Source organism: Indicator indicator, chromosome 4, assembly GCF_027791375.1.
Source record: "Indicator indicator isolate 239-I01 chromosome 4, UM_Iind_1.1, whole genome shotgun sequence".
Classification (NCBI taxonomy): Eukaryota; Metazoa; Chordata; class Aves; order Piciformes; family Indicatoridae; genus Indicator; species Indicator indicator.
The window spans coordinates 24,109,495-24,225,715 of NC_072013.1; the positions used below are offsets into that span (position 1 = coordinate 24,109,495).

Sequence of the window (116,221 nt, forward strand, 5' to 3'; positions counted from 1 at the left end):
ACAAAAGCCACTATGCTGAAATGCCAGTTATTGAAAATAGCCTAAAGGAGGCGCTGGAAAAAAGGAATCACCCTTGGATATACACTGCCACTTTAGAAGAGGCTACAGCAATTTAAGACATGAACATCTATTCAGCTGTTTGAGTTTGTCATGCCACTGGTTGAGGATACCGTTTTCACAGCAGAACAGTTCACTTCAGTGCTCCTCATCTGCCCTAGTGAAACACCTGACCAGTCAGTTCTGGCACTAAAGAAGGTAAGTTATGTCATAAGCAACAGTTTGCAGCCCAGTAGTTGCAGCTGCTGGGTAAGGAGCTAAATCCTTATACTGCCACATCTGCATGTGCAAGAGGCCATCTGACCAAAGCTTTAAATCCGCGTCTTCTCATGGCATAGTCATCTTACTGCACACCACCAGGCAGTGCCTTTCTCCTTTCAAAATTCAAACTGGAGCTAGATGCCTGAATCTTTGCCTTATTGTTAGTCTATCTGTTGTTGTTTTTGTTGTTTCTGTGTCAGCTGCTGGAGATGACACAAGAGACAGAGGTTAGAGCACAAAGAGATCCATTCACCACCTGTCTATCAGCAGAGCATCCAGGCACAGCTGGAATTATATGCTGGAAGAGAAGACCCTGCAGACCTTTTACAGTTTTTCTCTGCTGCACAAAATAATTGCAGATTCTTGAGGGAGGAGAAAACAGGAGAATAACTGTGTTCCAGATATTATAGCACCTATTTCTGAGACTCAGCATCCCAGGCCATCCCTAATAATTTACCTAGTCATACCTAGTCTTGTTCTGTCTTTGTTCACTCAAAACTTTATCCCACACAGCAGGGTTTCTATGAACTGTGGGGAAAGGGCTGTACAATCCTAGAGGCAAAAATTAGTCTTATTCCAGTTATTACTGGAACACACCAAGAACATAAAAAATGGACACTGGTATATTAAGTGTGATACTGCTATCACTTTGACATCTTCAGGATGTGTTGTATTTACTCTGACCCTTTTACTTCCATGTGTGTCTCTTCGAACTGCTTCATTTCTTAAACCTGTTTCCTTGACCTTCTTCAATGATGAAGGGTCTTTGACCAGGCCATGAGAACTGTAGGTCCTGTGATTTTTGCCTAATTTTTTAAGGGCATAGGGTGGACTGAGTTTCTGGATTTACTTCACATTCAATAAATATCCTCACCAGACTACCCCTCCCATACCATTTGGATTGTAAGATCAAGTATAGCCTTGAAGGAGAGAGGGTGTCAAGCCTCCCCCTTTGTTTGATCTCTTAAGCAGAGCAAAGCACATGTTAAATTTCTTGATTCTTGGGTCCTGACAGCTCTCAGGTTTCCTATGCTACCCTATAACTATTTAACAATGTGCACATTCTGTCAAGTGTACTGCATGATGGACTGCTGAAATTGTAAACCTGAATTCCGGACAAACATACTGACCCTTTCTTCTGCATGAATGTGTATGGTGTTTCAGTACTGTGTGTTATATGGCCCCTGTAGTGTTTGACTACCAACAAGAGGTCAGACTGCAGCATGGCAGTCTTCAGTAACCTGTCTTTGGTTTTTTTTTTGACAAAGGTTTCACAATTGTACCCTGGTGTGCAGCACATGCCTAGAGGTAAGAGGGAGAGAAAGGGAAGGAAAAGGTAAATCATAAAAGCAATAAAGAAAATAAACAGGAATTAACATGATTAAATGATGGCTGGTCCTTTGTACAAAGGCATTGACAGTATGGCAAGAGAACAGTACTCGGATGGAAAACCCTGGGATGGAGGTTGTAGTGAAGCTATCAGAGAGACTGGGATGAGAATGAGATCCCTGAGCAAAGGAGTGTGAAGTTAAAACAACAGGAAAAGTAAACAGCATGAAAGGAAGCAGGGATGTGGGAAAGCCTGAGGTCCATTTTAGGGGAATGTCCATCAAGATGTGTGATATCCCCCATCAGTGCATGAAAAGGCAAACAGGCCACTGAGCCTCCCTGTTCTGCTATCAATAAACAGTAGAGGAGCTGTGATGGCAAGAGAGGTGCTCCCTGCTCCAGAGTAATGGCATTGCAGTACTATAAGCAGATACTCCATTAGGTCAAGCAGTAGAAGTCAGCAGAACGGATCTAAAGAATCTTATCTTTCTGAGCATGAGAATAAGAATGATTCCAGATTATACATTAGAAAGAGTTTTTCACTCTTCCTTACCCCAGACTAGAAATCTGTATGTATGAGTGATAATGAGGTTGAATTTCAGGTGATTCAGCAATTCAGATGAATCAGAAAAAAGCCAGAATAAAGTCTGCATTATCATGCAGTCCTTAGCAGGATACTATTCTCTCCAAAGGACTTGAATTTCTTCAGTGCTCAAGGCAGACAGAGGATTCCTTGTCATTTCATCTGCAGTATTTAATGTGTGGTCCCCAAATAGCTTACTGTATGTTATTCAGGCTTGTTTTAAAAGCTATCTGTTTTCTCCTATGGATGCCATATATTTGTTTTTCTCCTGTACATGCTTACTTTCTGCCCTTTGAATTCCATCTAGATGATTCTTATAGGCAGTTTGAGAGAGAGGTGGTCTTGGCTTTGGAAGATTTGAGAGTTATTATGTAAGACCTCTATTGCCCTTACTTTTTTTTTAGTGATATGGTAGCTCAAGGCCTAAAATTTTCTCTAGTGCTCATCATTCCTGTTCTTCATGGCTTCATAAAGACTCAATTCATCTTCATATCAGCCTGGTAAGGGTTTCATTTTGCTCTGTTATTTTTGGGAAAAGTTAGGTGGGGTGTTAGAAATCAATTTCATTATCTGTCTTTCAACTTTGATTATAGAGTGCATCTGTTCAAGAAAAGACCTTGCTAACAGCATGCTAGTAACATAATGGATAACACCCTCTCATTATAGATTAAAAGACAGCAAGTATGATTCCTGGGTTGTTTTCCTTTTGCAGGCCACATGATTTTCCTTTCTTATTCAAGGTGTTAGACAGACAGCACAGTAAACTCTCTTTGCAGTCTTGGATTCCTTATTAGCTGACTATGCAAATCACCCATTTTCATCTACTTTCTATAGGACTTGGTTTCTGTAGCTCCAAGCACCTCTCTAAGGTTAAAGCGAAATAGAGATATGGAAGGCAGGAGTTTTTCTTGCTTTACACTTTGCATCTGAACCCCAGGAGAGTGTTCTGTTATTTGGAGAGATTGTGGATCTTGTGGAAAAAATGTGATCATATCATTAAAGGCTTCAGAATTAATATTCAAAAGCAGGGCAGAAAGGATATCAGTCAGACTGAAGCTGCACACACAGGCTTAATTTTAGTACTTCCTCAATTCCTCTGTCACATTATTCCTACTAGATTTTTTTATATAAGAGCTGGAACTAGAAATGGAATGATGAATACACTTAGGAGAACTGATATCAATTCACTGCAAAACATATTAGTTGTGACCAATAAAGCCACATTATGTCACTGGATTTTCTCTAGGTTTACCCTAGTGTGACCCAGAACAGACTGTGGTCCAGTAGGTATGGGAAAAGTTATACTTTAAAGAAATAATCTCACCTATTTCAAGTTTTATTAGCTTCTTGTTTCTATCATGCCTTTCAATTTTTATATTTGTTATATACTGGGGCTTGACTTGATGAAAGCTCTAGTCTTCATTGTGTTTCTCTAAAGAGTAGATTTTTTTAAAAAGCTAAAAAAAAGACAATATGTGTGAACTTACACTTGGCTCAGTTTAGCCTTTAGAGAATTGGTATTGCCAAATGGAATAATTCGAAATCATGAATCAGGTCTTAAAGAAAATACATTATGACATGGACCTACAATCTTTAAGAGTGAATGTATGTTCCACTCATTTTGTTTTGCCTTCTGCTTCCTGAGCCTTTGCAGTATGAGAGCAAGAAAATTACTGCTTTTTTGTTTAAATGAAACAAAAAATGGGAGTTCCTCACATAACCACAACAATTCAAGATGTAGTACATTGAGGAAAAAGCCTCAGACATCACAAAATCTATTATATAAATTATGAGAATTGGCAATTTGTAGCTCTTCAAAGGTGTCTGAGTTTTAGATATGCCCTTCTTACACATAAAGAACTTCCTGAAGTACATAAAAGATGCAAAGCTATACTTTAGCAGCAATATCATTAAATATAATTTCTCCTTATCCAGGGAAAGATGCTGATTGCCATCTTCTCTCCACAACCACTGAAATGGAAGGCCTTGCTAAAACAAACAAACAAACTAAATAGTTTTGATCTCAGCTGAGCTGACAATCTGTTACCACAGTATGCATTGGGAATAACTCCAGAAAAGTTAATGCAAATAGCACAGCTTTCCACTTTGGATCTAAGATCAGAAAGTTTCCTGATACCCTGGGGAAAGAGGCGGGGAGGGATACTGGGTTTTATGACTGAATTGTCTCAAACAGCCCAGGAGAGGTTAGGGGGTTCTTTCTATTCTGAATAATGTTGGTCTAATTCTGCAGCAATTGCACAACTTAGCATACCTCTGATAAGACTGAGGCCAAAGAAGGATTTAGCTTTTTGCTACCTTTAGTTCAGTAAAAAATTGCATTGGAGGTTATGCATTTTAACTCAGTCCTGTCAGCAACAGGGGAATATTTAATTCAGGACATGGAAGCGTTTCTCTCAATAGCTCGAGCAGATACTGCAGACTGAACTCAGAAAAGGGTACAGGATCAAACATGGGCTCTCATCTCTCTGGGGTATAATCTAGGAAGACGAAAAAGTGAAGAAAACTGGAACTGCTGTGACATGACCTAGTGAATGTTCAAGTCCCATTGTCCCATTGTTACAGTGGAGAGCTGAAATCCCCCTCCCACACTGACAACAACCAGGCTAGATCAGTCCGGAAGCAAATGAAGCTGTATTTACATGCAAAACTATAATCTATAATGAAATGCAATGAACATGTACAAATATACACTATTCACAACATTCACAAATATGTACAATCAACAGAAAAACACAACAAAGCCCTCTGGCCCCAAGAGGGACTGTGCTTCTTTCCCAGCCCCCCTACCTCCCCCTTCCCAGAGCTGGCATGCAAAGGGAAAGAAAAGCCAAGAAGCTGAGAGGGATTCATTAGACTTAGCTTGTCAAGGTCAGTATGCAGGTGTATGTTATCCTCAGCCAGGAGAGAGAAGAAGCAGGCAGACAGACTGAGAGAAGACGGACTGCCCGACTGCCTGTATCTTGTTTTGCGTACTGATTCTTAAACATTTCTCTCTCTCCAATGGAAGTGGTTTTGAATGATCATTATTTTGCTTTCTTACACACAATAGTGATTTATTTACATTCTTTCACATTTCTGCTAGGACTTTGTGAAGAAAAATTAAAGACACAGTCTTAAAACCATCACACCCATCTCCCTAGGGATCCTGAGAATTCATCTGTTTGATGTGAGGCTGGAGATGGCAGCTCCTTGTGATGACATTTGGCTGCTATTAAAATGAGAGGGTTGCACTCACAGTATTCGGGGGTTGCACTGGCTACATCTCCTAAAACGACAACAGTGCCTGGGCCTGCCTGCAGTTTTACAACAGGATGTGTTATATTATTATCTGGTTTTAGGACTAAATACATGCACAACTTTTTTTGCTTTGTAAAGAGTCTTTGTTCTTCCACACCGACAGCAGATTATTAGATGTATCCTGTAAAATGGCCAGGTGATCTTTCCATATATGTTCTGCTGTTCCAAGGGCTTTTTATGGAGTTACAGTCTAAGCATTTCTCCTGAGTTTCAAGAGAACTTTTTTTTTTTTTTGGTCATGATGGCAGCTACAGCAAAGTATTTCCACCCATTATCTGTTTTGTGGAGGGAGATGCCAGTGACTGATACACTGTCCCACGGGTACAGCAGATGACCACCACTGACAGTAGTTACTTGCTCATTTCTTGTGGAAAATCTTCAAGCCAGTTTTGTCAGGTGCACTCCTTCTCAATCATCTGAAAGCTGGAAAGGATTCCTTCTGCTGCTTGGGCCTTGGTGTGGACCTGCACCAGAAGTCTGAATAGTCTTGCATGATTGAGAAACTCAAGGTAGTTACCCTACCAGGATTGCTCTCTTCCAACTCTGTACATGGAAGATCCACAGCTCGTTACAACTATTTGGCACCTGACTGATGCTGGCCTTCCTCAGACCAGGGAACCTTCTCCTTCCTCATCCCTGCACTAGCAGCTCTGCCATCCTACATCTCTCAGGTTCATTGGAAGCCTTACCCTGGAGAGTCAACTTGCCTTTTTCCTTCTCAGCTTTTCTCACCAGTCTATGTGCTCCTGAGTCATTACTCCTTTATGCTAATCATTTGAGCTGGGTTCTTTCTAGCTCTCTTTAATTACTGTCTAGCTTATATATAACTCTCCTCATACTGTAATCATAGACATAGTAAAGATTATGCAAATGCTGATTAGGGTGTAATGTGGCTTGCGGAGCATTCATCATAACTGCCGAGAGGGAAGAAAGGAAGCTCAATTCTTAGGGGCTAAGCTGAAATTGTCCTGAGAGAGATTTTACCTTTACTCAAAAACTGAACATATTTGATACAAAGAATACTGAAACTCAGCAAGGAAAATATTTGAATATAGTCATGCTTCCCTGAAGATATTAAACTAGATACCTGTTCCTGAATCTCATCTATGCAGTATGTCAGCAAGTACTAAGAACAGTCAGTTGTTTGCATCCCAAGACAGCAACTCTCATCCTGACACTGCCTATAGCACTTTTCGTCACTTTCTTCAGGGCAGAAACTCCCTGAACCCTGAAATAAAAAATGATAGGTGAAAATGAAATTATTCTAAATATCAGTCAGCTCTGAAGACTCAGGCAGATAAGTAGAAGCCAACTAAGAGATAACTTCACACAAACAGAAGGGTAATTATTTTTTCTCTAGTTACCATATTTTATGCATACTGGTAGGAGGCAGGAAGAGTGGTACCTGGGAAACTGTATATTTGAGTTACCATTTACTATGCCAGATGAGAAAATTGCTAAGAGTGGCAAGAACTGTTCAGTAACAAGAAGCAGACCAACGAAGTACTACAAGCTTTATGGTAAAAGCCAGAGAGACAGGAAGACATTATACCATCATATAAGTGTGCCAATGTCTTGTACCACTGCTTGTGGGTTCACTAGTGGGCTGGATGTATGTTAAGACAAAGGCTGGCAGCAAGAACAACTGTGTCTGGAATGGAATGTTCTTCAGTAGCACAACATCTCTGTCATACACACAGGGTGAGATCCATGTCATTTAACAAAGGGTTGGCTTTACCAACTATAGTTCCTAAGAGAACAGTGTCGACAAGGGAAGTGTTGTTTTCCTCTAGGTTTCTAGAACAACTATTCTTTAGATGATGATTGGTCCTGGCCTGATTATTTCCAGGAACCTGCTGGCATTACTGCATAGCAAACACAGAGGTTCCATCTCATGTTAATCACTTCCGTATTGAAGCCTGGTAGGTCTGCCTGGGTCAAGATGTGCATGAAGTCAGGACAGAGTATTTCAGGGTTTGGAAATGCATCTTTTGGAGACAAAAAGAAGACACAGATGTTCAAAAACTTCAAGAGCACTCTGAAATCTCCCTGTAGAACTTAGTAGTGTCAACAAAAGGGGAGGAAAGAAACCTCTCAGCTGGCACACCTAGAAACAAATCTGTTTTGATGCTCTGAGAGCACTGCAGATAAGGCACACAGCTAAGCTGGAAGCCAGGAAAGTCAGGAGGCTCAATGACCACCTCCCAGCCACCTCAAATGCCCCTAAGCATGATTCCTTTCTTTCTGAGCCTGATGCTCACAGGTTGGTTTGTGTTCCCATGACTACATACAGAAAAGGTGAAAATAAAAATAGTTACATGTCCATGAAGAAACAGCTATTATTGATTAAAGAGCCAGCAACAACTTCTACAATAATGAACAATTCTCAGTATTGAAAATATACTACTCATCTGGTCTTTCTGTTGATATTAGGTAAGGCTTTTTCCTCTTAGATGATTAGATTCTGCAATTCTTGATGGACAAAAGATCCTAAGGATATTTTCAGAAATATATGTATCATCCAGAAAATGAGGGCACCTGGATAAATCAATACAGCTGTTATACTCATGTCAGCCTTTTACTTTGCTAGGTATTCAACAGAATCCTTGCAGTTGTTAGTTACAAACTAGTATAATAACTGATGGCTTCCATCTGGGGAAAACTTTTGGACCAAGTCCTCACTCCTGATAAAGCTGCTTTGTGCTTTAAAAACAGCCTTTAAGATGCTTCTACCAGTTATATTCAGACTCATCTGTCACAGGGAAATCTCCATATGGTGGAGAGCTGATCTTGCTGAATCTGCACTCTTGCCATCACAGCTCTGTTTTTGGAGCCATACTGAGAGGCAGAAGTACAGCTGAAGTAATTCCCTCCTGTGGAATTGTCTCTTTTCCCAGGTAATGTGAATTACTTTAGAGGCCTCTTTGGAAATCCACTGACATGCACTCAAAATTTTCATTTGACACCAAAGTCAATTTGGCACAGGCACGACAGCAGTCTTGGTGGTAGAGGAGCCTGGGGAGCTCAATATGTTTTTAATAGTCTCAACAAGAGAGTAAGAAGGCCCTAAGATTCTTGAGATGCAGTTGTGATACGCCATACTAAAATTTCTTGCCAATTGCAAAGCAGATCTATAAGCTGACTTGGGAACTACAATTAGCTTGAAAGAAAGGAAAAATGTCACATAGCATACTCATAAAGCCATATATAACTATAGTTTGGAAGTCTTGGAGAATGTTTCACCTCAAATGTTTGTCATTTAGTAACCCAATGCTTTCTAGGAATTTAAAGTAGGAAGTCACCACCTGGGCAGAGGAAATCTTTTTTTCCCTTAAACAACTGGCTATTGCATTAGACTTTGCTGCTTAGTAGCCACTGAAATAAACCCTGGAGAATCTTTATGTCATGTATAGGATGCAATAAATGAATGTGTATTCCAGTGATGCAGGTCCTCTTGGGCTGTGCTTCAGCAATAAAAAGTAATACACATTTAATTATTTTATTACTCTATTAATAAGGGTTTTCAAAAGATAGGATGAGGAAGCTTCAAGTCAAGAACTTGCCTTAGTGTCAGAAATGCAGGAACTGGGTCCTGCTAAGTCTTGCTCAGATCCACAGTAGGTATCAATTATGAATGAAACATAACCACCTTCTGCAGAAACTGTGGTGAGGGCATTCACAATGTGCACAAAACACAACCCTCAGTGTTAGCATTATGTACAAAAGCAGTGCCAAACTGCACCTGAGACAGCAGGGCTAATGAGGATGTACTGTATCATTACCAATTACAAATGTTCAGCTGAGTGACTGTTAATTGCAGTAAGCCAATTCACACAAGAAATAATAGTTTGCTGCCCTCTTTCTCTTTCCCCCTCTCTCAGATTTACTTCCAACGTTAAAAGGAATTGTTGATGCCACTTCTGGGAATGTAGGACTGGAAATTATCCCTCTCTACAGCTACACAATGACCATTTTGTTTAGGAGGTCTCACAGAATACTCTTCCTGCAGCCCCCACTTACTAAGGGTCACAAAACACTTCTCAATATCAGATAATAAACTTAAGAGCTGCAGTAAAAGACCAAATCTCTCAAGCACAATATCAAAGACTACTACAATAAGTACCCTTGCAACAATATATTTACCATACTGCCCAGAGGACTCTGAGAAAGTGGTGGGGGAAAAAAAGTCCTCTGCCAGACTCACCTGAGGGAAAAGGATTACAGTCCTCTGCCTAGAGGGAAAAGTAATACAGTCCTCTGCCAGACTCACCTGAGGGAAAAGGATTTGTTGTAACACAAATCTAGCAATCGATTCAACCATATGCCTGTGAGCAAGATGCACCACAAACCATCTGATAATTTAATGCCACCAGTGTCCTTTCTACATCCTGTCTCTGTCTAATTTCCAGTGCCTCAGAAGCAGTTGACAAAAAACCCTCACAAGCCACGTGCAGATGGGGTAGAGGACCAGAAGCAGCCCTGGAGCTTGGGAACGGTCAAAGTACAACGCCAAAGGTCAGCAGCTCAGTCCTCTATAAATCTCCCTTGAATACACCAAAGTATCATGCCCTCATTTAGAACAATTTTGGTGTTTCTGCCTAGAGTACTGTTTGTTTGTTCCAGGAATGGTTAAGAAAGCTTTCCAGTCTAAGTGTCCTCATGGCCAATTTATAACCATACATCTTTGTGCTAGTATAATTCTTTAAGTGTTCTCTTTCCTTGATACTTACAATTTGAATATGAATCATTGTGTTGGTTTGATTTTTTTATGGCTAGTCAACAAAGCTTGCTTGCAGCCCCTGTTCAAGGGGTATCTGCTGCCCTACCACGCCAGTATTCCTCTTCTGCACCTGTGGCAACTGAACTTAATCTTTTCTAAGTCATCGGAATTGGACATAATTTTCCAAAGGTCCTGATCAAAGCCATATTAATAGTTCCCTCTCTACTAAAAATACCCTGCTTCATGCATCATAGACTCACATAAGCTTTTTCCACAGCTACTCCCACTGGCAGCTCACAGTCATGGTTCCATGGAGGAATTCACCCACATTATTAAGTCAGATGAGCAGGCCTAACGCTACCAGAGCATCACCATCTTCCTCCTTTTGCTGTAGAGAGTTTCAGGCACAGAGTACTACTTCTAACCTTGAACAGACTTTTGCTTTGACAACGGTAACTTCCTTTGCTAGCTTCATTCAATACCTCTGAGTAAAAGTCATCTTTGCGTTCCCCTGTCCTGTCAACCTCACAAATTTCCTCAGTTTCTCTGAGTTTGCTCTTCTGTGATTCCAAGCCTTAGACAAAGATCTACATTTGACCCTCTTGCACTCTAATACTAGCCGGATTAGTCCTGGATCACTCGGCTCAAGATTAGTTTAAGTACTATGGCCTTCTACAAAAATCCTTGTTGTTTATTAACACCAGGCCCAAAATAGTATCTTCAAGGATTCCCTCCATTTGCTTGAGAAATTGAACTTTTATGATATTCCAGAAGATTTAAACCCTACCACTTCCTAGTGATATTTTCCAGCCTGTGTCTGAGGATTTATAGTTTCCCACAATTACATGATGTTTACTGTTTTTTATCTTCCCCATAGTTTTTTGAGACAACTAACCCTGTCCAAATTTGTAATGGGTTACCAGACTTCTCTTGCTGGACATTTTAAAAATTGTTTTCTCTCATGTAACTTTCCATGTAATGTCCTATTACTTTTATTTCTTCAAACCATTTTACTAAAAGACAGAGTTACTCCATGGTCTTCACCATTATTTACATTATTCTAAGTAGCTACCTGTCCAACAATTACATTCTAACTACCTGTCCAACAGTTACATTCTAAACATTATTGCTAAGCAGTGGTGTGCAGTATGCAGCAGCTGCTTGAGACACAGCATTTCAGGCCTCAGTGAAAACGTTGCTTACAACATGAAATTCCAAACCAGTTAAAGACAAGATATTGGTGACATATCTTGCTGTAATAATTGTATTAGCAATTTTAAAAATCTTGTGGATGAGATATAGAAAAAGAAAAGAACACCAGAGCACTTGAAATGGGAAATATTGCATTAGATCAACACTATCCTTTTAGTTACAGACATTCTGAAATGTGGAAAAGTTGCTGACATCTTTTAGATGGTGTAAGAATTTGGTTTCTCTTTTGGAGAAAGAATACACCAGTACAGCAGCTAGAGCTACAGGCACTGGAATCCTGTTATACTTTTTTTTTTTTTTTGGGGCAAGACAAGAGGACACGTATACAACAGCAAAAAGAGTGGCAAAGAAGGCAATTGCGGGTTTCTGATAGAAACTTATTCGCAGCTCTGCTGCTGGAGAAATCCAGGTTTGGTGCACAGTCCTATCAGCTGGTCCACAGCTAAACCATCTTGAACAAGTGATGGGAACATTTAAGACATTTTAGATTGTCTTTCTGATTGCAAGTTCACGGCAGTTGTCTTGGCAGATAAGCCAGCCTCTTACTGGGAACAGCCGCAAAAGGCGGGAGAGAGAGGAAACAGCATACGAAGAGGGATTTAGCAGTGCGAGCCAAGCTTCGTATTTTAGGGTCCTGGTGAGCACACAGCTGGAGATAGAGATGTTTGGTTTTACGGGACAGGTTGACGTGGGTGTTGCAGACATCCGGGGGATGAAGACCGAAGAGGGTCAGGATGGGTTTCGGAACGCGGAGAGATGCTGTAAGCGGGAACTATGACGCAAAGCTTCTCCGTTCAGGACCACGCATCCGACTGTTCCTCCCTCGATAAACAACGTCCAAAAAGGATGGTGACCTCATCCCACTGAAATTAGCCAAATACCACACATTTCTTCGTGTTCAGCTCCGCACATTCCTTATAGCTCCAGCTTTCCCGGCTCCCTGACCTACCAGCCCCATCGCTGCACCTAGAGCTGCGAATGCTCCTTTGCGGCAATTTCTTCGACCGACCCTGGCCCGCGCTGCCGCTAGCACTGCTTGAGTCCCCCGACTACGGCTGAGCCCCCCGCGCCGCTTCTGTGCCAGAGCCAGCGCACCCTCTTCCTTCCCAGAAGCCCGGTGACGACGCGGGCACAACTCGCGTAAAAAGCGAGACCGCCGGTACTGGTCGATCATCTTCCCCGATGAGGGGAACCTAACACAAGCATTATGCAACAGCTTCCATGGGGTATCAGCGTCGCCCCCCTGCCTGAAGAGGAAGGACGGGTGCCTCTCGTACCCTGGGAGGCCGGGGAAGGGAGTACACATCACCGCCATCCCCCTCCATGTCTCGCCGTCCGGTGACTCGGGGATGCCACCTATGGTCGGCTGTTTCCTGCCTGCAGCCGACCGGGCCCCCACCGCAGTCATCGGCGTCTCCTAAGGGCAAACGGCTCTGGCTCGCTGCTCTTCTCTTTTCCTGCCTCTTCTCCCACTACTCTTCCCGCCCCCCGCTCGGTTTTCCCCCCTCTCCTTTATGCCAGTGGCAGGTGTGTTTTGTTGTTGTGGTTTTTTGTTTGTTTTTAAATAAAGGCTATTGTGTTCGAGGCTACCCTTTGTGCGGGGCTGCTCGCACCTCCCTCGGAGAGCTAAGGGCAAGCAAACGTCTCTTCGCAGAACCGATCCCTCTCCCGTCCGCCCCCCCACCCCCGTACTCCAACGGTCCGGTCGGGCCGGCGCAGCAAAGTCTACCCTCAGGCCGAGCTCCCGCAACGGCAGAGCGAGCCTCAGCACGGCTCCCCCTGATCCGAGCAGGACGCACGATCTGCTCATAGCCCAGCCCGCACCTCTCCACCGCTTGCTGAGTGCCGGCAGGCGCCGAGCGAGACGAACTTCCTTAGCCAGTGGTACAGCTCAGAGCCCCTTCACCCTAGGCTGTACCCACAGCACCGGGGTGAGTGGGTGGGTGGGGTAACAGAGGCATCAGGTGCAGCCGCGGCAGGCGGGCAGGCCGAGCCCGGCCCCCGCCCGCCGCCTGCGCGCTGAGCGGTTCAACCGGGCCCGCCCCTCGGTGTGTGAGGAGGAGCCGGGAACAGCGGGCTTTGCCGGGGATTTCCAGTCTGAGCGGGCGGGAGAGGAAGTGCGGGGCGGGGGGGGACGGCGCAGAGCGGTAGGGACTTTCCGTCGGGCTGGCGGTCGGCTTCGCCGGGCTCCAGCTGCTGCCCGCTCCCCTCACACGCTCGCAGGTAGAACGTCCGCGGCGCTCTGGGAGCCCTTGGGGAGCGGCGCGGTGCAGCGGAGGAGGCCGGGGGTGAGGGGAAGGCGCGCTTCACTGCCACCGTGGTGGCGGCTCCCGCTGACGGCTCCGGTGCCGGCCGGGCTCTCCTGCCGCACTTGGCCTCCCTAGAGAGAGCAGCGGGGCTGGGCGGGTGGCAGGAGCTGGGGCGGGGGGGGGGGACTGTGTGTGTGTATGGGGGAGGTGGGTGCTCCCGTGGATCCGCAGGGGCGCAAGACGGCGGCGCGGTGCTAATATGAGGCATCTGCTACCAGGCAGGGGCCGAGCGCGCTTCGCCCGCAGCCTGTTGCCTGGACCTTGGCGGCGGAGGCTGGTGCTCGAGGATAGATCAGCCTCCGACGGGGTGGCGTGTACTCTGCCTGCCTGGACGCACTCACACTCCAGCGCTTTGCAGGTGCCTCTTTTTCACTGACTTATTTCTGCCTCCCGTTTTCCCTCCCTCTACCCCTCCCTTCCCCTTCTCTCCCCTCCGCCCCGCGGTGTGTGTAGAGGGAAGGAGAGGCAGGCCGGAGCGGAGCCGGGCGGCGTTTGATGTGTCGTTTGAATGCTGAAACCTCGCTCGGCTCCTGGCTCCCTCCATATGCAGTGCTGGGGGCGGGCCGACGGCCTTTAAAGGGGCACTGCCGGCAGCCGCCGCGTCTGGGCGCCGAGCGTGGGGCCCCACGCAACTTCGCGCTTCCCGAGGCTGCTGCCCTCTGCGGCGTCTCCGCGCGGCGCCCGCCAGCGCCCGGCTCCCGGGAGGAAAAGCTTGTGCCGTTGGTGCGGGGCTGCCCATGTTCGCTGCGGAAGGAGTTCTGTTTGTGTAAAGTCTGTCTGCCTATAATGGCCCTGCGCTATAAGCCCGTCTGCCAGCCGTGAGCGGAAAGAAAAGTGTTTTGTTTTCACGCCATTCATTTAGGCGCAGATTCGCAACACCGCGTTTTAATATGTTAATTAATATATTGTAGGTTAGAAAAAATAAGGAGTATTTAAAAGTTTATACTGAGTCATTCCTCTGCAGATGAACCGATGACTGACTCATAATCTGAGAACTGCAGTGGCTTGTAGAATAGGAAGGTAAGGCATTTACATCTTGATTTATTTTTATCAAGTGCCTAAAATCTGAATTAATCTGCTGAAAATCAAGAGAAATTATATTATTACTGAGAGTGATAGTCTCTTGTTCTGCTGATCTGAGCTTGTGTGTGACGTGAAAGACTGTATGTGCAGCTCTGTGTGGATCTTTACCATGCATTATGACATTTTTCATCTTTTTCTGGTTCTGTAGTAGTAAAATATGGGACGTTCCATGATGCAATTTGAAATTTACAGTCGCTTTGGGTCAGTGGCTTCTCTAGCTTGTTGAGATCTAACCTAGCCTTCTGTATTGTAATTCCTGCGTTTTTTATTTCATCAACAGAACTGTGCATTTTTCCCTGCAGGTTTGTCCCATAGAATGCACATAGCATTATTGTGCACTAATGCGAACTTGCATTCATAGACTGAAAAGGAGTTTAGTGTATAATTTCAAGGTACACTAGTGTATTTAACTTAAGACAAATGAAACAGTATAATTTGAAGTAGCAAAATGTGTATTTAAAATAGCTACTAACTTGTGTAGGAGCCTGGTTTTAAAGGCTGTGATGATTGTTAGTTAGAACTGAAGACATCATGGCATGTAGCATATGTGGTCCTTTGAAATGAACCATTTTCTAGAAGTGTCTATAAAGTGATAGTCCATACACACCTTGTATGGATTAACATAGATGTAGAAGTTCTTTATTGTGATATTGTTATATATACAGTTTTTTGTTTTAAGATGAGAAATACTTGAACATTTGGACTGAATCAGGTTTTTTTGTCTGAACTGGGAAACCCCTTGTCATAAAGTTTGATAATGGAAACATTGATGTGCCATGAGAATGGGCATTGCAAGCAAACAGTACTATGAGGTTTTAAAAGTTGCATTGTTCCAACGTGAAAATAGTAGGTGTTTTACTGAAATGTGACTTGATGAGAAGCTTCTAATTATAGCTGGACCTAGAATATAGATTGAAAGGTGAAGTGCGTTCAGTAGCAAGGCAAATTAATTCTAATCAAAAGAGGGTGCTAAAGGACTCAGTGTCTAGGCTTTCCTGAAGTCCTTCTGTAATTAAGTTTGACGATACCAATTTGGAGAAGCCATTCTTGTGTAGATTCTGAGAATTTGGTTGTTGTGTAAGTATTTTTACTGTTGGTACCTTGAAAAAACTGTCTAAGGTGGCAGTAGCTAGCATCAGTGGCAGAAAATTCTGTATGAAGTCTTACTGGTCCATGCTAATACAGTTTCTATTAAATGATCTAACAATCATTTTGCATTTGAGGTCTTTACATTGTTCTTGTCCATAATGAAACAATTAAGTGAGAGAGGACTGGCATTTTTTTTTCCAGTACTGAAGTCCAGCTGTTCTATTAGTAGATACGGCAATGATGAGAATATGAAAAGTCAAAAACCTTAATTTTTAACTTTTGTTGTCAAACCATTGGAATGTAAATGGATTGATAGCTCTTCTGCAAATCAAAAGGCAGTTTAAAAAAAGGAATTACTTAAATCTTCTCCAATACCCTGAACTGGCTTCGTATAAATAAGTATTGTAAGAATAACACATTTTGATATCTTATATCTTAGATGATGCAATAACTGGATTTCGTTAGGTTTTTTATTATAATAGTGTTTCTTAATTGAAGGTGCTGAATCTTACGATGTTTGAAGACTGCTCATTAGACATTGGTTTCAGATGTTTGTGCTCTTGGGCACAGCTTCTTTAAAGAATTGCCAAGCTTAATTTTTTATTTTTTTAAATGCCTGTGGGTGGGTACTTTCTGAATATGATGCTCATATTTGAAATCTCCTGGCATTTTTGGCATATGGCTAAGGAACACTGAAAACGGTGGGAGAGGTGAAATTGGTGATTTCAAGATGTGGTATGGGGAAAAAGTCAAGGGAGGGAGAGTTGTATGTTTTTATGCAACAAAACAAAGGTGTGATTGTAACACAACAGATGGTCCTGTGGTCATGCTAGGTTTTATCTTATACTTTTTAAACTGTGGTAATGGTGACACAAACTACAGCAGTAAAGGGCTGGCAAAGAGAATGTAATTGGTTTCGTAGCTCTGCCTGATGGAAGCCCATCCCTCCATAAATGAATAGTTTAAAGGTGGTATATGTTTGTTTTGAGAAATCATAAACATGTTCATTTTTGTCTATGCCTTCCCCCCACCCCCTTTTTCAGATAGAAAGTACTAGACCATTGTGAGGAAAGTGGTGGTGGGGCAACTTGAAATGCAAGGTCATTAGGTGTCTGCAGAGTAGGAAGAAGTGCTCTCTTCTTCTAATGGGAAAGAAGAGGAAAGGAAATAGAGACAAAAAGATCCCTAGATAATAAGTAATGAAGGTATACAATACAATGGGGGAGAAAATAAGGCAAAAGCATATTTGGTTTTGGGAACTGATATATATAGTCTTTGAGGGTGCTTTTCTTTTCCTCCTAGAGATGTTTTCTACCAGAGTACTTGACAGCAAAATGTTGTTGCCACTGTGACTTCAATTGCTACTGACTGTTGGCTTTGTAACTAGGTTAAGAGGGCCAGTATCTCTAAAATTATATACAACTGTAGGTCACTAATCCTCTCTACTCCCCCCAAAACGTTAAGCCTTTGATTTCCATGATGTTGTTCTTTCCCTGCGGTGTTACTCAGCATGTATTAAGTGTGATTTTAGTAGAATTTCAAATCCTGCAGTTCCAGTCAAGGGCAGCATGGGAAGCAAAGTGTCAGCATGTTTGTAGATGCCGAAGTTCAGTGCTGGATTTGTGATGGCCTCCATCCCTGGCTCCTTCCTTTTTCTGAAAGTTGGGGTATTGTGTACTTTGATATCAAGATTGAATTTTTCCAAATTGCAGGCTTTAGAACTGCAGTGGGCATGACAGGAATGCTCTAAGTTGGAATGTTTCATGGTTCTATTACTATTTTATATAGTGTCATAAAATGATGATTTATGAAATTGATTTCTCTGAAATATAGAAGAAACATGATAAACTGTGAAATGATAAATATTGCTAGTAATTCTGTAGTATAGTTTATATGCTGTGAAGTGAATTTATCCTTTCACATGCTTCAGACAAAAACAGTGAAAGTCACAAAACTTCTCTTTTATGTGCTTTGATGACTATAAGCTCATACTTAGAAAAATTTACATTTAGAGTAATACTCAACTTGTGTCTGACTTTGTGGTTTCTGCATTAATATGAAAACCGTCCTTTATTTACAAAAAAGTAAGATATGTCTACTCAAGCTCAGAATGCTGTGAGTCTTTGCAGCTTTCTTAGATGTCTAGCAAAAAGTTATTTTGATTTGGTCTGTCTTGAAAAATGTCACTGATGCTACTGTAAGATGAGTGGCTTCCTGGCTTCCACTTCATTCATGCAAGCTTTCTTCATCTATCAAGAAAGTGAAGATAGTCCATTGAAAATAACAGTGTAAAATCTAGGAGACCTGGAGGCTGTTTTTCTTTTGTTCCTGTGGATGTGTGTACTGTAAAACATTCAGTTAGGGCCAAACTGACAGGGGGCTTTGATGTTGCAGTGCAGAGTGATGTGACATCATGTTTGGGTCTCAGGGGCAGAAGGGGGATTCCAATCCAAGTTTCCTGCTTCTTTGGGGAGTATTCTCATTGTCAAGCCACATGCCAGTTAAGAATATTCTCACTTCCTTCTCTTGAAACTTTTCTGCTATGCCAGGAATAATCAAAACTTGGTATGCCTGAGAAACAGAGCAAGAGGAAGCATAATACCTCAGTCAAGTGGTTAGGACAGTTACCAGGAGGAGGAAAGACATAGTCTGCTGAGACTTCTTTCAGTGTTGCTTCATTTGCTTTCTGGGGCATTTGAACTTGATGTTAAGATGCTTTCTGGAATGAGCTGCCTTGCCAAAACAGAAGTTTCCTTGATGGTGTGCTGGGGAAGAGTACTGAGTAGGATACTTTGGTCTTCTCAGGTTAGATGGCAGCTGACCAGGACTTCTGAGAATAACTTTGATGCAGCTAGTGGCTTTTGTGTGTCTGGCTTCTGGCTCCATATGCAGACCATTTTCCTGGTCCTTAGTAAAAGGGGAATTTTGGTGGTGCTTTTCTACAAGCAGAAGACATAAAAATGATAACGTGCTTAGCCCCATCAGGGCAGTGCAAGCCTGATCTGTTGATTAAATGAACTGAATTGCTAGTGCTGTGTGGAGTCATCCTTTTCTGTTTCCACTGCACTCTGTACCATTCTGCACTGTCAGCATTGTGGGACAGGAAACAGTATCAGCTTCACACTCTTCCATTGTTGCCTACAGTGAACACGCAGTGTTATATAAAGCTGGAGGTACAGAATTTGTCAGTGGTAGCTGTTCTGGTGCCATATTGGTTCCCAACTTTCTACTTTGGATGTTCTAGAAGAGTAATGTTTTTTTTTCTTGTTCTATGGAACTGGCTTACATGATAAACATGCCTAAAATAATTTTCTAACAGCAAAACTTATCTCATAAACCACACTTTGGCAATGCGAATGGATTTAATTTTGTAAGCTCATCCATTTACTTGAGAAAGGGAGATAATTAGGACAGTTATTAGAGGTTTTTTAAATGGAGTGTTGTGTACTGCCCAGGGCAATGGTGGAGTTGTCACCCCTGGAGGGATTTAAAAGTTGTGTAGGTGTAGTGCTGAAGAGCATGGTTTGGTGGTGATCTGTCAGTGTTGGGTTAACAGTTGGACTCAATCTATCCTAAAGGTCTTTTCCAATCCAGATGAATCTATGAAGCAGCAGCAGGGATGGTGGCTGTGTGAAGTGAGAGGGAACCTGAAGAACTTCATTTAGTTGAAGATGTCCTTGCTCGCTGCAGGAATATTGGAAGAGATGACCTTTAAGGGTCCCTCCCAACCCAAAACAGTCTGAGTACTGTATTGGTTTGACTATATTCTCCCTCTGTCTTTCGATAGAGAGGAACATTTTGAGAGTAGGTTGCCTTGAGTGTTGTGGCTTCTAACTTAATGACTCCTGGGTGTAGGTCTTGATTTTTGCATAGGAAGTGTAGCCTTTCATTCAACTTACTCTTGTTTGAATCTCTTTTAAATCATCCTCTTCTTTCTGCGTTTTATGCTCTTCAACTACTAATGGAATGCTCTTGCTTCTCTTGCATCTTCTGTTGTTTGGACTATCTATAGTATAGCAGTGGATTGTTTTGAACTGCCTTCATTCAGATATCTTGTGATTTTAGAGTTGTTATCAGATGACTTTTATTCCAAGGTGGTTTCATCCTTGCGTTTGAGCAAAGTGACTGCATTTTCCCTTTTAGGTTACTTCCATTTATGTAATTTTTCTCTTGAAATACTTGTACTTGCTTTCACACTTACAGCCAGTATTTTTTACCTGCAAATCCGCTTTCCTTTGACCTTTCTGTAGCTACCTGCTTTTTTTGGTTCCCTCCCCACCCTACCTCCCACTCCAGGTGAATTAACAGACTCTTCTCATCCAGGTCACTGAAGATGGTCTACAGTGTACTCTATCATTGTCTGAAGAATATGTCTTAAAGCCTACACATACTCTTTCATTCCATCCTTTTCACTGTCCTCTTTTCTGTTAAGCACAGCATCCTTGAGAGAGGAGCATTTTGCTTTTGCCTGGGAATGCTTTTATTGTTATGACTGCTGTGGTTTAACCTGATTAGGATATTAATTCTACATTCAATAGGGGCCAAAGGTGAAGTGCTTGTGGTTGTAAATGACATGTTCTCAGAATGCTGCAATTGGGCTGACAGTTTGAGTAGAAGGAAGTTGGATACCTAGATAACTGAAGGTTGCTGAATTCCATATGCACATTTCTAGCACACTTGGAACTCTTTGCCATAGTATTTCCATTGCCTTTAGAAACTCAGCATTCTGATGGTAGGGAAGTAGGTGGGAAAAGTTTGAGGTAATGTCATTTGAAGTGAATAATATGCAGTATCATTTGAAGTAAGCAGTATCTTCTCTGTTCTCCATGAGGAGTTATATCATGTTTTTACCTACAGTACAGATACAAATGAGCAGACTGCATTTCAGATTAGTGAGTACCTTTTAGTACTTGCCCATGCTGTCAGTATGTAACAGAAATAGCAATGGTTCCTATGTTGTGGTTCAGCATGTAGGTAGTGCTGTTGTGTTGCTCATACTGTTTGGCAGTGTATTTTGTATTGTGTATTATAACAAGGTATTTTTACACTTATTTTGGAGCATGTGCAGAAGAATGATCTTGGCAATCTTTAGGAAGATAAAACAAGTTTATTGCTATTGGTGTGTTGTACTTGATCAGCTATTTTTCAGTACCTGGGACCATGATTTTCCCGTGTTCCTCTTACCTATTTACAAATTTCTGAAAACTTCACTTTCATTCTGAAAAGGATTACTTAGACATGCAAATTGTTGTATTTTGGCTAGTAAGATTTTGGGGGATTTTACAGTGTTGGTTGATTGTGTGTTGTTTGTGGGTTTTTTTGGTGTGCCTTTTTTTTTTTCCTTCTTTTTTCTGGTCTTTTTTAAAAGAAAGATTTATGACAAGCAAGTATACAGAATGCAGTGGGTCTATATTTTTGCTGAGGAGATGATCTCAAAATAAATGAGGAAGAACCTTGGATTGTCGTGTTTGTGTAAGTAAAAGTGTTAGTACATATAGCTAAAGTATGATGTGTTTTTGCAGAATTATTTACTGAGACTCTTGGTGTTTGGGTTTTGTTGTTGGTTTGTTTTTGTTTGGTTGGGGTGTTTCCGTGTTTTTGTTCGGTTGGTTTGGGTTTTTTTGGTGGTTGTTGTTGTTTGTTTTTAAAAATATGAATTCTTAATGTGCTAGTTGACTGTTCTGAGATAATATAGGGCAGACAGACTTTGGTAATCCTTTGGGATATATATATATATATATAAAGGCAATTATTCCAGAAGAAGTGTGCCCATATGCTGAGTTAATTGGAAAAGTTCAAAGTAGTTGAATCCTTGTTGTAATTTATATAAAGAACAAGAAGAAAAAATGCAGTGAGGTAAAAAATAGTACTTCCTATACATCTATTTTGTATAGAAGGTCTGTCATGTTTGCTTGAGAAAATGTTAATGAGAAATAGTGGAAACTGACAACAGTCATGCTACCTGCTTTACTGATGTTCACAATAGCCTCTCATAGTATGTTTGTAGCAGAAGTGCAACTTGAAGATGTCTTAGAATGCTTAACTTCATCTTAAGCAGGTGTAGGTAGTGATTTTTGTTGCTATGGTGAAGGTCCAGATTTATTCATACTCTTTAAAAATTTAGGGGTACTGCTATCTCTGTTTTCAGAGGGAAAAATTTAAACATGCTTAAGGTAGCTGTATTTTTAAGATGGCATTGCTGCTTCACAGTTACTCTTTTGCTTGCCTTTTTTTTTTCTTAAAGTATTTGTAACTAAAATCTTATCTGCTAGTTAGACAAACCCTTGTTGTACTTAATAAATTTGTATGTGAATGTAATGTCTGTGAGGAAAAAAGGACTGTACAATTGTCTGTGGGGAAATTGTTTGGCTTCTCTTGTAGCTAGTCAGATTTTGTCGGGTGTTAAATAGTTATTGTGTTAAAGTATCAGTTGTTAACACCTCCAAAATAAAATATTTCTCATGTTTAAGATTGGGAAAAATTGATGAGCTCTCCATTAGATGGTGCTGCTGGGACTGAAATATGTATATACCTAATGAAAGCAGGCTTCTACCTACAACTGTTTTCATGCCATGATTTAAAGAATCAAGGTAATTGTGACTAGCTAGCAAAAAGGTTCAGTAACATTAAATAGCATGGAGCAAGAAACTTAATAGACAAAATCTTAAGATACTGAATGGTTTTAGTTTGTTTTAGTTGGTTCTTGGGGTTGGAAAGTTAAAGTAATTTCAGATCCAGCAGTGGGAAGCCTAGCTTAGCAGACTTGGCCTGAATTTAACGTCTGTTAACATGGCTTGCAGCAGCCAGTGGACTTCATGTAATTTTTTGTTTTTAAAAATAAAGAAATTGAGAAGTTTGCAAAAAATCTTTGACTTTCTAACCTTGGTCATGTTTAAAATGTATCATTGCCAGGTGCTGTTACTTCCCCAAAATGTAGCAGGTTGAAGTAACATTAGGGATGATTCGTTTTAGACTTATTCAAAATGTATAATTAACTGACAATTTTTCCTATTTGTGTTAGATAACTGCAGAAATGGACATGCTGTTGTGTGAGAGACCTTGGACCATGAGCATTTTATCAGTTTGCTAATAATAACTTACAGCTTGCTAATAATAATATATGAAAAGATAGTGGTTGTGATGTCATTCAGCCATATGACTTCAAATACGAACTTGCTGTTCCTCAGTTATGTGATTAGCTTGCTATGTATGGCTGAAACCAAAGATAAAAATTAACTGGGGAGAAAGTAAGTTGTGCTTGGTAACTTTGAGTAGAAAATCTTGATTTTAACATTACCATAGGATGGTGATACAGTATTCTGGACTCTAGCAAAGGCTAGTCTTCCTTCTTCCCTCTTCCCTTGACTTGCAGCTGTTTAGGAGACTTCCTTTGTATTTACAGGCTAAGACCTGATTTGTGATTGCATTTTGTTGTGCTTAGATTCCAGATCAAGGAATAACTATTGCTCCTCTGGCCCAAATGGCATCCACAGTATATCCACAGGAATGTTGATCAGAGAGGGCACAATAAGGACATTCAGGGAAAAAGCGACAATGTGTTGTAGTGAATTAAGGATTTATAAGTTCAGGTGAAGAAGGAGTTCTAGGGAGTCATAGAGTGATATTGTAATAGACCCACCAGAAATGGATGAGGCGGTGAAACTTATTACTATTCTAAAAAAAACCCCAAAACTAAATGACCTAACAACCAAACATGAGCTTTGGTGTAAACAGAAGATTTTATCTGCATAAGTAACTTTTGAGAAAGATGTGTGGGACATGCACTCCTGTGCAAGAATTTGCTGATGTACTGGAAATCTCTTGAAAATAAATATGGATACTTGTCTTGATTTAATATTGACAAAGAAAGGAGGAAGGAGCTGGTTAAAAAGATAGAAAGGCAGCTTGTGAAAGACTAAGTTGAACTGATAAAATTCAGTATTTCTAGGAAGTGAAGGACAAAGGACAGCAAAATAAAACCACCAAGTATTCAGAAAATTTGTAGGTAAGATGCCATAGGGAGCATGTTAGATTCTAAGAGGAATTCAGTAGTTACCTTCTTTTTATGGGACAAAAAGAATTAGTAATTCTTACTTTGTTTTGCACTGACACATAGGAACAGACCATTTCAGCTAAATCAGTACGTTGCTAACACTCTGAAATTGGAGAAGAAATTGTATGAATTTAGGCGACGGTGTTAAAGATGAGTAAGAAAGAATGGCTGAAGTGTGCAGGGAGATGATTGGAGTGTTTGAGCCATAAACCAATATCAAACTAACATGGAAGATAAAAGGATAATGAGAAAATGTTTTTCATAAGGTCTTAAGCAGTAAGGGAATATTTCCAGTAGCCAGGATGGGTGGAAAGTGGCAAAAGTTGATGCCAAGAGAACTGAAGTAATTAATTCTTCTGTCTTCTTTAGAAGAATTTAATGATAAAATGCATAATCAAATTAACTGTTAACCCCTTTCACATCTGTTTGTGGTAATTGATTGAGGTTAGATGCAATCAAAGCTTTTGTATTTGATCTTGTGGTTTGTTTGCTGTGATACAAGTGCTGTGAAACTGAGAAATGAAATTTGTATTCCAGGAAAATTAGAATAAATGGTGGTTTTGTTATTTTTATAAACATGCAAGATAACAGAGCAATGGTAAGGGTCATTAGAAATTTCTTGATAGTACTTTATCACAATTCTGTGTCCTGAGTTAGGGTCTAGGGGACTGAGGAGAAACAGTCTGTTTAAAAGGAAATGGTAGCACGCAATGAATTGGAAAAAGTGAGGAGGAAGATGCAGGTAACTGTCATCTTGGATAACATTGCTTAGATATCTGTCTGTTGCTCCTGAGATAGTTAAAATTTCCCACAGTGACTTCAAAAACTGAGTAATAGAGAATTAATTTAGTACACTTACAGATGTGTTCTGGAGAATAGAGCTCTGGTTCAAAATGAACAGGCCTTGCTGGAGTCAGTGGCATTGGGTAGCTCACGACTCTTAAGTTTTCATGTGGCCTGCGTTTTATCTTGGAACCAAGAACGTAGCTTCCATTTCTCTCATTCTCCTGTTTTCAAGTACTGTCTCCATTTCAGTGCTGGTAACAGCAGCAAGACTGGCACATGCATCTAGTCTTAATATCAGGTTTGGGCATTTCACTTACGATGGTATAAGAGCCTACAGGCCAAGTACTTAGCTCAGTGACATCTTGAAGTCTTGGAGTAGACACAGGGCTGCAGTGTGGTGGAACTCTCTTTGTACCTGTGCTGGTGTTTAAACCACCAGTGAAGATGAGCTTTCTCTTGTATGGTGTTGTGAACTGAACTGTAAAAACCAAGGAGCCATGCTGTGTTTACCACAAACACAGTAAATTCCAAGGAAGAGGTGGGAAGGCCAGAGTCAGATGTAACAGTGTCTTAATGGCTGTAGTGAGTCCCCAGGGCTCAAGTGTCAGAGTCTGTTGCCAGAAATGAGTATTTTAATGATAAATGTTTCTATATGGACTTGTTCCCTGAGCCTGTTTGATGCTCTCCTTAAACTGCTGTGGTCTTTTTGTTCTTCTGGTCTCATTTTCCTGTAAACAGAAATGTTTTAAAGAAATCTTTAGTGTTTTCATACAACTGACTTCTGAGATGCTGCTTTCTTACAACCTCTGAATCTACCCTACATATCCAGATGTTCACTGCAAGAATAGAGAAGCTAGTGTATAATGGCTGTAAGTTAGTACAGAAGAGTTCAGCTTCCATTGTTCTAAGTGAACGCAGGATATTAATCTGTTTTCAATAACTAGGATGAGAGTAAGTGGTGACTCTGAGTCATTTTCTGTGCAGATGCTCAGAAGTGGTGAGTCCTCTTTGTGATAGTATTTCAGCCTTCTATGACTGTGTCAAAACTAGTTAGTCTGAATTAAGTAACTCTGGAAGAGCAGGCAGGATGAGAATTGATATTGGGCTGATAACTTTTCAGTATCTTGTTAACTGATAAAACTGACCTAGTACCAATACCAAATGAGGTAGAAATGCATAAGAGAACTAGGTCTTGGAATGTTATGCATTTTAAATCAGTAATACTGTTGCCTGCAATTTGCCCAAATATAATTTGTTTCTCACGGCTGTCCAAATACAGAAGGCTTCAGGGTTGTCTCCAACTATCTACAAGTCAGAATAGGAACTGAACTAAAAGTGTAAAGTTTGGGAAGTCAGTGCCAGTAGGTAACTCCTGAGTGCTGATAAACAGTGATACAGGGGACTTTGTAGGTAGACACAGGTAGAGCAGAGCACTGTAGGACACAACTCTTCATGGCAGGAAGAAAGGAGTCTTCCAGATGTGTAGCAGTCTGTCTGCCTTCATCCTCTCCTTGTTGCCATTCACCAGAGCACTGCATCAGGGGGTGGACTATAGACTAGAACACAGATGTTTGCTGATTTCAGTTGATCCCTTGCCTCTAGTCTAGGTTGTGTTGTTTGTTTTGTTGTTGTGGTGTGGTTTTTTGGTTGTGGTGTTGTGTTTTGTTGGTTTTTTTTTTTCTTTCTTCTAATTTGCAATGTATATGGGGTTACTGTAGTGGGATCCACATGGAGGTGCAGTGCTGGACAGGAACTACGGAAGCTGCTATAGCATTATTCCTATCTCAATTGAGGAAATTTTTTTTATGGTGTGACCTTAGCTTACGATAGTAGCTCCAGGGGTACTGATTTCTGTAGGGCCATCTTGCAGAATTGCAGATTAATCTTGTTCCAGTGTGATTTTCATATGTCTAACTCTAGGAAAAGCTGTGCTTACTGTTGTGAATTGAAGTGTTGCAATTGCCTTAGGTGGAAAACCTAAGGCAGACCGCAAAGCCAGTAATGTGTTCTGTCTGTAGTTTTTTGATGTGGCACATGGAGAGTGCAGCCTGCCAGTTCATGGAGGGTTTTCAGCATATGGAGTAAGTATGATGAGGTCTGTGAAGTGTAGTGCTGTGAAGACTGACAAGAACAGTCTAGTTCCAGGTGAGAAGCATTTAACTGTCTTGGGGAATTTTAAAAGAGGTGTATTTTCATGTTTCTGTGTAAACTGGTAGACAATTTTGGGTCCTCAGGATGGCTCTGAGAGATTGCTTTAGTCATTACAACATGGAGATGTTTGTTTTTTTTTTTTTTTTTTTTTCCACTTGGGCAATGCAGCTGTATTGCTGGTTTTGCCTGTACAATCCAGGAGTAGAATTTAGGCCTTCAAATGAACGATAATGAAAAGAATCCTGATTTTTATTTTCTGGTTTGCATGCCTTTTTTTGTAATTATTTGAAAAAATTAAAAAAAAGAAAGTTGGTTCTCTTCTGCAAAGGAACCTAAGTTTCCATTTACAAAGGGGCATATAGTTACTGGAGTCAGAGGGCCTTTTTCTTCATTCTTCTGTTATCAACTGAGATAAAACTCTCATAGTCACAAATGTGGCTTTTTGCTGACAAATATTATGGGTAAATTGTCCATGGGAAGAAAAGTGAGACAGGATGTCTTACTGTACTGTGGAGCAGAAAGAATGTTTCAGTAGGACAGAAACCTTTATAAAGTATTTGCATCACTGAAAGTAACATAAAATTAAACCCACAGAAACAGTTGTTTGTGTTGTATTATGGAGCCCTAATGCTAGGAATTGAAAAAAGATGATGAATTTAAGCTGCTAAGCTACATTACCCCACCCCCAGCTTTGTGACCTGTTAGGAAAGTTGTACTACACTGTCTAGTAACAGTTGTATTACTTAGTACCAAACCAAATGTGATCTTTGTGCTTTTGAGACTTTACGTAGGACAGTCTGTCTTATGATCAGTTTTGTAACTTCAAGTTTTAGAGCCTAAATCCTAATACTTGTGCCTTATGATCCGCAACATTAATTCAAAGTGTTCCATTTCCAAAAAAAGTTGTGTGATTAAAAAATACTTTTTAATTACACTTATGAGTAAGTATCATATTTTAAAAACAGCAACTAAAATATTATCTGAACAATCCGTAGTTTTAAATTGATAATTTTCAGCAGAATAAGGGGAATAATATTGAACTGTGAACTGTTTTGGATTTCCTCTTTGATTTTTATGTATAAAAAGCTGTTATCAACCCTCAGAAAACTCAGGGAAGATTTCTTCATTAAAGCTGCTTTACTTTGTGTGAACTGGATTTTAAACTGTAGTTGTTGCAACATATTTTCATTACTAAAATAGAGAAAGACCACTTTTCAGTTCATTCCTGACTCCGTAAGGATTCTTGGCTCTCTTGTTAGCTTTTACCTCAGAGTAAAGGGAAAATGGAAGGAATAAGATGGTATCATGCTTTCTTGTAAATTCATTCTGACTGTTTTGCTTGCACTAACTTTCTACAAGAATAAAATTGGTAGATTAAACTACTACAGTTCTCAGTATCACAGTTCAGAAGTGATGGTGATGTGCTAGCCAATGTTTTAATACCATTTGGTGGCAGTATTAAAACTACCTGTTCTTCCAGTGTTCATATTTCTTTCCTTTGATACTATAGTGTAAGTCTTTCCTATGCTGAATAGTTTGAAGTACAATAGCTAGTAAAATTAAACCTATATTGTGAAATGGAGCAAGCATCTTGGGTAGTTTCTTTTCTTGGTTTTAGTTTAGGTTAACAGAAGTATCTTTACATCTCTAGTTTCTGGAAATTAAAGAATGCTCTGAACCTCTGGCCAATAAAATTTTTCCCATTATGTAAAACATGCTTGCAGATCAGCTTGACTCACTAAGTGGTGGCAATGGTGACTTCCTTCACGAAGTACGTAGACTTTTGCAATGAATTTTATGGTGAACTAATCAATCTCTGTGCAGTTTTTTGATTTGATACAGTTTTATGGTTTCATGCAACCTTAATTTCCTGCCTTCAGGCTTAAGAGAATTGTTTCTTGTATATTAATAGGAGATGCTTGAAACCTACTTTGCTTGTTTGTTTCCCAGCAGGAAAGTCTGAGTGCTTAGGCTTTAACTGAGTCAAGACCAGCTCTCAGCAGTGGGAGACAATATATTAATCCATTGGAAGCACAGACTTCAGTCTTGCATGTCACTGTGGTTTGTGTTGTCAGTTTTTTTCATGTAAACAGGTAGGTAGCAACAGTTCTTCTGCTGTATATGTTTTTGTGATATGTGTATTTGGAAACCTTATGACAGTTGCGTGAGCTGGGGCTTTTTGGGGGAGGAGGGGGCAGTGGGCTGGTTTTGGGGTTGTTTTTGGTGTAAGTAATGTTTGTATCATTGTATGAAACTGTGAAGTACCTTGCTCTCCTTTGTGTTTTCATGTCTTTAAGTTGATGGTATTAATTTTAAAAATTGTTTTCAGTGCCTGGACTTACTTTAGTTATGAATGAGGATGATATCTAAAAATCAAAGAAGTTTCATTCTTATTTCTGCAAGTAAACCCTCTTACAGTCTTGCTCTTTCTTGTTCTGTGTCTTCCACACAATTAGAATGGACTGTTTAGCAAGTTCTTCTGAGCTCTGCCTGATGGAATTAAGCTGCCTGATAGTACATGCAGGCTTGTTTGTTTGTAAATTTTTGATTTGTTTTACAATTCTGTTGTATTGGCAAGAAGGTAAGCAAATTATCTTTCCCTCAGTTGTTCAATGAAATGGAGATTATTTTGTATTTCAAATATCTTAAGAACAAGATTAGAACTCATAAATGGTAGCCAGCTTCCTCATTCAGCCACAGCTGAATTTGGGAAAATACTTTATGCCAAGCTGCAAGAGGAGAAAATATCCTGAATCTTTTAAAACAATGCATTAAATGTGTTTGAGGTGTGCTGTCCTTCCTTGTTCCATTCTACTTTTCTGGAGTTTGGAAAGAAACGATGCTTCTATGTGTAGTTGGTAGGCTTTACTAGAAGTTAGTAGATTTGCCTTTAGCTTAAGCTGTAAATTAGAAATTGCTACAAAAGTGAAAAATTCTCCTTTCAGCTTCTTGACATGATCATAAGGGATTCCTCAGGTGAGTAATAGGGGTTGTGTTTTCAGAGAGCAGCAGCGGGTAATGCTCTGGAACTACTCTGACTTGTTCCTCAGAGCAGCTGCAGCTTTGTAAATGTGAAAGGTAGAGAGGCTCTTTTAAAATTTTGTGGAAGCGGGGTAAGAATAAGCTTTTTGCTACAGTAACTCTAGACAAAATGTTAAGCACTATGACTAAGAACTTCATTTAAGTAATTATGTGAATTAATGATGCTGTTTATACACAGAAGTTCATGTTCTTGTCACAATAAGTTTCCTTTGTAGGTTCCTATAACAGTATAACAAGTCCGTTCTAGCTTGTGATCTAGAAATAGCATATGAAGGGTGGAGGAGGAGGAAATTGTCTGCTGGAATGATTAGATATGATCTTAGCTTTTTCTCTTTTTTGTCTTGCCCTCCCACCAACAATACATGGGACCTTGAACAATGTATGAAACAGACTTGCTATCTTTCAAGAAGATTTTTTTCTCTTCTTCCTTGGCCCCATCTTCTAGGTTAGCGGTTTTTTTCACCTAAGAAGTGCTATGTGCATCCTGGATAGTGTGTGAACCCCAGCAAGAAAGTAGCTAGGCTGCACGTAACTGTCTTTATGTCATTCTCAGTGTCCTGAAGTAAAACGGGTTAAAAATGTCATGGTGATAGTTTTGGACTTAACTGCAGAAACCAGAAATTGTGTGAAGGCCATGACAATCTTTATTAATGTTCTGTTACCAGGAGAAAGGGATGTTTCTGGTCCTTCTTCACCCCCAACTTTACCAACATACAATTATATTTGTGTTTCTCATTTCTAGTAATATTTTTTCACTTTGGGCAGTTCACAGTTTAAGGCTGAAATCCTATTATGCAAGGTAATATGTATACAAGTATGGGAAGAGATGGGAACTTGGTAGGTGTCCAGGTAAGATCAGAAAAAAGCCAACAGGCCTTTCTCCTTTTCAAATTCATTACCATTTTAAAAAAGTGGTACATGATGTTTGACCTGCGAACCAAGGAAGAGATTTGAAACTGAAGATGACCTTTAGTGTTAAATTACTTTTAGTAGAGAAAGGATTAAAATAAAAGTTACTAAAACTTTGTTTGGGAGTCTAAACTGAATATATGTAGCCTATTATAGGAATTTCAGTTAGAACTAAGCCATGTTAGGGGGGAAAAAAAAGGTAAATTTACTGTTTCAGAGCATGGAAACTCAGGGACCCTGTGAAGCACTTATGGACATCTGTGGGAAATTAATCTTTCTCTCATCTATGGCTGAGGGAGTGGGTAGTAGGTGTGCTCATTATGTCTGTGAGTTTGCAACTATGTTGCCCATTACCTTTTTAAAAAGGCCAGTGTAAAATTTTTTGAACCATACTGCTAAAAACAACCAGTCTTTTCATTGCTGTGAGCCAAATCCCAAAAGGGTGCATCTACCTCCAAACTCTTCTGTTTCCTTTCTGTTTATCCCCATACAACGTATTCTGAATTCTGGCTACTGCCTCTTCTCCTGAGGGGCTGCAGCAGAAGGTAGAGAGGTGCTGAAGATCATCTGTAGATTTCTGAGCTTTCCATGTCCTTGTCAGCCCTGCCTAACATGCCAGTGAGGGCAAACGAGAAAATGCTGGGTAGGATCCTCCCACAAGGAGGATATGGATCTCGAGGGGTAATAAATTTCTGAGGGGAGGCAGCTGGGATGCTATGGGCTAAAAGATCTGGCCTCGAGCCTTGCTTTGCAGGATGCAAAGGGAAGGAGGGGTGGAAAGCGGTGATGAGCCTATTGTTGCGAATTAGTCAACAACTGGCTGATTGAGGCTGAGCACTCAATGCTGCCTTTGCTCTAAGATGCAGCTGTGGAGAATGAAAAAGTAAGGTGGGGGTGAAGCTAAACCAAGTGTAGCTTAGACTTCTAGTGTCCAAAGAGGCAAGGAGCATAAACCGAAAATTCCTGTACAATTCTATCTGAACACAAAAAGCCATGATGTGTGGTGGGGTGTTCAAACACTGCAACAGGTTGCTCAGGGTGGTAGTAGAATCACTGTCTGCACAGGTAGAACATCCCATCGAGTTTTGAGTTCTGAGCATCTGGCTCTACCTGACTGTGATTAAACAGGAGAGCTGGACTTACATGATCTCCAGATGTCCCTTCCAACCTCAACCCTTCTCTGAAAGCTTCTTTAATATTCTGATGTGTTCTTTACCTGCTGTTTTGGAACACTTGGGAAATAATTACAAATGCCCCTTCTGGGCTTTTATCTCAAAATGCTGCTGCTGTGTAATCATGGCAGTTTTAATTGTATAGGGAAAGCATCCAAGTGTTAAAATAGTTAATTGGCTAAGCTACCTGATTTAAGCAGCAAAAGCATAAAACTCCACTCCCCCAACCCAGAAAACCCCAAACCACTCCAAAGCTTAAATGACTTTTTTCCCCTTTCGGATTTTTAACCCTTAAATCTACATTTTATTTTCATAATCACTAGTATTTCAGTATAAACAATTAATTCACTAAATATAAGGAACAAATTGAAAACATTGTTTATTTTTTTTCGCCCCCCTACCAATTCCTTCTACTTTTGCCACAAAGTAAAGTCCCAAAATTATCCTATGAGTAATGAAGGAAAAGAAACCTAGAAACCGGACAGGAGGAACAGCAGAAAGAATCCTGAGAGATCCCACCAAACTGTGCAGTTTATTCCTTTCAGCCTACAACTAATAATACATTAGGTGATTTGAACCAACTTTTGTGTATTTCTTTCCTGGGCTGTTTCAGTCCTTCCCTGTTTCATTTTGCATAGCAGTAATTGGCAAACGGGGAATTACTAGGAGGGAAAATCAAGCTCTAGTGGCTCCTCTTCCAGTGGTTGCGTTGCTGAGATCTGTGTTTTGGAGCCGGGAGGTAATGAACAACTGCCTTCAGGTTTCCCATTTGGGGATCTGACTGTTTGCAAAAAAGAGAGATGGATAAGTTTTCATTAAGTGTCCCTAGTGTGTGCACGGCATGCTGGGCAGCCATTAAGTTTATTGATGCAGTGGTTTGTTTTATCTCTTGATATGAAACACTTAAAGCTTCAGCCTAATACTTTGTTTTTAATTCTCTGTGCTCAGACAGTGGAGAATAAGGTAAGGTACTTTTTGTTGCCTAAAAAAATGAAAGATAATGGAAGTAATTTCTGCATGTTGTAGTGTGCAACAGTAACTGTTCTGCTGAGAAGTAAAAGTTTTGATTTGTCTTTTTTTATTGCTTGTACCTCATTGAAATTCAAGGTAATCAGTTACTTGAATTACTTAGTATATTAAAGCTGAAAAAGTTATTTGCATTTCATATGTATAATGATATTTTGTGGAGTAAGTTTTTGCTATGGCTATCCAATATAATAAGGAATTGTTTTCAAGAATAGTGTTCTGGGAATGTTCCTCTTTTCCTATTCATCTTAAGAGCTAAACCCCAAGTCCTTTCTATGTCTGATCCGTGCCTTTGGATGCTGGATTTTTTTAAGGACAGAATTTTAAGGAACAGCACTGCCAGAATGATGCTGTTTAGCTGTTGAGTGCACTTGTTTAGAAAGAATCAAACCTTGGAGGTGTCTGAATTCTCTGTAAATGAAGGGGTTGGATAGTGTGTTGGGAGAGGAAAGAGAGGCTTAAAGTGCAAACCTCCTATACCAAATCCAGCTTTATAGCTGGGAATATGAATGGACAGTCACCAGGGCAATCTTGACTCAGGATGAGAGCTTGTAAGAGCTTTAGAACTTAAATTTCTTGCTGGATTGCTATATAAATAGTTAGTGCAGACACTTGTTCCTCATTTGTGGTATCTGTAAGAATTATTGGCTGATTTGCAATTTATGTGCTGTTTTGGTGTGGAAAGCGTACAGTTGGAGATTTCCTCTTCATACGAGTAAGTTTATTCCTGTAGCTGTATATAAATCTCTGTGCTGGGCTGTTTTTCCAGCTACTGTGTTTGTAGAATGAGCCAGATTGGGATTTCCTTGGCCAGTTTGTTTCTTTTGCCAGTCTGTAACTTAATATGATTATGGTCCAAAGTAGCATGACTACTACCTTGCTAGTTGCAGTAGTCTTTCCTTTTTACTTACTGAGGACCAAAGGTGAATCGCAGAACATGACAAAGACCCACAAATTGGAAAGCCACGACCCCCCCATTTCTCCTGACTAGATAAATTTTATCGTGGTCTGATGTAACAAAGTCTTACTTTAGACATAACGGGAGTGAGGGCCCAGCACATTTAGTGGCAGGTATGCGAATCTGTGACTGTCTGAACTTCCATAACTGCCTCTGTGTAACTGTTGCGGCTGATCCATCTTCACAGCATTCTGTGCAGGATGACAGCTGGGAACATGCTTCTGAGGTGGGCCCTTGGTGCTGGTCTGCTTAGTGTCATCTGGGGACATCGCTGCTCTGGCGCTATGGAATAGCTGCTCAGATTTGTCAGAGTTCACCGGCACTGTTGGACTCTGTGGTAGGTGGATGCATTGCTTCATTGACAAGAGTTGAGAAACTAAAATTCTTGCCAAAATGTGATTTAACTGTATATATAGTAAATAGTCAGGTGGGGTTGCCATAATGTGGTCGTAAAATGTTGTCCTTGGAAGTGTAAATATGACAGAGCCTGGTGGCCTGGCCACCTGTAGCAATTTGTTGCATGTGAACTTTACTGTTGACATTTGCCAACACACATAGCCAGAGACTGATGAAGATGTGTATTAATTGTGCTTTCACAGTATTTTCTTCTTTTTCTCTGTGCTTGTAAAAATTCTAGGATCCAACAAGCTTCTCCAAACCAGGTTACTTTCTTCTGTTTGTCTTTGTCGTAGGAATTTTTTCTTTTCTTTTTTTTTTTTTTTTAAAGGAATACTCTATTGAACAGTTAAGATACTTTCCCAGAATTGGGCTGATGTTGTTGAATGGAAATTAACAGACTGTTACAATGAAAATGGCACTGCTATGAAGGTTTTCTGTTAGTCTGTAATGATACATAATGTATCTGGATGGGGAAGTTTGTGTGCAGGTGAAGGCAAGAAAATTAGCTGAGATGTTTACTTTGTGCATCCATTTCTATGTTTTGTTGAGAGTCCTTTGTGAACAGCAGTGGAGGAGAGGAAAATGGTTTTAAAATCATATGTTGGTATGTTATCTATAATGTTCTTTGTTGTTTTTAGAATTCATCATTAAAACTTAGTCTTGTACTTCCTCACCTTCATTAGACTAAGTGCGGATGCCAAGAAGCCTGTTACAGGGTTCTTGAGTAAAGGTAACATAACTTCAACTTTCTTTCTTTAGGGCAAAGAAAGAAACTGAACAGACTATAGCAAAGTTCCCTTATTGGCAAGAGTAAAGAGAACCCTAACAGAGCATTGAGAAACTGTAGTCTTCTTTCTCTTTAAGCTGCAGATCAAATGAGATTCAGATAAAATGAAGAGTCTTCCTAATCTGGGGGAAGGGAAGTGTGCTCGTATGTGAAGAAAAGTATGCAGATTTGATCAAGAAAACTGTTTCAAAAACGTTTTTTGTTTGGGGGGTGGTGTATTTTGTTTGTTTGTTTGTTTTAAAACCAGCAATTATCTTTTTAATATTGCAGTCTCTTCAGCTGTCTGTCAAGAACTGTTACATGAGGAGTATTTAATTTCCAGACTGATACAGAGTTTGACTGCCAGCACATAGCTAGTGAAGCACTTAAAAGAGGCATTGAGTAAGAATAAAGGTTTAGCTGGGAAAGAGACAAGAACTATCAAGGATTTCAACCTTTGTGCTGTTCTGACAGCAGCTGTGATACTGATGAGGTATTTAAATGGAAGCCTGTTCTTAAGGCAAACCTGTTCTAAAGAGTAGATTCAAAGGAAATACATGTGGTTTACGTAATTATGTTACTGCTAGTTTGGATATTCATCTTAAATCTTCTAATGATTGTAGCTTGATTTGTAGGTTGCTTGAAATGGGATTCATATCTGTGTCATTTTTTGGTGACACTTCCATTGCTCTGTGTGGCTGTGCTACAGTAACATTCTTTCTGGATGCTTTTGGTTTTAACACAACTTTTTTTGGCTCCTGGAAAAAGTCTCACGTCAGTCAAGCACGAAAAACCTTGACAGAGAAAGACATATTTAGAATTGCAGGGTCCTTTCTCTCGTTGGTTTGTTTGGCTTTTTGTCTGAATGTGTGGCTGAGCTGGGCTGTACTCAATTTGGACTTCATGAGCTTGCTAGTTAGGAGACCAATTGTGTTTTAATTCTATTGTTATTTTTTTTCTTTCTAAAGCATGAGGAGGGTAGATTTAGATTAGACATTAGAAAGAAGTGGTGGGACACTGGAACAGGTTGCCCAGGGAGGTAGTGGAAGCCCCATCCCTGGATGTTTTTAAAGCCTGGCTTGATGTGGCTCTGGGCAACCTGATCTAGTGGAAGGTGTCCCTGCCCATGGCAGGGGGCTTGGAACTGGATGATCCTTGTGGTCACTTCCAATACTGACAATTCTGTGATTCTGTATAGGGGAGAACATTTCATCTGAGTAGTCTTTTTACTCCATTGAAGTATGTGGTTGGGACTCAGAGAATGTTTTTGTGCTTACCTGCCATCTCAAACTTTACTGGAAATTCTCTTGCTTTGTTTCTAGTTCAGGTTCTACTAATACACGTAATATTTCCTTCTTACATTGAACATGTAACCTTTTTTTTGAGGATGTGCATTTGTTTTGATGACTTTGATCTGAGGAAAGAAAACAGTGTAAGTTTATATATTCTTAATAATGCTTTTCCCTCTGAGTAACTATCTTAAAATGGAAGGTTAAAGTACAAAACAAAACCAGCCAAGGATGAACCAATTTTTGACAATATGTGATTAACCTACAGAACTCACTGATATGAAGTAACAGTAGGAATTTTTTTCTGCTCCTGGCAGAAAATTGCTTCTAGATGCCTTGGCAGATAATTGCATCTAGACTTAGCACAAGTATAGAGGATAGAAGAATTATGCTTAACATGTTCTGGAACTAACTTTTTTTCCCCCCATCTTTTTCCTGTAACTGTTGTATGTTGCTAGAAAACTTCTAGCTATATCTGCTGAAAACAAATACTATTAGGCTTGAATGAAATTATGATAGGATGTCTGCCTGTGCTATAGGCTGTGACCCTGTGTCTAGTGTGTTGTAAAGGATGTTTAGTGATGGCAAATAATCCCAGGAACTGGATTGCGCCTAGTTTCATGGATATGTACTATAGCATTTTTGATGTATTTTGAGACTTTATCATAGGAAGTGCATTTAGAGATGTTGTTAATTGGATTCTATTTGACGCTTTTTGGGGAACTAATAAAGGCAGTAGTACAAGAGCTTCCAAAACAGTGAAGCAGTTAGAAGGATTCTTCACGGAAGCATTTATAATGTTAAGGTGGTTATACATAGAGACAAGGGTACCTTGAGAAGGTAGTCACAATCTGAGGCAGAAACTTGTAAAGTGTATGCAGGTTCCAGGCAAAAAAATCTTATAATGAGTCTTTACAGCTGTAAGAATTATTATTGTCATACATCAGAAGGAATTTGTTTCTTACGTAAACTTGGCCTTCAATTCCACATTCCCAAATCTTATGCTTTCTACAAGAGGAAGCAACAAGTTCCTTACTTTGTTACATTGCTGGGAAACACGTTTTGTGAATTTAAATCTTCAGTTACAAAATACCCTGCTTCTTCTGTCAGTACCTTTGTGAAATAAAAGCTGCTTTAGATAGCAGTGAATATGAAGTTCTGATTCTGAATATTCTGACATGTCTGAATTAAGAATCTATCTTTGTCCAAACCTTGTTTTCACTCAGAAAGTCAAATTCTGTAATATATACTAAGTAGAGATGTAGAAACTGCTATGCACTTTAGTATACCTGGAAATACTAGTGCAAGTATTTTGGTGGCTTGGTTATACTGAAATTATTGGTGCGTGGCCTTTTCCTTACAGATTCCATTTACAGATGTTTCAATTGTCCTTTTTTTTTTTTTTTCTATTAGAGAACTTAAGAGCACCAACCCCCCCTACCTCCCTCACTTTCCCCAGACTTCAGGATGTTTGTCATAGACAATATAAACTGTGAAGTATATAGTATAAACAATGAAATTATTGAACTTAAACTTGTTATCCCTTCATTAAACAAATGGTCGTTTGTTGTCTTCCTTTGCATTCTGATGAATAATGGTGAAAGAGTTGCCCTTATGCCCTCTTTTGCTTTGAGTAGAAGCAATGATTTTAAACAAAGCTGAAAACATAATTTCAGAATGGTGCAAAAAATTCACTTAATATTAGTGAGCGGTTGAGATCTGTGTGTGAATGAGTTTCTTCCAGGAATTTGAATGTTAAAATACCATTTGCTGTTGTTAGCCTCTAGAATTTAGGGCAGTGTGGGAAAGTATCTCTTTTCTATCTACGCTCATAGTATGTAGTAGTCAACTAGATAAGATAGATGAGCAGGAAATATTTTACGTGGGTGAGTTATTTTCCATAAAAATTATTTGAGCTTTGGGTGTAAGCTTAGAAAATTTTCTTGGGCTAGACTGGAAAAAAATTTCTTATGGAAGTGAGATACAGGGATCTTAAGTTTTTTGGGAGAGCCATTTCTAGTACCACAATGCTTAATTTCATCATTGAATTTATAATTTGCAGAGCCACGCTTGAAGTTGCATTTTGTTTAATTTACTAGCTTCCTCTAGACTCTGTGTTCAGAATTTCCTGTGAGGATTATTTTGTTAAAGATCAGCTGCATTTTAAAATTGGATTAGCTAACGTTTTTGGGATTCTTGAGAAAATGTTTTTTCTGTAATTATAAATAATAAGCCTTTTGAAGTGCTTTGGTGGTTTTTGTTTTGTTTTATTTACTAGTCTCTGACACCTTTGACTTAAGATATTTCTTCCAATAATTGCAGAAGATTATTTAAGGCAGGTAGTCCCTCTGCTTAGAATTCAAGTCTGGATTCACTGAGAGTCATCATAGATGCGTTCTACCAGAAACTGGTTTATGTTGAAAGTATTCTTCATGCACTTGTCAGTCAGCCTCTGCTGATGGACTGTGATTTGAAGGCTATCAGTTGCTATTCTGCTAGGCTTTTGAAATTTTATTAGATCTCTGAGGATTTCTTGGATTAAGAGTGAAACGGAATAGCACCCATGAGTAGGTCTTTAAAAAACAAAACCCAAAAAAAAACCCAAATGGAAAATAGCCTTAAAAGATGACATCAGCAGTAGGTAATAGGTGAAGAGGCTTTGGTGTCTTCATTTGGTATAATTTAAGATTTGTTTCTGAGAGATTATGTATCAGGTTTTTTTCTTGGAAGCATATCTTAGGAGGAAAAGGGGAATTTTTAGGTCACTAGGGGATGAAATCTTTTTCAAGGACTGTATACTTTGGCCAACATGATTTGCAGATGCCATCTGCTTTAACCCTTGTTAATCCTTGTTAAGATTTGTTATGCATAGTTAAAATTTAGTTTCCTGGTCATAGCAGGGGTGAGAAACATAATGAACAAGTTCTCTTTTGGGTGTATGTGATTTGACATTGCTACTTGTAACAGGTGAGCCAATGACTTCTGTGCTGCCCAGCAAAAGTAAACTTTAAGCTTGCTGTAAAATAAGAAGCGTCGTAAATCTGGCCTGATGAAATTAGCTTTCTATGAAATCAGAGTATTCAGAATGCAAATATAAGCTGTTTCTGATAGTTCTCTCTTCAATGCATGTATAATCCAATTCTGTAAAAGGAAATTTAATTTTAAATACTATAGTTATCATGGCATTTCCCAGAATATTTGATCTGAATATTTTTCTTCTATGATAGATAGAACTTCTCCTTTGTAAACAGAGCCAGAAGTTTAAAAAAAATTGTTAAGCTACTTGGTCCACGCAGGACTGACATACATACCTCAATCATGGACTCCCCCTGAGCAGCAGTGGAAAAGATTAGGTACACTTTATCCTGTGATCTTCTGATTGTCTTTTGATCTTTCCTGTTCTTTAAAGGCTGCTACTAAAAATGTTTTATAGAATATGGATCCCAACAGGTGGTCAACTGCAATAACCTTTTCTGTTTCTTTCCTGCACACATAGACAAGAATCCAAATCAGAATTCACAATGCAGAAGAAACAACTTGCAGTGAGCTTGAACTGCATGTCTCTTAGTTGTTGTCTTGTGACCAAGTCTTTCAAAGCTTAAGCTATCTTTTGATTTTTAAAAGAGGCTTTAGATTTCTTGCACTTCAAATGACTTTGCACTGGATTTTGGTGGCCCACTGAGAGCTGTAAATAGCAAAGTTAAGTCAAAATACAAACACTTTGTTTTTACCACTGCCTCAGGCTGAATCTTAAAGCCATTTTGCCAGCCCATATTCCATGATTCAAAAGGACACTGTTAACTTCTAAAGCAGTAATCATTGAACACAGTGTCACTTAAAAATCATCTTTCCTCTGTTGCACTGAATTACCTTTCTACTGTTTTTTTTTTTTAATAGTTGAAATGTAATCTCTTTTGAAGTTTTTATTTTTCCCATCAGTGCCATATGTATTAGGCTGAATGTTAATTTGATTCAAAATATGATTGTATAGTTACTGAAAGTGCTACCAGTCCTTGTCTTCTTGGATACTCCGAACTATATTGATATTACATTATTATTTATAAATATTGCCATTCTCATCTCTTAATGCCTTCTTTTCTATTTAGGATATATAAATTGTCACATTGTGCAGGATGGAATATATCTTAGAACTGATTTAATGAAAGCATGCTCTAGCAGGCTTGCCAAATTGAATTCCCTGTGCTGGGATGCTGTTTGTTTGATCCTGTAAGACACTTCACATGAATGGATAGACTCATGGTTGAAACAAATGGAGTTAAGAAAAGTTACGAGAAGTTAAAAGGATAGAACAATGTAATATTTAGCTTACCATTTACTTCTGCTATTTAGGCATCTTGCAAACTAGAACACGGGAAGCACACAATCTTCACAACTCAGCTGATGTGTACAGTTGTTCTTTTCCAATAACATCAAAATGGTTTTTGGTTATACTTCTGATTTTCTAGTTCAGACAGGAAAAGAAGGAATATCAGGTACTATGCAAGCCAAAATGAGTTTTGCTTTTTGTGCAGTACTTTTTACAGAATGGAGCCTTTAAAGGTTGTGGTGAAGTCTAGTTTAATTGCTTGGGAACATAGCAGCTTGTGTAGCAGCCTTTTTCTATGTAAGAATATCATGTTGTAATCGCTACAATAAAAACACCTCACAGATGTTTTAACCAATGGGCCTGGTTGCTTGGAGAGATTGTGGGACCTCCATCCTTGGGGGTTTTGAAACTCAGCCTTAGCCAGCCTGATCTAATGTTGAAGGTGGCTTTGTTCTGAACAGGAGGCTGGGCTAGGTGACCTCCAGAGGTGTTTCCCAACCTCCTAGTCTCTGGGATACTGCACTAATAAGTGGCTATGAAGAGGTTGCAAAGGGCAGAAACTTCCCATGAGGAGAATGCTCAGTGTTTTCTTTTTTTTCAAATGTTTGTCCTACTCGCTTATATCCAAGTAGTGATGTTTTTCCTATCAGTCTTCATCTGTGTATGATCTCAAGGTGGTCTTCACAGCTGATTTGCATTAGCTTATGCAAAGATGGTGAATGCTTATGCATTCATTATGTGGGTGGACCACATGATGGATAAAGTACTGGCTTGATGGCTGCACCCAAAGAGTGGCTGTCAATGGCTGCATGTCCCACTGGAGGCCAGTGACAAGCGGAGTCCCTCAGGGATCAGTGCTGGGAGCAATCTTGTTTAGCATCTTTGTTGGTGACATGGACAGTGGCATTGGGTGCACCCTCAGCAAGTTTGCTGATGACACCAAGCTGTGTGGTACAGCAGACACACTGGAGGGAAGGGATGGCATCCAGAGAGACCTTGACAGGCTGGAGAGGTGGGCACAAGCCAGCCTCAAGAGGTTCAACAAGACCCAAGTGCAAGGTCCTGCATCTGGGTTGAGGAAATCCCAAGCACAAATACAGGCTGGGCAGTGACTGTCTGGAAAGCAGCCCTGAGGAGAGGGACTGGGGGCTGCTGGTGGACGAGAAGCTCAACATGAGCTGTCAGTGTGCACTTGCAGCCCAGAAAGCCAACCAGATCCTGGGCTGCATCAAGAGAAGTGTGGCCAGCAGGTCAAGGGAGGTGATTCTCCCTCTCAGCTCTGGTGAGACCCCACCTGGAGTACTGTGTCCAGATCTAGAGCCCCTATTACAAGAGGGATATGGACATGCTGGAATGTGTCCAGAGAAGGGCCATGAGGATGATCAGAGGACTGGAGCACCTCTCCTATGAGGACAGACTGAAAGAGTTGGGGCTGTTCAGTCTGGAGAAGAGAAGGCTCCGAGGTGACCTTATTGTGGCCTTTCAATATCTGAAGGGGGCCCACAAGAAAGCTGGGGAGGGACTTTTTAGGATATCAGGTAGTGACAGGACTAGGGGGAATGGGATAAAGCTGGAAGTGGGGAGATTCAGGCTGGACGTGAGGAAGTTCTTCCCCATGAGAGTGGTGAGAGCCTGGAATGGGTTGTCCAGGGAGGTGGTTGAGGCCCCATCCCTGGAGGTGTTCAAGGCCAGGCTGGATGAGGCTCTGGCCAGCCTGATCTAGTGTGAGGTGTCCCTGCCCATGGCAGGAGGGTTGGAAATAGATGAACCTTGTGGTCCCTTCCAACCCTGACTGATTCTCTGATTCTATGAAATATAGGGCAAAATTTGAAGCAGTTAAAATACCTAACTTGGTTTTACACAAGGAAATGCAAGTTTTAAATATCAATGGTGCTTTTATTTTTGTACAGAAATTAGTATTTGAATGGTTTGCCTAAAGGAAGATGAGGAACAGTCTCATCTTTTTCACTGTGTAAAATTACATCTAGGATTAGTGACTGTCAACTCTTCCCCATCCTCCCCTATCCACTTCAGAATTTTCTCTCAAAGAATATGCTGGAAGTACCTCATCACTGTTTAGCTGATCCTATATATGTTGTCTAGAAACAGTGACTAGTCCTTCAAGCATGACAACTGCATGGAGGACAAAAAAAACCTGAACACCCCTGGACAAACAGGAGTGCAAGTGCCAAGACTTCTGATGTCATACAAGGCAAAATCAATGGATGGCCCTCTGCTTTCAAACATGTGGCTTCAGTCACTGCCTGGGTATTTTTATAGAGTGATTCAAGCTATTTGCATTTTATTTATCAGTTGTTCTTTTGTGTCCCTGTCCATGCTGAGTGGTGGGGCATTTACCAGAATACCAGGCTGAGAGTGCCTGGATGTTGTGAGAATGGCCCTCTGCAGTAAGGTACCTTCATGCTTAAGAACTCTAGAGTCAGTATTCCTATAGCAGCCTCACTGCTCAGCTTTAAATTTTTTTGGTGTGTGCACTGGGTAAATTGATAATGCATTGTCACTACTACACTGCTTTCAGCTTGTCTTACTGTTGTAACCAGTCATCAACGTTATGACAGGATATGTTGTGTATTATAATTGCACTCAGAAGTAGAAGCAGAACTGAGTCAGAAGACTTGTCAAAAAGATAAAGATATACATTCTTTTCAGGAGGTAGGTGCTAGGAATTTATAAGAAGCTGTAAAATCCTGAAATATGAGGAAAAGTTCACATTGGTTTTAGTAATTTAATTTTTAAATAAAGATTTCTTGGTGATAACTTGAAGCAATAATTCTTTGTGAAAGAAGGCACATGGGCTGGGAAGACAGGGTGCCTTCAGAGCCCTTCAATAAAGCACAGAAAAAAATTGTGTGACAGGATATGGATTAAATCTGATTTCCTACTCACCTATGCTCTACATCCCCTTTTTTACTATCACTGAGCCCCCCCACCAAAGAGAAAAGTAAAGCAAACAAACAAAATCCCCAAACAAATCGCAGAACCACCAATCAAAAAAACCCAAACAACACAAATCACATAAAACCAAGACCTGCAACTCATCCCTAGTGTAATATCAGAAGAGACCAAGACCATGAAATTTGCCTGGAGGGAGCAGGTGGCCTTGGCTGGTTTGGATATAATTGTGTACTGACTGGCCAAGTGATAGACCATACAGAAGTGGTGGTGACTGAGATTGCACTTTCACAGCCTCTTGCTCACTGTGACCCTATGTTTCTCTTTCTGTTCCCCACATAGCCGCTCATTTTCATGTCCAGTTGGCTCCCAAGTGTGTTTCAGAGGCTGGGGGGAGAGACAGCACAATCACAAGCCCCATATCATTAAAATCTAGACTAAAAAAAGATGCCTATGGGGTCTGTACTGGAATCATTGCTGTTTAATATCTTCATCAATGACATAGACAATAGAATCGAGTGTGCCTTTGGAAAACTTGCAGATTTAACACCAGAAGGACACAATGCCACCCACAGGGAATTTGTTCGAGCTTGAGAAATGGACCTGTGTGAACCTCATGAGGTTCAACAAGACCAGGTGCAAGGTCCTGCACCTCAGTTGGGGCAGTCTTTGTAATGGGATTGGGAGCAGCCTTGCAGGGATGTGCTTGGGGGTACTGGTGTATGAAAAGCTGGACATGAGATGACAGTGTGCACTCTCAGTCCAAAATGTCCAACATATCCTGGGTCATGTCAAAAGAAGTGTGGCCAGCATGTCGAGGGAGGTGATTTCTGCCCCTGTGCTCTACTCAGACATCACCCGGAGTACTGGGTCTAGCTCCTGTGTAATCAGCATGAGAGAGACATGGACCTGTTGGAGTGGGTCCACAGGAGGACCACAGGGCTGGAGTACCTCTCATGAGGAAAAGGAGAGAGAGTTGGAGTTGTCTAGTCTGAGGAAGAGAAGGATCTGAGGAGACCTTATTGCAGTCTCAGTCTCTGGATGGCCTGTAAGATGGGGACAGTCTTTAGCAGAGCGTTTTGCAACCAGACAAGGAGTGATGGTTTTAAACTAGAAGAGGGGAGGTTTAGACTAGATGTGAGGAACAGATATTTTTACAATGCAAGTGGTGAAAGGTTAGAACATGTCGCTCAGAGAGATGGTAGATGCCCTAGCCCTAGGTTGGATGGGGCTTTGGGCAACCTGATCTACTTGAAGATGTCCCCACTTACTGCAGTGGGGATTTGACTAGATGATTTTTAAAGGTCTCTTCAACACAAACCATTCTGTGGTAAAAAAACATACCCCCTGCTACCAAAAAAGATGCCCTAGGATGAGACACTGAAAGTTTTGTGGTGTGCTGGTTTGGGGCCAGACAGATCGTCTCTTGCCCCGAAAGGGACAAGAGAATGAGACTCACACAAACGGATTGGAGAGTGATGGAAAGTTTAAATGGAAAAGCGATTGGTGAAGCTGCAGAGAACTACAAACTACAAAGCATAGTGACAAAGAGTATCCCAAAGCGTACAGAACCCCTCACAGAATTCCCAAAGGCTTCCCCTTCTTCCCACCTGAGGGTAAACCCAAACCCCCCAGGGCTCTTTCTTCCCCCTCCCGCTGCTAGGCAAGTCTCAGGCTGGCCAGGGCTGAGACTGCCCCCCCCTCCATTCTCCTCCTGGCATTAGGCCTAGACAGGCCTAAGAGGCCTTGAGGATACTCCCCCGGCATTACCCGATAAGAGAGGACATCTCCCAGGGGAGCAGAGAGGGAAGAAAGAGGAAGAGAATGACTCTGCAGATGGCCTTATAGGGTGCAGGATTTATGGGTAGAAATACGCCGTTTCCTGTGTCCACCCCTGTGGGTGGGCACCCAGGACACCAGAGGTGTATCTCATGCGGCAGTGGCAGGGGGCACCCAGCCTAAACTGCCACATGTGGTTTTATACTTTTTAGGTAAGAATATGTCAACTACTTTTTTAAGAGAAAGTTTGAATCATCTCATTGGGGTCACTTTCCTGCTGTGACCTTTAGCTCCCTGTCCAACTTCAGATTTCTTTTTCAGAGTTTAATTTAGATACTGTGCATACATTGTTCTGTTGTGCTGTTCTATTGCAGTGTTCTAGGTGCAAATTGCAGTTCGGAAAAATTTTTCTATCCTAAGTGATAGCCAAATTAGATTGTGTCTTCTGTTATCCTCTCCCCTGATAGTGTAACAAACCCACTGATTTCAAATAAATTGTTGACCTTTTTGAATTTTAAACTTCAGGAAAAGCTTATTTGCTTTGTAATGTCAGTATATGGAAACTGTCTTCTTGCAGAGTTAGTTATATTCTGAATCCTGTGGTCCCTTTTACAATGAGTTTTTTGAGAATGTTTTAGATTATGTAAGAGTTAAATTCTTTTTCTGCTGTTTTAGATGCAAATTTATTTAATTTTTTTAATAGAAGCTGTATTGTATTTTTATGTTGTAGATTGGTTTGATTCCCAAAGAGCAAATGAAAACGTGGTATAATACAAAATGCTGATGTAGGTTTCTGGGATGTTTGTCCTCTCTGCAGTGAGAACAGCCTTGTTTAAAAAAGGAAAGAGAAAATGCTTTTGGTTTGGGAACTCCTGTGCTAATTCCTGGAACATCTTTGTTGGTAAATTCACTTTTGCTTCCAGTTTCTAAGCCTCGGTGCTAATGTTAGTAAGAGGTAAGCGATGACAAATTGTACAAACCTTTATTACAGTATATACAGCCTGAAATACTAACTGAGTTCCAATCTCAGGTACTCAAGTACCACTTATGTTGAGCAAGAGTAGTGACAATAGTGGAGCTCAGTGAAACCTGACAAACTGGGGCAGGCAGTGTCACCCATCTGACGACCAGAACAGCACACTTCTTGTTACTCTGCAGAAGTGCGAATATAAGCATGTGCTGGCTGCAGGAGAGGTGGCTGTGAAGGAATGTGATCAACAGTGGACATAACTGACCTTGGTGACTGTGCCTCTTTTTATGTCCCCATCTGTCCCGAAAGGTGATTGCCTGAAATTTCACTGTTCTAAAAGACTTCCAAAAGCCATATTCTTTTACTGTGATAATTTTTCCTAGGGATAAGAAACTGGAACTTAAGAAATCACTAGTAGTGAATTAAGAGTGAAGATTTATTTTGCTGCACAAGAACTGCAGTTTTTCGACTTTATGGCAGCTTGCCATGCCTTTAGGAACGGAAGACCCCCATCAGAACTAGCCTGTCTTGAATGTTCTAGCCAGACTTCCTGGTTTTTGGAAGTGTTACCTCTACTGCTGTAAGTGCATAGTATCTTACTGAGGTGTGACTTCAAAACTGCTTCTTGTTGACAGTTTGAGACATGATTATGAGGATATAACCTGAGTCCTGCTGTTAAAAGGTTCCTGAAAAGGAAAAGAAGACAGAACAGATGGCACCCTGTAGTGGTATATAAACCATAGTAGAAAGCTGTTTGCAAAAGGGATGGCAGCTGAAATGTTTGCATTATCTGCACTTGTGTTCACCACTTACCCCATATACTGGTGTAAGAGCATTTAACTCATATGCATGAGAACATAGCTCTGTGCATACAGATTTGTGTGTACAGTTTGCAAGACATCACCCCCTTAGTAAATGCAACTCTTCTGTTGTAATAAGGTTTTGCTGTTAAGCTCAGTTCTCTATTATATTTTATGGCAGTAGTTCATGAATTGCTTCGTAGTTCTGCTGTATAATCAAATGCAGGCAATTTAGAGTATTGTGGAAGAGAATTCCTTATGAAGCTGGCTACTGTAGTGCTTTCTGGTTGTTTAGATTTTCTAGTCTGATATACTTCATAAACCAGAAATATGAAAGCTGAGGCACACAATTCTGACTGTTAGGCATACTGTATAGTAAATTGTATTTATCAGCATGGCTTCTGATTGATTTGTGTGACAAGATATCCAATATGTCAGTTCTGAAAGTGGAGTCATGTGGAGCCTTGTGCAGCTTATTTTTGTATGAAATCTCTCTTGCCAGCTGACTGTCCAGCTCCTGTGTAGTTTCTTATCTTAACGAAGCTCTCACCTGCTGCTTATTTGATATTTGATCCTCTTTCTCAGTTATGTCTTGAATATTTTGCTTCTCACTCCTGCTCTGTGATTAGTTACTCAGTTTCCATGAAGAAATCCTGTTCTTGGAAGACTTCACATCTGTAATCACCTTTAATTTCTTCATTTGAAAGTAGCTTAATGGGGAAACAGATATTCAGTTGTATGACTTCTAAGTTCATAAACTCTGTTCGCTCCTAACTTGCCAGTTCTCCTGTCAGCATCTCTTAGTGCCTCTTTTTCTGGGTTTCTTCAGTGGCTCAGAATCAGACCATGCCTTATTTTATTCTGTCATCTTAAGGAAAATAACATTCCCTATGTTGTTCTTACCAGTCAACATGCTTAGAAGTTAGTGTTTGACTTCAAGAATGGAGAGAATGGTGTAGAGGTCTTGAACATAACTAAAACCCAAAGAAGTTGTAAAGGGACGAGAGACAGTAGTACCAGTCTACAGATTATAAATCAGAGAACTGAAGACCATTAAGAATTCCTAAACTATGAGCTGCAAAGAAAGCTATTCCCACAGTTGTGCATGAGAAGTAAAGCCATAGATAGCTAAGTTTAACTAGTCTCCAGGTACTGCTGAAGATGCACTTTTTTTCCCTTCATTGCCAGTCTCCTTTTCTTTTACAGCTGCAATAAAGTGTGAGGTCCTAAGCTCATGACTAGGTTCCCCTCTGTCCAACTGCAGATGTTCAGCAATGGTAGACATGTAGTTTGGTAGTCTCTGAATTTGGTAGTCTCTGAAGCTAAACTACTTTCATCAAATGCTTTCCTTTCTTGCTTGTGGCACTTCTTTTAATCTCCTTGTCTTTCAGACTCTTGTTCTTATCATCACATTTCATTTCTTGTGTGCTGGTTAGAATTTCTTGAATTGCCTCTTCAGTGTTATCATTTTGTTTTTTTCCCTGTGCTAGCTGCTGAAATACTAGTTCAAGCTTCACTTACTTTCGTGGTCTGAAATACTCTGAATTTCCTTTTTAATGAGAACTGCAAGTTACTTTCAATTCAGTACTGATTTTTTTCCCCCTCTTTAATTTTTTTCAGATATTATTCCACCAAGGTGTTAGACTCTGCAGTGTTTGAAGAGTAGACAAGGATAGGCAGACATTATTTCAAATTATGGTCCAGAATTTATATTTTCCTTTCATTTACTGTAGAAACTGTGTTTGGTATTTTTGTGGAGGGGTTTTTTTTTGGCGGTTTGTGGTTGTTTGGTTTTTTGTTTGTTTGTTTGTTTTGGTTTGGCTTTTTTTGTCTTTGGTTGTGGGGTTTTTTTGTGTGTGGGGGGGTTCCATCTTGAAGAAGACTGAATCATCTGAGCTCTATAGCGGGTTATGAGGATGGCTTCCTTGTACTTTCTCAGTGTTTGGTGGAATTACTGAGAGACTGTCTCCTGGGTCAAGGGGGCAATGAAGTGTGGATTCATCATTCAACATCTCTATCCATGTTCAGCTGATGTTGATAAAGACATAAAATGGTATAAGTGATGAGTTGCAATGATTTTATCTTTTGTTTTGAGAAACAATAGTTGGCATCAGAAGTGAAAGAAATTTCCTTGTCTGTCTAGTCTCCGTGGAGAATTCTGTACAAAAAGTATAGATGCAGAAATGATCTACAAGAAAATATGTTTAATTACAAATACTTGTTTTGGACTTAGTGAGAGAAGAGGTCACAAAACCAGTTTAGAAGAAAGTGTGCATGTTTGGGGTGTGAGGTGTTTTGACTCCCTTTGTGGCACTGGTGGACATACTCTGTAACTAGAAATGAACTCAGCCTCATTTCTTCTTTCTTGAAGTTGGATTATAACTGTAGAGCACTGGAATAGGTTCATGCTTCAAGCATCAGCTGACATGGAGGGAGAACTGAAATACGCCTTTCTCTTCTAAATAGCCAGGCATTTAAGTAAATAAGTGTTGTATCCTCCAACTGTGCTTTCTTCATATGCTGAGGATTTTAAAGACCACTTACACTTGTTTGACTGAAAAATAAGCAATGAACTTACTGAAAATGAGTTTTCAAATTTAACCTGAGCTGTTCTTCCTCTGGTGTTCTGCTAATGCTTTGCATGCTAACCTAGAAGAATTGTAGTTCAGGATAATAGGTACTGTAATTGAGTCTACAAATGTATTAATTTTCTCAGCTGCCTGTGAGTTGTCCTTAGTTCTGGTGAATTATCAGGTGGTCATGCTATATAGGCCTTTCTCCTCTGTTAATAAGTCTTCTATCACGTGTTCTCTTCATGAAAAGATTGGAAAGTGTTTAATTACGTAAAAAAAGCTGTTGTTCCTCTAAACCAGTCTTAAAGCAGCATGTCTTACACTTTGCTATTGCATGGGATAGACAGGAAAAGTTGGTAGTGGAGCTGTGTAGACCCCAGGTATGTTGTATAAGGCACTGGTGGTCGTGTGCCCTGTGTTATGCATGGTAGCGTACCAGTGCACCTGCTCCACCATACACCTTGCTGCTTCCCCTAATGAAACAATTTAAATATTAAGGATGGTTTTCAGACAGAAAGAAAGGTACAGAAGAATGACAGCTGTTCTTACTTGTTCATAGACTGATGCCCATAACTAACTAGCAGTTTTCTTTCAGGAATAGGTCTTAATTCTTGACCTTCTAGAGCCTTTTTAAAACATAGAATGTTTTACAGACATGTTATGCTTAATATATTTAGACAGTTGTGTGTGTGTTATATTCACCCGACGTGTGAACAAACTTCTGTTCTTGGTGCTTTTTGGTTTTATGTAGTCTCTCAGAGATGCTACTTTTGTTTCATTTAAATGTAAAAAGAGGTCTTAGTTTCTCAGAAGTTTTCTCCTTTTTGCTTCACAGAAACTATCATAGAGCATGGACACCAGCAAGAAGACAGAACCCCCTTTATCTGTAGAAATGGTACAACAAAGGGCCAATCCTGATCGCAGTCCTTCAGCATCAGTTTATGTTCCAGAGCAAGGTGGCTACAAAGAGAAATTTGTAAATGCTGTGGAAGATAAGTATAAATGTGAAAAATGTCACCTCATCTTATGCAATCCTAAGCAGACTGAATGTGGACACAGATTTTGTGAGACCTGCATGAATGCCTTGCTAAGGTGCGTTTTTTTATTATGGTAGAACACATTGATACCTGTAGATCTTGTGAACTGCTGAAGATAGTGTGGACACCATTGTAGTTTTAGGAGTACATTAAGCTAATGCCCTGTTTTGAAACAGACTTCCACTTATTTGTTATCCCCAAATGTTTGTGTTCTACTCTGAGTCAGGATGAGACAGCTGAGCTTTCCATCATTAAAACGATCATTAAAGTGGTTAATGTATTAGGTAAGAATTTCATTCCCTGTGGAGCCTAGACTTAGTATCTGTTTTACATGACTGCTGACATGGCTAGTTTCACATAGAATACACTTAGTAAACTGTAGCTGTGTGAGGAAGTGAGCCTACAGAGGCTCCTTGAAGTTGTGATGCCTAACCTGGCCATGGGAGCCAGCCTTATAGTTGAGTGGTAGGACCCTTGGATAAATGTAACTGCTTGTGGATCTTCCTTTCCCTGTAACTCTTCTAGCAGTATGTCTTGGGGCTTATATTTTTTGTGGATTCTAGGAGGGTCATGAAGGCAGGCTTCTCTATTACTGAGATGTTTGGACCAGCATGCAAAGTGGGTGAGTGAATGTTATAGACATAAAATGAATGTTGAGAGATGCAGTCTTTCCTAGTCTAGGTAAGAATAAGTGTGTGGTCATTCAATGAGTATCTGGCTCCTAAGAAGTATCTGTGCATCGGTAGAAGTCTGTTTCTTTGCCTCTCAACTTTTATGCATTGTTACTGATTGTATTCAGCAGTGTGATTTCAAAGCTTGGTCTGAAGTTTGGAGACCATTTTTGGTAAACTTAAATTTCTTGGGGTACATAAGTAGTCAATACTTCAGTTTACTCCTGGGAAAGCAGAGGTACAGAAGAGATTGATATTGCTGGATGTTGCACACTGGAGTACTAACAAAGAAGATTTGACTTTGGAGGATCTTGGTGATTTCTTGTTTACTTTTTGTGGCTGTCCTGAGTCTAGGTATTCATATATATTTCACTTAGAAATACAGTAATCTCAGGCAGTTAAAAATCAAGACTACACACAGCATGGCAAAGAGATTGGAGGATGTTGCATTACTCTGTCTCATTACTCTGTAGTGGTAGGATGAGAGGCAATAGCTTCAAACTAGAGAAGATCAGATTTAGATTGGATGTTAGGGACAAGTTCTTTACTATGAGGGTGGTGGAACGCTGGAACAGGTTGCCCAGGGAGGTGGTTGGGGCCCTATCCCTGGAGATAGTCAAAGTGAGTCTCGACAGGGTTCTGGGCAGCCTGATCTAGTTGAGGATGCCCCTGCTTGCTGCAGAGAGGGTTGGACTAGATGACCTTCGGAATTCCGATCCAACCCAGACCATTCTATGATTCCATAAAAAAGAGTTACCTTTGTACTGGGCAAAGACAGGGGCCCATAGCTCACTAACCCACTCTTGTAGCTTTTGTGCTACAGCATGTCAAATTTAAAACAACAAAAAATCCCCACCAGCCTTTCTTTCAATACACATTTTCAGTGTAGTTTTCAGTAGTAGTTTTTATTTAATAAGTGCAGGTATTTTTTTCTGAATGTATGTTTTTGGAAGATTCTAACATGGTTAATAACAGTGACTGCAGAAAAGCAAATAGTTGCCATGCTTGGATGTGTGCAGAAAGGAGATCCTTAACAATCTAAGCAGTAACAATTCTGGCATTGCTGGAATCTGGGTAATTTTCCTTCCCTGCTGTGGGACATGCGCATGTGCTTATTACAGTGCAGCTAGAATAGGTGTAATTTTACCTTTGTGACTTTCCAACCAGTCTATTATTGAAAAGGATACATGGGTGAGACCATCTACCATGCTACTCTTTCATTTGAATTATTGCACTATATATAAGTGCTTGTTGCAAAGAAATCCTTTATTACAATTAAATTTACAGCTACTTTTTTCTGGAGAATTAAAAAGTGTACCATAAAACTGGAAGCAAAATAAGTTTACAATGTTTCTGTATTTGGCACAAAAATTTTTCGTTCAGTGTTGATATCCTGCTGCACATACACACTGATTATGTGCTAGCAGCTTCTGTTCCAGTGTTATTTGAGGACAAAGAATTGGGAGTCTGGTAGTTTGAGTCAGTGTAGATAATGTAGTAAATGTCTGCTCAGTATGCAGTATTAGTTTAAAAAAGCAAGGGAGATGCTTGAGTGAATTCAGTAGGAGTGAGGAAGGCATGACATTGTATTCAACACTATATGCCCTCAAGTAGATTAGTTTTCCCTTTTTTTTTAACTTAAGAAAAATATTACAGATATTGCAGCTGCAAGGTAGTTAAGATGCTGAGAAATAGGATGAGACACGGGATGGTCAGTTCAAGGAGCAGAAGCCAATCAGATGATTTGAAATAACCATGCTGATTATATAAATGAGCTTACTCAGACTTTTACATCAATTTGCACAGCTGCTAGCTGCAACAATTTACATAGCCTGTCAGTGATTGCTTTATGAAGGATTTACCTTAGCTTTTACCTTGTGCTTTTCATCCATGGATCTCAATGCTTTACAGTGAAGATCAGTATTGACTATCCACATTTTACATAGTGTAATGGAGCTAAAAAGATGTGAAGGGATATACACTACAACACTTCCCAGGTCACAGCCACAAACAGCTGTATGAACTCATGTTTCCTACACTCTGTTTTCTAGTCACATACTGCTGCACTCCTCAACCTACCTGTTGTCTGAGAAATGACAAGTTTGGTAACTGGATTACCAAAACATCTACAGGGCAATAGTTCAGGTAAAGGAGTGAGAAAGGATCTGTGACAGTTGTTAAATCAGAACAGACTTGAAGGAGATAGATGTATAATTGGCTTCCAGAGAAAGTAAAGTTTAATTAGGTGTTGTCTGAAAAAGGACTGGATAATTGAAGAGAAAATAGTTTGCCTGTTTGCACAGATAGATTAAGAAATTATGAAAATTGTGGACCAGGCAAAGACTGTAAAATAGGGAATGAATTTTGCTGTCTTGAAGAAAATCACTGCAGTTGCCTGGAAGCATTGTGGTGGTCTCATTTCCTCAAAAATCACAGAAACATTCAGGTTGGAAAAGACCCTCAGGATCACCAAGAACCCTACTCTACAAGGTTTACCCCTAAACTATATCCCTAAGCACCACATCCAAACCACCTTTAAACACATCCAGGGTTGGTGACTCAATGACCTCCCTGGGCAGCTCATTCCAATGCCTGACCACTTTTTCTGTGAAAGTTTTATTCCTAATGTCCAGTCGTTTATAAACCTACCCAGTCACATCTTGAGGCTGTTCTCTCTTGTTCTATCACTAATTACCTGGGAGAAGAAGCCAGCATCACCACCCTCTCTGCAATGTCCTTTCAGGCAGTTGTAGAGAGCAATGAGGTCTCCTCTCAGCCTCCTCTTTTTCAAACTAAACAGCCCCAGCTCCTTCAGTCACTCCTCATAAGATTTATTCTCCAGGCCCTTCACCAGCTTCCTTGCCCTCCTCTGCACTCGCTCCGGCACTTCCACATCTCTCTTGGTCTGAGGTGCCCAAAAATGAACACTATACTTGAGGTGTGGCCTCACCAGAGCTGAGTACAAGGGGACAATCACCTCCCTACTCCTGCTGGACACAGCATTTCTAATACAGGCCAGGATGCCATTTGCTCTCTTGGCCACCTGGGCACACTGGTTGCTCATATTCAGCTGCTTGTCAATTAGAACCCCCAAGTCCTTCTCTGCCAGACAGCTTTCCAGCCACATTTCCCCAAGCCTGTAGTGTTGCTTGGGGTTGTTGTGACCCAAGTGCAGGACCTGGCATTTGGCCTTGTTGAAGCTCATCCCATTAACGTTGGCCCATTGATCCAATCTATCCAAGTCTCTCTGTAGAGCCTCCCTGTCCTCATGAAGATCAACACTCCCACCTGACTTGGTGTCATCTGCAAACTTACTGCTGACACACTCTATATGTCTTCATCAAGATCATCAATAAAGATGTTAAACAGAAGTGGTCCCAACACTGAGCCTTGAGGAGCACCACTCATGACTGGCCACCAGCTAGATTTAACTCAATTGAGCACCACTCTTTGGGTCTGTTCACCCAGCCAGTGCTTTATCCTGCAGAGCCTGTGCTCATCCAAGCCGTGAGCACAGTTTTGTCCACGAGAATTATGTAGGAAAAAGTGTCAAAGGCTTTTCAGAAGTCTATGTAGACAGTGTCCACATTCTTGCCCTCATCCAACAGTCAGGTCATCTTGTCATAGAAGGAGATCAGGTTGGTCAGGCCTGCCCTTCATAAACGCATGCTGACTGGGCCTGATCCCCTGGTTGTCCTTTATATGGTGTGTAATGGCATTTGAGATGACCTACTCCATGACTTTCCCTGGTACTGAAGTCAGACTCTTTCCTGGATCCTCCTTTCTTCCTTTCTTATAGATGGGCATTTCATTTGCTACTCTCCAGTCCATTGGGACCTCCCCAGTTATCCAGAACTTCATGTAAATGATGGAAAGTGGCTTGGCAAGCACATCTGCCAACTCCCTCAGCACCCTTGGGTGTAGCCCATCTGGCCCTGTAGACTTCTGTGCCTCTAAGTGTATAGCAGATCACTGACTACTCCCTCACTTATTGTGCTGACCTCATTCTGATTCCCCTCCCTGACTCCTAGTTCATGAGGCTGAGTGTCCAGGGAATTGCTGGTTCCAGTGCTAAAGACTGAGGCAAAGTAGGCATTGAGCACTTCAGCCTTCTCCTCATCCTTACTCACTATGTTTCCCTCTGCATCCAATAAAGGACAGAGATTTTCCCTAGTCCTCCTTTTGTTGTTAATGAATTTATAGAAACATTTTTTTTATTATCCTTAACGGCTGTATCTAGGCTGAGTTCTAGCTGTGCTTTGGCTTTCCTAATTTTCTCCCTGCATAGCTTCACTACATCTTTATAGTCCTGATGAGAGACCTGTCCCCTCTTCCAAAGACCACAGACTCTCTTTTGCTCCTGAGGTCCAGCCAAAGGTCCCTGTTCAGCCAGGCTGGACAGCTGTCCCGCTGACTCGTTTTTTGGCAGACAGGGACAGCCTGCTCCTGAGACTTTAAGACTTCCCTCTTGAACTATGTCCAGCCTTCTGGGACTCCTGTCCTGGACTCCTGTATCCTTCAGGGTGGCCTCCCAAGAGACTTTGAATCAGTCTCCTGAACAGGCCAAAGTTTGCCCTCCAGAAGTTCAAGGTGGCAGTTTTACTAACCCCTCTCCTTGTTTCCCCAAGGATAGAAAACTCAATCACCTCATGATCGCAGACTCCTAGGTGGTCTCCAGCCTTTACTTCCCCCACAAGTTCTTCCCTGTTCACAAGAAGCAAGTCCAGGAGGATACCTTTCCTGGTTGGCTCCCTTGCCAGTTGTGTCAGGAAATGATCCTCCACACGCTCCAGGAACCTCCAAGACTGGGAAGCTAAAGTCTCCCATGAGAACAAGGGGTAGTGATTGTGAAACCTCTCTCAACTGCTTATTAAAAATTTCATCTACCTCTTCATCCTCGTGTGGTCTATAACAGATTCCTACCACAATATCACTCTTGCTGGCCTTATTCCTGATTCTTTCCCATAATGACTCAACACTATCATCACCTTCATTCATTTTCATGGTTTTGTATGTTTCCCTGACATAGAGGGCTACTCCATCACCTCTCCTTCCTTGCCTTTCCCTTCTGAAAATGGCAGATACTGTCCACTGAAAACTCAGTGTTCAATTTTTTTTTTTAAGTCGTGTCATGTTATTCATTATAATGAACAATATCCACTTTTAATTATTTTCAAATCTATTTAATAATCATAACTAAGTGCCTCATGGACAGTTTTGTACTACAAAAAATCAGATGAGTTAAAATAGATTTTCTCTTTTCTTTTCTCTCCAGTTCTTCTAGTCCAAAATGTACAGCGTGTCAAGAAAGCATAGTAAAAGATAAGGTATTGTTAAAATTATTTCTTATTCAATAGTATAGAATTGTGTGTTGTACATAAGGTGTGCTGTTGCTTTGTGGTAATTACTTCTTAAACCTTATAAGCTGACTGAGGAAGACAGTTTTGTTGAAAAAACCTAGAACATGTATTTTATATAGGAAGACAGATAATTTTTGCTGTTAAACCCATGGTAGAAAACAGCATGTCACCATCATCCCTGGCAGTGCAGCCAGGTTTCATAGTTGGGAGCTAGAGCAACCCCTTGGCAGTTGTCCTCTCATCAACCAGGAGAATGATAACAAATTCTGCATCTCTTGTAGATGCAGAGATCTGACGGATCTAGGCAAATCTTACTCCTGATTTGGATCCAGACCAGTGTTTATCATTTCTCAGTTTACTGTTTCTGTGAGCCACGCTGGAACCAGAACAGTGTGGAGTTACAGTAACTAATAGAATCACATTATTTGTATATGGATAAGCTATTTCACTGATATCCTCTTCACTGTTTTTCACAGCAAAACCTCGTGTTGCTTTTGAAAGCTCAAGGGTAAAGAAAATTCTTTTTGATTTAGTTCATAGTTCATCGTTTTACATTGTTCTAAAGTATTTAGTAAATTTCTTGATGTTAATAGTCTTTCCCGCCTAAACAAATACTTGTAACTATTTTCAAGAAAAGGTTAATGGGTGCATTAATTCCTCTTTATCTTAACTCAAAGTAGTTCTCTGAACAGTGTTCAGCATAATTCAGTTTTGACATGGGTGGGCTCTCTGAGAGCTCAGGCCAATGATCATGTTACCTGCTGTATTTGTCCTCTTAACTCTGACTTTGTAGTTCCCAAGGTACATGTTAGATGAACTGTGCAAATCAGTGATTTTCATGAAGTTGGAAGCCTTTCTTCCCACAGAATGCTGATGTCAAAAATCAGATCTTTTAGAGACAGCCTTGGAAAAAATGTTTTTAAATTGTTTTCTTATCTCAATTTTAGCAAAACTGAGCCTGTGAATTACTCTGGAAAAAAAATACTGCAGTACTGGCAATTCAAATGAGATTTGTTGATTCATTAAACTTCACATATGTCTCTGAAAAGTAAACAGAAATCAGTGTCTGTCAGATGAGACTGGATGAGAATGGTTGCACTATTTCCTCCTTTGCCAGTATTGAGGATAAATTTGTAGTCACTGTGGACAGACCTGATCATAATTCTTTGTTGTTAAATGTTAGTGTGCAGGGTTGTTTTGTAATTACAGTATCCCTGCAGAGTATGCAGTATAACAGAACTCTGTCAGAGAAGTAGTTGTGGGTTGGACTTGGTTCTTTGGTATTTCTTAATGGTCATTAAAGCAATTGCAAAATAACTTCAAGGTTTTTGCTCCTTTGTTTTGTATTTCAAAATAGTAGTAATGGTCTTCAGTCCTGTCTCTGGCTTCTGCCCATGAAGGAAGGAACCAGTGATACCAAGAACCGTTATCCCATTCTTTGAGAATGCAGTTGTGTTGTCTCTAACTTTTATGAGATATCACCTGCAGAAGGTGAAATATCAAAACCCCAAACTCACTATGTCTAAGTTCTTGCAGTATAGACAGAAAATGATGGAAAGGTTTATAAACGTTAAAACTGAGAGATAGCTAAAGCCTGCTTATCAGTGAAATAATAAACCTCCTTCAGTCTAAGATTTTAGAAAATATTTACTTATATATTAACCACTGAAATGCAAGTTAGGTGTTCCAACTTACCACTCTAGTCATGGTGAGACTGTCTTCCATGAAATCTTTTCATGGAATTGTGGTATTGTGCCAAACTCTACAGCTTCCCAAACAGTGTAGAGTGTTCTAGCTTACACAGGCCTAGTATTGGCAAGCAAATTGGAAAAAAAAAAAATCCTGTCTTGTATCTTTTGCTTTCATATATTTGTAGTAAAAGTGAAACAGTAGTAGTGTATCTGTTGAAATATTCTTCCATTGGGCTGATTGTAGTTGAGGAATCTGTCATGTGCACGTTCAAGAAAAATTAAGCACAGATTTTATTTCTACCACATAAAGCTAGAATTAAATGACACTGCTGTAGCCAAATTGCATGGTTTCTACTTTATTTGATCTCAGGAGTGGTTTAAAAATTTCTACAATTAATTGGTTGGGGTTTTTTTCAGGTATTTAAAGATAATTGTTGCAGGAGAGAGCTACTTGCCCTTCAGATCTACTGCAGAAATGAAAACAAGGGCTGTAAAGAACAGCTGTCTTTGGGTCAGTTACTGGTAAGTAATCTAACATAGTCTAAGGTTCCTTTTGAGTTAAAGAATGAGAAAAAAAATTGCAAATTGAAATCCTAATCTGTTTCTTGATTTATAAATGTCAGAATAGAGTTAAATTAAAACTGAGCTTTTTGATGAGCCATAAGGAGTCATGTAATTGTGTGACACTAAATCTCAGAAATGAAAATGCATGAAGCAAATGAGAGCTGAAGGGAGAACTAAAATCATAAAAATCTAAATGTGTACTTTACAAATGTGAGAAATTTTAACTCCTTTTTTGGGGGAGGTTGTTTTACTTAGAAGTCCAAATCCTCTCATGTAAGTGGTGGTTCATATGTAGAGTTAAACCTTTGGCTTCTCCAGTCTTGTGCAAAATAACCTGTAATTTTGTTTCATGATGAAATAAAATACCAGTAATCCTGTAATTTAACTGTGGTGAGATGTGGCCACACAGCATTTTGCAGTGAGATGTTTAAGCCCTTGTTTTGAATGAGCAAGCTCAGGTGCTTGAATAGCTTAAAGCAGCATCTATGTTTATATGGAATAGTACACCTTCTGTTTAAATAATCTATGTAGAATTTTGAACTTGCATACATCTACAATACAGTGAAATCTGCTGTCTAAGTAAAGGGAATGTAAAGTTAGAAATATATTCCTGAGTAGGCTTGTTAGTGTTCTTGCACAGTATATTGCACAAAAAAACTTTGCTTACCTTTGATTCTAAAGTTATTTACTGTGGGATGTCTTCAAAGGATGGAAGACATGCACAAAACTGAGTTAACTTGACTGTTTTGTTGGGTTGGGTTTTTTTTTTTTTTTGTCTTTCAGTTGCATTTGAAAACTGATTGTCAGTTTGAAGAACTCTCATGTCCTCGTGCTGATTGCAAAGAAAAAATACTGAGAAAAGATTTGCCAGACCATGTAGAGAAGACCTGTAAATACCGGGAGACAACCTGTAAATACTGTAAAAGCCAAGTCCCAATGATTATGTTGCAGGTGCAGTATTTTCTTGTGTGTATAGAATAAGAGTTCTTACTTCAATGTGGAATAATGAGTCTTCTGGTGCTTCTCTGTAGCTGCCAATAGAGCCTTGGCCTTTCAGGGGGAATTAGTAAGTCAAATATGAAAACAGGCTGACGTTCAAAACACTTTTTTTTTTTGTTTCCTGCAGGAACACCAGTTACTGCATTGACTGGGATACAGCATTTAAAAAAAAAGTTAGATCCACTGCGTATTAGTGATACTAAATTTTTGCTGTGCTTTTCTTATTTTGTTTAAGTTGATAAAATAAATGCAACTACCCCTCCTGATAACAATTAAATGTTGTGCAGAAGGAGTATAAGCATAGCAATTGACTGGAGGAACAGAATCTTTCTTATACAATCCTTCTTGGGTACTGTGTGATCTGTTATGAGAGAAAAGGAGCAAACAATGTAAAAACAATGTCTTGACATAACAGCAGTGGTATATGACAGGCCAAAGCAGGGTTACTGATATTCTTGGTGTATGAGTAGGTTGTCTGATGAGCAGCACTTTGTGAGTTACAAGTATAGAGCAGAGGCTGAGAAAGTCATACTTATTTTATACATAGAGTCATAACTTGACTGCATTTGCTTTGATTTGTGTTGAACAGTGTTGTACTGAACTGCTCTTAACTCTTTTTCTTTTTTTTTTTTTTTTAATTCAGTTTACATAGTTTCTGTTGTTTGACAATCTCACACTTCAGACTTTCTTGGTCTAGTAAGAGTGATGAAAATGTCATTTTTGTTCTTGTGTATTGTTTGTTAGGTGAAGTCTCCCAGTGATAAGAAGCATTCTTTGCTCAGAGGCGTTGTTACAAAAAAGCATAAGGAGAATTGCTCCAGATTTAGATCTGGCCTTCCATTATTAGAGTGTATACTCGTAAGGGCTGGTACTTTAATAATTGTGCACTACCTAGCATAAGGTGGCTGAGATGTGAAAATACATGGAGAAAATTAAGTTTACACTGTGATTATTCTTACATATTCTGACAGGGAGGTGAAAATATATTTATATATTTATTTTGATTGTGGGTGCTTTTCTCCCAGAATTTACTTTAGACTGGAAATCAATGTGAGACAGAGAGTGATACTAAAAAGTGTTCAGTGTCTTAAGAGCGTCAGTGAGTATTAAATACATCTTGTACAAACTTGATTTCCATATCTACGCAGTATGCTCACAGGTTTCTTTTTATGGGAGTCACGTAGTTAAATTTTGGTGTCTGAAAGCATCATTACGTTTTGGGGAGCTCAGAACTCTGTTTTAAGTTAGGAGCTTTCCCTTTTATCCGATATTGGTGGATTTGACATTTATGCAACCTTTGAAGTAGCAGTAGCTTTCCAGTCACTCAGAAGTCTATCAGGTTTTGAGTTCACAGTAAAGCCTATTTTAGATGCTCATGTTGGAAACAAGGATGGCACGTTAGTTTGAAGTGCATAAAAGAATGGTTGTAAATAAAGTCATTGTTCTCCAGAATCTTAAATGGTGGAATTCTGAGTTGCTTTAAGAGGTAATAGAATTGACTCATCCAGAGGGCCAAAGAGGGTTGTTTAAAATGTAGTTTCATGTTGAGAAATTAGTATTTTTGCTGTATTAAACTTGGTAGCACTATTCACCTGCTCTTAAAAGTTGTATACAAGTCTGCGCTTGTAAATCAGAACCTTTCCAAGCAGTATTACGTTCTTGTGTTACCATTTGCTTGTATGTTGCAGTACACAGGAATAGGATGGTTTTACTTCCATACTCATTTAAGGGTGCAAAACGCTCTGCAGTGAGATTAGTAGTTGGATGCAGGAGATTATTTAATGTGCAGTGATTATAAAACTGTAGGTGGTTTTATTTGTTGTGGCCTGATAAAATATTTTCTCATTGTACTTTGATCATGAGAACCAGAAATTTAATGAGACTGTACGTTTGAATGAAATGCTCCTTTTGACTTCTTACTTGAGTTTGTCACCCAGAGCTTGAGTCCATCTGTAGCTTCTGTAGTGTAAATTCTCTCTGATGTAGTAATGACTGAAGCAGGCCTCAGTGACATGAACTGAAAATGGAGATAGAGGGAGAATACCAAGAAAAAAGGTATGCAAATAGAAACAAAAATACTTTTACCAGAGTGTGTATGGTTTATGGCTTCATAGAATCTCATGACCTGTGGGGTAGGAAATCCCCGTTGTTGGAGGCAAACTCTTCAGTGAACAATGTTAGTACACGTTTTTTCTATTGCATTTGTCTAGCCTGCACTGTCACTGGGTGAGTTAACTTCTTAATTTTTTTTCTGTTGTTTAAGCCATCTAAAAAGTTGGAGGGATTTGTCACAAAGATACCCTTTCCATTGTATAACTTCTGGCAGATGAAGATGATGCATTGTTAAAACAGAAATTAGTAGCCTGAAAAGCTTCTGAATTATTATATTTTTCTGTGTATAATCCACAAAACTACTTGGAAGTGCTTCTTCTATAAAACTGATACTTGGGATATAGTAATATGATACGGATCTGTCAGGACAGTATTAGCTTTAGTACTAGCCTAGGGTCTTGCGTGCCACCCTTGTCGTAAAAAGGCTGTCCCAGGCAGACCCTGCCAAGGCAGTTTGGACTTAGAGGTCTGAAATACAGCTGAGATGACTGGAACAACCACTAGTCATCTTCATCTGTTGTTGCTGCTCTAGAACCAGACATGTTCCTAATGTGGCATGGGCTTCTGTGGGGAGCAACGTTAATATCCTGCCGCCTTCTTACCTATGTCAGGTGCCCTGCATGTGTTGTCACCTGTGTTTTGTGTTTAGCTTTTGGATTGTGTGTTCAACTGTGTGAATTCGGTAGGAAGAGGATTCTGCCACTGGAATATGGTTACACTGGTGTATCCTAAAGTCATTATAAGGGCTCCCCTTGGTTTCCATGGATGGGCTCTGGGATGTGGAGTGAGGAGAATAATATCGGAGAGATTGCAGAGGAATTGCATATTAATGATGAACCTAAGTCAGTGTTATAGCCTTTGCCAGATAGTTTGGGCAGGTTAGAGAAGAGAGTAAGGGAATTAAAATTAGGGAATGAATATTAGAAAGAAGTATTTTTTTTAAATTTTATTTTACTGTTGATAAAGCATTAAGAACTTTATAGGGCAGTAGGCACCTAGAGCTGCACAGTAGTCTGTGATAGCTCTCTTCAACTTGATGTGTTTAGAATAAGGGGCCAAACCAGTTCTTGAGTCTGAGCAATAGTGAGCCTGTGGGCCATTGCTGATCAGAAGAGCACTGCAGTTACCCTTACAGATCTGAGGAGAGGTGTTGCCAGTCTGTTACCATTGATGCTGAATGTGAGTGCCCATGGTGGGGAGGGGCTGAAGCTAACTCCTCACCCCCATGTTTTGGGTGCCTATCACAGCTCTGACTAAGGAACAACTTAGGCTTCCATGCTTTCTGTTGCTGTGACTGTCTACATGTGCTACATCAGTAGTGGACTAGTGCAAATGAGAAGGAAGGCAGAGTAGACCTGATGATCTGTATTTCAAAGTGAGGAGGTACACATTTTTAAATATTTGCTGATTTATGACAGAATTCTGAATCAAGGCCTTTCACATCCCAGAGCTGATGTCTCCTTTGTCTTGGTTTTGTTTCTAAAAAATAGACATCATCACTGGGCAAAAAGGGCATGTTATTTGTTCTTCCTTTTCTAACAGCCTTATAAATCTAGACGTTTGTTTATTTGGCTTAAGTACCAGAAATGAAGTGGTTTGTTTCAAGTTGAGTAAGACATGTCACTTGACATGAAATGGAATTATTTTTTTTCCCTTTTTTTTTCATTATGGTTAGAAAAACTGAGAAGAAATGTAAATTCATTTAGCTTGAGCCTGATTTTTCTTTCCCTCCTGTGGTGATACAGTTTGACAACTGTACTGAAGTACCTGTCATCATCTAGGTTCAGATCAAAGGGTCTGCCCAGCATCATGATAAAAGTTTCAACATCTCTTTGAACTTCGAATATGACACTCAGTATCAGATATCTGGGAATCAAAATGAGGAAAGAATCGGAAGGGGAATATCTGTACATAAGAAAGAGATTCTCTAAGGGCGGACAATGTAGATTTCTGAAGAGCTGTTCTGTGCACTGTATACCCTTACTAAAAAGGACATCTGCTGTGGTTCTGCTTACTTAAAAATGTTCATTTTTGTGAGTCTTGCTGGGGAAGTTTTATTGTTGCTTCATTGCTCTAAGTAGTAAAATGGGAAGCGAAGCAGCTTATTCTGTGTGGGAAACAAGAAAATCTGGTTTTCCTCAGATTATCAACACATCAATGAAAAGCATAAACTGATGTTGGAGCAATTTCAGTTCTGTTACTGCACAATTGGGATAAACATTGGAAAAAGTCTTGTGTGTTTTTAGGATTATTGTAGTATCCTTTTCTTTGCAGGTAAGTCCCCTCCTTAATTTCAGAGTAAGAGCTGATTTGTGGTTTGTTTGCTTTTTCCTCTGTAGAAACATGAAGATACAGACTGCCCGTGTGTCATGGTTTCATGTCCTCATAAATGTAGTGTTAAAACACTCATGAGGAGCGAGGTAAGAAGTCATGCCCAGTGTTGTGCTGAAAAGCTAAATAATTTTTAAACTAAGATCTCGCAAGAATTTTGCCAGAAGCCATTTCCTTATTAAAATGTGAGATCTAAAGAAAAGCTTTTTCTACCACACAGTTAAGTGTTATAACACTCAAATATTCTTAAAGATTGCCTCAAAAAATATTGAAAAAGTAGTAATTTCTTAGTTTTGTGTCACAGTTAGACTTGATTTGCCCAAGACTAGTGCTTGTCTTTCCTGCTTTCATTTTTACTAGCTCTCCCCCTGCCCTTCCCCCATTTGAAACATTTGTTGAGCACAATAGAGCAGCATCTTGGGGTAGTTAGCTTACATTCAAATAAAAAGAGAGATTTAAAATTTATTGCACATTGACAAGAGTAAAGACTAGAAAAATCATATAAATGTGTAGAATGATTCCATGGAAGAACCTAAATTACAATCGTATCTGTTAAATTCAGGGAAAAACTTGATCCTTGACAACTGAAGAATTAATGTAATATAGAGGGCAATGCAAATACAACAGTGTATAAAAATTACTTCTAATATATAAAAGCTTGCAGTAATATGTAGATCAGATTTTAAAAAAAAACAGCGAAGCCTGCTTTATTTGAACAGATCCTGCTTCTTGTACATTAAAAGATAAAAGTAGCATCTGTCAAAATTGATGTGTGTTATTTTTTACTAGAAGTCACTGACTAAGGATGGGGAAGAGTTTATTTAAGCCTTCAGCACTGTATAATCCTCACTTAAGGAAAGTTAAGTTTCCGATCTAAGGATAAACTTTTCTCTTTTCACTTATATTTACTTCCTGAATTGAGTTTGTATTATTTTTCGTGGTATACATGGCACATATGGCACCTGCCAAACACTGGTGCAGGCTTTTCCCCAGTGGTAGCAAAGTGTAAAATACACGATAGATACTGTACCTAGGAGAAACTGAGTTGTCAAGAAAAGAGAAAATATGTCTGCTGAGCCAATTCTGTCAGTGCTTGTTTCCAAGTTTAGATCCTGGTTCTGGAGCATTCAGGCATGATCTTAAATCTTGACTTCAGCAGTTAGTTTGAGAAGGGATGTATCTGAGTGCTAATAAGAGTTGACCCATTAAAGCCTGGGTCACACACACACAGTCTGAACTGGGTTCAGAAGCCATTGGTAGAAACAGAAATTTATACAGTCATCTTGCCCTGCATCATCTGTTGCTGTATGTTGCTTATTTTTTTCCTGATACTGTGAAAATGTATATATTAGCTGCATGGTTAGGGACAAGACTCTAATGCAGAAAATGGGAAAATGCCTGCCTAACAGTTTGAGAAAATTTTGTAGTTTATAACAAGTGAGTATCTTACTCTAGAATGAAAGGCAATTTTTCATATTTAATTCATAAGTCTTTGGAGACTTCTAGTGTTGAGAAGTTGAACATGTGGCATTCTTGTAAAACCTGTTACACTACATGTCTCTTTCTTATTTGGTCTTTTTTTTCTGAACCACGTGTCTTGTACAGATTGTGTTTAGAACACAAATGTATATCAGAGATGAGTGAACAACTACATCTCATGTCAGATGTTAAAGACTATCCTGCCTGTTCTAGAGCTTCACGTTCAAAGCAGCGTTGGTTTGCCACTCCTTCCCATGGAAGTGGTTGAGCTGAGTCATGTGGGGCTTATGGTGTGGGAATTTCAAATAAAATTTTGAAACTCTAAAGAGTGATCCCAACTGAGGAGCTAGGCTCCAGTTCCTGTCTGCTTTGTGGGAAATCTAATCCTCAGATCCTGTTTTTGAAGAGAGAGTGTTTCTTACGCTGTCCTTTCCAAAAAATGCCTCTTTTAGGCAATTTGCATCCAGCTGCTGCCCTCTATGCTGCAGTGGCTGCCAGCTGTATATATGTCTGTGCTTCTGTGAATTGGTTTATTTTTTAAATGAAAAGTGATTTGTGCTCATAATGATTCAAGATACTGGAATAAATCTCAATCTGTGAAGAATGCAGGCATTTTACTCCTTAGTTTTAATCCTCTGTGTACTGCATTTTTTGTTAAAAAGGCTACTTAACTGTACCAATTCTAAAACTCTGTCTGTTTCATGCAGTACTTGTTTAGTCTTTTTTTGTGTAGTTCAACCATTAAATTTAAGCACAGCGAATTGCATGCTATGCTTTGAAAAACTGGTTCCTCGATAAATTAGGATTAGGAAAAAAAATGTAATTTACTACAGTGAAACTGATCTTAAGACTTTCTCAGAAAAAAAAAAGTACAATGGCTTCTTGAGAAAAGTTTAGTCATTTGTTAAATTGAAACAAAACCATAAATGATTGTAGAGCGTGGTTTTTGTTTGCTTTTTAAAATTGGGTTACCTATTGAAATAGTCTTTGGTAGAAGTTTCACTGTATATTAAGTGTATCACACTGTATACTGTATTGGCATGTGCGTGTGGTTTACATATGTGTATATATAGTATTTGCACTTCAGATCAGACTGGAGAAAATATGCACACCTGTATTGTATGTTCTGTGAGCAGCACACAGTACAAAACCTGATAACCTCTGCCCTGTGTTTTGAGCATTATCATGCAAACGTCTTTTGCCAAAACTCACATTTTTTTCCTATTGCAGTTGAATGCACATTTGTCAGAATGTATTAATGCCCCAAGTACCTGTAGTTTTAAGCGTTATGGCTGCACTTTTCAGGTCAGTATATAACAATTATACTTCCCAATTGATGAAAGTCTGCAAATAGAACCTAACACTTTGACGTGAAAGTTCTGGACTTCTCTAGTCTTGGTTAAGAAAAAAGTCATCCAGTTGCGCCAAGTGATTATGCAGCAAATGTTTGATTTTGCATTTTAAAAAGAAACAATAAAAAAACATATAGAAGCCCAAACATTCCTTCAGTGGTTTGGGAGTTAAGTTGTTACATACATCTTGTGGAAATAGGAAGATGATAGATTTGAGAAACTTTTTAACTTGGAGTCAGAGGGTCACTTTTGTTCTTCAGAAAATAGGCTACTAACTTGAGTTATTTCTATTAAAGTATTTATTTTCTTGAGCTAAGTATGTTTATATTTTCTCTCATTCATGTGTCTTAATATTAAGGTTAAACATAACTTAGTGCACTTAAAACATGGTTTTATGTGCATTCATATGTCCATGTGTACATAGGCGTATAATCAAAGTCTGAAATTTATTTTTAAAATAAAGTTTTAGACTTTAAACCTGGTAGTTCCTGCAATATTAAAAAAAAAAATAAAAGCCCCATACCTCAGTGTTTAGTTTCAGTATCATCTCTTTTAATTTTCTACTTTCCTTATCACATGTCTTGGGAAGTTTGGATAGTTATATAATGAAGAGATTAGTCAGGAAATCTCAGAAACTGCTGACAGGAAAAAATGGAGTTTCAGATGGTGTGATTAATTTGTTAGCCTAAACTTAAAGAGGCAAGAATTGTAAGCAGTAGCACTTCTTTTAGTAAACTACTTCCTGCAGGTGTTTCCAAGTTCTTAGTGGTAGACTGATCAATGCTGTAACCCTGCCCACTGTTATGTTGTATGTATTGCCATTCATTTTATGTATGTATATGTGTGCATATATGTACATATATCCACATATATATTTTTAGTATTTTTATATAGAGTACATACTTTGAGGATCATGGAAACCTTTTCAGTTGCTTTGCAGCATATCTACCATCAAAGCTAATATACTGTGCATTGCAAAACACTTACTGACGTAGGTGTAATGCAAACCAATGCAAATAAAGTAAGTGATATGGTCTACATCTTATGTACTCTGTATATAATCTATGTGTGTTCTGTAAACTTTTTATATAGTGGTTATTTGTAACAGCATTTATAGGTTGTGCAGAGGCAGCATATCTGAATGCCATGGAGCAATCACAGTGACATCTTTGGATGACAAACTAGGCATTATACTATCTCTCAAAGTAGTTTATAAAGCTGGCAGTTTCCAGTGATGATGAAATGATCTTAAATATTTGTCTTTAATACTCAACCAAAGGAAAATTTAGTGCTTACGAAGCTGTTCATGAAATACAACAGAAGTTTTAAATTACAGTTTGGGGAATTGGACATTTTGGATTTCGTATGACACCAGAGTTTTAATTTGCTTTATTTACTGTAAAGCTACACAGAAGACTCTAAAATACAATTCATTTTGTAAATCTTGTTCATCCTTATTGTCTGTAATGTATCAAGCACATCGAATGGAGATATATGGCAGTTGTATAAAACACTTGCTATATTAAATGTATTCCTGACTTTTGTAAATTCCCAAGTAGACTTCCCTTCTCTCTACAGTTCTGCAACATGCATCTGTGAACCAAAATATATAGTGTTGGTTCAATGTCTTGATATACTCTTTCTTTGTAGGTTTAAGAGAAATGGAATTGGCTAAAATGTATAAATTCTTTGTTGTCACAGGGAACAAATCAACAAATTAAAGCACATGAAGCCAGCTCAGCAGTGCAGCATGTTAACTTATTGAAAGAGTGGAGCAATGCTCTAGAAAATAAGGTATATCTTCTACTCACTTCTAATTTTCATTGATTTCTTTAAATCATATAAAAGTACTGGATGAAGCTTTTTTTTCCTTCTGTTTAACAGCTGTTCAAGTGTACAGCTAAAGCACTAGTAGGCTCCAAAAGCAGTTAAGCCATTTAGCATATCTGGTACCTTTGTTGTAATAAAATTCTGTGAGAAATTTGGCTTCACAACTCCCTATACAGTTTTCCTCATTGGTAACTTAATTAAAACACTTTCTTCCAGCATTAAATTTCCTCTTTGAGCTGCCTTCTTACAAAAGGGAGGGTTCAGAAAGCTGTGGCAGCAGTATGAGCTGTATTTTTGTTACCTCAGTATTTTAGGAGATAACATTATTAGAAATACCATAAAATAAATCAGTTCTTTCCTTTTTTTTTTTTTAATCGTTGCTCTTGCTCTCCAAACTTAATGACCTCCAAAGGTTAATTAAATGAACTGTGCATATTGTAACTTATGGGCATGATGATTTCGGCTTTAATGCTAGACCATAATGAACTTCATGTTGAAGCGAGACTTGAGACTCCTGATTTTAGGTCATTTGGGATTTGGGAGATGCTGGAAATCGTATCATTATCAGCTACAATCTTTTGAACCATTTGAACAACTTAACCATCTGTTCTGCAAATAAAATTTAAGGCTTTAATTAAAGAATACAAACTTGAGAACAAATCCCAGTTTTCCTAAGTATTTTTGTAAAAAAGTTTTACATAGCCATTAAAATGCTTCCACTTTTGTGGGGGAATGAATCCCAGAATTGCCAAACGCAGGCAGAAGATTCAGGAGATACCCTACACTTCCCCTTCCCTCTGCACCCCCCATTTTTTTTAGAATGAATTATATGAGCGTAACAATTCCAGTGTAAGGTCAATGATGTTTATGCTGTGCGAGGCTTGTGACTTCTGTTACCTCACAGCAGATTGCTGGCTCATGTTTAGCCAATGCAGTCTAGAAAACCTATCCCCTTGGCCTACAGTGATCTTTCATGCATGGGTTTCCACCAAGGTCCTGCAGAAGTTAATGGGTGCTGCAAAATACAAAAATGCTGCAAAAGTTCTGTCCCCAACGCATTTGTTCCTGGACTGCTTGATTTTGAATTGGAAGCCCCATAAGGAAAGTAGCGCACCTGGGAGAGGTCTAATGTAATTTTTTAGATAGAATTTTCACTATGTGTGTAGGTCTTAGTTTGGTGATCAATGAGACTACTTTGTTAATGTAGGAAATGTATGGGGTTTTGATTTTAATGGTTACAAATTCATACCCTTGGTTCTTTTTCGTTTACTCTGATTAAAACGATGCAATTTATTTTACACCAGACAAAAAACCACATTCCCTGTGATTTCCAGGATAGATCGTGTTCCGCCTTTTGTCTGTGTCCAGAGAGGTGCTTTGTTATTTAAAAAATGCCCAGCAGTTCTATGTTTGTCTCTTACAGAGCTAAGACAATATACACTTTATTACTCTTGTGTTCATTTTTTTTAATTTTAGCTTCCATTTAGGATATAACTGCTTGTCATTGTTTGTCCACTTTGAATTTTTTTTTCCTTTTCACTTCCTGCTTTGTAGATTTCTTCCCATTCATAATAAAGAGTTGAATCACTGGAAATCCCAAGACCAGGCCAAGTTACCAGAATAGCTAACCACATATCATATGTCAGTGACTTTATTCTAGAGGAGGGTGACAAAATTTGTGAATTCATCGTTATTCTCTTCTTTGAGAAAAAAATAATCAATGCACTGAGGAACAACAGTGCAAAGTTAACTTGCCTGATGAATATCTAAGAAATCTTGGCCCTGCTGAAGCCAGTGGAATTCTCGTTGGTTTCTGTAGGGTCAAGATTTCCTTTCGGGTATTCACTATGATATGTATGGAGGGGAAAGGAGAAGTTGCCTCCTCCCAGTCATCACGTTCTTTAACAGTGCTTGCAGAGTATGCAGACTGGAAGTCCTCAGAGCTGCAAAGCTTGTGCAAAGTTAGAGTTTGGTATATGAATGCTGCTGTTGGCAAAGAGCTGTAAGAGAAGGTCAGATGTAATATCTTGAATCAAAACTTTGTAGGGCAAATTAGAATCAGTGTTTTGTTTGCTCTGTGATGGGACAGACTTGCAGACTGAACTCCCACAGGTTTTGTGATGTTGGAGATAATGAGTTGAGTGGAATTTTGTGGCTTCTCACATTCTTAAATCTGGTATGAACTGGTAGGTTTTTTGGATTTTCTTTGTGTTGTGGTTGGGTTTTTTTGTTGTTGTTGGTTTTGGTTTTGTTGGGTTTTTTTTAATGTGTAACTTAAAAGTGGGACCTGTTTTAATCCACTTCTTTGTGGTATAAGGTTTTTTCCATTCTTTTAAATTAAGCTACTAGTTATTAATTAAAAAAACTGCTGAATAAGAGCATGCTTTCGTCCTATGAATAATTCAAATATGTCAAGGAAGTAAAGGAAACCAGTTGACACACTTTGTAAATAGATGCTGTGTTTTCTTTGCCTTGTTTTGTAACTGACATTCCAAAGGCGTAGGCCAAATGCAATTAGGAAAGTACATTTAGTGTTAAAAGATTTCTTACTCACACATTTCCATCAAAGTACAATCACTGACTTAGCAGTGGCAGTTCTGTATGATTAAGGGCTGCAGGACATAATTCCATTTTTTTCTGTTCTGTAAAACTGTGTGGAAAATCTCAGTATAAGACAGGCCCATGTTTTATAACGTACAAAAATGGAAGTGTTATGCTAGTGACACAGAGTGTAACTGCCTTATGACTGGGAGGCCTGGGGAGGAAACAGTGACAAAAGGGAAATGTAGAGATCACAATTAACTAAAGAACTCTTGATTCATTAAGGAAAAGGAGGATGCAAAAAAATTCAACTACCTACCCAGCAGATAAGAAATATATGGGTGGCAGGGCTACGAGTTTAAATAAAAACTTGTTCTTGAAATTTTTCTCTAGTACCTAGGCATGTGTTGCTTCAGCCTCAGAACCATTTCTCTCTCTCTACACTGGCAAAATAAGCTTTGTCTTATTTCTACTGAGCCTTTCCTGACAGTTTTTCTAGATCTAAAAAGCTAGTGTATGTTTATAAATACCCACAAGCTATGCTATACTGACAAGTAGATAGACACACCTATTATAGTGTGTCTATATTTTTGTACCTCTGATGAACCTGCTGAATGCCTTGTGGACTTTGTCAGTCTTTGTATGGTTTAGGCTACTATGGAGATTGAAATTATTTGCCTTTTTAAAACAGGCTAGCTTCTTGAGGCTAGGCATGTAGTGTCATGTAAGTGATTCAGCTATGTCTAATTAGAGTGCAGTTAACATGGTGGAATTCTACACTGGTACCCACCTCAAAGGTAATAATCACTTGACCTCACACTAGCATCTGTATTAGGAGATGATGGTGTAGATTTTTTGGGGAACACAAATCATCCAAGTAATTGGTTTTAATGTGGAACGTTTATTAAGATTTTCCTGTGTCCAAATGGTGGTGCTTCTTAGCTGTGTAAAGTTGTATCTGTGAAACTAGTCAGGGCATGTCCAAGTGTCATTTTGTGTCAAATGTTTTGTTTTCTTCATTTCTGCCACTGAAAAAATCTTGCCTGGGAAAAAATGATGTTTCTTCTTTTTTTTTTTTTGGTGTTTTTGTTGTTGTTGGTTTTGTTTGTTTGTTTTTTGTTTTGTTTTGTTTTGTTAAAGAAATGCACCACCACAAAGCAGCCTCCTTCCCCAAACCACAGTAATGAACAGAGCACAAGATAGTGTAATGGAGAATATTTACTGTATTACTTTCATCCCCAAGGAAATATATAATATTCTTCTAACAAGGCTCATGTTTTAAAATCAGAATGAGTCACTAATGAGTGCATTAATAAAATGTCACTACACAGAGAGAATATATTCTGCAGCCTCTAGTTCTTTTATTCTTAGGCACCATTGGATTTTCCTTCAAATGCACAGATCCCTTCTCTGTTCACTCATCTCAGGAGTTTTCATCACTGTTACATTCTGTGAAGCCAAGCCAATCCCATGGAGGTGTTTTTCCTTAAATTTGCTATAAATCAGTATAGATTGGAGTATGTAATGAAGATTAATGTTCCCTTTCCCAACTAGCTTTTCAGCTGCTCAGCCTCTCTCTGGTAAATCTCTTCTGTGCAGGACTTGAGTGATCTAGACCTAAATAGGTTGTTGCTTCCAGACTCTAAGCAACTCCCAACTCAGTTAGTGGAAACCAGGAAACCAAGCCATTAAATAACAAGTTGAGTAAGGAAAAGATTATGCTTAGGCATGAGTTCTTTGGCTGTTTGTGTATCCAGTCTGCACTTCCATTAGCCAAATTTGCACCAACACCATGCTGTGGAAGTGCAAAAGAAGTTATTAGAAATTTGGGGTTTATTTATTTATTTGCAGTACACAGAGAAAGATTTTACTAGAATCTCATCCCTTTCATGTGTGTAAAATAGTTTAACAAAGATAGAGGAATTTTTACTAAACTTTGGCAGGAGTAATTGTAGAATTTTTTCCAGGTGGCCTTGCTCCAGAATGAAAGTTTGGAAAAGAACAAGAGTATACAAACTTTACATAATCAGATTTGTAGCTTTGAAATAGAAATTGAAAGACAGAAGGAAATGCTGCGGAATAATGAATCTAAAATACTTCATTTACAGGTAAGAAATTTAGAATCTCCCAATTAAAGCAGAAATGGTAGAAGCTTCTGTTCTGTGCCTTTACACTTGTCAAGTGAGGTGTTCTAATTAAAAAGGGTGGGAGAGAATTTATCTTATTACAAAGCTACTCTGATTTTAATTTTTATGTCTTTTTTTTTTTAATTCTGGTCAGTAGCTGGTTTGCTGGAGTAATATGCTTCACTTAAACACTGCAGTTGCCTCATCTGTGTTAAAACAAAGACTGCTGTTTATAAAGGGAAAAGATTGAAAACAAAATTACAAATCTTGTCTGAAGTATAATTATTTTTTTCTTCTCTGCAACAAAATAACTGCTTGAGAAGCTACTGTCAAGCTGAAAGACAAGATTAGCACCTTAAAACTGACACATGTATAATGTGTATTTCTTTTCTACTTAATCACAATTGAGATCATTCTGGTGTAGAATTAATCCAGACATAGTACAATTGAATACACTTTTTAAAATCCATGTTTCTGGTGTCTGTCTTCTGAGGAAAACATATCTCTTTACTCCTTTGCCAGTAGATCTGAGTTTCTTATTCTGTGGTCTGAATCACCTGGCCGTAGGCCAGTGTCAAGCCAGAAATCTTCTGGGTGCACTAGCATGGTGCTTAGCCCAAGCTGAAATTCTTTGCTTTGCATTTAAAGCTGACTTGGAATGTGTGTGCTCTTAGCTTGTGTGATACTAACCACAGTTAGGGAAACCTGAGGAGATGTTTAGCAAGCTGTTGTGAAGGTATTGTTTACACATTATTTCAATATGTCTGATGCTAGAACATCATCCAGTTTAAAGGAATATAAATAAAATTATCTTTTCAACTTGCTATTCACTTCATGTATTAAACTGCAAATGTTTGTCCTTAAGAAAGTTATAAGTATCCAAACTAGAATGTGGCTAAAGTTTAAAGGACAGTGCATTGAACAGCTCAGAGCCATGAGACCCTCAATGTTTGTTTATGAGGAAACCTTTAAGTTTGGCAACAGGGACATTTCTCTTTACAGGGATATTTCTTTCCATGTTCTATCCATGTAGTAACAAGTTTAGCCTGCCTTAGTCATTGTTATTTGATCTGATAATAGTCTGGGATAGAGCTGCATGCTTACAGTATTGCATTCTGACACTAGGAAGCTAATTCTTGTATGTACTGATATTGCTGATTGAATCTACCAGGAGGTAAGTTAATTTGTAAGCCTGGGGCTCTTACACATGCTGTCTCAATAACCAGTGATGAGAGGGGAAATGGAAAAACATAGAGCTTTTCCCATGATTGTCATGATGACAGATTGCAGTATCTTTGATTTCCTCAAGCTGTAAGTGTTAGCAAAATCAATTTCCAAATGGTTTGTTTTTAAAAGAACCACACACAACAACATGATTGGCAGATTCCAACAGGTAATCTTTTTGTGGTACTGGAGATGTGTTTTGCTCATCTCCCCCCAGTTTACTACTTCTCACGAGCTATTCTATTTCAGTTATTTTAAGGCTAACTGTGTTTCACAGCTATTTCAACCTGATTCTTTCCACTTACTGGAACTTCCTGGTTCAGTGAGGTTGTTAAGAGCATCTTGGAAGCACACCTTGACTTGTTTTTCCCTGGACAATATGATTAGCCTCATTCTGTTGCCTCCCAGGAGTTGAAGGATTTAGTTACATGTTGTGAATAATTCTTTTTCTGGTTTGTCTTGACCAGCCATGGCTATACACAATCCACATATATTTCTGCTGTAGAATTAGCCAATTCCAGACTGGACTAGCAATATTTGTTTGGTCCCTCAAGCCCTACACATGCTAGTAATTTCTAGTACAGTTTCAGCTTTAGTTGTCACTTAGCCTACTTTGGTCTGGGAACAGCTGTTTCATTGGGAAAAACTGGTGCACTGTGAGGCTTTTAATGCAAGTATTGTAGATGCACCAAAGGTGTCTGGGCATTGGCAGGAACCTCGGCCTTGAGATGTTTTGATTCAGGTTACTCTTCTGTATACTGTTCTCTAGGGAAAGTATTCTTAACAAATTGAGTGCATGATACTTTTTTGACTGCTGTCTTGTGGAAGGGGACTTTGACATCAAGTAATATCCAGTCCACCTGAGTATATGGATGCTTATTAGTAAGTCAAGTCTTACACTGAATGTGGACGTGAGGTACTTAAAGGCGAAAGAAAAAAATGACCTTATGAATATAAAATTATTTGATTTGTAATACATTCTTTCAAAAGGGGAGATTGTAGTACCTTTGGTTCATTTTCTAGTGTATTCTATAGCTTTTCAGTTTTCCTTTATCAACTGCAATGAAAAGATCCATTAGGAGCATCTGAAAGAGAAAGAATTGCAAATATTCTTCAGTTCTACGTGACACTTTCTAAATTCTTTTAGTAATAATAGTGCTAAAATTCTTGAAATGGTTTATTAGAAATACCAAACAGAACCTAGATGAAAACTAACGTCAAGAAAAGTCCTTAACAGTTTGCAGGCATATAACTCTGGATTAATGATCTGGAGAGGTCAGTTGCTGGAATAAAAAGTGCATGCAGAAAATTGATGTCTACTTGAAAATTTATGAGTACAGTGTGAGACATCTGTGTGCTTTATAATGGAGTAATTAGAGTGAAATTCTCTACTGCTGCATTAAATTCAGATTTAGTACATTGGTATCTTGCAGCAGGAGGGCGGTTGACTCCCTGTAGGGTAAAAAGATGGAGATCTGCTTGCTTTTTAAAAACGGCATACAACTCTATTTCCAATTATTTTGTATCTTGAATCCTCATGAAGAGGTATGGGAGATAAAATACTACGTGTTTGCCCATGTGTAGTAGAAGCAGCTCGAAAACAGTATTGGTTGTGTATTTACAAAGGTAGAATGCTGCACAGAGGTTGATGAAGAGAAGTTGATTTCTAATAAAATCTTGCAGTAAACTTCTCCCAAAAGAATAGTTTGCAATTCTTCTGCATCTTTACCACTTTTGTAGTTTATATAAGAATGTGTTTATTTGTTTTGTTTGGTACTTTGTTAATGCCAAGAGGTCTCAGTTGGAAATTAGAGTGTCTCTGTGTGAGGCACTGTACAAACCCATGACCATGTTTGTTGCTCTTGCCTTGGAGAGTTTGTTTTGTGTGAGTAGAGTGGGTCACACTTTAAATTTACTTTTACACGTTAACTGTGAACTAATGGCCAAATCTTGTGGCTCTGCTCTTAAAACAATTCAGGCCATTCCTTGGTGTTGTTTCCTTTTCCTGTACAGCTAATGGCCCTTCCCTATTTTATTTTCTGATGACCATCAGTTCAAGAGACAGTGACTATGTTGGTAGCTGATGATTAATACATCCAGGCAAGTTGCTTCATCTATTTAAAAGGACCGTACACCTGCATTTATGATTCAGTACACAGCTTTCCTTCACAAAATTGTAATTTTGCAAGTGAGATAAAAGCTTATTTTAAAACTCCGACATAGAAATAGTTCCACTTCAAATATGTTAGATTATGCAATGCTTCGAGAAACAGCAAAATAAAATACTCTTAGAAAACTATTTTGCTAGCCGACTTATCAAATTGACAGCCTTAATTAATCATTACAGACTTTCAGTATGACTGAAACCACATGATTAAAAGCAGGTGCCTAAAAAGGGAAATGAAGGTTGCTTGAGGCTGAAGGATTTTCCCCATCAGTTGGGAATGTTAAATCCACGTGGCTAATGCAAAATAACTTTATTTTATTGGTTTGTACTCAACTGCTACTTTTTTTTCTAAGAGGTGAAAAATAATTTTTACACCTTGGCACTATATGATGATTAACTCTAAAGTTAGATTTGGAATTTAACTGTAGGTGGTAGCAAAAGTAGTTCTTGTCTGAAATATTTGTGTTATGATTTGAACTTCACAACTGATAATGGGGTTCTGGCTAAAATTCCTGCTAGTCCAAATTAGCTGTGATGCTGTGAAGTGCGATGTATTTCCTGCATCAGGTTTGAGGTAGACTGGGAAATGTGTTCTTCTTTATATTTGTAATATACTGAGGTGCTTGCCATGTTCCTCTTCCAGAGAATACCAACTTTTCTTTTTTTTTTTTTAGTATTATATTTCATACCTTTCCAAAATCAACTGGGTTTTTTTTGTTTCGCTTTGTTTTGCTAAAAAAAGACTCAACAAGCAAGCACCTTCAGGATGCATAGTTTCAATTTAGGAAGTAAGGGTGGAGATTTTAAAAGTGCTTATGGGGACAGAAGTGATAGTGTTGCGTACAGTCGTGAGGGCTTCTGCTATGGTTATGGGCACTTAGTAACTTAGGCTCTGATAAGTGATTTATTTGAGATTGAAGCTTGCTAATACCACTTTATCTGCACATGTATATAGTCCTGCTCCATGTGTGAAAGAGTAATTGATGTTTTGCTAGGGGGGCAAGTTATTTGCTATTACCCAGTAATAAACATATGCCCATGAGCAATCACTTGATCCACTGATAAATTGTTGTGCCCGTACTTTGTTGCTTAAGTACTCTTAACATGAAACCAAACAAATATCAGCCTGTAATATTATGTTATTAAAGTATTGTTATAGGTATTTTTATTTTTATTGCTATTGTTATGTTATTAAAATATTTTATATAAGTGAAACCAGTTTATATTGGAGATGCATCTTCTTGTTGATAGATAATCTTAATTTATGCAAATTAAACACTTTTTGTTATTCTAAGTTACCATTTATTGTTTTATAAAGCGAGTAATAGACAGTCAAGCAGAGAAACTGAAGGAGCTGGACAAAGAAATCCGTCCCTTCCGACAAAACTGGGAGGAGGCTGACAGCATGAAGAGCAGTGTAGAATCCCTCCAGAACAGAGTGACTGAGCTGGAAAGTGTTGATAAAACTGCGGGGCAAGGAGCTCGAAATACAAGTAAGTGTAAGCACAGTGGACTGAAGTAGTTAGCAGTGTTGTGAGGAATGTCCTCAGAATGACATTTCCATTGTGTTTTTTATGTGGAAGCATTGATGATGCTGATTCTTCTGATATTTTAGTAAGAAACTTCATAATCCCTTTGATATTGTGATATTGCTTCTACGCTGTTTGTGGAGGATTGAATCTTGTCTTTTAATTTGTTTTCTTGACCCTTGCCTTGGTTACAGTGTTAGTTCATTACAAATAGCTTCTCAGTTGGTCTTTGACAGCTAATAGCATTCAGCAGCTTCTTTCAATGTAGTCTTAGTACAAATCTCTTGTATTACTCTTGTCCCCCATGAATGAATCAACAGTACCCACCTGAAACCACCTGTGAGATCTATTTGAGAATAAAGTTATTGTTGTGCTTGCTGAATACAGTGAAAACTGGAGTTCAGCAAGATAGTGTAGATCATCATGTGTAGTGTTTCAATGATTAGGACAAAGAGTATTTAAGTAGATGTGTATAAAACAAACATGCATTACTGCTTCTCAGTCTTGTATGTTGGCCAGTTTTGCCAGTGTCCAAAGACAGAGTTTCTGTGTGAGGGAACGGGGACGTTAAAAACAGTCCTCCCTCCAAACGAAGTAAAAGACCACATAACATAGAGCTGACCTTGAATTTTCTGTTCTTTTATGATTAGCTTTAGACATGGTCACAGCGCTATAGTTTTGAGACAGGCAGTGTCTCAGAAGACTATTGAGTGATCAGTGACGCATCGTGAATTTCGGAGGGATTATGTAGGATGCACAACTACTTCCAAGGTTTTCACTGCTAATAGCAATCCACAGATAATGCTTCAAAACTCTCTTCCCAAAAAATGGAACCCTCTGTAGTTATTGTTTAGTGACCAGACAAAATTTATGTTAGATAATCTAAATATTTTATTTTTACTGTATGTGTGATTAAGACTCATGTTTGTAAAAATCCCATGTAACCTATCCCATGCTGGCTTGCAAACTGTTGTCTGTGGAAATGGCTTCATCGGTGAACAAGTGCTCTTTGGCTTTTGAGGAGGATAGTGTTTTCGTATGCAATAGTAGCATTGGCCGTTGATTTTTTTTTTTTACAGTCTTTAGGAAAAACTACTTTCCTTGCCCTTGTCTTTCTGTATTCCTACAGGCCTACTAGAGACACAGCTGAGCAGACATGACCAGATGCTGAGTGTTCACGATATTCGGCTGGCTGATATGGACCTCCGATTCCAGGTGTTAGAAACTGCCAGTTACAATGGAGTATTAATTTGGAAAATTCGAGATTACAAACGTCGGAAGCAAGAGGCAGTCATGGGGAAGACTCTGTCCTTGTACAGCCAACCCTTTTACACTGGATACTTTGGCTACAAGATGTGTGCCAGAGTTTACCTTAACGGAGACGGCATGGGAAAGGGGACGCACTTGTCACTGTTTTTTGTCATAATGCGTGGAGAATACGATGCGTTGCTTCCCTGGCCGTTCAAACAGAAAGTGACTCTCATGCTGATGGATCAGGGGCCATCTCGACGCCACTTAGGAGATGCTTTCAAGCCAGATCCAAACAGCAGCAGTTTCAAGAAGCCAACTGGAGAAATGAACATTGCATCTGGCTGCCCAGTCTTTGTGGCTCAAACTGTTCTAGAGAATGGAACGTATATTAAAGATGATACTATTTTTATTAAAGTCATAGTGGATACATCGGATCTACCAGACCCCTGACATACAACTGGGGAGGCAGATTACAGAGAAGACAACTCCGTTTGGGGGTTTTATATCAGTTTGTCTTCAATCGGAGGTCCTAAAGCTCACAGAACCACCTTGTGGAACAGATGGAAGAGTTTGAAGGCATAACTGCATAGGGTCCAATTGCAAAAGTAGCAACACATTAATAAATCATACCATGGTATATTTTTTAATAGAACTAGCAACACTTAAACTCTGAAGAATCACTTATCCCTCCTAAGGATAATGATTATGGTCAGAGGGGATTTTTTTTTTTAACTTATTAATGATCTGGTCAATTGGAGGTGAAAAGACATATACATTATGTGCTGAATAAATTACTGACTTTTATTTCTTTGAGCTAGAATACAAAAAGAAAAAAATTTCACACGTGGGCTAGCTGGAAATTGTCAGCATGTTAAGAGAAGAAATGATGAAGTAATGTTACAATTATATTATTTGAAAAACTGAGGTGCAATCTTGTCTGAAATATAGTATATTGTCTTTTTAAGGCCTCATCTGGTCTCTGTTTTAATAATTACTTTGTCAGAAGATCTTGGAGAAGTATCCATGTCTTCTCAAAAGTATCCGAATCAAAATCATATTTTTATTTAAAGTTCTATTGTTACAAGAAAACATTTTATTTTAAAACTGTTGATAGACTGATATTTCTTGGAAGAAAATAGAAGATATCAAACACTGGTTATCACTTGTGATAGGAAAAAAAAATACTCAATTCTGTTATTTCTCTTTAGAAATGTAAACCTACAATATATGTCGTAGTTAATGACACTATTTCAAAATTAAGGAAAAATCACTCATGGATGCTGTGCATCATTATCAGATTTATAATTGTTTTCACCCTAAAATAGGGCATTTGTTGAACTTTGGAGTTCTAAACGGAATCCTGTACATTTTTTAAAGTTCTGCCCCATGCTTTCCAACCAAGCTATATATGTTGCACATTATGCTGTCAGCAATATATAGTCTTTTCAGTATTGGGGAGGAGGATTAGTGCTGAAAAAAGCCTATATGTTTGTTCTGTACTAGCAGCCATTGCTTCTTAAGGACAAATTAGCAATGTCTTAATATAGTGATGGTCGCTTGCATGCATACATGTGCCTTAGATGTGCTGTGCTGCTTATGAACCATAGCTTTTTATTCAGATTAATTCTGATATCTGAAGTGGTAGTTTAATTGAACTTCAGGCATAATGTTTAGCCTTGTCTTCAGAGCCCTTGGGTACCTTGCAATGTACAAAATGGAAGCCAAAGCCCGTTTGTCTTCTGGAGCTTCTGTGGCTTGGCTATGGAGAAATCCATCTTATTCAGGTGCCAAAACATTATGCCCAGTGCTCCTATGGAGCTTGGACTAGACAGTCTCCATGGCCACTGTGAAGGCAGGCAAAATTTCTTCTCTAATGCCTGTGGTTGTAGTGGTGGCATCACTTGAAACAGACCCATCTGAGAACTCTCTGGGGCTGTGAATGTATCTGCTCATGACAGCTTCTCATAGCGGATGAGTATCCTAACTGGGAATGCATGGGCTTCTTTCTTATAACAGCCTGAACTGCAGTGGAAAGCATTTGCTTGCCCTGAAACATGCTGATTGCAACCTGCTGTGTTCATCTGCTTCTGTTTAACAGCCTGTGACAAGCAAGTCTAGAGACATAGCACTCTGGTGCTCTTTAAAATCCAAGAGCCGCTTTAGCGGAGCGGACTTGCACTACTGTTTTTAGCCTTTGTAGGCTTGAAATAAAACATTGCATCTCAGCCTTTAATGTCAGCTTGTATCAGTTTTCTGCTTTTCCAGGCATAGTCACAATTTTCATCTTAAGGTGCAGTTGAATTCATGCCTTTGTATTTCAGCTTGTCTTTGCCATTGTCTTTTTTGGCTGTGCCTTCACCCACAGTGCCTGCAAGAAGTATTTATGAATATAGAATGCATGCTAAGTGGTCTTCATGGGTTTTCCAGGCACCTGCTAGAATACTGCCTGCTGCTGACTGTCGCTACCGTCAGCAGCAACTTGTCTTCCTTTTCTTGCCTTCCGTTGTCCAGGTACTGTACTCCCTTTATGGTACATAGCTGTCAACAGGTGCAAGCTCAAATATGGAGGCATGTGCTAGCATTGAATTTCTAGCACAGAAGGAGGATGTTCTGCACAAGAGATAAATATCTATAGATATACCTGCAACTGTGTATCTTTAGATATAATTGTATGGCACTTGCAGTTTTATGCAGGCTGTGTAAGCAAACCCATCACTTATGCTTTAGGGCGAAGGTTCGCTCAACTTGTGTCATTTTAATAATTGTGAATGTGGGCAGCTGAGCTTTTGTGTTTGTGCATCACAGAATTTTACTGAAAACAGGATTCCCAAGTGGAAATGTCCAAAGGACTCTCCTCCCATTGCTAATGCATGTCTTACAAACTTAAATGAAACCGTTTGGCCATCTCAAAACAATTGATATCCTGTTTCAATCTGGTACTTGGAGGAGGTTTCTAGTATAAGCAGGGCCCGGCATATTCTGCAGTTTTTTGACTACCATTTCCAACTCCTGTGACAGAATTGTGCTTCTAAATCCAGGCTCTTTTAAAGAGGATGAAAAAAGTGTTTCCAGCCTTTGTGGTTGAAAGAGAGGACTTTGAAACATGCAAAAAGTGTAAACTAATGGGGAAGTCTTCCTGAGTCTGCACACAGCCTAAACGAGTAGCTTTAAGAGATCTGAATATCTCCTCTTAGTGGGATATTGACTCAGAAACTTCCTAGAGAAGTTTAAATATGAACACTGCTAACTATATTAATGCCAATCACTGTAGCAAAAACATCCATCACTGTTATATTTCACAGATCTCTATGCTGCTTTCCACATCTCCCAAGTGCCAAAAGCACCAGCTGCCAGAATCTTCAGCTTCATTTGGGCAGCTTTTATAATGCAGTAATGTGCTATCAATATGAAAATATTTTTGCCTATGTGCTTTTTATCACAGTTAATAAAACGGAGGCCTACTGCACTTATTTTTTAAAACTACATGAAGCTGCCAGAGAATTTCCAGTTTGCCAACCCTGCGTACTGTGAAATCCAAGATCTTGCTACACAAACGTAGACACCGCCTGCTGTGGAATACCTGAAGCCTTGACTGTAACACTCCTTTCTCTGCAGAACTCTCGAGCCCTCTCTGTAGAGTTCTTACTGTGTACATAGAAATCGGTTTTCTCTGCTTTCCAGCAAGGAGTATGTAGCATTTTGTGAAAACAAGGCCACTGTATATTCTCTGTTCTTTAAATTGAAAGGAAAAGATACCTGGTGCTTTACTCAACACTTTAAATTACTTAACTTCTCTCATCATCAAAATGCCCTTTATCCTCTTTTCTGTGTTCCTGACCCAGATATCCAAAGTTTTCTAGGGACTGTTTAAAGTGAATTATGGGGCAACAGTCTGCCCCTACAGATACTCCTAAATCTTGGCTAACTCCTTTGGCATGCCATTTTTGCAAGGGGCTCCCAGAGAGTTTGAACAGAATTTCTTCAGTGGAACCTTTTATTCTTCTGCTTAGTAATTCTTAGCAGTGCACATCTGAAGTCTCTTGCTGGTATTCTTTCTTAACCATAACGATCCAAGTTATGTACAAGCTTTTCTGATTCCAGCTTTCTCTAGAGAGATTACAGTGCGTGGCAATCCAGATGTTGCCCCTTTTGTATGCTCTTCAGCACAGCATGAGTGTCTCTGTTACCTAGAAAGTCTTGAATTCTAAACAGGATGAAACTATTTGGGTATTTAAAGACCAGCCTGCGATTTTGATGCATGACCATGTCTGCATTGCTTCTCTGGTCTAATTAAAAGGGTCTTGTTTCAGTTACTGTCTATATGGTACACCTTCAACTGCTGACTTACAATATGCAATGTTGATTTCAGCTTTATACTGTAAACGTTCTTCACAGAGAGAATGTGCAATAGGAAAAACAGATGAGGAGTGTCATAATTTTGATGGAAAAAGAAAATTGTGGGTAACATACTAGCTTTCTTACAAAATACAGATGATTTCCTTTTCCCATGGGTGTTCCTATTTTGCAAAGGAAAGTTGAAGATATGTACCTGTTTCTGTGCCTGGTGAATTTCTCAAATGCAAAGGTGATAGAGATTTATGTTAGTTGTAATTTACATATTGAACCCATGAATGTCAGGTTGTGATTGTATCACTTGTGTTTCTCAGTTTGCCACAGTTAATGGCTCATTGAGGTGAAGTTTAAAAGCTACCACCTATTTGTATCTGTATTCCATCACGTGGAATAGGCATTTCGCCAACAATGCTGGGTTTCTGTTTTGTTTAATTTTTAAAACACTGGTGCTGTTTGGTCCAAGACAGAGAAGCATATAGGGAGTAAATAGAAAAGTTGCCTGCGTGGAAGAGTGAAAAATGTGACTGCAGTATTGATGCCTTGATATGATTTAACTATGCAAATATACAAATAGGTGAGGGGGGGGGAATGTTTGGGTTGCATACCTAGTCTCTTAGTTGTTGCTCTGTAACTTACTCATATGTATGTAGGTACAGACACATACACACAGACATACATGCACATATATATGCAAAGTCTTTTCTTTACATAGAAGTGGTGAAACAAAACCCTTTCCTTCAAGTTATACTTGATCAGTTGGTGCAAATATAACTTACTGCTGCTAAGGGAAGATCATGGATAAGGGCAAGCTTTGGGTTCACATCTTCCAGTTTTGAAAACCTGTATATAGCTAATGAAACAGTTTGTCTAGCCTTTCTGAAGACCTTGGAATGTCACCTAGGAGAGAGGTCCTTCCATGTGCTCTGCTAATTTGAAGATTCTTGTATTTTAAACAAACATCGTTACGGGCAACTTGTTAATAACAAATTATTTAATTTGGGGAAAAAGGTGATAAAAAGCAACTGGACCTCTTCCTGTTCAGTCAATACCTCTATATTCTGGTTGACCTAGAAATTATAGCTACTGCAATAAAAACTATTTGTTTGGGAATTCAGTCTGTCTGAGAGTAGTTTTTAGTGCATTGTACACTGAAGGAGGCACTTTGCATCTGCAAACATGTTCTTCTTATAGCGAGTGCTTTTCTGGACAAAGGAAATCAAGGATGAGATGTGAAGTGACTTGCCCAGAGTTACAAAAGGAGGAATCTCCTGGAGACAGGACTGAATGAGTGGTTCCAGTTCCCAAGTGTTATCTTCAGGTCAGTAGGTTTTAATACATTTGTCCCCAAAACAAGTTGGCATACCTGAAAGACCCACATCAGGACAGTAAGGGCTAGAATTAAACATACAAGCTGTCGTGATTGGGGTTCTACACGTATGGTAGTCCAGATGTTACTCACTACTTGGTGGTGTTTTGCACGGCCTGCAGAGTGGAAGGCCAGCTCAATGTGTTGGTGTAACAGCAGTAAGTGTGTGTCCTGCTGTATATGTTCAGAATTACCCAACAAAGTAAGGCTCACTTGATGCTCCTCTTAACTGAGGCTGGAGAATGCCATTCTGAAGTGAAGTGGCTTCATCTTTGTTCTACCAGTGTGTACTGTGACTGACCATTTCTTGAGAACCTTTCTCCCTTTTTCTTTAAAGCAAAATATGGAGGGCTTAATTGTTCTTTCCTGCCTCTTAATCCAGCTTTGCTGACAAGCACGAGATAGGAAGGTTGTGGAAAACTTTGGACTGCTGATTCAGGGACATCCTCTTAACATTGAGAAAAGTAGAGAAACATAACATGTAAGGAATCTGACTATTCCTTTTTTTTTTTCTAATTTATGGTCAAGACTGCAGCTTCTGTCTTCCATTTCATGATGTTAGTGTAGATACTAGGCTGTGATCATTTATATTTGTTCCCTCCAAGTTAGGATTAGTTCCTTAGGGTTCAAATAAGTTGTAAATTTCACAGAGGAGCACCTGAACCAAAATCCTGGATCCAAACGTCCCAGGCTTGATGTAGAATTCAAATCTGGATCTCAACTCTGTGGCTTACTATCCTATCCATCTAGGGAAGGGTTTGTTGTCTCTGTGTGGTGTTCGTGTTTCTAGTCCTCTGGAACTAAGCTTTTAATTTGGTTGCCAGTTCTGCAAGGACTTTTTAACTTCTTAGTGATGCCGGTGTTCACACGCTCCATTGCTGGCAGTGGGATGCGTAGTGATAAAATTTGACTCTGTCTAAGGGTTACTGAGATAAACCAGCATTATCATTCGTAAAGGTCATTTTCTCACATAGTGTTCTGAGCTTTGGATTTGAATATAGCTCGCATCTGAAAGGACACATCTTCCAACTATGACCTGCATCACTGGCAGAGAGTTGTATAATCTGTACTTGTAGAATGGAAAGGTACAAGCTTCCATTGTTGCTGATGCATCATGTGATTCGCCTGTTTTGTTGTCCTTATAGCTGTTGTTTGGGGGTTTTGATTGGTTGTTTGGTTGGTTGTTTTGGTTTTTTTCTTTAGTTTTATCAAAAAAATCCAACAGGGGAAGTTCAGGATTTATTTCTACAAGGTATAAAACTCCAATGATTTGTGACTAGAGAGCTGTGAAAAATACCCCATTAGGAGATGATGGATTGAACGTAGGTCTATTTCTCTTAGACAAGTAGGATAACCTTTAAGATGCATGGAACAACATCATAATTGGGAAAACTAAAGCTGACATTTGTTTCCAAGAAATTCTGTAAGAAATATCTATAGAAAAGACATCAGTGATTGAGAATAATGTACAAATTAACGTGTTTGAAACTTGTGTATCCATTTCTTTAATTTCATACTCTTCAGTGAACAGTACACTTGTGTTCAGTATTATGATCAAAAACAAAGACCAAAGAAGGCCAACCTCATTTGATTGTGTATATTCTGCCTGTCTTAATTATCAATAGCTGTAAGGATACAGTGCAAGTGATCTGGTAACCAGTGGTTCTCGTCCTTTTAAGGGGCAAAAACAACTTTAATATGTATAACTGATTGCTCAGCAATAACCATGTTGTTAAAATAATAATAATAATAATAATAAAAGAATTAGCAACATGTCTTAATTTCCCAGTAGCATTATTATATGTTGTATTTCAGTTTATTGTATATTGTGTTTTTGTATTTATTTGTGTTTGGAGGTCTTGCTATGTCTTTTTGTGTTTTAAATGCTAATAAACAAGGACAGTGTGTAAGAGTGTAGAATGCCAAACTCTGAAATGCTAAACTGTGTTATTAAAGGAAAAATAAATCTAAGTAGGAAATAATATTTTTTAAAAAACCTCAGTGTGTTGAATTTGAATGACTGCTGACCTGCAAATGGCCAAGGCGCTTCTTTTCTCTTCTCTGAGCCCCCTGTATGTTGGCTGTTCAGTACTTTATGCTTATGCACCTGATGGACCTTTATTGTGGTGCTTCCCTTCCTCTTCACAGGAAATTTGCCATAACTTTTATCAGAGTTCTGTTTTTCATGTGATAACTCCGCTAGAATAAACCGAGTAATGGTGTTCGTCCTAACATCAATGTCAAGAGTCCTTGTGCAAATAGAGTAGAAATAATTGAAATGGCTTTTTGTGCATTTGTGGTACACTGCTTTCCCAAAGAGGTGTGGGTAAGGAGAGACAGAGTGGTTTGAATGTCTGACAGAGGTAATTTAAAAAATTTTCTTTCTTCTCCAGTGGCATTAGTGGCTCCTCTCAACTGAGAAATGCATGTCTTTGAAATCATGAACATGGTGCAGTCTGGAAAAGCATCACATTGTTTTGAAACAAGTGAAGCAATAATGTTTTCACTACATTTCAGATTCGGCCTAGTGATGGAAACCCTGATCCCTGGGGTGGTATGTGAAGCATATCACTTCTGCTGAGCACAATGCTGATCTGTCTGTCCTCACATTTCTTTCCTTCCACCTCCTTCTTACTGAAATTCTTATTTCCCCTCTTTAACATCACTGCATGGGTGTGTGTTGGAATGTCCTGCCTATTCGAGTCAAGACTGCAGTGTCTCAGCAAAAGCCACTGCCAGCACTGGAATGTGAGCACAACCCAGCCAGCTGATACTGGTATTTGCAGCAGATAGTCTAAAAGTGCTGGATGGCTGAGTGCTTTTTCTTGATGAAATGGGGACAGCAGAGAAAAGCAAGTACAGGAAGGTGGGCACAGAGAGAGGGAAGGGTGGCTAAGAAATGCCATCCTCACTGCACGCAGGATGCGCCATGGTGGACATTCCCTTCTCCTGCTGAGAGCAGTCACTGGTAAGTGACTGAATACTCTGGCTTCTCCTGCCCTGCTCATCACACTGCCCACCTGTACTTCCACCACCAGCACTCCAGGCTGTGCGGCCTAAAGCTCTTCAAATCTCACTGTGGAGTGTGAAAAGACAGTCAATTTCCTTGTATTAAGGAAATGGGTTACCTTCAAGCAAAGCCCTCTTATGGAAGAGCAGCTTTTGTTGTCCCTTGAGCTGTTCCTCCTTCCATATTTTTTTGCTTGATGCTACTCAGACCTGAGGTGTCCTTACAGTGTGGAGAGGAAACAAATTGCTTTAAATATGAAGGCGAACACCAGTTCACTTCCTTGCTCCTTCCCCAGCAATGAATCAGTTGAAATGCTACCCGATGCCATTCCTGGCACGAATGAGCATAGACGGTTTCTTCTTCACCATAGGTCATCGAAGGTGACTGGCAGCTTTAGTACTGTGCTTTCACCCTGCAGGGGATACATTGAATGGAAACAGAGTGCCACCTCAGGGAGAGCAGAGAAGTTGGTGAATGTGGAAAGAGGAGCTCCCCTGGTCTATGGAGAGTGCAGACACGTAAGTTGCCTAAGCCTGGACCTGCTGCTAGGGCCATCTCTTGCAAGAATTGCAGGGTCTTTTTTTTTTTAATTTCTTTGAAGTTTTCCAGTTTTTCAAGCCTTGGGTTTGCCTGGTAAGGAGAAGCACTTCCAAAAACTTCACGGTCCAGCAGATGGATCTGTCTCCAGCTCTTGGTGATAGCTTGCTTTGATGTGGCTGAGTCCTGGAACTGTTCAAGTAACGAAGGAAATATCTGGTGGTCAAAACAAGTGGCAGAAGAGGTTGATAGGTTTTCTGTAAGTCAGTTGTGTGGTTCCTTCCTGCATATTTGGGTCAAGCCCTGAAGGCTATTGCTGTCCAGCTTGTCCTTGGTGGCCAAGAGAGGCAATAACCCAAGTGTCTTCCCTGCCCTCCAGTGAACATGGCACTTGAGGGTGAGGCCACCTAGGCTCTGCAACTTTGGGGTGGCCTCTGGAAGTGGTGAACACTGGACCCTGTTGCACAGTCTCATGTATAGGCTCCAAAGAACAGGGAATTGGCCCAAGCTGGGAGCCAAATTCCTACTGCCCATGCTGGCAAGCACAGAAAAGATGCTGGGGTCTGACTTCTACCTTGTAGGTTGCAAATTGGATTAAGTAGTGTTTGGCCACTTCAGCTGCAGCTGTGGAAACATGTGTTTTGAGAGCATCACTGTGCTGATTAGAGGCAGGAGTTGTTTGCAGACCTTGTTAGGAACACTCAATGGCTTCTTTGTGGCAACACAGAAGCTCCCATAGAGGAGATTATTTGAATCATCCCTGGCTGGTAAAAATGGCATCTGTTTCAGCATATGACTTCAAGTTGGGCAGGAATGTTGATCTCCCTGAGGGCTCAGAGGCTCTACCTAGGAGACAGGATCTGAGCAGTCTGCATTGATGGGCTGAGGCCAGCTGTATGAGATTCAACCACACCAAGTGCCACATTCTGCTCTTGGGTCACAACAATCCTGTGCCATGCTGCAGGCATGAGGAAGAGTGACAGGAAAACTGGCAGGCAGAAAAGGACCTGGGGGTGTTGATCAACAGCCATCTGAACATGAGCCAGCAGTGTGCCTAGGTGGCCAAGAAGGCCAGCAGCACCCTGGCCTGGAACAGGAACAGTGTGGCCAGCAGGACCAGAGAAATCATTGTCCCCCTTTACTCAGCACTGGTGAGGTCACACCTTGAATACTATGTTTGGTTTTAGGCCCCTTGCTGCAAGAAATTCATAGAGTTGCTGGAGCATGTCCAGAGAAGGCCAATGAAGCTGGTGAAGGGTCTAGAGCACAAGTTCTATGAGGAGCAGCTGAGGGAACTGGGCTGTTCAGTCTGAAGAGGAGGATGAGGGGAGACCTTTCCCCTCTCCACAACTATCTGAAAAGTTATTGTAGTAAGGTGAGGGTTAGTCTCTTTTCCCAACTAACAAGCAATAGGACAAAAGGGAGTTGTCTCAAGCTGTGCCAGGGAAGGTTTAGATAGGACATTATAAAAAATTTATTCACCAAAAGGGTTGTGAAGCATTGGAAGATGCTGCTCAGGGAAGTGGTGGAGTCCCCATCCCTAACAGTATTGAAAAGATGTATAGATGTGGTGTTCAGGGACATGGATTAGTGGTGGTGTTGGTTGTGCTAGGTTAATGGTTAGAATCAATGATCTTCAAGGTCTTTTCCAAACTAAACAATTCTGTGATTCTATACCCTGTGCCACCAGTCAGTAGGAGTGCTGATGAGGTATGAACCTGCCTCCAGCCATTCCTTCTTCAGCAGTTGTCCCAGGTGTAGATAGTGGTGGAAGTCAATCCTGTGAGGATAAAAAGAAATCTTACACAAGTCTGGATGAAGTTAGCTGGATCAAAGTGTCTAGTAGGCTGTGGGCTCAGGACTTGGGAAACAGGCCTAGTTGCTCAGAACCACACACCCATGCAGATGCAGCTATGTGGCTATTTCTAACAGCCATACTCAGCAGGAAGTCCTTGTTCTTCTCCTGCCTTGCTGCTCCTGGGAGAAGGTGACTGTGGCTGCAGGAGGCCTGTAAGTGCTGGACAGGTTCCTCTTGATGAATTGGCATGGAGTCCCAGAGACGGCTTAACTCTATGGGCTGACTGAATGTTCAGCTTTAGCTCCTGAGCAGCCCTGGCACGGTGCTGTGCCTCTCCTGGCAGTGCACACAGCTCCTCTGCCATCAGGGATCAGATGCGGCACTATAGGTTGCACTGTTGCACCTGAGACTAGTATTTTCTGAAATAAAAGGAACTCCCAAGCAGGGGCTTATTCTGCTCCCTCTATCACTACTTGAAGCTGCCTGCTTTGAAGCAGCCATGAGATGTAACAGCTCAATGGGCTGTGCATCTGACAGGGTGCTTCTCCCCAGTTATTTATGGTTAGCTTCATGTCCAAACATGAGGCACTGTGCCAAGAAGACTGGCAAACACTATGTGCCTGGGTACAGCTCTGCCTGTCCGTGTGTCCCAAGAGCAGGATAGTGCGCAGCGGCAGATGTAGCTTTGGCTTGCAGGGAGTTGGAGCCAGCTGGTTGTGGCACGCCTCTGCCCTCTGTGAGGCCATGGGACATAATGCAGTTATCACAGAATGATTTTTTTCACGTGCTTAATGACTGTCTGGGGACAGCGCTGTTGTGGGTTGGCTGGTTGTACGCCTGCAGGGAGTGTGTGTGAGTTGGGGGTGATCACCCAGCTCACAACTGTCAGCATTTCATGCCGATGGGTTCAGTGTGGGGCTCCCTTTCCAACTGCAAAGTGCCAGGACTGAAGGCTTGTGTGAGAGGAGATGGCCCTTGTGTTGCCAGCTGCAACGGGTTTAAGCAGTGCGAAGAGATGCAATTGTAGGACGGGAATTCAGAGAGGTGCTGGATATTCCTGAATGACTTTAGGAGGTGGCTTTGCTGACTGGCTAAGGGAAGTGATGTTTCTGGCTTTGATACCAGTTTACAAGTCAATGCTGGGAAGGTCAATCATCTGTCATGGCCTGTTTTCCCCTTCTGCAGCAGCAATGTGCTTGCCCTGCTCTGGGGCATCGCAGCCAACACTGGGGAAGCAGCTGGGGATCAGAATGATGGGCTGGCAGCAAGGAGTAAAACGATCTCCTTGTCAGGGCAGCTGCTTTCATTTCTAGGGACTGAATTCTGCTTCCTTTTATCTTTGTTTCTTTCTCCCTATAACTGCCTACTCCAAATCTCACTCCTCTACAGCCTTCTATTGTGTCTATCTGGTCCTGGGGTGCACCTGCATCTTGGGGCAGTAGCAGCAAAAGGTGGGTTGGAGAGAGGTGTGCCCTGAATCCAGAGAGAGACACACAGCAAGGGCCAGGTTGTTCTGTTCCTCAGATTCCCAGCAGTAATGCTGTAGTGAGCAGCTGTCCCCATTAATACAGGCTTCGCTGTAGTTTCTGGAAATGCCCTGTCCTGTCCTATCCTAATGCTAGAGCTGGAGGATCAGGGCAGGATTTCATAGGCCATTTGATGAATACAGGGCAGATACAGGGTATTTTTGATCTCTACCTGCTTGTCAGGTAAATATTGGCTCACTTAAAATCAAGCAAGTATCAGCTTTGGTGGAGGCTAAGCTGCTGTGCAGTTGAAACAAGCAGTGCCCAAAAGCAGTGGCTGCAGGGTACCAAAAGTAAAAATAAGAGTGCGGAGCACAGCCCAAAACACCAGGTTTCAGGGTCTGTGGCATTACTCTTCAAACAGGGTCCCATTCAGTGGTTTCTCTCCCCTCTTGGCCAGGCATTAGAATGCTGAGGCTGCAAACAGGCATGCATCCTGCCCTCTGCACACTGCAGTCATTTCTCCAAGCTGTTATTGCCAAGAATCTGTGAATTACGTTTTTTTTCCCCTCTATTAAAATGCAGGACATCTCACTGAAGCAAGCATTCACCCCAAGAGTCCCTTGGGAGAGATTTGTGAGTGGTAATGAGAGCGCAGGAGACTTTCACCTCCAGGACATCTCTTGGCACCCAGCTCCCTGTGCAGAAAGCGATGACCGTGTCTGGCTGATGCCCAGGCTAAGAGCTGCTGCTCAGGAGCTTTTTCTCTTGGCAGTTCGTGGACCATGCTTGCGACACCAGTGAAGCAGAGGCACCTTGGTGTTCTTTCACAGGGCACATTGCATCATGCAGGGCTGAGCTGGGGTGTCCTGAGGACAGAAGCCCTCCTGCAACTCTTCATCCTACACTTGCACCAGAGGTGGGAATTGACATCAGGTGAGTTAATGTTTTGGGAGACAGACAATTATGCAGGAATAATGGAACCTTGTCCCCACTCTCCTTTGATCTGCCTGGTTGGAAGCTGGGAAGCAGTGGGGGCATGAAGGGTGGGGTGGGAGTGTCCTGTTCTCCCTTCTGCACTTCTAAATCCTTGCTAGCGTAAGGTCAGAACTTCTTGTGGTTTGTGACCCCCTCTAGTGATGTCCCTTCCAAGTACCTCTCCAGTATTCTCTTGGGATCCTGTAAACCTATGCATTCACAAATCTTCTGGTCTTGCCCTGCTTATACCACCATCAGCAGAAGGGGCCCTGCCAGACAGATGCTGAGTGCCCCAGATCTCCTCACGGTGTGGGCCTGTGTCACCAATCCCTTCCCAGAATGCCATTGCTCTCCTCCTGCCCTTCCAACACACTCTTGAACAGACATGGGTCTGGACCTGCATGCAGCACTGTTCCACGCTGGGGTAGAGAAGAGGCTCAGTGGAGTCTTTCCTTCTCCTGTAGCCACACAGTGCACTGGTGTCACTGTCAGCTGCCCCCTTGAACCCCATCAGCCTCAACAAAAGCAGCGTGGTGCTGTGCTGGCACTGCCATGGCATGCACTGGCTAACGAGCAAAGCAGCTGGTGGCCAAAGTACAATTACAAGTTTTCTCTGGGAGCTATTCTCTTCCAATTGAAAATATACCAAGACTGTTACTAGTGATTAGAGGGTAGCCAGCATTCTGCAGGGGAAAGCAGCACATGGTATGTTCACACTCACCACCTTTTATCAGGACCTGGATGGGTGGAGTGGGTATGGATGGTAAGAGGCGAGCAGAGCTGGAGGGGGATCACTGCTCTCATCTGTCTGCCTCCTTCCCCAGCAGCTTTCTCAAGCTCCTCATGGATGCCAAGGAAGTGGGGAGCTTGAGAAAGGAGTTGAGAGCAAACCGGCTTCTGAGACTGAACAAAGCTCTGGTTTGTGCTGGGGATAACCTACCTCCCATGCTGGCTTACTCCCTTCTCCCTACAGCCTCCTCCAGGCCAAGCCCATCACGTGCTCCTGGGGAAGGTCCAAGGTCCAGCTGGGCAGGGGCTGCGGAGGTAAGGCTGGCAGCCTGCTGCAAAATGAAGCACCTCTTCTTCCTCTTCTGTGTCCTGCAGCTCTTTGGTGAGTATGCCCAAGGGACAATCACTATGGCAGGCAGGGGTGATCACTGGATGACTTCACCATTTCAGGTGTGCTTTTGGCAATCCTGTTTCAGAGCAAAGCTTCAGGTTGTGTCATTTCAGATGTGTCTGTAACACAAAAAGGAAAAATTTCCAACCAGACAGTGAGAAGGCAGGGGAATGAGGCTGGGATTACTGTATTGTGCCCACTGCACCTCCACAGCTGGGGCTTTCCTACTTGTATCTGAAGCCAGCAGCTCTGCACAGCAGGACACACCGTCTGTTGAATATGCTTGTTGCTTTGATGTTCAAGGACTGTGCTTCCCTGGAGACAAGGCTGATTAAATAGCACACTGATATTTCCAGAGCTGTGGAGGGTGCAGGAATGCACCAGCACAGCTGCATAGGGGAAAAGGCTTTGCAACAGGAGATTAATGTCCGTGGCTCTAGAGTCCCTGGGCAGAGGAGCTGCTGCAGCAGCTGGGTCAGCACAAAGAGCCATCTCTGTGGTGTGGCATGAACTCACTTGACACAGCACCTTGCGGCTGGCGGAATGTGAGGCGTGTGTGCAATGGGGCTGGCTGAGCCTTTCTGCTGGAGCTTTAACCTCTCTGTTCCCTGGCTTCCTGAGATGAGTGACTCAGGTCAAGCACAGCAGTGTGGCAGAACTACTTGCAATTACCATCTGGGGCTTTTTTTTTCCTTTCTTAAGCTTTTTTTTTTTTTTTTTAACCCAAATCCAGCAAGGTGTTTTTGCCTATAACACTGCAAGCATCTGCTTTGGTTTTCTCATCACTCTTACAGTCTTTTCCTCTCTCAGTGGGTTTTGAAATAGGTACAGGGCAGGGGAGTTTTTGCTTTGCCTGAGGGCTTCTTCAGGCAACTGAGAGCCACGGCAGCATCCTGGTGCAGGGCTGGGAGAGCCCCTCTGCACCTGGCCTCCAGCCGCTGTTCCTGCTGTAGGACTTTCATTCTTGTTAAGAACACAGCATTTCCTCTTTGCCTGGACATGGCTACCTACAGCAGTCTCAGCAGAGCCCTTGGCAGAGTCAAACAATGCAAATTATGCTCCAAGGCGATCGTCGTTTGCTGATAAAGCCTCTGCAGAGCCTATTTAGCACAACTGGCCACATCCCTCTCCATCATTTGGACTAGTATGGCCAAGACTTTCTGCAGTGCACCTTCCTTCATCAGCTAGAATCATTTAGACCTCCCCTTCTCTCTCCACAGCCCCTCCTGCCCTGCTCTCCATCTGACCTCTAGTGCCTGGTCCCTCTCTGCTGCCCAGTCTCCTCCACCACTGCTTTTCTACATATTTACACGTTTTGTGGGTTTTTCCCCTAAAGAAAAGATGATCCATATCAAGAGCAGTTTTTTTCCCTTTTTTTCTATTTTTTAATTTTTTTTTCTTTCTCATAATTCACTTGCCTAAAGCCATTTAATTCAGACTGCTGAAGAGTTATTTTCAGCTGAGCATGCATCTTCAGCCAAGCCTGGGCAATGTCAGGCCTGGGAGTCATGAGGCTCTGGCATGCTTGTGCAAACAAAGAGGGTCAGAGTGGAAACCCACCTCTGCCATGGCCCATCCCTGGCCAGTGGGGTCAACCCTGTCCCTGTCATTGTAGTCCTGCTGGTTCAGCGTGCCCACGCCATTCCTGCTGGAAACACCACAGCTGAGGGTTCTCTGCACAATCAATTACTCTGAGTGGCAAAAAACCCACTGCAATGAATGCTGAGGTGCCAGGCTTTCCATTGCCTGCAGGGCTTTCCTGTCTTCTTGCTACCTACCAAGTATTTATCCCTTACTCCTCTTCCTACCTGAGTGGGTAAAAGCCATCATCCAGCCCCCCAAAAAATCACCTGTGCATAGGAGGGCTCCAGTTGTTCAACTGGGAAGGTACAGGGGCTGCTCCTTTGCAGAAAATCCCCAGATCTGGTGTGAAAAGTCCAACTCATCCCTACAGCACATCCCAGAGGGCATTCCCAGTGCCTCACATGGACTGGGTTACAGTGATTTCTCTGCCTTTCCCAGCTGGTGCCATTGCCGTGTACAAGCAGTGGATCCCCAACACTAATTTTGAAACCGCCTCCAACTGGGATGAAGGCAGAGTCCCCTGTGCCAGAGACATGGTTCATTTTTTGAAGAACAAGGTATTTGACATTTTATTTTGATTTGTTTTTATGCAAAATGCCATCAGGCTTTGGACAAGCCCATTGCCAGCTGGGTGAAAGCCTGCTTTTATTTTTCCTTTCCTTACAGGTCATCTCAGTCTTTGTCAGTTCTCCCCATGCGCTGACAGACATGGTAAGGCAGCATCTGGAGACACTGGGAGGGGTGGGGGGAGGGCAGGGCTGGCACTGGAGCATGGCAAGCTGTGTGGCATATCACCCTCTCTCCCTCTCCAAGGACTCTGACATTCTGCTCTGTGGTCTGGCCAGAACAAGGACACCTTGGCTGAGATGAGGCCACAAGAGTGGCAGCAGCCAGGGTCTGTACCATAGAGCCACAAAGCATATTTCTGGGATTATTTTTTTTCATTAGGGAAGATGGGGGAAAGCACTCCAAAACTTCCTTTCATTTGGAAGAAATTTTTTTTTTCTTCCCAAAGGAAGGGCAAAAGCCCCTCCATGGGGCTGAGACCTTGGCAGTAGTTTGCTGAGGAGCACTAACATGCAACGTTGCCAACACAGAACAGGCTCTAGCCCCAGGCAGAGGCTAAGTGAAGCTGACATCAAAAGATCCTGAAATGAAAACAAACTGTTCTGGGAAATCTCAAAATGCTGCTTGAGATATTTGCTTTCAAGTGCCATCGAGGTTTATATTTTTCTGTGGTGCTATTAACCTGACCATGACAGGACAGGCACAATACCCTACCAGAATGTGTGATCAGATTGAGGAAGGAGTTTCTGAGCCAGCCGGTGTTCCTCAAAAAGACACCATGAAAGTGCAGGGTCTTGATCCCCACAGTTGTGAGGGTCAAGTTTAGCAGGGAGGATGGAATTAAAGGGAAAAGCAAATCTTTGCTGCCCCAATGCATGGACACGGGATGGGTCACTGGCTATCCCTGTCCCAGCACCAGGATAGCATGAAATGGGCTGGATCTCCTTTGCAAAACCTCCTCCCCTGGATGGGATGAGCTTGCAGCTGAATTCTCTCTCTCAGTTTTAGGGCACCTTTGCTATTTTATTGGCCATTAAATCTGAACAATCCCTTGAAATTTACGTGGTGCGATTTGTTCAGGCTGTCTATGCTACTAATAGTTTTGATGCTTTAATAATGGCATGTGCCATGTTTAATCCCTCTACAAATATTTGGAGGAGCTACTTTATTTATATGGCATTTTACATATGATTTTTTTGAAGGAAAGAATGTACTGGGGAAATACCTACAAATATAATGTAATAAATGATGTGGAATTTACTCAGAGAAGAAAAGTGCAAAATACCACTCCAGTAGATTTTATTTTACTTACAGATGAATGTATAATATTTCCAAAGCACTTTCATCAGAGACTTGCCAAGTGCATAGTTGCAAAGCAGTGTTGTTCGTTACAGAGGGAGCCTTTCACAACCCAGCTTAAGAGCTGAGCTGAGCAGCCCTGCATCTGGCTGAGGAGAGGGAGGTGCAACGCAGCCTTTGCACAACTAATGACATCTGTGGCTGTGCTCAGGGGAACATTCCTCATCATGAGCAAGTGATGGGATCAGGGTGCTGGGGTGGTAAACAACTCACCCCATTAAAAGATCCAGTGATCCTTGTGGGAGCGCTGAGGACCCTCTGCTGCTCTGGGACTTCTCTGGGACCCCACTGCTGGCAAGGAGTTATGTGGGCTCCAAGGTTACAGTGGGTGTCATAGTTCCACCACTGTGCAGGAGCAGAGGAGGAAGGCTGGGGGGCCTACAGGAGAAGAAATAATGATTGCAGCACAGGATGTGAGGGTATGGCACTAGTCCAGGGGCTCACCCCACTGCTGCACCCAATTGTACTGCCTGTCAGCAGCCAAGCTCATCCCAAGCTATAACCCATACTACAGCTCACACCTTTCTGAGCATCACTGTCCCAGTGATGAACTATGCCAGTCAGCTTCCTAGAGTAGTGGTGAGTATATTTCTTTTTAATTTCAGCTCAGCTACCTCCCTCCTAGGTGCCAAGGTGCCACTGTGCTCTCTTGTCACCAGGTGGTACAGGAACTGCCAAAATTAGAGATGAGAAAGGAGTGAAACCCAGCACCCGAGATGGTCTGTCACTTGTGAGGATGGTGTGGAATTTGGCAATTGGGTAGTTAGAAAATGAATTGATCATGAGGCTTTCTGCAGTGAGGCTGGGCTGCACCTGTTCAGCTGCTGGCCGTGCTGCACAGGAAAATTAATCACTTAAATCAGCAGGAATACATTAAGCTTTAGAGTCACCATGGAGATGCTATACAGCCTTTGGGCATTAAAAAAAAAAAAAAAAAAAAGAGAGAGCCTTGCTTGCTATACTAGTGTAGGAGGAAATTCATGACATGGGAAGGGACTGGGATCTCATTGACATTCATGAGGACAATGCCCGCAGTAACATACACAGGCAAAGATGCTTGGTGCTTGTGCTGGCCCTGCTGGCAGAGGGGCAGCATGAAACATCTCATCCTGACTCCCCAGCTGAGTGGAGTGAGACCTGGGGTGCCAGGTGGTCATCATGTACCTCTCATGTGGGCACCATCTTAGTGCCAGGACCTGCTTTCTTGGGAGCAGACTAGGGCTGTTGGGGCAAACAGCCCACCTCCACACTTGGAGAAAACCCATTGATCACCCAGATTGGTGGCTATTTGATCTGAATTTTTGAGTGGGTCCCTAATTCAGCCACATACTAAATCCAAATCCATCATAAGCGATTTTGAAGTACAACCACTGTGATTAGGCTGCCTAAAGGTGCAGATAAGTATTTAGCTGGCTTTCAGAAGTGCCTGGGAGTAAGTGTGCAAAAAACCGTGGAGGTGCTTAGGATGATGCTGCCTGATGTGAGTGCTCCAGGCAAGGTGGGCTTTGACTTTACTTGTCGTGCTGCTGGAAGAAAAGGACTTCTTTGAGGGGTATGGACCCTCTAGCTATCACTGTGCTTCAAAAGAGAGCCAGGCCAGGACACAGTTGTGGCTATGAGCCTGGCATTTGACCCAGTAACACCTGTCTTGGTGTGGTTTGTGCCTGAGCTGGCCAGCACTGGAGCATGGGCCAAGGATGGATGATACAACTTGCTATTTTCAAGGCAGCAGGAGTCAGGTTTAGCCACGTGGGCAGCATAGCTTTGCTTAGCCCTTGTAGTGTCAGGGCACTGGCTGGGGTTATTCAGCAGTGCCAGTGTCACCTTTCCAGCTCTGTTCCATCACTGATCCCTGTCATAGTGGCAGCAGCTGCGTGTACCTCTTCTCTGCCCACCCAGTGAAGGGCTGGAAAGGTTGAAGGAGAATTGGGAACATGGTGGGGGTCTGGGGTCTAACCAGCATTTCCTTACCCAGCCTTATATTTTTAGCTGCCTAATTGCAAGAGCAGAATGTACTCAGCTTTACTGCAGGATGCTCCCGCTCGGTTCCTGGCAGAGATTGATCTTGAAATGCCAATTGCTCTCCAGGGGCACTGGCTCTAATGAATTGCCATAGTTTGTGCTTGTCCCAGGCACCAGCGCTCCCTCCTCCCTCCTTCCCAAACAGCAGGGTAACAAGACACCCAGAAAAGGCATTATTTTTCCTTCTCCTGAGATGAAGGTAAAAAAAATTCACAGGACTGTGTGCCTGTGTGCCAGCACATCATTACAAGGCCAAGTCCTGCAGGCTTTTCTCCAGCAATGTTCTCAATGAAGATTTGCCCTAGGAAAGGAGTGTGGTAATACAGCCTTTTACAGTCACCTCCCCAAGTTTATTTGCTCCTTGCATGCTAATTTCCAGCAGGAGTGGTTATTAAGGCCTGTGATGAGTGGAGTAGTTGCTGGCATCCCAGGCTGGAGCAGATGCTGAGGAATGTCTGCCTGGGTGGTTGATTCATGGACCAGTTGCTATCTTTTGCTGCAGGAGATGATTTCCCTGCCTGCACCTTGAGCCATTTTCCAACTCTCTCTGACTGTTGTCTGTGGAGGGATGGTCAGGAAAATTTGCTGAACTAACTTGCTCTCCTGAGGGGTTCCCAATGTCCCTGTGTCTCTCCAGGACACCTGATTTCTGCTTCCTGTTGGTTCCACATCTGCAGGTGTGCACTGTGGGGCTACAGCCAAATTAATGGCCTTTTTTGACCCATTATCCCCCCCCATGGCTTTTACTGGTGTCTGTGGGGTGGTTTTGCAAGGGAGTGCCAGCCAGCACCTGTGCAGGATGGCCAGGAGCTGCAGGATCTTTGTGGGGACAGGCAGTAGCAGGATATTTTGGGAACCCAATGTGCCAGGGGCCAAGGCCAGCTTGGGCAAGTGATGCAGGGAGCCCAGGCCCAAAGCACAACACAGAACGTGATGAGCAGACAGGGCAAGGGAAGTGGCTCCTGCATGAATGAGAGCACAGCAGCGCTGCTGCTGAAGGGCCCTGCCTGGCAGGAGAGGGAGGCAAGGATGCAAGCAGGGGGGAGCAACCGTCTTCTGCCCACTGCCAGTGGCTCCCATGGAGAAGAGCATGAGCTTCTGTGCCCTGCTCCACGCTGCACCAACCTGCCTGAACGTGAGGTGCGTGGGGATAAAAACTGACTTTCTTGCCTGTTTTGTTTTGGTTTTTTTTGGGGGGGTGCTAAAGTTCCACTCCTCATGGGGACATATCTGGGCAAGGAGTTTTGGGCAGCAAGGTCCTAGTCTAGCAGCAAGTCTATCCAGATATCCTGGGGAGGCCACAGAACATCATGCCTCACCAACCGCTCTTGCAGAGGGTCTGGAATAGCCAGTGTCAGATCAAGGGTGTGAGATCAAGGACCCCGGCAGGGGCAGGCCAGATCTGGTGGCAGGATGGGAGGTGTAAAAATGGCATGTGTGGCTGAGGGGAGTGGCACCGGCTTGAGGATATGGGTGGAAGCTTCACCTGTGCAGGAAAGCAAGCACATGGACCCCTGCTATCCAACCCAGTGGACCTTGCAGGAAGTGAGCCACTGCAGTGCTCCAGAGCTGTCAAAGGCATTTATCTGTGGATGAATCTGGCCCTGTGCCTTTCTGGAGCTTTCAGTCAGCGGTTGTATCCCACCCAACCACCCACACATCCAGCTGTGCTCAGACCTCTGACCCCAGTGGGTGTTGGGGAAAACTCCCACTATTCCCATCCATGGACAGCAATGGACAGGGGCTGCCTGCCTGGTGCCCCAGCTGCCCCTGCTGCCACTGTCCCAGCAAAGCAGAACAGGGACAGATGATGCAGAAATTGTTTTCCTTTCACATTAATGCCTATGGTGCATTGCAGCACTCTATGGTGGAGAAATAACCCCTGTGCATCCTATCCCAGTGATGCTGTTTGATGAGATGCCACTAGCACCAGCCCCAGAGCTGCCCCAAGGCTGGGTGCTAGGTGAGGGAAGGTACCCTGAGTCGTGCACAGCCCCAGGTGCAAATGTCCTGCTTGCTGGTTCAGAGCTGTGGAGCCCAGCACGCCTGAGCAGTCTCAACATTGCCCAATAGGGATAGTGGCATCATCTCACCTGAGACTAGAATAAGACTGGGGGAACAGCCAGGCGTTGCTCACCTGGGTTCAGAGCAGAAGAAGTACTGCATTTTTTCCTGCACTGATGATGGTGGCATGCCAGTCACACTGCTGTTGTCAGACATCTCAGCCTGATGCTCATGAATTAAGCAGAGCTGAGATTTGCCAAAGGGCAGTTCAAAGCCGCTCAGGCCTTTTCTGTTTTATTCTTTTGGACTTCAGGTTCGTTTTCACTTATGCACAGGGGCAGTGGGTTTCCTCTCAGTGTTGCAACACTGAGGGTGCAAATGGAGTTTGGACTTTGGACCAAGAGTCACGTGGGGTCTTTCCTTCATTTCTTTTTTCTTAGCTTGATGAAAAAAAGGGATGGATGTGTGTTTCAGTTGTCATTGCACTTGGTAATGATGACTGAAGAGATAAGTCATTTAACAGTATCAGGGATGGGAAATGACTAATGGGACTAAGCTTGCTATATTAATGGCCCTGGAGTACAGGTTGGCAGGAGTAAGGGAGAGGAGATGAAGCTGCCAGATTTTTGGCTCCAGTCCTTTGGTACATGTCATTTTTCAGTTCAAAATGTACTTGGAAAGTGGCCCAGCCTATAAGCAATTTCTATACTGAACTCCCAAATGCAGAAAGCCACTGCCCAGTTGAAAACTCCATTTGTCCTCTTCAGAAGCTGAGACACTTAATTTCTGTTAGGGAAAAAAAGGAAGGACAAATTATTTACAAACTAAGATCCACTGGACAATGGAGTCACTTCTGAAGTTCTATCCAGTGATGTGCATCTTGGGAAGGGATGGTAGTAGATGGGCAACACATCTGCCTTGGTGGGCAAGGAACTGTATCTGTGGGGTCAGCCTCAGAAATTTGTGCTGTGACATCCCAGAGTGTGACAGGGTCGGAAGCTGGGACACCAGGTGTCCTGTGGGACTCTCATTTCCCTGCCACACTCATACTCATGTGGACAGCTTCCTCTGGGCTTGGAATGTCCAGGCAGCCAGGGGGTTTGGTCTCAGTGGTGGAGGGTGAGCTCCAGCATGCTATGGTCTCAGGAACAGTTTCCATAGGCAAAGGCTTGTTCCTGGCTGGTCAGGAGATTCCATCCTCTTGGGACAAAAGTTGCCCTGGGCTCAGCTGCTCACTTTGTCATCCCCTCTTGTCCAGCCCCACACATACCATTGCTGGGTTTGAAGCAGATGGTGCACAGGAGCACTGCAGGGCTCTTCTCAGTGGCAACTGCCCTCTGCTCTCCACCCTGGCTTCTCACAGTTCCTGAACCAAGAAGGAGACCCAGGCTATGCCTTCAAAGCACTGTACCACCAGAGCACTAAACTTCTAAACAGATACCTACAGCCTGGGGGCTGAGGAGCTTTAGTGCCTTGATCCCCCACTCCAAGGTGATCCCTGTGTGGGGTACAGCATCGTCAGGCAAGATTGCCCCCAGGACAGAGATCTCTCTGCAACAGTCATTCATAAGTCTTGCTTTCTCTAACCTAAATGCATATTTAAAAACCTGCTCAGTAGATGAAACCTTGAACTCCCATCTAACATGCTTCTGCCTGAGCACAAGACCCAGTGCATTGGCATAAGACAATCCTGGAGGGCTTCCACTTGCTGTCTGGAGAGTGAAGCTAAAACCCTGGGTAGATCAAGTTAGAGGAAAAGGGATTCCTGAAGGTCATTCACTCCTTGCCACGTGAAAACATTAGGGAAGACCTGGATTTCTCTCTGCCAATTTCTAAATGTAAAATAAGGTGGGCTGGGCTGAGTATTCCATGTACTGTGAACAAGTTGCCTAATTCAGTCCATCCTGGAGTTGGCAGTGCAGGCTGGTGACCTGCCTGGCTGCGTCTTCTTGCCAAAGGGGCTCTCATGGCAGAATTGTGCCTGTTGAGGTCTGTCCTCGTGCCATTGAGCAGAAGCTTGGTTGGGCTGAAGCCAAACAAGTGTGGTGACACTGACTACCTGGTGGTGATGTCCTAGCCAACCAGAAGAGGGTCTAGCTATGGTAAGCTGCACCAAATGCCTCTGTGTGCTTTTCTTAGCTCATGCTGAGAAAAAAAACCCACTAGCTGACACCTCACCAAGCATTGTTTGGGCCCCTGTTTTGAAAAGCACAGCCCCTAGAGGTGGGAATTCACTAAGCAAGGAGACCTCTGGGCACTTGTTGGAGTAAGGCTGGGTTTTCCATGGCATACCAATGTATAAAGTCATCTCCAAGCTGCTGGGAATGTGTGCAAGAGGAGGAAGCAGCTGTTGAAAGAGCTTGTTTTGCTTTCCCCTGGTTCTCGTTTCCCTGAACACTTCCTGCTTTTCCATGCTACTGGAAGATAATGTCAAATTGCCTTTCCCCATTGTAGCATCCTCATCTGCAGAAAGGGGAGCTGATATTTTTCCATTAACACGGGGCACAGCAAGGGTAACTCCTAATGACTGTAAAGTGCCTCAGAGACAGCAAGTGTAATAGGCAGCCTAATAATTAGCACTGTCATTTGATTACAAACCTGGGTGGCTGGCAGCAGGATGGCACAGTAATACTCTGAATCTCTTTGTCTAGTACCTGCCCCTGAATGGAGAATTCGTGCTGGCATCTGGTGCAGGATTCACAGCCTTCGATGGCAGCTGGGATCCAGGCTGTGACTCAGGTATTTTGTGCCCAGACCAGTCACCCCATTAGCCCATGAGCAGTGATGCAAATTCAGCCCAGATGTTCCTACAAAGGTCTTTGCTGTCCCACCTCAGAGTAAAGTAAATCATGCCTCTTTCAATACCTACCTTTTCTTTGATGGCATCCCTCACATCAGCTCTTTTCTTCCTTCTAGATCACCTGTCTTGTAAAAAAAGTAATTATAGTAGGGAAGCCTTTGAAGTTGTAGCAGAGAGGCAAAAACTGTTTGTATTTTACCCTGCCTATTAAGCATGTAGCCACATCAAAGCCCTCAGTTTCTTTGCCATGGTATTTCTAAAGAGAAGTGGCTAGGAATTACACACTGGTGAGCTGAACCACAGCCATTGCAGTGGGCTGGCCCTTGGTCCAGTGTGCAAAGGGATTTCAGTGTGAGTGCATCCTTCCCTCCTCTCTGAGCCTCCAGACCAGGTCTGCTGTGACTGAGACAGCAGGTTTGCTTCATCGGTGCCTGTTACTAATCTGAAAGCTGTTCTCTGGGGAGATGTATTTTGGGTATTTAAGAGGTACCTAATGCTTTCAGTGGTCAATAATGTTGTAGTTTCTTCTGCAGGAAAGGAAGAGCCTGTGCCTGTGCTCTGACTGGCAAAAAAAAGAAAAAGATAACAAAAATGTGAAAAAGCCCAAATGGGTCTGCCCAGAGGAATAGCTGTAGGATCAAACTCTCTAGAGCCACCCCAAAATCCTTCATCCCTATAATTTTTCTGCTTTGGGACTCTTTGCCCCCTGTCAGGGAGGCTCTGGCAGCTGTCTGAGCTTTGCACTGGGCTTTTCCTGCTGTCCATATGCTTCTCCCCTGAAATCAACACACTTTCAGGGGCAATGTCTGCAAACAGATTCTTTAAAGCATGATTTTAAAATTAATGCAAATAATTGAGTCAATAAATGCCTGTGTGCTAGCTGAATTGGTGAAGATGAAGCTGCTGGAAAGGGTGAGAAGGAAACAGGGCACTGAATAATGATACTAAATGTGACCAGCACAGAAATGGTTAATGGTAAAGTAATTAATGGTTAAATGGGACACTCGTTTTGGTGTTACCCACTGTGGGGAACAGGACTGATCATGTTTTGGCAGGCCTGCCAGGCTGCTTGGAAACTGGGAAATGAATTTTCATAACCATTTTTTACCTACTGCATGTGGGCAGCTGTTTTCCTCCCAGCCATGAGGGTGAGCTTTAAATAAGGTGCATGGGGGAGTGTTGGGGGTGGGTAATGTCCTGTGGGATCTAGGGCCAAAGGCCTGCCACCAGAAATTGCTGAGACCTCAGCCCTGAGTGCTAGAAAGCTTTGCCTGACCTTGAGGTGGTGGCTGCCTGGGAGGTCCAGTCTTTCACTCGCTGCCTGCAGGGTGAGCTCCTCCACCTGGGGCAAAGCAGTGCCTCATTTTACCAAGCCAGAGGCATCTGCTGGAGCTGCGAATTTGGGTCTGGGTCATGCTTAACCTTTCAAGTTGCTTTTCCAGGTGCAGCAGTCAGGTTTGCAGATGCTGAGCACCACACGTGGTTTGACCCCACGTTGTGGCAGGCTGTGTCCCATGGTGAGGAGCTGGAGGCAAACAGGCACATCTTTTCTGTGGATGAGGAGCGTGTCCCGTGCCAGTACGACGATGTTATCTTCCAGCCTGAAACCTCCTTCCAGATAAACATCAACTCATCACAGAAAGTGATTCATCTCCGTAGCATCTCTCTCATGGGACAGGTAATGTGGCTAGGATGAGAAACCAGCCTGACAACTCCTCATGATGGCTGGGAGAGGCCCTGGAGAGGAGAGACTAGCCAGGGATGGAGCAGTGGCACTGCACAGGGAGATGGGTCACTTCCATGGCACTGCAGCTTCATGGGCAGCTGCTACTGTAGATGTTCTCAGTTTCTTTCGTCTACCAGTTTGTTATCATCATCTCCTTTCCCTGTGGTGGGAGCACAGGCTGCCTCACTGTTCAGACTGAAAAAAAAATGGTCTGTGCACATGGGTCAAACCAGCAGCAAATGGCATCTCCTCCAGCACCCAGGGGCTAACCTCTTCCCAGGCATGTGTCCATAACTGCACTGCTCTGGGACCCTCTGGGGACACCTCCCTCCCACCTCTGACCTCATGGCCTGGGGCCTGGCAATCATCTCCCAGCTTTGTTTCAGTACTGCTCTTTAATTGATTGGAAGGATAATTATAGAAACGCTAGCAGCCTGCTGTGCATCAGCCTGGGAATCAGGCACACGATGAGTCCCATCCCTTGCCAGTCAGAGGAGTGAAAGATCACAGACACTGCAGCAGTAAACACAGGCTCCTTCCAGGAGCGGGAGATGCGGCAGACATTTCATAAGTTATTTATTATTTCTACTGCTGCGCTGCCTGGGATCTGCCATTTCAGGACCAGGCATTAGGTAACTGCTTTGTGACTAATAAACTCAGCCAATGTCCAGGTGGATGCAGGCGAGTCTGGACAAGGCAACAACCCAGTGGAGCTCACCTCAGACACATGTAGTCTCAGGGATGCAGAGGTGGATGGTCTTGGGTGATCGGAGTGATGCCAGTCCTGCCAGTGATGCCTGGGGACTACCCCACGGCACATCATCCCCTCCTGGGATCTAGCCCTGTGCCCCAGGGCAGAGACTGCTGCTGAGTGATGAGATGGAAGGAGAAAGTGCTTTTTGGTTTTGTGATTATAGTTTATTTCCTGTAAATAAACTATTTTGTCCCTTTGCTATCCCACTCCTTGCTCTATGTGGGGTATTTTCATTCCAGGGCCTGAGGAATCCTCCTGTTGTGCTAGGGCATTGAGAAGCCTGCTGTGGAAGACTGGTGGCTTGGCAAGAGGAGGCTGGTTAGTTCAGCTCAGCCTTCACTAATGTTGAGCCCACTGAAGTGCTTCCCAGATTGAAGGAAAACATCTCATATCCAGTCTATTCCTTCTAGTAATTAAAAGCTGATAACCTAAATTCTTTGGGCCAGCAGAAAGAGGGAAAGCAAGAAGCAAAAAAAGAGCTCAGCCATCTCATGATTTATTTGTGGTCTGTTTGTTTAAATTAGAAAGGAGTTTTCTGCTGGCCCAATGCAAAACTTTGAATGGGTATTAGTGGCAAGATTTTCCTGCTGCACACCCTGCCTAGGAAGGGACTGCTCCAAGCTGGCTGTTAGATGTGGCACCAGGCATCAAGGCAGCACAGCCAGGTGCCTGCATGTGGCTGGGGATAACTTGCTGCTCTTTCCCACACAGGAGCTCAGCAGCCCCGAGGCCTGGGCTGGGTACCTGCAGGGTCACTCCGCCCCACTGCAGTTTCATGGCAACGGCACTCTCCAAGTGACAGGCACTCGCTGTCCTGACAAGTCCGGCTGCGCCTGCGGGAACGCCCCGGTGAGTCCTGACACTGCAGGTCAGTGTGGTGCCATTGCAAGTTGCGGGGCAAGGGACTGACACTGCCCTGCTCTCCTTTAGGATGGCCACCGCATTTGTTCAGCCCTTCTCAGAGCGTCGGGGGGTCGGTGCCCGGTGCCAGCGTGCCAGAACCCTTTGCAGCCCCTTGGCCACTGCTGCAAGGTCTGCGGTGAGTGGGGGCCACTGCGCTATTCGTCTTCCCTGCCGTGCCGGCTGCCTCAGCCCCCTTCCCCTGGCTCTATGGGAAAGCTGGGTGTGAGGAATGCTGCTGTTTGTGGGTTGAAGTTTTGCTGCATCACTGCTCCCACAGGCCTCATCCACAGGTCCCATCCACATCTCACATGCCGCCCTCTCATAGCATCTCTCTGAAACATCAGCCTAGCCTTTGGGAGCTTGTTCTGAGTTGCAGCCCTTTGCCCCTGCCTCTGGTTTATCCTGTCAGGATGTCACAACTTGTCAAGCTAATAGAGCTCTGCTGAGTTTATGCAGCAGAAAACACTCAGAGGAAGTGTACCTTTTTCACCCTAATGTCAGCTTTCCAGCCCCAAGTTTGTTTCATTTAGTTTAAAATAAAACCATGCAGATGACAGTGTTCCCTCTGCAATGAGGGCTTCTCCGCTAATCTACCTGGAAGGGTGCTAAGGGGAATCCTTCATGCACACTTGTACCCAGATATTTGGTGTATTGTATTTGGCTTATCATACCAAAGTCATTAAAACAGCACTGGATGTTTCTCCCATGTGCTTCTGAAAGCAGAGATCCTCAAAGACTTCAGGGGAGTGTCATATTTCAACAAATACTTACTTGCATTTTTTCCAATGACTGCAGTCTAGTACCAGGAGGGCTGGTGTCCCCTTCTCTCCATCTTGCCTCCAAAGCCAGGGCTGCATTGCTGAATTGCAGCCTTACAGCCCTGAAATCAGGTACATGCAGAGCTTCCCAGAGGGATATGTGGGAGAAAGCTTTCCAGAAAAAGCTTCTCTATGGAATGTGGTAGAAACCAAAAGACTTTAATCAAAGTTGATAAAAATGCCAGTGAGGGAGGCAGAAGTTTCTTGGGGCAGTGCTGCTCAGGCATGGCTGTGGAGCTCTCTCCTGAGCCTAAGCAGAGCAGTTTCTTGGAGGTACTGGAGGGTCCCTAGTGCCTTTCATGGCAGTTGTGTCTGTGCTGCCATGGCAGCTCTCTGCTCAGACTCGGTGACAATATCATATCTGTCTGGTTTTGGGCTGCAGGAGCCACTATTAACCTGGACTTCACTCCTGATTTTGACCTGCAGAAGTACCAGGATAGACTGCTGCAAGTCTTGCTGAGCCAGGTAAATCAGCCTGCTGGATCAGGAGGGGCTAGCAAAGCCACAAGCCACCAGCCATGTCTGCCAGTGACTTGATGCTGGTGGGCCTGGCTTGGGGGGGTATGTGGTCCCAGTGATGCAGGGGGTTCAGCCTCACTCCCCACCACCCTGAAGGGCTTACCCTCCCTACCACAGCCATGTTGCCCCTCTCGTTAGGGGGAAGGAAGAGCTGCTGGCACACAGATGAAAAAGGATGCAGCAGATCTTAGTGGAAACCCTGATGTAAAAAACGCAGAGGTCGTCCAGGTCATGTCTAGATAACATAGAAGGTCAACCTATGTGGCTAGGGCCATGTAAATATTCAGCAGGGGATCCCACAGCTTCTGTAAGATGGCTTCAAGTGCTGGGCAATCACTGAGTGGGTAACTAACACTGGTCAGCACTCAGATGCATCCTCTACAAGGCATCACTCCACACTACTCCTTGTCAGACATAGCATGACACCCCTCCTCCTGCCTGGGAGCTGCTGGGAGGAGGTGTGCTCAGAGTTACACTGGGAGGATCAATATCACAGTACTGCTCTCTTGATCCTGAGCTGAAAGTCTGCTGCCGGCTCTCCCTGCAGCCACTCATGTCTTAATACAGCGTTTAATGAATGTGCTACATGAAATTGCTTTCTTGGCACACTCGCCTCTGCAGGGAGGTGCTGGGTGCCAGGTGCTGGTCACAGCTTAGAAGGGAAGGGAGATATGAACCACTTATTTGGGAAACGCAATGCAATGAGGGTAACAGGGCTGGCAGCGATGTGGTGGGGCTGGTGAAGATTTATGGATGAGCCTTGCTGGTGCATCCATCGTGGCTGTCTGCAGAAGTGGCTGATTTCTGCCTGCCACTTTTGTGGGCTTGACGTGTCCCTGTGTTTTGGAAAGCCCAAGTACACCAGCGTGCGGATGGCCATGTCCAAGGTGCACAACGTACAGACCTTCCTGGGAGTCATTACCCGAAGCTCCACTCCTCTCATCCAGATTGTGCTGATTGATGGAGCAGGAGTGCAGCTTGGTGCCACTGTGGAGCAGCTGGCAGCAGACATCATGGAGGACATAACACAGCATGGTAATGCCACTGTCCTCCTCTGTGGGTCCCTTGCAGGTGCAGCTAAACCCACACCTGTCCAGAGCTCCTTGTTTTCTGCTGGCAGCTCATGTGTCTAGCTGGGTTTTTAATGTCTCCAAGGATGGAGACTCCATAATATGTCCAGGCAACCTGTCCTCATAATTGACCATGGTTGCAGTAAGTTGTTTGTTTGTTTGTTTGTTTGTTTTTTTGCTTCTATTTAAGTGGAATTTGCTGTACTTCAATTTGTGTCCATTTCCTCTTGCCCTGACGCCGGGTGCTTCTGAGAAGAGTCTGGCTCAACACTCCAGCTGTGTCTTGCCAGGGCAGAATAGAAGGAAGTGTCACTTCCCTTGACCTGGTGGCAACCTTCCTCCTCATGCAGACCAGGATACCTTTGTCCTTTCATACCATGTCTGGCTGTGGTTAGCTCGGTGGTCTCCAAGACCCCCGGGTACCTTTCTGCAGAGCTGCTTTGCAGCCAAAATGCTGTGTGGAGGCTGCCATGTAAACTGGCAGATGATGACAAGCATGTAGGTCACAGCCAGGGGACCTCACTGGTTTCATGTGGGTAACAGTTCAGTTCACCCAGCTGTGTACTCAAAGGGGACCAAGCAGGCAAGCAGTGACAGACCCAGCTGTAGACTCCTTTTGCCTTGTGTGTGAGTCAGAATGGGGATGTGCTACCCCCTGGCCAATCCTCATCCCTATTTCTTCCTGCCCTTTCCCAGGTGAAGCGCTTGGCATTTCAGCTGGCAGAATGGAGGTGTCCACCAGCGGCACCTTCAGTGGGCAAACTGGAAGCCACAGTTTGAGCAGGATCACAGCAGGGACAATCATGGGGTTGCTTTTTGGTCTCCTGCTCCTTGGAGGGATCCTTTTTCTCTATAGAAAGGGAAATCTAAGGTAAGGATGGGGCATCTGTTGGCAATGTATTGCCAGGCTTCTCCTGCTTGGGAACAGCTGTCACCCCAGGCTGTCCTTACAACTAGCTTGGTGGGCACAGGGGTACACAGTGCTGCCCAGAGCTCTGGCAGTGGTGGACATGGCAAGTCAATCTGCTATACCCAACAGTACCGTTCATAGAGTCATAGAATGGATTGGGTTGGAAGGGACCTTTGAAGATCACCTAGTCCACCCCCTCTGTTATGGGCAGGGACATCTTCAGCTCAGTCAGATTGCTCAAAGCCCCATCCAGTCTGGTCATGAACATTCTCAGGGATGGGACATCCACACTTTCTCTGGATGACCTGTTACAATGTCTCACCACCTCATACTGAAGAGTTTCTTCCTTATATCATAGAATGGTTTGGTTGGAAAGGACTTCCAAAGGTCATCTAGTCCAATCACCCTGCAGTGAGCAGGGACATCCTTCACTAGATCAGGTTGCTCAGAGCCTTGTTGAGTCTGACCTTGAATATCTCCAGGGATGGGACCTCACCTACCTCCCTGGGCAACCTGTTAGAGTTCCACCATGCTCATGGTAAAGAACTTGTTCCTAACATCCAATCTAAATCTACTCTTCTCTTACTTAAAACCATTGCCCCTCATCCTATCACTGCAGGCTTTTGTAAATGGTCCCTCTCCAGCCTTCTTTCAGGCCCCCTTCAGGTACTGGAAGACCTTGCTATTAGGTCTCCCCAGAACCTCCTCTTGAACAACCCCAGCTCAGCTTGTCCTCACAGAAGAGGTGTTCCAGCCCTCTGATCATCATTGTGGCCCTCCTCTGGACCCAATCCATCAGGTTCATGTCCTTCCTGTGTTGAGGGTTCCAGAGCTGGATACAGTACTCCAGTTGAGGTCTTACCAGAGCAAAGTCTCAGAATCACCTCTCTTGATCTGCTGGCCATGCTTCTATCTGACCTTATATCTAACCTTAATCTACCCTCTTTTAGTTTAAAATTGTTGCTCTCATTGTTCCTCATGGTTTATTGGAGGTGAGGTGGCTGAAAGGCACTGTCTGTACTGTTGGACTGCTACTTGGTTGGGAGGATTTTCTTCTTGTAGGTGTTCAAGAGGGGTTTGGATGTGGCACTTGGTGACATGGTTTAGTGGTCATGAGGTCTTGGGTGACAGGTTGGACTTTGATGATCCTTGAAGTCTTTTCCAACCTTATTGATTCTGTGATTCCGTGATTCTTTGTGCCATGTGGCAGGGTGTGCTCTGGCAGGAGAGGAGCTGCTGTGGCTTGGTTGGAGTTCTGCACAGCCTGAGGGCATCTCCTGTTCCTTGTAACAGTTTGCAGTCCTGCTGGAAGACTGAAACTGGCAGCTGCTTAAATGGACCTGGGTCAAAATAATTCAAAGCACTCAACCCACTTTATATCCATGAAAAGCAGCAACAGCATCCAGAAGAAAATGCAACTTCTGGTGCATAGTGTGGAGAGGTCTCAGGAGTGAGACAGTGAAGTGCACAGCACCTGACCTCACAGCAGCTGGGAGCTGGCCAGAAATACTCTTCTCCATCACCTTTTCCCCTCAGAGCTTGGAGACAAGCTCTGTCAGTGAATGGAGCATCCTAGCAGTGCCCACAGCAGGTGCTCAGAGCACCCACCTCTTTTCCTCACACATGTCCCCACCTTCCCACAGGGCCCTGTCTCTCCCAAGGACAGTTTTGCAGGGTTGATTGGCAGATGTCTCTGGGTGTAGTGGGGTGTCCACTGAGCTGCTGTGGCTCATGTCACCTACTTGACTATGGGCAAACTGGATGGACCCTATAATTTTTATAACCAGGAAGCAGGAATTGCGCTACTTTGTGTGTGCAAGGTGCACTGGTGTTTGCCAGGGCATGCTGGCTGTGTTTCAGGCTCTCAGGTCAGGTTCATCTGCTTGGGCTCTCTTGCTGCACAGCAGCGGCGGTGACAGGGACGCTTGCCCTGCCGCTCAGCACGTGCTGACATGACATTTCCTAGCAATAAACCTGAGCCTTCATTTAATTTCTAAATAAAACTCCCATCCCCATAGTTGCTGCTTAATGATTTATCTTGCACTGACACTTCTTTGGATGCTGGACAGGCCTTTGAAAGCAACTCCATCAGTGGTGGGCGGGAAGTTTGTGTAGCTACAGGAGATGGAGCTGAACCTGAGCCTGGGTCACGTCCCCAAGTGACACTCTCCTGCTGCATATCTCCAGGGGCTCTGGGGCAGGGCCCTTTTGGTCAGTGCTGTTGAGCATCATGGAGGCATCTGACACCAGCAGAGATGTTTCTAATTAGGCAGAAGGCTCTGGGAGCCTGCAAACAGAGTATGCTTCAATGCAGTGGAACTGTCCTGACCACCAGCACACCAGTGAAGTTAGCTTGTTTCCACCAAAAAGGGCCTGGAACTGCCTCCCTGCAGATAGCACAGCTCCTCTGGTTGCACATATTGTGATCACAGTGGTTAAGTACCTGTGGGCTCCCAGGACCTGCAGTGACGCGTGGAACCACTGCTGAGTACCATGTGCATCAGGTATGTGGTGCAAGGGATGATCCTCAGCGAGTGGGACTTTTAGGATAAGAGTAATGAAGAAAATAATAAAAGTTGTGATGGTGATTAAGATGAAGAAATGATAACACGATAAAAGTAATGACAAAAGTAATTAGTGATTGTTGGGGCTGTGGTGGCAGTAGGTGTCAGCTCTGTGGCAATTCATTTTAGGCCACGGTGGGACAGCAATGACTCCAAAATGAAGCCTGTGCTGGGGCTTTCTACCTCTGAAAAATTCTTCCCTCCAGGATGCATGTCTCAGCCCTCCAGGGTGAATGGTTTCTGCTGGGTAGGGCAGCTTTTTCCTGGGAAAGTGCACAAACATCTTCTTTCAAAGACAGCGTGAAATTTTGTCCCTGTATGTCCCATTCACCTCTTGAAGATGCAGTGTTTCATCTGAGGAAGCTGCTGGGATGGGTGGGATGTGGTTGTGTGATGTCCAGGTCTCTCCCCAGGTTGCCTGTCCTGCGCTTCCCCCAGCCCTGGGACAGAATGGTGGAGCTGGAGTCAGACAGCGACAGAGGCTTCGACAATCCCATGTTTGATGTGGTGAGTCACCTCTGCATGGGGACACAAGGATACTCAGAAAGTGACCAGGAGGTGGCAGGGGCTCCAGCCAGGACCCTCTCTAAGTCCTAGCAGGTTGTACAATGCAAGATGCAATGCATTTGGCAGGAGTCCTCCTTTTCTCAGGCCAAGAGGAGTTTGTGTGATGGCCCCATCCTCCCACAAGTCACCGGCAACTTAGCTGCCACAGGAACTCAGCACTGGATGGATTTTGCCAAGTGTTTTTCTTCCCTTCCCCATCAATTGCTTTTCCCTCTCTCACTACTGCAGGAGACACCAAGCACTGAACCTGGAGAGGAGACACTGCAGGAGATGGCTCCTAAAGACCAGATCTTTTACATCAACCCTCTGTACGATGCAGGGAAGATGGAGACCTAATGGTGTGGCCTCATGCTGGAGGCAGCCACCACCTCCCTGGGGACACCTTTGCCTCCCCAGCCCTCACAGCCCCTCACATCACTTCTGATAGATCTAAACTACAAGGAGATCCTACTTGAATAAAAGTGACTATATGGTGAAGGAAACCACAGCAAACCTTTATTGTTAGGGCTCTCTGGTGTTGTTTCTGGTATTTAAGCTGTATTTTGTAGATGACAGTAATTTTTAGACAGTTCGAGATTTGGGTCTCAGGTGATATCTGGGGAAGCTTTAGCCAGCACTGTGCTGGATTTGCTCAGGGCATGCAGCAGGGTGACAGATGTAACTCTGGATGCATGATGGAAATTCAGTGCTCAAACACTTTTCAAAATGTGTCCCTGAAACTCTAGGGCTTGGGCCTATTAGTTGGATTTAAAAGGACATTATTTTGTGTTCCACAAGTGTGTTCAGTGCTGGGGGATCTCTGTTCTGGGTCCCTCATTTCTCCTGTTAGGGACCTCACTGGGCACTATCACAAGGTGCAATTCTGAGCAAACATTTCCCTCCACATTCCCTCTACTGGGCTGCCTGAGCTTGGTTCCTCCCTCTGTACCCAGCTGACAATTTTAAGACCTGAGGAATGTAATTTCCTGTGATGAGAGAGTGCATCTTGTGATATCAGGGAAAAGAGGTTTGGTGCTGGTGCTGGGGGTCCCTGGGGAGGAATGCAGGCAGGAACCTGATGACTGGGGAGTTACTCTGGATTGTTGCTAAAGAAGAGTCAAAGCAAAGGCACCAGCGGCCTCGTTAGAGATGGCATTTCTGGCCTGGCATATGTCAAATAACTTTAGCAGCCCACAATGTCAGGCAGCACTTCATTACAGGAGCAGGTCTGATGGGTGAGGCTGAAATTATGGAGATGTATTCAAATATATGCTAATTTACACGCTACTGGGCTTTCAGTAGGGTTTGT

At 41.8% G+C, this 116,221-nt stretch overlaps 2 protein-coding genes across 2 annotated transcripts; both read left to right on the top strand.

The window, feature by feature from the left end:
- Positions 1 to 50,724: 50,724 nt before the first annotated feature.
- TRAF3 (TNF receptor associated factor 3) lies at positions 50,725 to 80,588 on the top strand. The gene is made up of 10 exons (XM_054400326.1): positions 50,725 to 50,966; positions 56,858 to 56,909; positions 59,051 to 59,155; positions 59,981 to 60,148; positions 64,648 to 64,728; positions 67,349 to 67,423; positions 69,172 to 69,264; positions 73,809 to 73,949; positions 78,677 to 78,851; positions 80,017 to 80,588. Exons 1-10 carry the CDS (start codon positions 50,725 to 50,727, stop codon positions 80,586 to 80,588), a joined length of 1,704 nt encoding a protein of 567 aa, XP_054256301.1.
- Positions 80,589 to 94,714: 14,126 nt separating this feature from the next.
- On the top strand, positions 94,715 to 115,269 carry AMN (amnion associated transmembrane protein). The gene is made up of 12 exons (XM_054400642.1): positions 94,715 to 94,757; positions 96,789 to 96,907; positions 97,017 to 97,061; positions 104,954 to 105,041; positions 106,545 to 106,780; positions 108,294 to 108,431; positions 108,513 to 108,621; positions 109,686 to 109,768; positions 110,674 to 110,857; positions 111,589 to 111,763; positions 114,768 to 114,873; positions 115,162 to 115,269. The coding sequence occupies exons 1-12, from the start codon at positions 94,715 to 94,717 to the stop codon at positions 115,267 to 115,269; spliced, it is 1,434 nt and encodes a 477-aa protein (XP_054256617.1).
- Positions 115,270 to 116,221: the final 952 nt, after the last annotated feature.

What these genes read in the sequence shown, in the direction of transcription:
- TRAF3 (XM_054400326.1), top strand. Translation starts at nt 50,725, where the DNA reads ATGGACACCAGCAAGAAGACAGAACCCCCTTTATCTGTAGAAATGGTA. An exon ending in TGTCTTTGGGTCAGTTACTG is followed by an intron (nt 59,156 to 59,980) that starts GTAAGTAATCTA and finishes TTTGTCTTTCAG; the next exon opens with TTGCATTTGAAAACTGATTG. An exon ending in CTAAAATACTTCATTTACAG is followed by an intron (nt 73,950 to 78,676) that starts GTAAGAAATTTA and finishes TGTTTTATAAAG; the next exon opens with CGAGTAATAGACAGTCAAGC.
- AMN (XM_054400642.1), top strand. Translation starts at nt 94,715, where the DNA reads ATGAAGCACCTCTTCTTCCTCTTCTGTGTCCTGCAGCTCTTTG. An exon ending in CTGTGTCCTGCAGCTCTTTG is followed by an intron (nt 94,758 to 96,788) that starts GTGAGTATGCCC and finishes TGCCTTTCCCAG; the next exon opens with CTGGTGCCATTGCCGTGTAC. An exon ending in TGCAAGTCTTGCTGAGCCAG is followed by an intron (nt 109,769 to 110,673) that starts GTAAATCAGCCT and finishes TGTTTTGGAAAG; the next exon opens with CCCAAGTACACCAGCGTGCG.